The 144,179-nt window shown below is 36.9% G+C and overlaps 1 long non-coding RNA gene across 2 annotated transcripts; it reads left to right on the forward strand.

Annotated features, from left to right (window-relative positions):
• The first annotated feature begins 20,574 nt into the window (after positions 1 to 20,574).
• On the forward strand, positions 20,575 to 79,477 carry LOC113020044 (uncharacterized). 2 transcript variants are annotated; one of them, XR_013906939.1, is made up of 5 exons: positions 20,575 to 20,942; positions 22,468 to 22,649; positions 22,744 to 23,872; positions 74,096 to 74,268; positions 77,874 to 79,477. It is a non-coding gene; the product is annotated as an uncharacterized LOC113020044 (long non-coding RNA). The 2 variants fall into 2 exon arrangements; XR_013906940.1 differs by having other exon boundaries at positions 77,884 to 79,477.
• Positions 79,478 to 144,179: the final 64,702 nt, after the last annotated feature.

Below are 144,179 nucleotides of genomic sequence, written 5' to 3' on the forward strand. Positions count from 1 at the left end.
TGTTACATGCATTTGAATGGGGAACTCGACCGAAACAAAGTATAGGTTTTCATTATGTGAATAACTTGGAAATCTTAGCTCAAACAGCTGCAAAACCTGTTTTCCCAGCACGGGGACCTTGAGTTCTATAAGTTAAAGCCATAAACATGTGTATCTGAGTCTTCCATCAAAAGTTACAGCTATTTATATGAAGTTGTACAAAAACGCTTTCTTTCGCCAAGACAGTGCGTTTCTCACTGTTACATGCATTTGAATGGGGAACTCGACCGAAACAAAGTATAGGTTTTCATTATGTGAATAACTTGGAAATCTTAGCTCAAACAGTTGCAAAACCTTTTTTCCCAGCACGGGGACCTTGAGTTCTATAAGTTAAAGCCATAAACATGTGTATCCGAGTCTTCCATCAAAAGTTACAGCTATTTATATGAAGTTGTACAAAAACGCTTTCTTTCGCCAAGACAGTGCGTTTCTCACTGTTACATGCATTTGAATGGGGAACTCGACCGAAACAAAGTATAGGTTTTCATTATGTGAATAACTTGGAAATCTTAGCTCAAACAGTTGCAAAACCTTTTTTCCCAGCACGGGGACCTTGAGTTCTATAAGTTAAAGCCATAAACATGTGTATCCAAGTCTTCCATCAAAAGTTACAGCTATTTATATGAAGTTGTACAAAAACGCTTTCTTTCGCCAAGACAGTGCGTTTCTCACTGTTACATGCATTTGAATGGGGAACTCGCCCGAAACAAAGTATAGGTTTTCATTATGTGAATAACTTGGAAATCTTAGCTCAAACAGCTGCAAAACCTGTTTTCCCAGCACGGGGACCTTGAGTTCTATAAGTTAAAGCCATAAACATGTGTATCCGAGTCTTCCATCAAAAGTTACAGCTATTTATATGAAGTTGTACAAAAACGCTTTCTTTCGCCAAGACAGTGCGTTTCTCACTGTTACATGCATTTGAATGGGGAACTTGCCCGAAACAAAGTATAGGTTTTCATTATGTGAATAACTTGGAAATCTTAGCTCAAACAGCTGCAAAACCTTTTTTCCCAGCACGGGGACCTTGAGTTCTATAAGTTAAAGCCATAAACATGTGTATCCGAGTCTTCCATCAAAAGTTAAAGCTATTTATATGAAGTTGTACAAAAACGCTTTCTTTCGCCAAGACAGTGCGTTTCTCACTGTTACATGCATTTGAATGGGGAACTCGCCCGAAACAAAGTATAGGTTTTCATTATGTGAATAACTTGGAAATCTTAGCTCAAACAGTTGCAAAACCATTTTTCCCAGCACGGGGACCTTGAGTTCTATAAGTTAAAGCCATAAACATGTGTATCCGAGTCTTCCATCAAAAGTTACAGCTATTTATATGAAGTTGTACAAAAACGCTTTCTTTCGCCAAGACAGTGCGTTTCTCACTGTTACATGCATTTGAATGGGGAACTCGCCCGAAACAAAGTATAGGTTTTCATTATGTGAATAACATGGAAATCTTAGCTCAAACAGCTGCAAAACCTGTTTTCCCAGCACGGGGACCTTGAGTTCTATAAGTTAAAGCCATAAACATGTGTATCTGAGTCTTCCATCAAAAGTTACAGCTATTTATATGAAGTTGTACAAAAACGCTTTCTTTCGCCAAGACAGTGCGTTTCTCACTGTTACATGCATTTGAATGGGGAACTCGACCGAAACAAAGTATAGGTTTTCATTATGTGAATAACTTGGAAATCTTAGCTCAAACAGCTGCAAAACCTGTTTTCCCAGCACGGGGACCTTGAGTTCTATAAGTTAAAGCCATAAACATGTGTATCTGAGTCTTCCATCAAAAGTTACAGCTATTTATATGAAGTTGTACAAAAACGCTTTCTTTCGCCAAGACAGTGCGTTTCTCACTGTTACATGCATTTGAATGGGGAACTCGCCCGAAACAAAGTATAGGTTTTCATTATGTGAATAACATGGAAATCTTAGCTCAAACAGCTGCAAAACCTGTTTTCCCAGCACGGGGACCTTGAGTTCTATAAGTTAAAGCCATAAACATGTGTATCTGAGTCTTCCATCAAAAGTTACAGCTATTTATATGAAGTTGTACAAAAACGCTTTCTTTCGCCAAGACAGTGCGTTTCTCACTGTTACATGCATTTGAATGGGGAACTCGACCGAAACAAAGTATAGGTTTTCATTATGTGAATAACTTGGAAATCTTAGCTCAAACAGCTGCAAAACCTGTTTTCCCAGCACGGGGACCTTGAGTTCTATAAGTTAAAGCCATAAACATGTGTATCTGAGTCTTCCATCAAAAGTTACAGCTATTTATATGAAGTTGTACAAAAACGCTTTCTTTCGCCAAGACAGTGCGTTTCTCACTGTTACATGCATTTGAATGGGGAACTCGACCGAAACAAAGTATAGGTTTTCATTATGTGAATAACTTGGAAATCTTAGCTCAAACAGTTGCAAAACCTTTTTTCCCAGCACGGGGACCTTGAGTTCTATAAGTTAAAGCCATAAACATGTGTATCCGAGTCTTCCATCAAAAGTTACAGCTATTTATATGAAGTTGTACAAAAACGCTTTCTTTCGCCAAGACAGTGCGTTTCTCACTGTTACATGCATTTGAATGGGGAACTCGACCGAAACAAAGTATAGGTTTTCATTATGTGAATAACTTGGAAATCTTAGCTCAAACAGTTGCAAAACCTTTTTTCCCAGCACGGGGACCTTGAGTTCTATAAGTTAAAGCCATAAACATGTGTATCCAAGTCTTCCATCAAAAGTTACAGCTATTTATATGAAGTTGTACAAAAACGCTTTCTTTCGCCAAGACAGTGCGTTTCTCACTGTTACATGCATTTGAATGGGGAACTCGCCCGAAACAAAGTATAGGTTTTCATTATGTGAATAACTTGGAAATCTTAGCTCAAACAGCTGCAAAACCTGTTTTCCCAGCACGGGGACCTTGAGTTCTATAAGTTAAAGCCATAAACATGTGTATCCGAGTCTTCCATCAAAAGTTACAGCTATTTATATGAAGTTGTACAAAAACGCTTTCTTTCGCCAAGACAGTGCGTTTCTCACTGTTACATGCATTTGAATGGGGAACTTGCCCGAAACAAAGTATAGGTTTTCATTATGTGAATAACTTGGAAATCTTAGCTCAAACAGCTGCAAAACCTTTTTTCCCAGCACGGGGACCTTGAGTTCTATAAGTTAAAGCCATAAACATGTGTATCCGAGTCTTCCATCAAAAGTTAAAGCTATTTATATGAAGTTGTACAAAAACGCTTTCTTTCGCCAAGACAGTGCGTTTCTCACTGTTACATGCATTTGAATGGGGAACTCGCCCGAAACAAAGTATAGGTTTTCATTATGTGAATAACTTGGAAATCTTAGCTCAAACAGTTGCAAAACCATTTTTCCCAGCACGGGGACCTTGAGTTCTATAAGTTAAAGCCATAAACATGTGTATCCGAGTCTTCCATCAAAAGTTACAGCTATTTATATGAAGTTGTACAAAAACGCTTTCTTTCGCCAAGACAGTGCGTTTCTCACTGTTACATGCATTTGAATGGGGAACTCGCCCGAAACAAAGTATAGGTTTTCATTATGTGAATAACTTGGAAATCTTAGCTCAAACAGTTGCAAAACCATTTTTCCCAGCACGGGGACCTTGAGTTCTATAAGTTAAAGCCATAAACATGTGTATCCGAGTCTTCCATCAAAAGTTACAGCTATTTATATGAAGTTGTACAAAAACGCTTTCTTTCGCCAAGACAGTGCGTTTCTCACTGTTACATGCATTTGAATGGGGAACTCGCCCGAAACAAAGTATAGGTTTTCATTATGTGAATAACATGGAAATCTTAGCTCAAACAGCTGCAAAACCTGTTTTCCCAGCACGGGGACCTTGAGTTCTATAAGTTAAAGCCATAAACATGTGTATCTGAGTCTTCCATCAAAAGTTACAGCTATTTATATGAAGTTGTACAAAAACGCTTTCTTTCGCCAAGACAGTGCGTTTCTCACTGTTACATGCATTTGAATGGGGAACTCGACCGAAACAAAGTATAGGTTTTCATTATGTGAATAACTTGGAAATCTTAGCTCAAACAGCTGCAAAACCTGTTTTCCCAGCACGGGGACCTTGAGTTCTATAAGTTAAAGCCATAAACATGTGTATCTGAGTCTTCCATCAAAAGTTACAGCTATTTATATGAAGTTGTACAAAAACGCTTTCTTTCGCCAAGACAGTGCGTTTCTCACTGTTACATGCATTTGAATGGGGAACTCGCCCGAAACAAAGTATAGGTTTTCATTATGTGAATAACATGGAAATCTTAGCTCAAACAGCTGCAAAACCTGTTTTCCCAGCACGGGGACCTTGAGTTCTATAAGTTAAAGCCATAAACATGTGTATCTGAGTCTTCCATCAAAAGTTACAGCTATTTATATGAAGTTGTACAAAAACGCTTTCTTTCGCCAAGACAGTGCGTTTCTCACTGTTACATGCATTTGAATGGGGAACTTGCCCGAAACAAAGTATAGGTTTTCATTATGTGAATAACTTGGAAATCTAAGCTCAAACAGCTGCAAAACCTGTTTTCCCAGCACGGGGACCTTGAGTTCTATAAGTTAAAGCCATAAACATGTGTATCCGAGTCTCCTATCAAAAGTTACAGCGATTTATATGAAGTTGTACAAAAACGCTTTCTTTCGCCAAGACATTGCGTTTCTCACTGTTACATGCATTTGAATGGGGAACTCGACCAAAACAAAGTATAGGTTTTCATTATGTGAATAACTTGGAAATCTTAGCTCAAACAGCTGCAAAACCTTTTTTCCCAGCACGGGGACCTTGAGTTCTATATGTTAAAGCCATAAACATGTGTATCCGAGTCTTCTATCAAAAGTTACAGCGATTTATATGAAGTTGTACAAAAACGCTTTCTTTCGCCAAGACAGTGCGTTTCTCACTGTTACATGCATTTGAATGGGGAACTCGACCGAAACAAAGTATAGGTTTTCATTATGTGAATAACTTGGAAATCTTAGCTCAAACAGCTGCAAAACCTGTTTTCCCAGCACGGGGACCTTGAGTTGTATAAGTTAAAGCCATAAACATGTTTGTCTGAGTCTTCTATCAAAGGTTACAGCGATTTATATGAAGTTGTACAAAAAACGCTTTCTTTCGCCAAGACAGTGTGTTTCTCACTGTTACATGCATTTGAATGGGGAACTCGACCGAAACAAAGTATAGGTTTTCATTATGTGAATAATTTTAAAATCTTAGCTCAAATGGCTTCAAAACCTGTTTGCCCAGCACGGAGATATTGAGTTTTATAAGATAAAGCCATAAACATGTGTGTCTGAGTCTTCTATCAAAAGTTACAGCGATTTATATGAAGTTGTTCAAAAACGCTTTCTTTCGCCAAGACAATGCGTTTCTCACGGTTACATGCATTTGAATGGGAAACTCGCCTCAGACAAAGTATAGGTTTTCATTATGTGAATAATTTTAAAATCTTAGCTCAAACGGCTGCAAAACCTGTTTGCCCAGCACGGAGATATTGAGTTTTATAAGATAAAGCCATAAACATGTTTGTCTGAGTCTTCTATCAAAAGTTACAGCGATTTATATGAAGTTGTACGAAAATGCTTTCTTTCGCCAAGACAATGCGTTTCTCACTGTTACATGCATTTGAATGGGAAACTCACCCGAGACAAAGTATAGGTTTTCATTATGTGAATAATTTTAAAATCTTAGCTCAAACGGCTGCAAAACCTGTTTGCCCAGCACGGAGATATTGAGTTTTATAAGATAAAGCCATAAACATGTTTGTCTGAGTCTTCTATCAAAAGTTACAGCGATTTATATGAAGTTGTACGAAAATGCTTTCTTTCGCCAAGACAATGCGTTTCTCACTGTTACATGCATTTGAATGGGAAACTCACCCGAGACAAAGTATAGGTTTTCATTATGTGAATAATTTTAAAATCTTAGCTCAAACGGCTGCAAAACCTGTTTGCCCAGCACGGAGATATTGAGTTTTATAAGATAAAGCCATGAACATGTTTGTCTGAGTCTTCTATCAAAAGTTACAACGATTTATATGAAGTTGTTCAAAAACGCTTTCTTTCGCCAATACAATGCGTTTCTCACTGTTACATGCATTTGAATGGGAAACTCACCCGAAACAAAGTATAGGTTTTCATTATGTGAATAATTTTAAAATCTTAGCTCAAACGGCTGCAAAACCTGTTTGCCCAGCACGGGGATATTGAGTTCTATAAGATAAAGCCATAAACATGTGTATCTGAGTCTTCTATCAAAAGTTACAGCTATTCATATGAAGTTGTACAAAAACGCTTTCTTTCGCCAAGACAGTGCATTTCTCACTGTTACATGCATTTGAATGGGAAACTCGCCTGAAAAAAAGTATAGGTTTTCATTATGTGAATAATTTTAAGATCTTAGCTCAAACGGCTGCAAAACCTTTTTGCCCAGCACGGAGATATTGAGTTCTATAAGATAAAGCCATAAACATGTGTGTCTGAGTCTTCTATCAAAAGTTACAGCGATTTATATGAAGTTGTTCAAAAACGTTTTCTTTCGCCAAGACAGTGCATTTCTCACTGTTACATGCATTTGAATGGGAAACTCGCCTGAAAAAAAGTATAGGTTTTCATTATGTGAATAATTTTAAGATCTTAGCTCAAACGGCTGCAAAACCTTTTTGCCCAGCACGGAGATATTGAGTTCTATAAGATAAAGCCATAAACATGTGTGTCTGAGTCTTCTATCAAAAGTTACAGCTATTTATATGAAGTTGTACAAAAACGCTTTCTTTCGCCAAGACCGTGCGTTTCTCACTGTTACATGCATTTGAATGGGGAACTCGACCAAAACAAAGTATAGGTTTTCATTATGTGAATAACTTGGAAATCTTAGCTCAAACAGCTGCAAAACCTTTTTTCCCAGCACGGGGACCTTGAGTTCTATATGTTAAAGCCATAAACATGTGTATCCGAGTCTTCTATCAAAAGTTACAGCGATTTATATGAAGTTGTACAAAAAACGCTTTCTTTCGCCAAGACAGTGTGTTTCTCACTGTTACATGCATTTGAATGGGGAACTCGACCGAAACAAAGTATAGGTTTTCATTATGTGAATAATTTTAAAATCTTAGCTCAAATGGCTTCAAAACCTGTTTGCCCAGCACGGAGATATTGAGTTTTATAAGATAAAGCCATAAACATGTGTGTCTGAGTCTTCTATCAAAAGTTACAGCGATTTATATGAAGTTGTTCAAAAACGCTTTCTTTCGCCAAGACAATGCGTTTCTCACGGTTACATGCATTTGAATGGGAAACTCGCCTCAGACAAAGTATAGGTTTTCATTATGTGAATAATTTTAAAATCTTAGCTCAAACGGCTGCAAAACCTGTTTGCCCAGCACGGAGATATTGAGTTTTATAAGATAAAGCCATAAACATGTTTGTCTGAGTCTTCTATCAAAAGTTACAGCGATTTATATGAAGTTGTACGAAAATGCTTTCTTTCGCCAAGACAATGCGTTTCTCACTGTTACATGCATTTGAATGGGAAACTCACCCGAGACAAAGTATAGGTTTTCATTATGTGAATAATTTTAAAATCTTAGCTCAAACGGCTGCAAAACCTGTTTGCCCAGCACGGAGATATTGAGTTTTATAAGATAAAGCCATAAACATGTTTGTCTGAGTCTTCTATCAAAAGTTACAGCGATTTATATGAAGTTGTACGAAAATGCTTTCTTTCACCAAGACAATGCGTTTCTCACTGTTACATGCATTTGAATGGGAAACTCACCCGAGACAAAGTATAGGTTTTCATTATGTGAATAATTTTAAAATCTTAGCTCAAACGGCTGCAAAACCTGTTTGCCCAGCACGGAGATATTGAGTTTTATAAGATAAAGCCATGAACATGTTTGTCTGAGTCTTCTATCAAAAGTTACAACGATTTATATGAAGTTGTTCAAAAACGCTTTCTTTCGCCAATACAATGCGTTTCTCACTGTTACATGCATTTGAATGGGAAACTCACCCGAAACAAAGTATAGGTTTTCATTATGTGAATAATTTTAAAATCTTAGCTCAAACGGCTGCAAAACCTGTTTGCCCAGCACGGAGATATTGAGTTCTATAAGATAAAGCCATAAACATGTGTATCTGAGTCTTCTATCAAAAGTTACAGCTATTTATATGAAGTTGTTCAAAAACGCTTTCTTTCGCCAAGACAATGCGTTTCTCACTGTTACATGCATTTGAATGGGAAACTCACCCGAAACAAAGTATAGGTTTTCATTATGTGAATAAATTGAAAATCTTAGGTCAAACAGTTGCAAAACCATTTTTCCCAGCACAGGGACTTTGAGTTCTATGAGATAAAGCCATAAACATGTGTATCCGAGTCTCCTATCAAAAGTTACATTGATTTATATGAAGTTGTACAAAAACGCTTTCTTTCGCCAAGACAGTTCGTTTCTCACTGTTACATGCATTTGAATGGGGAACTCGACCGAAACAAAGTATAGGTTTTCATTATGTGAATAACTTGGAAATCTTAGCTCAAACAGCTGCAAAACCTTTTTGCCCAGCACGGGGACCTTGAGTTCTATAAGATAAAGCCATAAACATGTGTATCCGAGTCTTCTAGCAAAAGTTACAGCTATTTATATGAAGTTGTACAAAAACGCTTTCTTTCGCCAAGACAGTGCATTTCTCACTGTTACATGCATTTGAATGGGAAACTCGCCTGAAAAAAAGTATAGGTTTTCATTATGTGAATAATTTTAAAATCTTAGCTCAAACGGCTGCAAAACCTTTTTGCCCAGCACGGAGATATTGAGTTCTATAAGATAAAGCCATAAACATGTGTGTCTGAGTCTTCTATCAAAAGTTACAGCGATTTATATGAAGTTGTTCAAAAACGCTTTCTTTCGCCAAGACAATGCGTTTCTCACTGTTACATGCATTTGAATGGGAAACTCGCCCGAGACAAAGTATAGGTTTTCATTATGTGAATAATTTTAAAATCTTAGCTCAAACGGCTGCAAAACCTGTTTGCCCAGCACGGGGACCTTGAGTTCTATAAGAAAAAGCCATAAACATGTGTATCCGAGTCTTCCATCAAAAGTTACAGCGATTTATATGAAGTTGTTCAAAAACGCTTTATTTCGCCAAGACAATGCGTTTCTCACTGTTACATGCATTTGAATGGGGAACTCGACCGAAACAAAGTATAGGTTTTCATTATGTGTATAACTTGGAAATCTTAGCTCAAACAGCTGCAAAACCTTTTTGCCCAGCACGGGGACCTTGAGTTCTATAAGATAAAGCCATAAACATGTGTATCCGAGTCTCCTATCAAAAGTTACATTGATTTATATGAAGTTGTACAAAAACGCTTTCTTTCGCCAAGACAATGCGTTTCTCACTGTTACATGCATTTGAATGGGGAACTCGACCGAAACAAAGTATAGGTTTTCATTATGTGAATAACTTGGAGATCTTAGCTCAAACAGCTGCAAAACCTGTTTTCCCAGCACGGGGACCTTGAGTTCTATAAGATAAAGCCATAAACATGTGTATCTGAGTCTTCTATCAAAAGTTACAGCTATTCATATGAAGTTGTACAAAAACGCTTTCTTTCGCCAAGACAGTGCGTTTCTCACTGTTACATGCATTTGAATGGGGAACGCGACCGAAACAAAGTATAGGTTTTCATTATGTGAATAAATTGAAAATCTTAGCTCAAACAGTTGCAAAACCATTTTTCCCAGCACAGGGACTTTGAGTTCTATGAGATAAAGCCATAAACATGTGTATCCGAGTCTCCTATCAAAAGTTACATTGATTTATATGAAGTTGTACAAAAACGCTTTCTTTCGCCAAGACAGTGCGTTTCTTACTGTTACATGCATTTGAATGGGGAACTTGACCGAAACAAAGTATAGGTTTTCATTATGTGAATAACTTGGAAATCTTAGCTCAAACAGCTGCAAAACCTTTTTTCCCAGCACGGGGACCTTGAGTTCTATAACTTAAAGCCTTAAACATGTGTATCCGAGTCTTCTATCAAAAGTTACAGCTATTTATATGAAGTTGTACAAAAACGCTTTCTTTCGCCAAGACAGCGCGTTTCTCACTGTTACATGCATTTGAATGGGGAACTCGACCGAAACAAAGTATAGGTTTTCATTATGTGAATAACTTGGAAATCTTAGCTCAAACAGCTGCAAAACCTTTTTTCCCAGCACGGGGACCTTGAGTTCTATAAGTTAAAGCCTTAAACATGTGTATCCGAGTCTTCTATCAAAAGTTACAGCTATTTATATGAAGTTGTCCAAAAACGCTTTCTTTCGCCAAGACAGTGCGTTTCTTACTGTTACATGCATTTGAATGGGGAACTCGACCGACACAAAGTATAGGTTTTCATTATGTGAATAACTTGGAAATCTTAGCTCAAACAGCTGCAAAACCTGTGTTCCCAGCATGGGGACCTTGAGTTCTATAAGATAAAGCCATAAACATGTGTATCCGAGTCTCCTATCAAAAGTTACATTGATTTATATGAAGTTGTACAAAAACGCTTTCTTTCGCCAAGACAGTGCGTTTCTCACTGTTACATGCATTTGAATGGGGAACTCGACCGAAACAAAGTATAGGTTTTCATTATGTGAATAACTTGGAAATCTTAGCTCAAACAGCTGCAAAACCTGTTTTCCCAGCACGGGGACCTTGAGTTCTATAAGTTAAAGCCATAAACATGTGTATCCGAGTCTTCCATCAAAAGTTACAGCTATTTATATGAAGTTGTACAAAAACGCTTTCTTTCGCCAAGACAGTGCGTTTCTCACTGTTACATGCATTTGAATGGGGAACTTGCCCGAAACAAAGTATAGGTTTTCATTATGTGAATAACTTGGAAATCTTAGCTCAAACAGCTGCAAAACCTTTTTTCCCAGCACGGGGACCTTGAGTTCTATAAGTTAAAGCCATAAACATGTGTATCCGAGTCTTCCATCAAAAGTTAAAGCTATTTATATGAAGTTGTACAAAAACGCTTTCTTTCGCCAAGACAGTGCGTTTCTCACTGTTACATGCATTTGAATGGGGAACTCGCCCGAAACAAAGTATAGGTTTTCATTATGTGAATAACTTGGAAATCTTAGCTCAAACAGTTGCAAAACCATTTTTCCCAGCACGGGGACCTTGAGTTCTATAAGTTAAAGCCATAAACATGTGTATCCGAGTCTTCCATCAAAAGTTACAGCTATTTATATGAAGTTGTACAAAAACGCTTTCTTTCGCCAAGACAGTGCGTTTCTCACTGTTACATGCATTTGAATGGGGAACTCGCCCGAAACAAAGTATAGGTTTTCATTATGTGAATAACTTGGAAATCTTAGCTCAAACAGTTGCAAAACCATTTTTCCCAGCACGGGGACCTTGAGTTCTATAAGTTAAAGCCATAAACATGTGTATCCGAGTCTTCCATCAAAAGTTACAGCTATTTATATGAAGTTGTACAAAAACGCTTTCTTTCGCCAAGACAGTGCGTTTCTCACTGTTACATGCATTTGAATGGGGAACTCGCCCGAAACAAAGTATAGGTTTTCATTATGTGAATAACATGGAAATCTTAGCTCAAACAGCTGCAAAACCTGTTTTCCCAGCACGGGGACCTTGAGTTCTATAAGTTAAAGCCATAAACATGTGTATCTGAGTCTTCCATCAAAAGTTACAGCTATTTATATGAAGTTGTACAAAAACGCTTTCTTTCGCCAAGACAGTGCGTTTCTCACTGTTACATGCATTTGAATGGGGAACTCGACCGAAACAAAGTATAGGTTTTCATTATGTGAATAACTTGGAAATCTTAGCTCAAACAGCTGCAAAACCTGTTTTCCCAGCACGGGGACCTTGAGTTCTATAAGTTAAAGCCATAAACATGTGTATCTGAGTCTTCCATCAAAAGTTACAGCTATTTATATGAAGTTGTACAAAAACGCTTTCTTTCGCCAAGACAGTGCGTTTCTCACTGTTACATGCATTTGAATGGGGAACTCGACCGAAACAAAGTATAGGTTTTCATTATGTGAATAACTTGGAAATCTTAGCTCAAACAGTTGCAAAACCTTTTTTCCCAGCACGGGGACCTTGAGTTCTATAAGTTAAAGCCATAAACATGTGTATCCAAGTCTTCCATCAAAAGTTACAGCTATTTATATGAAGTTGTACAAAAACGCTTTCTTTCGCCAAGACAGTGCGTTTCTCACTGTTACATGCATTTGAATGGGGAACTCGCCCGAAACAAAGTATAGGTTTTCATTATGTGAATAACTTGGAAATCTTAGCTCAAACAGCTGCAAAACCTGTTTTCCCAGCACGGGGACCTTGAGTTCTATAAGTTAAAGCCATAAACATGTGTATCCTAGTCTTGCATTAAAAGTTACAGCTATTTATATGAAGTTGTACAAAAACGCTTTCTTTCGCCAAGACAGTGCGTTTCTCACTGTTACATGCATTTGAATGGGGAACTTGCCCGAAACAAAGTATAGGTTTTCATTATGTGAATAACTTGGAAATCTTAGCTCAAACAGCTGCAAAACCTTTTTTCCCAGCACGGGGACCTTGAGTTCTATAAGTTAAAGCCATAAACATGTGTATCCGAGTCTTCCATCAAAAGTTAAAGCTATTTATATGAAGTTGTACAAAAACGCTTTCTTTCGCCAAGACAGTGCGTTTCTCACTGTTACATGCATTTGAATGGGGAACTCGCCCGAAACAAAGTATAGGTTTTCATTATGTGAATAACTTGGAAATCTTAGCTCAAACAGTTGCAAAACCATTTTTCCCAGCACGGGGACCTTGAGTTCTATAAGTTAAAGCCATAAACATGTGTATCCGAGTCTTCCATCAAAAGTTACAGCTATTTATATGAAGTTGTACAAAAACGCTTTCTTTCGCCAAGACAGTGCGTTTCTCACTGTTACATGCATTTGAATGGGGAACTCGCCCGAAACAAAGTATAGGTTTTCATTATGTGAATAACTTGGAAATCTTAGCTCAAACAGTTGCAAAACCATTTTTCCCAGCACGGGGACCTTGAGTTCTATAAGTTAAAGCCATAAACATGTGTATCCGAGTCTTCCATCAAAAGTTACAGCTATTTATATGAAGTTGTACAAAAACGCTTTCTTTCGCCAAGACAGTGCGTTTCTCACTGTTACATGCATTTGAATGGGGAACTCGCCCGAAACAAAGTATAGGTTTTCATTATGTGAATAACATGGAAATCTTAGCTCAAACAGCTGCAAAACCTGTTTTCCCAGCACGGGGACCTTGAGTTCTATAAGTTAAAGCCATAAACATGTGTATCTGAGTCTTCCATCAAAAGTTACAGCTATTTATATGAAGTTGTACAAAAACGCTTTCTTTCGCCAAGACAGTGCGTTTCTCACTGTTACATGCATTTGAATGGGGAACTCGACCGAAACAAAGTATAGGTTTTCATTATGTGAATAACTTGGAAATCTTAGCTCAAACAGCTGCAAAACCTGTTTTCCCAGCACGGGGACCTTGAGTTCTATAAGTTAAAGCCATAAACATGTGTATCTGAGTCTTCCATCAAAAGTTACAGCTATTTATATGAAGTTGTACAAAAACGCTTTCTTTCGCCAAGACAGTGCGTTTCTCACTGTTACATGCATTTGAATGGGGAACTCGCCCGAAACAAAGTATAGGTTTTCATTATGTGAATAACATGGAAATCTTAGCTCAAACAGCTGCAAAACCTGTTTTCCCAGCACGGGGACCTTGAGTTCTATAAGTTAAAGCCATAAACATGTGTATCTGAGTCTTCCATCAAAAGTTACAGCTATTTATATGAAGTTGTACAAAAACGCTTTCTTTCGCCAAGACAGTGCGTTTCTCACTGTTACATGCATTTGAATGGGGAACTTGCCCGAAACAAAGTATAGGTTTTCATTATGTGAATAACTTGGAAATCTAAGCTCAAACAGCTGCAAAACCTGTTTTCCCAGCACGGGGACCTTGAGTTCTATAAGTTAAAGCCATAAACATGTGTATCCGAGTCTCCTATCAAAAGTTACATTGATTTATATGAAGTTGTACAAAAACGCTTTCTTTCGCCAAGACATTGCGTTTCTCACTGTTACATGCATTTGAATGGGGAACTCGACCAAAACAAAGTATAGGTTTTCATTATGTGAATAACTTGGAAATCTTAGCTCAAACAGCTGCAAAACCTGTTTTCCCAGCACGGGGACCTTGAGTTGTATAAGTTAAAGCCATAAACATGTTTGTCTGAGTCTTCTATCAAAGGTTACAGCTATTCATATGAAGTTGTACAAAAACGCTTTCTTTCGCCAAGACAGTGCGTTTCTCACTGTTACATGCATTTGAATGGGGAACTCGCCCGAAACAAAGTATAGGTTTTCATTATGTGAATAACTTGGAAATCTTAGGTCAAACAGCTGCAAAACCTTTTTTCCCAGCACGGGGACCTTGAGTTCTATAAGTTAAAGCCATAAACATGTTTGTCTGAGTCTTCCATCAAAAGTTACAGCTATTTATATGAAGTTGTACAAAAACGCTTTCTTTCGCCAAGACCGTGCGTTTCTCACTGTTACATGCATTTGAATGGGGAACTCGACCAAAACAAAGTATAGGTTTTCATTATGTGAATAACTTGGAAATCTTAGCTCAAACAGCTGCAAAACCTTTTTTCCCAGCACGGGGACCTTGAGTTCTATATGTTAAAGCCATAAACATGTGTATCCGAGTCTTCTATCAAAAGTTACAGCGATTTATATGAAGTTGTACAAAAAACGCTTTCTTTCGCCAAGACAGTGTGTTTCTCACTGTTACATGCATTTGAATGGGGAACTCGACCGAAACAAAGTATAGGTTTTCATTATGTGAATAATTTTAAAATCTTAGCTCAAATGGCTTCAAAACCTGTTTGCCCAGCACGGAGATATTGAGTTTTATAAGATAAAGCCATAAACATGTGTGTCTGAGTCTTCTATCAAAAGTTACAGCGATTTATATGAAGTTGTTCAAAAACGCTTTCTTTCGCCAAGACAATGCGTTTCTCACGGTTACATGCATTTGAATGGGAAACTCGCCTCAGACAAAGTATAGGTTTTCATTATGTGAATAATTTTAAAATCTTAGCTCAAACGGCTGCAAAACCTGTTTGCCCAGCACGGAGATATTGAGTTTTATAAGATAAAGCCATAAACATGTTTGTCTGAGTCTTCTATCAAAAGTTACAGCGATTTATATGAAGTTTTACGAAAATGCTTTCTTTCGCCAAGACAATGCGTTTCTCACTGTTACATGCATTTGAATGGGAAACTCACCCGAGACAAAGTATAGGTTTTCATTATGTGAATAATTTTAAAATCTTAGCTCAAACGGCTGCAAAACCTGTTTGCCCAGCACGGAGATATTGAGTTTTATAAGATAAAGCCATAAACATGTTTGTCTGAGTCTTCTATCAAAAGTTACAGCGATTTATATGAAGTTGTACGAAAATGCTTTCTTTCGCCAAGACAATGCGTTTCTCACTGTTACATGCATTTGAATGGGAAACTCACCCGAGACAAAGTATAGGTTTTCATTATGTGAATAATTTTAAAATCTTAGCTCAAACGGCTGCAAAACCTGTTTGCCCAGCACGGAGATATTGAGTTTTATAAGATAAAGCCATGAACATGTTTGTCTGAGTCTTCTATCAAAAGTTACAACGATTTATATGAAGTTGTTCAAAAACGCTTTCTTTCGCCAATACAATGCGTTTCTCACTGTTACATGCATTTGAATGGGAAACTCAACCGAAACAAAGTATAGGTTTTCATTATGTGAATAATTTTAAAATCTTAGCTCAAACGGCTGCAAAACCTGTTTGCCCAGCACGGGGATATTGAGTTCTATAAGATAAAGCCATAAACATGTGTATCTGAGTCTTCTATCAAAAGTTACAGCTATTCATATGAAGTTGTACAAAAACGCTTTCTTTCGCCAAGACAGTGCATTTCTCACTGTTACATGCATTTGAATGGGAAACTCGCCTGAAAAAAAGTATAGGTTTTCATTATGTGAATAATTTTAAGATCTTAGCTCAAACGGCTGCAAAACCTTTTTGCCCAGCACGGAGATATTGAGTTCTATAAGATAAAGCCATAAACATGTGTGTCTGAGTCTTCTATCAAAAGTTACAGCGATTTATATGAAGTTGTTCAAAAACGTTTTCTTTCGCCAAGACAATGCGTTTCTCACTGTTACATGCATTTGAATGGGGAACTCGACCGAAACAAAGTATAGGTTTTCATTATGTGTATAACTTGGAAATCTTAGCTCAAACAGCTGCAAAACCTTTTTGACCAGCACGGGGACCTTGAGTTCTATAAGATAAAGCCATAAACATGTGTATCCGAGTCTCCTATCAAAAGTTACATTGATTTATATGAAGTTGTACAAAAACGCTTTCTTTCGCCAAGACAATGCGTTTCTCACTGTTACATGCATTTGAATGGGGAACTCGACCGAAACAAAGTATAGGTTTTCATTATGTGAATAACTTGGAGATCTTAGCTCAAACAGCTGCAAAACCTGTTTTCCCAGCACGGGGACCTTGAGTTCTATAAGACAAAGCCATAAACATGTGTATCTGAGTCTTCTATCAAAAGTTACAGCTATTCATATGAAGTTGTACAAAAACGCTTTCTTTCGCCAAGACAGTGCGTTTCTCACTGTTACATGCATTTGAATGGGGAACTCGACCGAAACAAAGTATAGGTTTTCATTATGTGAATAACTTGGAGATCTTAGCTCAAACAGCTGCAAAACCTGTTTTCCCAGCACGGGGACCTTGAGTTCTATAAGACAAAGCCATAAACATGTGTATCTGAGTCTTCTATCAAAAGTTACAGCTATTCATATGAAGTTGTACAAAAACGCTTTCTTTCGCCAAGACAGTGCGTTTCTCACTGTTACATGCATTTGAATGGGGAACGCGACCGAAACAAAGTATAGGTTTTCATTATGTGAATAAATTGAAAATCTTAGGTCAAACAGTTGCAAAACCATTTTTCCCAGCACAGGGACTTTGAGTTCTATGAGATAAAGCCATAAACATGTGTATCCGAGTCTCCTATCAAAAGTTACATTGATTTATATGAAGTTGTACAAAAACGCTTTCTTTCGCCAAGACAGTGCGTTTCTCACTGTTACATGCATTTGAATGGGGAACTCGACCGAAACAAAGTATAGGTTTTCATTATGTGAATAACTTGGAAATCTTAGGTCAAACAGTTGCAAAACCATTTTTCCCAGCACAGGGACTTTGAGTTCTATAAGACAAAGCCATAAACATGTGTATCCGAGTCTTCTAGCAAAAGTTACAGCTATTTATATGAAGTTGTACAAAAACGCTTTCTTTCGCCAAGACAGTGCATTTCTCACTGTTACATGCATTTGAATGGGAAACTCGCCTGAAAAAAAGTATAGGTTTTCATTATGTGAATAATTTTAAAATCTTAGCTCAAACGGCTGCAAAACCTTTTTGCCCAGCACGGAGATATTGAGTTCTATAAGATAAAGCCATAAACATGTGTGTCTGAGTCTTCTATCAAAAGTTACAGCGATTTATATGAAGTTGTTCAAAAACGCTTTCTTTCGCCAAGACAATGCGTTTCTCACTGTTACATGCATTTGAATGGGAAACTCGCCCGAGACAAAGTATAGGTTTTCATTATGTGAATAATTTTAAAATCTTAGCTCAAACGGCTGCAAAACCTGTTTGCCCAGCACGGGGACCTTGAGTTCTATAAGAAAAAGCCATAAACATGTGTATCCGAGTCTTCTATCAAAAGTTACAGCTATTTATATGAAGTTGTACAAAAACGCTTTCTTTCACCAAGACAGTGCGTTTCTTACTGTTACATGCATTTGAATGGGGAACTTGACCGAAACAAAGTATAGGTTTTCATTATGTGAATAACTTGGAAATCTTAGCTCAAACAGCTGCAAAACCTTTTTTCCCAGCACGGGGACCTTGAGTTCTATAACTTAAAGCCTTAAACATGTGTATCCGAGTCTTCTATCAAAAGTTACAGCTATTTATATGAAGTTGTACAAAAACGCTTTCTTTCGCCAAGACAGCGCGTTTCTCACTGTTACATGCATTTGAATGGGGAACTCGACCGAAACAAAGTATAGGTTTTCATTATGTGAATAACTTGGAAATCTTAGCTCAAACAGCTGCAAAACCTTTTTTCCCAGCACGGGGACCTTGAGTTCTATAAGTTAAAGCCTTAAACATGTGTATCCGAGTCTTCTATCAAAAGTTACAGCTATTTATATGAAGTTGTCCAAAAACGCTTTCTTTCGCCAAGACAGTGCGTTTCTTACTGTTACATGCATTTGAATGGGGAACTCGACCGAAACAAAGTATAGGTTTTCATTATGTGAATAACTTGGAAATCTTAGCTCAAACAGCTGCAAAACCTGTGTTCCCAGCATGGGGACCTTGAGTTCTATAAGATAAAGCCATAAACATGTGTATCCGAGTCTCCTATCAAAAGTTACATTGATTTATATGAAGTTGTACAAAAACGCTTTCTTTCGCCAAGACAGTGCGTTTCTCACTGTTACATGCATTTGAATGGGGAACTCGACCGAAACAAAGTATAGGTTTTCATTATGTGAATAACTTGGAAATCTTAGCTCAAACAGCTGCAAAACCTGTTTTCCCAGCACGGGGACCTTGAGTTCTATAAGATAAAGCCATAAACATGTTTGTCTGAGTCTTCTATCAAAAGTTACAGCTAATTCATATGAAGTTGTACAAAAACGCTTTCTTTCGCCAAGACAGTGCGTTTCTCACTGTTACTTGCATTTTAATGGGGAACTCAACCGAAACAAAGTATAGGTTTTCATTATGTGAATAAGTTGAAAATCTTAGGTCAAACGGCTGCAAAACCTGTTTTCCCAGCATGGGGATATTGAAGTGTATAAGATAAAGCCATAAATATGTGTTTGTGAGTCTTCTATCAAAAGTTACAGCAAGATCTATGAAGTTGATGAAAAACGCTTTCTTTCGCGCATGTTTATGGCTTTATCTTATAGAACTCAATATCCCCGTGCTGGGCAAACAGGTTTTAAAGCTGTTTGAGCTAAGATTTTCAAGTTATTCACATAATGAAAACCTATACTTTGCGTCTGGCGAGAACTCCATTCAAATGCATGTAATAGCGAGTAACGCACTAACATGGTGAAATAAAGAGTTTTTTCATTAACTTCATAGATCCTTCCGCCTGTGGGCCCCCCTCCTATCTGTAACTATCAAAACTCTCATATTCTAAAACTATCATCTCATATCAAAACTATCATAATCACATTATCTGACTTTATCAGTTATGACAATGAGAAACGATAAACAATTTGGCAATTAAATGACTTATAATTGTTCTTACCTGGTCCAGATGATCCACAGCCCCTTTGGATTTGTTATAATCCAGGATGATGTGGGGCTTTCTCTTCCCAGAGTCCTGGACTTGTAGCTCACGGTGCCTGGTGCCCAATAAGACAACATTTTTTCTTTGCTTGGGGATGTAGGAAACCACAGCCATATCCCCCTTGTAGCGACCTGGACGGGAGAGACGATTATCGAATCTTACTGCCCGATTAATTTGCTCAAATCTTTTTTTTTGACATGGTAGCAGGAAACAGAAGAGCCCTGTCTCCCCATCCCACAGGCTTGTTGTCGTTTCATGTGAGACCTGTACAGGCCAGCCAGCATCACAAGCCCCATGTAAGCCTGCAACTCCTCCTCATCTATGTCCTTCCAGTCTTTTACTGACCTGTTGCCCTGCAGGTTGGTGAAATGCAGGATTAGCTGCATAATGTCCTCTGCAAAAAAAAGATGGAAAGTGCACACAGGGCTGCTGATTCTATGAATTGCATAATGGGTTGGTCCTGGGGTTAAAATGGGAGGAGGAAAAAATGGCAGGACCTCTTCATGTGTGGGTTGCCACATGATTTCTCCATTTTTAGATCTCCACTGGCCATCCTCTAGTCTTGTCTCTTCCTCCTGCTCTTCTTCCTCCTTCTCCTTCTCCTCCTCCGCACATGAGCTGCAAAGCTCCTCGGTGCCTGGCAAAAATTCTTCTTCGCTGTCAGAAGTATCTCCACTGCTTGTGGAGAGTGCAAAACTGCAGCAACAGCCTCCTCTAAACTGAGTGCACGCTTCATTGTGTCTGTGCAGAAATGACCACTCAGACCAGGCTGCAAAGTATTCTCATAGACTTCAAAGGTGCACCTGAATAAACATGCTACACCATATCCAATAAGAGAGAGGAGGCACACTCTTGATCAAGAAAAAACATAAACGCACGCCTTTGATCTCTCCCCCCCCCCCCCTCTCTCTCTCTCTCACACACACACACACACACACACACACACACACACACACACACACACACACACATGCACATACACACACAATACCATTTTATGGTGGTTAGCTGTTTTATTGTCATGCATTTTACAAGGTAAGATAACCATGTCCTGCATTCAAAACCACTGAAAATGTCTATCGTGGTGCTGTGCCTAATATTGTGCTGGTGTATGCTGGGTAATGGCACAGCTAGGACTGGGTGACTTTATTCACCCGCTTCGGCTGTTATCAGTCCATACAATTGGGCGTTATTAGCACAAATCAGTCCCATAGATATGGACCAGCTCCTGCTAGATTGTTCAGAAGGTTGTTATCATCCATCCAGATGGAGGATCACTAACAGGAGCGTGGGAAGACTCCAGAATTCACTCTGGCTGGAATCCGGTGGATACAGCAGTGTTTACAGGTAAGACCGTTTAAACGGACAGCATTTATAGAACGACTATTAAAAGTCAGCGAGTGTCAATAATGTTAATGTGCTTATGTTAGTAATACACCGAGTGCTAATATAACAGCTTTAAGATGCATTTGTAGATGTTATTACGTGTTTTACCGTCTTTATGGTGCTAGCTTAAAGTTACGGTGTAAACGTTAGCTTATATTGGAGTAAAGCTGTTACTGTTTAAACGATGTTAGCACAGAAATATTAGCTTCTGTTATGACTGACGAAGTTACTAGTTAATAAAGTTTCCAGTAAACTGTTTAATCGCAGCCACAGATTGACAGCAAATATCTCGATTAGCTTCAGTGCATCTGTAATAAATATGTGCAAGTTTCAGTGCTTCGTTTAAACTGTATGATACTTATACTGACCCAGGGTCAATGTAAAATACAATCCTAGCTGTGTGAACAAAGCCTGGCTCCTTTAATCCTGCATGAAAAACCTCAGGATGCAGGCTATTATTACTCTTTCCTGCTGGCACACCTGTCACACCTGAGAGTCAGCTAGAAACGTACAGTGACGTGGACATCATGCAAAGACTGCCAGACTCTGTAATACTGCAAATGATCAGTGACTCAAGTTAACACTAAACTTTAAACAGCACCTCTGTGTCTCTGTGTGCTGAACATTTAGGATTGAGTCAGGCTGCATCTGTGTTAGTCCTCTGACAGACTGGTGACCTGTCCAGGTGTGCTCTACCTATGACTACTGGGACAGGCTCTAGCTCCTGTAATAGAAATTTTCTGTTATTCTCATTTAAAGTATTTAAGTGCTTATGACACTGTTATAGACTGTTCAGTGAAAGGTTCTAAAACTAGATGAACTTACTTCAGCAGTTTGAGAAAACAACTCCCTTTACAGGTGCTGATAAGGCCAAGGGCACAAAACAGCATAACCACTGATCCGTTAGGTTTCATAGCGAGACACGTGAAGTGTGGTAGGATCAGTTTGTAACTTCCTCCCTCTTCCTTGGAATGCATAAAGGAGTAGGAGCACAACTTCTGTGGCAGAGCTGACATGACTGAACTGTAATGTTTGATGTGTGTTTGCTCTCCTGTGCGCAGTAATAAATAGCTTGATCACAGCTCTTTCTGTGTTGCAGACTTTATTTAAAAAATTCCACGACACCCCCCACCCCACTGAATTGAATATTCAAAAGACATTTGTTTAAATAGTTCTAGAAATCTGAGCTGTTGGTGTGTCCTTGGATTGTGTGGTAATAATATTAGAGCCTGCAATCTTTCTTACTGAATCTCTACTATGAGTCATGTTACCTGAGATTAATTCTATGTTTACCTGTCAGCCTGGACGAATGTGCTGTGTGAAGGAAATTAAATTAAATCAGATCTGAACTGCGTACATTTAAGGAATCTGTTCATATTTAATTGAAATATGAACCAGTGTTTTTTTTGATTGCTGATTCCAAGATAGTCTTTGTGGAAATCCTCTTTGGCTTTTTGTTATTTTAATTCTCTTTTATGTTTTCCAGAACAGTTCTCCACAGTCACTGTCCACATGGGTCAGTGGGACCAAGAAGCACTCTGCTAATGTGTGGACTCTGACCAGCAACATCCAGCAAGACCCAGACAGCGTTTTCTATCTCCCAGCTGGAGGTTTTTGTTTGTCAGTGACTGGAGAGTCAGATTTTTGTTGAGCTTCACACTTGCAGAGGTAAGTCAGTTTGCAGAGATCCCTCCTACCCTGGCTTTTATGTGCTAGATTTCTTATCTGAAACAGTAATATTTCAGTGACTGCTGATCCACAGGTTAATACACGCTACTGATCCCTGATAGGAGATCCAACAAAGAAGCCTGGTGGATGTTTGTTTACAGTCTGATGATGGGACATCATGCTCTGCATCTTCAAAGTTTGTCTCTTGATTATTATTCATACCCAGTAATGTGAAGTATGCTCATATCTACTATAACTGAACCAACCTGGTGCTCTTCATTTATGGAGGCTGTTGAGTCTGAATGTTGGATGTTGTGTATCTCGTGTTCTCTGGGCTTTGTTGTCCTCAGTCTTTTTGCAGGATCAGAAAGCAAAACCAGGAGGCGCGTAAATGTTTCTTCTCCATGATGTTTCTTCAAATGTTTCTTCTGGATGATGATAAGACTGTGACACGGGATGCCACCTTTGGTCTTGTGATGAAGCAAAGCTCAGGAAGAAGTGTGATTAAATGGTACCCACATGTGTGCTGCTGAGAAGGATGTACAGGGGCACCTGCAGCCAAATCCAAGCTTCAGCTTAGTTGTAGTTGCAGAATGCTATAGGACTGAGACATCTAAGGCATCAAATGTTTGATTAAACAGAAGAAAAAGAGAAGTTTTTTCCCTATAATTATCACTTCTTAAAATCTGTAGCAACTTCAAGTCTTTCAGCATGCTGAGCATGCTCAGAATGTGACAATATATTTTTGTTCAATATTTAATTTCTTTCAGTTGCAATAGTTAAATGAAAAAAATATATATATATATTCTTATAATTTAGCAAACGAATTTATCAAAAAAAATATATATACATATATCTGTATTAGTTTTAATAAATTAATTTGACACCTGTATTGAAAATACCATATTGTATTCATATAGAATCAGTATGGTATCATTGTTTGTCTGCTCACTGATTGTTGAAACTAAGAGCTAGTTTGATCTGTTTAGATCTAAAGTATCCAAAGTTGAGCTCTAATGTTTCTTCACCCCTGTGTGTGTGATATGTGATTCCTACATGCTGGCAGAGCAGCAGTTTGTGCTCACAGATGGTGACGGTGTGGAGAGACGGTGGTGTTTCCTCAGAAGAACCAGCAGAGTCACAAAGGACACCAGTCCATCTCACAGCCTTGACTTGCTGACTGATGTTCGTCTGCACTGCACAGAGGAAATCAACTGACCGAGGTTTGTCCAGTGACGTGTTATGAAATGTATATTTGTTTTATGCTTACAGATATGTTTTTCTTGACAGAGGCTCTGCAGAGGTTAGACAAAGCAGAGAAAATATGTGCTTGTAACAGTGAGAAACGCATTGTCTTGGCGAAAGAAAGCATTTTTGAACAAATTCATATAAATCGCTGTAACTTTTGATAGAAGACTCAGACACACATGTTTATGGCTTTATCTTATAAAACTCAATATCTCCGTGCTGGGCAAACAGGTTTTGCAGCCGTTTGAGCTAAGATTTTAAAATTATTCACATAATGAAAACCTATACTTTTTTTCAGGCGAGTTTCCCATTCAAATGCATGTAACAGTGAGAAACGCATTGTCTTGGCGAAATAAAGCGTTTTTGAACAACTTCATATAAATCGCTGTAACTTTTGATAGAGGTCTCAGACACACATGTTTATGGCTTTATCTTATAAAACTCAATATCTCCGTGCTGGGCAAACAGGTTTTGCAGCCGTTTGAGCTAAGATTTTAAAATTATTCACATAATGAAAACCTATACTTTGTCTGAGGCGAGTTTCCCATTCAAATGCATGTAACAGTGAGAAACGCATTGTCTTGGCGAAAGAAAGCGTTTTTGAACAACTTCATATAAATCGCTGTAACTTTTGATAGAAGACTCAGACACACATGTTTATGGCTTTATCTTATAAAACTCAATATCTCCGTGCTGGGCAAACAGGTTTTGCAGCCGTTTGAGCTAAGATTTTAAAATTATTCACATAATGAAAACCTATACTTTGTCTCAGGCGAGTTTCCCATTCAAATGCATGTAACAGTGAGAAACGCATTGTCTTGGCGAAATAAAGCGTTTTTGAACAACTTCATATAAATCGCTGTAACTTTTGATAGAGGACTCAGACAAACATGTTTATGGCTTTATCTTATAGAACTCAATATCCCCGTGCTGGGCAAACAGGTTTTGCAGCCGTTTGAGCTAAGATTTTAAAATTATTCACATAATGAAAACCTATACTTTGTTTCAGGCGAGTTTCCCATTCAAATGCATGTAACAGTGAGAAACGCATTGTATTGGCGAAATAAAGCATTTTCGTACAACTTCATATAAATCGCTGTAACTTTTGATAGAAGACTCAGACACACATGTTTATGGCTTTATCTTATAAAACTCAATATCTCCGTGCTGGGCAAACAGGTTTTGCAGCCGTTTGAGCTAAGATTTTAAAATTATTCACATAATGAAAACCTATACTTTGTTTCAGGCGAGTTTCCCATTCAAATGCATGTAACAGTGAGAAACGCATTGTATTGGCGAAAGAAAGCATTTTCGTACAACTTCATATAAATCGCTGTAACTTTTGATAGAACACTCAGACAAACATGTTTATGGCTTTATCTTATAGAACTCAATATCTCCGTGCTGGGCAAACAGGTTTTGCAGCCGTTTGAGCTAAGATTTTAAAATTATTCACATAATGAAAACCTATACTTTGTCTCAGGCGAGTTTCCCATTCAAATGCATGTAACTGTGAGAAACGCATTGTCTTGGCGAAAGAAAGCGTTTTTCAAAACCTTCATATAAATCGCTGTAACTTTTGATAGAGGACTCAGACAAACATGTTTATGGCTTTATCTTATAGAACTCAATATCTCCGTGCTGGGCAAACAGGTTTTGCAGCCGTTTGAGCTAAGATTTTAAAATTATTCACATAATGAAAACCTATACTTTGTCTCGGGCGAGTTTCCCATTCAAATGCACGTAACAGTGAGAAACGCATTGTCTTGGCGAAAGAAAGCGTTTTTGAACAACTTCATATAAATCGCTGTAACTTTTGATAGAACACTCAGACACACATGTTTATGGCTTTATCTTATAAAACTCAATATCTCCGTGCTGGGCAAACAGGTTTTGCAGCCGTTTGAGCTAAGATTTTAAAATTATTCACATAATGAAAACCTATACTTTGTCTCGGGCGACTTTCCCATTCAAATGCATGTAACAGTGAGAAATGCATTGTCTTGGCGAAATAAAGCGTTTTTGAACAACTTCATATAAATCGCTGTAACTTTTGATAGAGGACTCAGACAAACATGTTCATGGCTTTATCTTATAGAACTCAATATCTCCGTGCCGGGCAAACAGGTTGCAGCCGTTTGAGCTAAGATTTTAAAATTATTCACATAATGAAAACCTATACTTTGTCTCGGGCGAGTTTCCCATTCAAATGCATGTAACAGTGAGAAACGCATTGTCTTGGCGAAAGAAAGCATTTTCGTACAACTTCATATAAATCGCTGTAACTTTAGATAGAAGACTCAGACAAACATGTTCATGGCTTTATCTTATAAAACTCAATATCTCCGTGCTGGGCAAACAGGTTTTGCAGCCGTTTGAGCTAAGATTTTAAAATTATTCACATAATGAAAACCTATACTTTGTTTCAGGCGAGTTTCCCATTCAAATGCATGTAACAGTGAGAAACGCATTGTCTTGGCGAAAGAAAGCATTTTCGTACAACTTCATATAAATCGCTGTAACTTTTGATAGAAGACTCAGACACACATGTTTATGGCTTTATCTTATAGAACTCAATATCCCCGTGCTGGGCAAACAGGTTTTGCAGCCGTTTGAGCTAAGATTTTAAAATTATTCACATAATGAAAACCTATACTTTGTTTCAGGCGAGTTTCCCATTCAAATGCATGTAACAGTGAGAAACGCATTGTCTTGGCGAAAGAAAGCATTTTCGTACAACTTCATATAAATCGCTGTAACTTTTGATAGAAGACTCAGACAAACATGTTTATGGCTTTATCTTATAGAACTCAATATCCCCGTGCTGGGCAAACAGGTTTTTTTCAGCCGTTTGAGCTAAGATTTTAAAATTATTTACATAATGAAAACCTATACTTTGTCTCAGGCGAGTTTCCCATTCAAATGCATGTAACAGTGAGAAACGCATTGTCTTGGCGAAATAAAGCATTTTCGTACAACTTCATATAAATCGCTGTAACTTTTGATAGAAGACTCAGACACACATGTTTATGGCTTTATCTTATAGAACTCAATATCCCCGTGCTGGGCAAACAGGTTTTGCAGCCAATTGAGCTAAGATTTTAAAATTATTCACATAATGAAAACCTATACTTTGTCTTGGGCGAGTTTCCCATTCAAATGCATGTAACCGTGAGAAACGCATTGTCTTGGCGAAAGAAAGCGTTTTTGAACAACTTCATATAAATCGCTGTAACTTTTGATAGAGGTCTCGGACAAACATGTTTATGGCTTTATCTTATAGAACTCAATATCTCCGTGCTGGGCAAACAGGTTTTGCAGCCGTTTGAGCTAAGATTTTAAAATTATTCACATAATGAAAACCTATACTTTGTCTCGGGCGAGTTTCCCATTCAAGTGCATGTAACAGTGAGAAACGCATTGTCTTGGCGAAAGAAAGCGTTTTTGAACAACTTCATATAAATCGCTGTAACTTTTGATAGAACACTCAGACACACATGTTTATGGCTTTATCTTATAAAACTCAATATCTCCGTGCTGGGCAAACAGGTTTTGCAGCCGTTTGAGCTAAGATTTTAAAATTATTCACATAATGAAAACCTATACTTTGTTTCAGGCGAGTTTCCCATTCAAATGCATGTAACAGTGAGAAACGCATTGTCTTGGCGAAAGAAAGCGTTTTTGAACAACTTCATATAAATCGCTGTAACTTTTGATAGAACACTCAGACACACATGTTTATGGCTTTATCTTATAAAACTCAATATCTCCGTGCTGGGCAAACAGGTTTTGCAGCCGTTTGAGCTAAGATTTTAAAATTATTCACATAATGAAAACCTATACTTTGTTTCAGGCGAGTTTCCCATTCAAATGCATGTAACAGTGAGAAACGCATTGTCTTGGCGAAAGAAAGCGTTTTTGAACAACTTCATATAAATCGCTGTAACTTTTGATAGAACATTCAGACACACATGTTTATGGCTTTATCTTATAAAACTCAATATCTCCGTGCTGGGCAAACAGGTTTTGCAGCCTTTTGAGCTAAGATTTTAAAATTATTCACATAATGAAAACCTATACTTTGTCTTGGGCGAGTTTCCTATTCAAATGCATGTAACCGTGAGAAACGCATTGTCTTGGCGAAAGAAAGCGTTTTTGAACAACTTCATATAAATCGCTGTAACTTTTGATAGAGGTCTCAGACAAACATGTTTATGGCTTTATCTTATAGAACTCAATATCCCCGTGCTGGGCAAACAGGTTTTGCAGCCTTTTGAGCTAAGATTTTAAAATTATTCACATAATGAAAACCTATACTTTGTCTCGGGCGAGTTTCCCATTCAAATGCATGTAACAGTGAGAAACGCATTGTCTTGGCGAAAGAAAGAGGTTTTGCAGCCGTTTGAGCTAAGATTTTAAAATTATTCACATAATGAAAACCTATACTTTGTTTCAGGCGAGTTTCCCATTCAAATGCATGTAACAGTGAGAAACACATTGTCTTGGCGAAATAAAGCGTTTTTGAACAACTTCATATAAATCGCTGTAACTTTTGATAGAGGTCTCAGACAAACATGTTCATGGCTTTATCTTATAGAACTCAATATCCCCGTGCTGGGCAAACAGGTTTTGCAGCCGTTTGAGTTAAGATTTTAAAATTATTCACATAATGAAAACCTATACTTTGTCTTGGGCGAGTTTCCCATTCAAATGCATGTAACCGTGAGAAACGCATTGTCTTGGCGAAAGAAAGCGTTTTTGAACAACTTCATATAAATCGCTGTAACTTTTGATAGAGGTCTCGGACAAACATGTTTATGGCTTTATCTTATAGAACTCAATATCCCCGTGCTGGGCAAACAGGTTTTGCAGCCGTTTGAGCTAAGATTTTAAAATTATTCACATAATGAAAACCTATACTTTGTCTCGGGCGAGTTTCCCATTCAAGTGCATGTAACAGTGAGAAACGCATTGTCTTGGCGAAAGAAAGCGTTTTTGAACAACTTCATATAAATCGCTGTAACTTTTGATAGAACACTCAGACACACATGTTTATGGCTTTATCTTATAAAACTCAATATCTCCGTGCTGGGCAAACAGGTTTTGCAGCCGTTTGAGCTAAGATTTTAAAATTATTCACATAATGAAAACCTATACTTTGTTTCAGGCGAGTTTCCCATTCAAATGCATGTAACAGTGAGAAACGCATTGTCTTGGCGAAAGAAAGCGTTTTTGAACAACTTCATATAAATCGCTGTAACTTTTGATAGAACATTCAGACACACATGTTTATGGCTTTATCTTATAAAACTCAATATCTACGTGCTGGGCAAACAGGTTTTGCAGCCGTTTGAGCTAAGATTTTAAAATTATTCACATAATGAAAACCTATACTTTGTTTCAGGCGAGTTTCCCATTCAAATGCATGTAACAGTGAGAAACGCATTGTCTTGGCGAAAGAAAGCGTTTTTGAACAACTTCATATAAATCGCTGTAACTTTTGATAGAAGACTCAGACACACATGTTTATGGCTTTATCTTATAAAACTCAATATCTCCGTGCTGGGCAAACAGGTTTTGCAGCCTTTTGAGCTAAGATTTTAAAATTATTCACATAATGAAAACCTATACTTTGTCTTGGGCGAGTTTCCCATTCAAATGCATGTAACCGTGAGAAACGCATTGTCTTGGCGAAAGAAAGCGTTTTTGAACAACTTCATATAAATCGCTGTAACTTTTGATAGAGGTCTCGGACAAACATGTTTATGGCTTTATCTTATAGAACTCAATATCCCCGTGCTGGGCAAACAGGTTTTGCAGCCGTTTGAGCTAAGATTTTAAAATTATTCACATAATGAAAATCTATACTTTGTTTCAGGCGAGTTTCCCATTCAAATGCATGTAACAGTGAGAAACGCATTGTCTTGGCGAAAGAAAGCGTTTTTGAACAACTTCATATAAATCGCTGTAACTTTTGATAGAGGTCTCAGACACACATGTTTATGGCTTTATCTTATAAAACTCAATATCTCCGTGCTGGGCAAACAGGTTTTGCAGCCTTTTGAGCTAAGATTTTAAAATTATTCACATAATGAAAACCTATACTTTGTCTCGGGCGAATTTCCCATTCAAATGCATGTAACAGTGAGAAACGCATTGTCTTGGCGAAAGAAAGCGTTTTTGAACAACTTCATATAAATCGCTGTAACTTTTGATAGAAGACTCAGACAAACATGTTTATGGCTTTATCTTATAGAACTCAATATCCCCGTGCTGGGCAAAAAGGTTTTGCAGCCGTTTGAGCTAAGATTTTAAAATTATTCACATAATGAAAACCTATACTTTGTCTCAGGTGAGTTTCCCATTCAAATGCATGTAACAGTGAGAAACACACTGTCTTGGCGAAAGAAAGCATTTTTCAACAACTTCATATAAATCGCTGTAACTTTTGATAGAAGACTAAGACACACATGTTTATGGCTTTATCTTATAGAACTCAATATCCCCGTGCTGGGCAAACAGGTTTTGCAGCCGTTAGAGTTAAGATTTTGAAATTATTCACATAATGAAAACCTATACTTTGTTTCAGGCGAGTTTCCCATTCAAATGCATGTAACAGTGAGAAACGCATTGTCTTGGCGAAAGAAAGCGTTTTTGAAAAACTTCATATAAATTGCTGTAACTTTTGATAGAAGACTCAGACACACATGTTTATGGCTTTATCTTATAAAACTCAATATCTCCGTGCTGGGCAAACAGGTTTTGCAGCCTTTTGAGCTAAGATTTTAAAATTATTCACATAATGAAAACCTATACTTTGTTTCAGGCGAGTTTCCCATTCAAATGCATGTAACAGTGAGAAACGCATTGTCTTGGCGAAAGAAAGCGTTTTTGAACAACTTCATATAAATCCCTGTAACTTTTGATAGAACATTCAGACACACATGTTTATGGCTTTATCTTATAAAACTCAATATCTCCGTGCTGGGCAAACAGGTTTTGCAGCCTTTTGAGCTAAGATTTTAAAATTATTCACATAATGAAAACCTATACTTTGTCTTGGGCGAGTTTCCTATTCAAATGCATGTAACCGTGAGAAACGCATTGTCTTGGCGAAAGAAAGCGTTTTTGAACAACTTCATATAAATCGCTGTAACTTTTGATAGAGGTCTCAGACAAACATGTTTATGGCTTTATCTTATAGAACTCAATATCCCCGTGCTGGGCAAACAGGTTTTGCAGCCTTTTGAGCTAAGATTTTAAAATTATTCACATAATGAAAACCTATACTTTGTCTCGGGCGAGTTTCCCATTCAAATGCATGTAACAGTGAGAAACGCATTGTCTTGGCGAAAGAAAGAGGTTTTGCAGCCGTTTGAGCTAAGATTTTAAAATTATTCACATAATGAAAACCTATACTTTGTTTCAGGCGAGTTTCCCATTCAAATGCATGTAACAGTGAGAAACACATTGTCTTGGCGAAATAAAGCGTTTTTGAACAACTTCATATAAATCGCTGTAACTTTTGATAGAGGTCTCAGACAAACATGTTCATGGCTTTATCTCATAGAACTCAATATCCCCGTGCTGGGCAAACAGGTTTTGCAGCCGTTTGAGCTAAGATTTTAAAATTATTCACATAATGAAAACCTATACTTTGTCTCGGGCGAGTTTCCCATTCAAATGCATGTAACAGTGAGAAACGCATTGTCTTGGCGAAAGAAAGAGGTTTTGCAGCCGTTTGAGCTAAGATTTTAAAATTATTCACATAATGAAAACCTATACTTTGTTTCAGGCGAGTTTCCCATTCAAATACATGTAACAGTGAGAAACACACTGTCTTGGCGAAAGAAAGCGTTTTTGAACAACTTCATATAAATCGCTGTAACTTTTGATAGAAGACTCAGACACACATGTTTATGGCTTTATCTTATAGAACTAAATATCCCCGTGCTGGGCAAACAGGTTTTGCAGCCGTTTGAGCTAAGATTTTAAAATTATTCACATAATGAAAACCTATACTTTGTCTCAGGTGAGTTTCCCATTCAAATGCATGTAACGGTGAGAAACACACTGTCTTGGCGAAAGAAAGCGTTTTTGAACAACTTCATATAAATCGCTGTAACTTTTGATAGAAGACTAAGACACACATGTTTATGGCTTTATCTTATAGAACTCAATATCCCCGTGCTGGGCAAACAGGTTTTGCAGCCAATTGAGCTAAGATTTTAAAATTATTCACATAATGAAAACCTATACTTTGTCTCGGGCGAGTTTCCCATTCAAATGCATGTAACAGTGAGAAACGCATTGTCTTGGCGAAAGAAAGAGGTTTTGCAGCCGTTTGAGCTAAGATTTTAAAATTATTCACATAATGAAAACCTATACTTTGTTTCAGGCGAGTTTCCCATTCAAATACATGTAACAGTGAGAAACACACTGTCTTGGCGAAAGAAAGCGTTTTTGAACAACTTCATATAAATCGCTGTAACTTTTGATAGAAGACTCAGACACACATGTTTATGGCTTTATCTTATAGAACTAAATATCCCCGTGCTGGGCAAACAGGTTTTGCAGCCGTTTGAGCTAAGATTTTAAAATTATTCACATAATGAAAACCTATACTTTGTCTCAGGTGAGTTTCCCATTCAAATGCATGTAACGGTGAGAAACACACTGTCTTGGCGAAAGAAAGCGTTTTTGAACAACTTCATATAAATCGCTGTAACTTTTGATAGAAGACTAAGACACACATGTTTATGGCTTTATCTTATAGAACTCAATATCCCCGTGCTGGGCAAACAGGTTTTGCAGCCAATTGAGCTAAGATTTTAAAATTATTCACATAATGAAAACCTATACTTTGTCTCGGGCGAGTTTCCCATTCAAATGCATGTAACAGTGAGAAACGCATTGTCTTGGCGAAAGAAAGAGGTTTTGCAGCCGTTTGAGCTAAGATTTTAAAATTATTCACATAATGAAAACCTATACTTTGTTTCAGGCGAGTTTCCCATTCAAATACATGTAACAGTGAGAAACACACTGTCTTGGCGAAAGAAAGCGTTTTTGAACAACTTCATATAAATCGCTGTAACTTTTGATAGAAGACTCAGACACACATGTTTATGGCTTTATCTTATAGAACTAAATATCCCCGTGCTGGGCAAACAGGTTTTGCAGCCGTTTGAGCTAAGATTTTAAAATTATTCACATAATGAAAACCTATACTTTGTCTCAGGTGAGTTTCCCATTCAAATGCATGTAACGGTGAGAAACACACTGTCTTGGCGAAAGAAAGCGTTTTTGAACAACTTCATATAAATCGCTGTAACTTTTGATAGAAGACTAAGACACACATGTTTATGGCTTTATCTTATAGAACTCAATATCCCCGTGCTGGGCAAACAGGTTTTGCAGCCAATTGAGCTAAGATTTTAAAATTATTCACATAATGAAAACCTATACTTTGTCTCGGGCGAGTTTCCCATTCAAATGCATGTAACAGTGAGAAACGCATTGTCTTGGCGAAAGAAAGCGTTTTTGAACAACTTCATATAAATCGCTGTAACTTTTGATAGAAGACTCAGACACACATGTTTATGGCTTTATCTTATAGAACTCAATATCCCCGTGCTGGGCAAACAGGTTTTGCAGCCGTTTGAGCTAAGATTTTAAAATTATTCACATAATGAAAACCTATACTTTGTCTCGGGCGAGTTTCCCATTCAAATGCATGTAACAGTGAGAAACGCATTGTCTTGGCGAAAGAAAGAGGTTTTGCAGCCGTTTGAGCTAAGATTTTAAAATTATTCACATAATGAAAACCTATACTTTGTTTCAGGCGAGTTTCCCATTCAAATACATGTAACAGTGAGAAACACACTGTCTTGGCGAAAGAAAGCGTTTTTGAACAACTTCATATAAATCGCTGTAACTTTTGATAGAAGACTCAGACACACATGTTTATGGCTTTATCTTATAGAACTAAATATCCCCGTGCTGGGCAAACAGGTTTTGCAGCCAATTGAGCTAAGATTTTAAAATTATTCACATAATGAAAACCTATACTTTGTCTCGGGCGAGTTTCCCATTCAAATGCATGTAACAGTGAGAAACGCATTGTCTTGGCGAAAGAAAGCGTTTTTGAACAACTTCATATAAATCGCTGTAACTTTTGATAGAAGACTCAGACAAACATGTTTATGGCTTTATCTTATAGAACTCAATATCCCCGTGCTGGGCGAAAAGGTTTTGCAGCCGTTTGAGCTAAGATTTTAAAATTATTCACAAAATTGAAAACCTATACTTTGTCTCAGGCGAGTTTCCCATTCAAATGCATGTAACAGTGAGAAACACACTGTCTTGGCGAAAGAAAGCATTTTTCAACAACTTCATATAAATCGCTGTAACTTTTGATAGAACACTCAGACACACATGTTTATGGCTTTATCTTATAAAACTCAATATCTCCGTGCTGGGCAAACAGGTTTTGCAGCCTTTTGAGCTAAGATTTTAAAATTATTCACATAATGAAAACCTATACTTTCTCTTGGGCGAGTTTCCCATTCAAATGCATGTAACCGTGAGAAACGCATTGTCTTGGCGAAAGAAAGCGTTTTTGAACAACTTCATATAAATCGCTGTAACTTTTGATAGAGGTCTCGGACAAACATGTTTATGGCTTTATCTTATAGAACTCAATATCCCCGTGCTGGGCAAACAGGTTTTGCAGCCGTTTGAGCTAAGATTTTAAAATTATTCACATAATGAAAACCTATACTTTGTCTCGGGCGAGTTTCCCATTCAAATGCATGTAACAGTGAGAAACGCATTGTCTTGGCGAAAGAAAGCGTTTTTGAACAACTTCATATAAATCGCTGTAACTTTTGATAGAACACTCAGACACACATGTTTATGGCTTTATCTTATAAAACTCAATATCTCCGTGCTGGGCAAACAGGTTTTGCAGCCTTTTGAGCTAAGATTTTAAAATTATTCACATAATGAAAACCTATACTTTCTCTTGGGCGAGTTTCCCATTCAAATGCATGTAACCGTGAGAAACGCATTGTCTTGGCGAAAGAAAGCGTTTTTGAACAACTTCATATAAATCGCTGTAACTTTTGATAGAGGTCTCGGACAAACATGTTTATGGCTTTATCTTATAGAACTCAATATCTCCGTGCTGGGCAAACAGGTTTTGCAGCCGTTAGAGTTAAGATTTTAAAATTATTCACATAATGAAAACCTATACTTTGTTTCAGGCGAGTTTCCCATTCAAATGCATGTAACAGTGAGAAACGCATTGTCTTGGCGAAAGAAAGCGTCTTTGAACAACTTCATATAAATCGCTGTAACTTTTGATAGAAGACTAAGACACACATGTTTATGGCTTTATCTTATAGAACTCAATATCCCCGTGCTGGGCAAACAGGTTTTGCAGCCGTTTGAGTTAAGATTTTAAAATTATTCACATAATGAAAACCTATACTTTGTTTCAGGCGAGTTTCCCATTCAAATGCATGTAACCGTGAGAAACGCATTGTCTTGGCGAAAGAAAGCGTTTTTGAACAACTTCATATAAATCGCTGTAACTTTTGATAGAACATTCAGACACACATGTTTATGGCTTTATCTTATAAAACTCAATATCTACGTGCTGGGCAAACAGGTTTTGCAGCCGTTTGAGCTAAGATTTTAAAATTATTCACATAATGAAAACCTATACTTTGTTTCAGGCGAGTTTCCCATTCAAATGCATGTAACCGTGAGAAACGCATTGTCTTGGCGAAAGAAAGCGTTTTTGAACAACTTCATATAAATCGCTGTAACTTTTGATAGAACACTCAGACACACATGTTTATGGCTTTATCTCATAAAACTCAATATCTCCGTGCTGGGCAAACAGGTTTTGCAGCCTTTTGAGCTAAGATTTTAAAATTATTCACATAATGAAAACCTATACTTTGTCTTGGGCGAGTTTCCCATTCAAATGCATGTAACCGTGAGAAACGCATTGTCTTGGCGAAAGAAAGCGTTTTTGAACAACTTCATATAAATCGCTGTAACTTTTGATAGAGGTCTCGGACAAACATGTTTATGGCTTTATCTCATAAAACTCAATATCTCCGTGCTGGGCAAACAGGTTTTGCAGCCGTTTGAGCTAAGATTTTAAAATTATTCACATAATGAAAACCTATACTTTGTCTCGGGCGAGTTTCCCATTCAAATGCATGTAACAGTGAGAAACGCATTGTCTTGGCGAAAGAAAGAGGTTTTGCAGCCAATTCATATAAATCGCTGTAACTTTTGATAGATGACTAAGACACACATGTTTATGGCTTTATCTTATAGAACTCAATATCCCCGTGCTGGGCAAACAGGTTTTGCAGCCGTTAGAGTTAAGATTTTAAAATTATTCACATAATGAAAACCTATACTTTGTTTCAGGCGAGTTTCCCATTCAAATGCATGTAACAGTGAGAAACGCATTGTCTTGGCGAAAGAAAGCGTCTTTGAACAACTTCATATAAATCGCTGTAACTTTTGATAGAAGACTAAGACACACATGTTTATGGCTTTATCTTATAGAACTCAATATCCCCGTGCTGGGCAAACAGGTTTTGCAGCCGTTTGAGTTAAGATTTTAAAATTATTCACATAATGAAAACCTATACTTTGTTTCAGGCGAGTTTCCCATTCAAATGCATGTAACAGTGAGAAACGCATTGTCTTGGCGAAAGAAAGCGTTTTTGAACAACTTCATATAAATCGCTGTAACTTTTGATAGAAGACTCAGACAAACATGTTTATGGATTTATCTTATAAAACTCAATATCTACGTGCTGGGCAAACAGGTTTTGCAGCCGTTTGAGCTAAGATTTTAAAATTATTCACATAATGAAAACCTATACTTTGTCTCAGGCGAGTTTCCCATTCAAATGCATGTAACAGTGAGAAACACACTGTCTTGGCGAAAGAAAGCGTTTTTGAACAACTTCATATAAATCGCTGTAACTTTTGATAGAACACTCAGACACACATGTTTATGGCTTTATCTTATAAAACTCAATATCTCCGTGCTGGGCAAACAGGTTTTGCAGCCGTTTGAGCTAAGATTTTAAAATTATTCACATAATGAAAACCTATACTTTGTCTGAGGCGAGTTTCCCATTCAAATGCATGTAACAGTGAGAAACACACTGTCTTGGCGAAATAAAGCGTTTTTGAACAACTTCATATAAATCGCTGTAACTTTTGATAGAAGACTCAGTCAAACATGTTTATGGCTTTATCTTATAAAACTCAATATCTCCGTGCTGGGCAAACAGGTTTTGCAGCCGTTTGAGCTAAGATTTTAAAATTATTCACATAATGAAAACCTATACTTTGTCTCAGGCGAGTTTCCCATTCAAATGCATGTAACAGTGAGAAACGCATTGTCTTGGCGAAATAAAGCGTTTTTGAACAACTTCATATAAATCGCTGTAACTTTTGATAGAAGACTCAGACAAACATCTTTATGGCTTTATCTTATAAAACTCAATATCTCTGTGCTGGGCAAACAGGTTTTGCAGCCGTTTGAGTTAAGATTTTAAAATTATTCACATAATGAAAACCTATACTTTGTCTCGGGCGAGTTTCCCATTCAAATGCATGTAACAGTGAGAAACGCATTGTCTTGGCGAAAGAAAGCGTTTTTGAACAACTTCATATAAATCGCTGTAACTTTTGATAGAACACTCAGACACACATGTTTATGGCTTTATCTTATAAAACTCAATATCTCCGTGCTGGGCAAACAGGTTTTGCAGCCGTTTGAGCTAAGATTTTAAAATTATTCACATAATGAAAACCTATACTTTGTTTCAGGCGAGTTTCCCATTCAAATGCATGTAACAGTGAGAAACGCATTGTCTTGGCGAAAGAAAGCGTTTTTGAACAACTTCATATAAATCGCTGTAACTTTTGATAGAACACTCAGACACACATGTTTATGGCTTTATCTTATAAAACTCAATATCTCCGTGCTGGGCAAACAGGTTTTGCAGCCTTTTGAGCTAAGATTTTAAAATTATTCACATAATGAAAACCTATACTTTGTCTTGGGCGAGTTTCCCATTCAAATGCATGTAACCGTGAGAAACGCATTGTCTTGGCGAAAGAAAGCGTTTTTGAACAACTTCATATAAATCGCTGTAACTTTTGATAGAGGTCTCGGACAAACATGTTTATGGCTTTATCTTATAGAACTCAATATCCCCGTGCTGGGCAAACAGGTTTTGCAGCCGTTTGAGCTAAGATTTTAAAATTATTCACATAATGAAAACCTATACTTTGTCTCGGGCGAGTTTCCCATTCAAATGCATGTAACAGTGAGAAACGCATTGTCTTGGCGAAAGAAAGAGGTTTTGCAGCCACTTCATATAAATCGCTGTAACTTTTGATAGAAGACTAAGACACACATGTTTATGGCTTTATCTTATAGAACTCAATATCTACGTGCTGGGCAAACAGGTTTTGCAGCCGTTTGAGCTAAGATTTTAAAATTATTCACATAATGAAAACCTATACTTTGTTTCAGGCGAGTTTCCCATTCAAATGCATGTAACCGTGAGAAACGCATTGTCTTGGCGAAAGAAAGCGTTTTTGAACAACTTCATATAAATCGCTGTAACTTTTGATAGAACACTCAGACACACATGTTTATGGCTTTATCTCATAAAACTCAATATCTCCGTGCTGGTCAAACAGGTTTTGCAGCCTTTTGAGCTAAGATTTTAAAATTATTCACATAATGAAAACCTATACTTTGTCTTGGGCGAGTTTCCCATTCAAATGCATGTAACCGTGAGAAACGCATTGTCTTGGCGAAAGAAAGCGTTTTTGAACAACTTCATATAAATCGCTGTAACTTTTGATAGAGGTCTCGGACAAACATGTTTATGGCTTTATCTTATAGAACTCAATATCCCCGTGCTGGGCAAACAGGTTTTGCAGCCGTTAGAGTTAAGATTTTAAAATTATTCACATAATGAAAACCTATACTTTGTTTCAGGCGAGTTTCCCATTCAAATGCATGTAACAGTGAGAAACGCATTGTCTTGGCGAAAGAAAGAGGTTTTGCAGCCACTTCATATAAATCGCTGTAACTTTTGATAGATGACTAAGACACACATGTTTATGGCTTTATCTTATAGAACTCAATATCCCCGTGCTGGGCAAACAGGTTTTGCAGCCGTTAGAGTTAAGATTTTAAAATTATTCACATAATGAAAACCTATACTTTGTTTCAGGCGAGTTTCCCATTCAAATGCATGTAACAGTGAGAAACGCATTGTCTTGGCGAAAGAAAGCGTCTTTGAACAACTTCATATAAATCGCTGTAACTTTTGATAGAGGTCTCGGACAAACATGTTTATGGCTTTATCTTATAGAACTCAATATCCCCGTGCTGGGCAAACAGGTTTTGCAGCCGTTTGAGCTAAGATTTTAAAATTATTCACATAATGAAAACCTATACTTTGTCTCGGGCGAGTTTCCCATTCAAATGCATGTAACAGTGAGAAACGCATTGTCTTGGCGAAAGAAAGCGTCTTTGAACAACTTCATATAAATCGCTGTAACTTTTGATAGAAGACTAAGACACACATGTTTATGGCTTTATCTTATAGAACTCAATATCCCCGTGCTGGGCAAACAGGTTTTGCAGCCAATTGAGCTAAGATTTTAAAATTATTCACATAATGAAAACCTATACTTTGTCTCGGGCGAGTTTCCCATTCAAATGCATGTAACAGTGAGAAACGCATTGTCTTGGCGAAAGAAAGAGGTTTTGCAGCCGTTTGAGCTAAGATTTTAAAATTATTCACATAATGAAAACCTATACTTTGTTTCAGGCGAGTTTCCCATTCAAATACATGTAACAGTGAGAAACACACTGTCTTGGCGAAAGAAAGCGTTTTTGAACAACTTCATATAAATCGCTGTAACTTTTGATAGAAGACTCAGACACACATGTTTATGGCTTTATCTTATAGAACTAAATATCCCCGTGCTGGGCAAACAGGTTTTGCAGCCGTTTGAGCTAAGATTTTAAAATTATTCACATAATGAAAACCTATACTTTGTCTCGGGCGAGTTTCCCATTCAAATGCATGTAACAGTGAGAAACGCATTGTCTTGGCGAAAGAAAGCGTTTTTGAACAACTTCATATAAATCGCTGTAACTTTTGATAGAAGACTCAGACACACATGTTTATGGCTTTATCTTATAGAACTCAATATCCCCGTGCTGGGCAAACAGGTTTTGCAGCTGTTTGAGCTAAGATTTTAAAATTATTCACATAATGAAAACCTATACTTTGTCTCGGGCGAGTTTCCCATTCAAATGCATGTAACAGTGAGAAACGCATTGTCTTGGCGAAAGAAAGAGGTTTTGCAGCCGTTTGAGCTAAGATTTTAAAATTATTCACATAATGAAAACCTATACTTTGTTTCAGGCGAGTTTCCCATTCAAATACATGTAACAGTGAGAAACACACTGTCTTGGCGAAAGAAAGCGTTTTTGAACAACTTCATATAAATCGCTGTAACTTTTGATAGAAGACTCAGACACACATGTTTATGGCTTTATCTTATAGAACTAAATATCCCCGTGCTGGGCAAACAGGTTTTGCAGCCGTTTGAGCTAAGATTTTAAAATTATTCACATAATGAAAACCTATACTTTGTCTCAGGTGAGTTTCCCATTCAAATGCATGTAACGGTGAGAAACACACTGTCTTGGCGAAAGAAAGCGTTTTTGAACAACTTCATATAAATCGCTGTAACTTTTGATAGAAGACTAAGACACACATGTTTATGGCTTTATCTTATAGAACTCAATATCCCCGTGCTGGGCAAACAGGTTTTGCAGCCAATTGAGCTAAGATTTTAAAATTATTCACATAATGAAAACCTATACTTTGTCTCGGGCGAGTTTCCCATTCAAATGCATGTAACAGTGAGAAACGCATTGTCTTGGCGAAAGAAAGAGGTTTTGCAGCCGTTTGAGCTAAGATTTTAAAATTATTCACATAATGAAAACCTATACTTTGTTTCAGGCGAGTTTCCCATTCAAATACATGTAACAGTGAGAAACACACTGTCTTGGCGAAAGAAAGCGTTTTTGAACAACTTCATATAAATCGCTGTAACTTTTGATAGAAGACTCAGACACACATGTTTATGGCTTTATCTTATAGAACTAAATATCCCCGTGCTGGGCAAACAGGTTTTGCAGCCGTTTGAGCTAAGATTTTAAAATTATTCACATAATGAAAACCTATACTTTGTCTCAGGTGAGTTTCCCATTCAAATGCATGTAACGGTGAGAAACACACTGTCTTGGCGAAAGAAAGCGTTTTTGAACAACTTCATATAAATCGCTGTAACTTTTGATAGAAGACTAAGACACACATGTTTATGGCTTTATCTTATAGAACTCAATATCCCCGTGCTGGGCAAACAGGTTTTGCAGCCAATTGAGCTAAGATTTTAAAATTATTCACATAATGAAAACCTATACTTTGTCTCGGGCGAGTTTCCCATTCAAATGCATGTAACAGTGAGAAACGCATTGTCTTGGCGAAAGAAAGCGTTTTTGAACAACTTCATATAAATCGCTGTAACTTTTGATAGAAGACTCAGACAAACATGTTTATGGCTTTATCTTATAGAACTCAATATCCCCGTGCTGGGCGAAAAGGTTTTGCAGCCGTTTGAGCTAAGATTTTAAAATTATTCACAAAATTGAAAACCTATACTTTGTCTCAGGCGAGTTTCCCATTCAAATGCATGTAACAGTGAGAAACACACTGTCTTGGCGAAAGAAAGCATTTTTCAACAACTTCATATAAATCGCTGTAACTTTTGATAGAACACTCAGACACACATGTTTATGGCTTTATCTTATAAAACTCAATATCTCCGTGCTGGGCAAACAGGTTTTGCAGCCTTTTGAGCTAAGATTTTAAAATTATTCACATAATGAAAACCTATACTTTCTCTTGGGCGAGTTTCCCATTCAAATGCATGTAACCGTGAGAAACGCATTGTCTTGGCGAAAGAAAGCGTTTTTGAACAACTTCATATAAATCGCTGTAACTTTTGATAGAGGTCTCGGACAAACATGTTTATGGCTTTATCTTATAGAACTCAATATCCCCGTGCTGGGCAAACAGGTTTTGCAGCCGTTTGAGCTAAGATTTTAAAATTATTCACATAATGAAAACCTATACTTTGTCTCGGGCGAGTTTCCCATTCAAATGCATGTAACAGTGAGAAACGCATTGTCTTGGCGAAAGAAAGCGTTTTTGAACAACTTCATATAAATCGCTGTAACTTTTGATAGAACACTCAGACACACATGTTTATGGCTTTATCTTATAAAACTCAATATCTCCGTGCTGGGCAAACAGGTTTTGCAGCCTTTTGAGCTAAGATTTTAAAATTATTCACATAATGAAAACCTATACTTTCTCTTGGGCGAGTTTCCCATTCAAATGCATGTAACCGTGAGAAACGCATTGTCTTGGCGAAAGAAAGCGTTTTTGAACAACTTCATATAAATCGCTGTAACTTTTGATAGAGGTCTCGGACAAACATGTTTATGGCTTTATCTTATAGAACTCAATATCCCCGTGCTGGGCAAACAGGTTTTGCAGCCGTTTGAGCTAAGATTTTAAAATTATTCACATAATGAAAACCTATACTTTGTTTCAGGCGAGTTTCCCATTCAAATGCATGTAACAGTGAGAAACGCATTGTCTTGGCGAAAGAAAGCGTTTTTGAACAACTTCATATAAATCGCTGTAACTTTTGATAGAGGTCTCGGACAAACATGTTTATGGCTTTATCTTATAGAACTCAATATCCCCGTGCTGGGCAAACAGGTTTTGCAGCCGTTTGAGCTAAGATTTTAAAATTATTCACATAATGAAAACCTATACTTTGTCTCGGGCGAGTTTCCCATTCAAATGCATGTAACAGTGAGAAACGCATTGTCTTGGCGAAAGAAAGAGGTTTTGCAGCCACTTCATATAAATCGCTGTAACTTTTGATAGATGACTCAGACACACATGTTTATGGCTTTATCTTATAGAACTCAATATCCCCGTGCTGGGCAAACAGGTTTTGCAGCCGTTTGAGCTAAGATTTTAAAATTATTCACATAATGAAAACCTATACTTTGTCTCGGGCGAGTTTCCCATTCAAATGCATGTAACAGTGAGAAACGCATTGTCTTGGCGAAAGAAAGCGTTTTTGAACAACTTCATATAAATCGCTGTAACTTTTGATAGAACACTCAGACACACATGTTTATGGCTTTATCTTATAAAACTCAATATCTCCGTGCTGGGCAAACAGGTTTTGCAGCCTTTTGAGCTAAGATTTTAAAATTATTCACACAATGAAAACCTATAGTTTCTCTTGGGCGAGTTTCCCATTCAAATGCATGTAACCGTGAGAAACGCATTGTCTTGGCGAAAGAAAGCGTTTTTGAACAACTTCATATAAATCGCTGTAACTTTTGATAGAGGTCTCGGACAAACATGTTTATGGCTTTATCTTATAGAACTCAATATCCCCGTGCTGGGCAAACAGGTTTTGCAGCCGTTTGAGCTAAGATTTTAAAATTATTCACATAATGAAAACCTATACTTTGTTTCAGGCGAGTTTCCCATTCAAATGCATGTAACAGTGAGAAACGCATTGTCTTGGCGAAAGAAAGCGTTTTTGAACAACTTCATATAAATCGCTGTAACTTTTGATAGAAGACTCAGACACACATGTTTATGGCTTTATCTTATAAAACTCAATATCTCCGTGCTGGGCAAACAGGTTTTGCAGCCTTTTGAGCTAAGATTTTAAAATTATTCACATAATGAAAACCTATACTTTGTCTTGGGCGAGTTTCCCATTCAAATGCATGTAACCGTGAGAAACGCATTGTCTTGGCGAAAGAAAGCGTTTTTGAACAACTTCATATAAATCGCTGTAACTTTTGATAGAGGTCTCGGACAAACATGTTTATGGCTTTATCTTATAGAACTCAATATCCCCGTGCTGGGCAAGCAGGTTTTGCAGCCGTTTGAGCTAAGATTTTAAAATTATTCACATAATGAAAACCTATACTTTGTCTCGGGCGAGTTTCCCATTCAAATGCATGTAACAGTGAGAAACGCATTGTCTTGGCGAAAGAAAGAGGTTTTGCAGCCACTTCATATAAATCGCTGTAACTTTTGATAGATGACTCAGACACACATGTTTATGGCTTTATCTTATAGAACTCAATATCCCCGTGCTGGGCAAACAGGTTTTGCAGCCGTTAGAGTTAAGATTTTAAAATTATTCACATAATGAAAACCTATACTTTGTTTCAGGCGAGTTTCCCATTCAAATGCATGTAACAGTGAGAAACGCATTGTCTTGGCGAAAGAAAGCGTCTTTGAACAACTTCATATAAATCGCTGTAACTTTTGATAGAAGACTAAGACACACATGTTTATGGCTTTATCTTATAGAACTCAATATCCCCGTGCTGGGCAAACAGGTTTTGCAGCCGTTTGAGTTAAGATTTTAAAATTATTCACATAATGAAAACCTATACTTTGTTTCAGGCGAGTTTCCCATTCAAATGCATGTAACCGTGAGAAACGCATTGTCTTGGCGAAAGAAAGCGTTTTTGAACAACTTCATATAAATCGCTGTAACTTTTGATAGAACATTCAGACACACATGTTTATGGCTTTATCTTATAAAACTCAATATCTACGTGCTGGGCAAACAGGTTTTGCAGCCGTTTGAGCTAAGATTTTAAAATTATTCACATAATGAAAACCTATACTTTGTCTCGGGCGAGTTTCCCATTCAAATGCATGTAACAGTGAGAAACGCATTGTCTTGGCGAAAGAAAGAGGTTTTGCAGCCACTTCATATAAATCGCTGTAACTTTTGATAGATGACTCAGACACACATGTTTATGGCTTTATCTTATAGAACTCAATATCCCCGTGCTGGGCAAACAGGTTTTGCAGCCGTTAGAGTTAAGATTTTAAAATTATTCACATAATGAAAACCTATACTTTGTTTCAGGCGAGTTTCCCATTCAAATGCATGTAACAGTGAGAAACGCATTGTCTTGGCGAAAGAAAGCGTCTTTGAACAACTTCATATAAATCGCTGTAACTTTTGATAGAAGACTAAGACACACATGTTTATGGCTTTATCTTATAGAACTCAATATCCCCGTGCTGGGCAAACAGGTTTTGCAGCCGTTTGAGTTAAGATTTTAAAATTATTCACATAATGAAAACCTATACTTTGTTTCAGGCGAGTTTCCCATTCAAATGCATGTAACCGTGAGAAACGCATTGTCTTGGCGAAAGAAAGCGTTTTTGAACAACTTCATATAAATCGCTGTAACTTTTGATAGAACATTCAGACACACATGTTTATGGCTTTATCTTATAAAACTCAATATCTACGTGCTGGGCAAACAGGTTTTGCAGCCGTTTGAGCTAAGATTTTAAAATTATTCACATAATGAAAACCTATACTTTGTTTCAGGCGAGTTTCCCATTCAAATGCATGTAACCGTGAGAAACGCATTGTCTTGGCGAAAGAAAGCGTTTTTGAACAACTTCATATAAATCGCTGTAACTTTTGATAGAACACTCAGACACACATGTTTATGGCTTTATCTCATAAAATTCAATATCTCCGTGCTGGGCAAACAGGTTTTGCAGCCTTTTGAGCTAAGATTTTAAAATTATTCACATAATGAAAACCTATACTTTGTCTTGGGCGAGTTTCCCATTCAAATGCATGTAACCGTGAGAAACGCATTGTCTTGGCGAAAGAAAGCGTTTTTGAACAACTTCATATAAATCGCTGTAACTTTTGATAGAGGTCTCGGACAAACATGTTTATGGCTTTATCTTATAGAACTCAATATCCCCGTGCTGGGCAAACAGGTTTTGCAGCCGTTTGAGCTAAGATTTTAAAATTATTCACATAATGAAAACCTATACTTTGTCTCGGGCGAGTTTCCCATTCAAATGCATGTAACAGTGAGAAACGCATTGTCTTGGCGAAAGAAAGAGGTTTTGCAGCCACTTCATATAAATCGCTGTAACTTTTGATAGATGACTAAGACACACATGTTTATGGCTTTATCTTATAGAACTCAATATCCCCGTGCTGGGCAAACAGGTTTTGCAGCCGTTAGAGTTAAGATTTTAAAATTATTCACATAATGAAAACCTATACTTTGTTTCAGGCGAGTTTCCCATTCAAATGCATGTAACAGTGACAAACGCATTGTCTTGGCGAAAGAAAGCGTCTTTGAACAACTTCATATAAATCGCTGTAACTTTTGATAGAAGACTAAGACACACATGTTTATGGCTTTATCTTATAGAACTCAATATCCCCGTGCTGGGCAAACAGGTTTTGCAGCCGTTTGAGTTAAGATTTTAAAATTATTCACATAATGAAAACCTATACTTTGTTTCAGGCGAGTTTCCCATTCAAATGCATGTAACAGTGAGAAACGCATTGTCTTGGCGAAAGAAAGCGTTTTTGAACAACTTCATATAAATCGCTGTAACTTTTGATAGAAGACTCAGACAAACATGTTTATGGATTTATCTTATAAAACTCAATATCTACGTGCTGGGCAAACAGGTTTTGCAGCCGTTTGAGCTAAGATTTTAAAATTATTCACATAATGAAAACCTATACTTTGTCTCAGGCGAGTTTCCCATTCAAATGCATGTAACCGTGAGAAACACACTGTCTTGGCGAAAGAAAGCGTTTTTGAACAACTTCATATAAATCGCTGTAACTTTTGATAGAACACTCAGACACACATGTTTATGGCTTTATCTTATAAAACTCAATATCTCCGTGCTGGGCAAACAGGTTTTGCAGCCGTTTGAGCTAAGATTTTAAAATTATTCACATAATGAAAACCTATACTTTGTCTGAGGCGAGTTTCCCATTCAAATGCATGTAACAGTGAGAAACACACTGTCTTGGCGAAATAAAGCGTTTTTGAACAACTTCATATAAATCGCTGTAACTTTTGATAGAAGACTCAGTCAAACATGTTTATGGCTTTATCTTATAAAACTCAATATCTCCGTGCTGGGCAAACAGGTTTTGCAGCCGTTTGAGCTAAGATTTTAAAATTATTCACATAATGAAAACCTATACTTTGTCTCAGGCGAGTTTCCCATTCAAATGCATGTAACAGTGAGAAACGCATTGTCTTGGCGAAATAAAGCATTTTTGAACAACTTCATATAAATCGCTGTAACTTTTGATAGAAGACTCAGACAAACATGTTTATGGCTTTATCTTATAAAACTCAATATCTCTGTGCTGGGCAAACAGGTTTTGCAGCCGTTTGAGTTAAGATTTTAAAATTATTCACATAATGAAAACCTATACTTTGTCTCGGGCGAGTTTCCCATTCAAATGCATGTAACAGTGAGAAACGCATTGTCTTGGCGAAAGAAAGCGTTTTTGAACAACTTCATATAAATCGCTGTAACTTTTGATAGAACACTCAGACACACATGTTTATGGCTTTATCTTATAAAACTCAATATCTCCGTGCTGGGCAAACAGGTTTTGCAGCCGTTTGAGCTAAGATTTTAAAATTATTCACATAATGAAAACCTATACTTTGTTTCAGGCGAGTTTCCCATTCAAATGCATGTAACAGTGAGAAACGCATTGTCTTGGCGAATGAAAGCGTTTTTGAACAACTTCATATAAATCGCTGTAACTTTTGATAGAACACTCAGACACACATGTTTATGGCTTTATCTTATAAAACTCAATATCTCCGTGCTGGGCAAACAGGTTTTGCAGCCTTTTGAGCTAAGATTTTAAAATTATTCACATAATGAAAACCTATACTTTGTCTTGGGCGAGTTTCCCATTCAAATGCATGTAACCGTGAGAAACGCATTGTCTTGGCGAAAGAAAGCGTTTTTGAACAACTTCATATAAATCGCTGTAACTTTTGATAGAGGTCTCGGACAAACATGTTTATGGCTTTATCTTATAGAACTCAATATCCCCGTGCTGGGCAAACAGGTTTTGCAGCCGTTTGAGCTAAGATTTTAAAATTATTCACATAATGAAAACCTATACTTTGTCTCGGGCGAGTTTCCCATTCAAATGCATGTAACAGTGAGAAACGCATTGTCTTGGCGAAAGAAAGAGGTTTTGCAGCCACTTCATATAAATCGCTGTAACTTTTGATAGATGACTCAGACACACATGTTTATGGCTTTATCTTATAGAACTCAATATCCCCGTGCTGGGCAAACAGGTTTTGCAGCCGTTAGAGTTAAGATTTTAAAATTATTCACATAATGAAAACCTATACTTTGTTTCAGGCGAGTTTCCCATTCAAATGCATGTAACAGTGAGAAACGCATTGTCTTGGCGAAAGAAAGCGTCTTTGAACAACTTCATATAAATCGCTGTAACTTTTGATAGAAGACTAAGACACACATGTTTATGGCTTTATCTTATAGAACTCAATATCTACGTGCTGGGCAAACAGGTTTTGCAGCCGTTTGAGCTAAGATTTTAAAATTATTCACATAATGAAAACCTATACTTTGTTTCAGGCGAGTTTCCCATTCAAATGCATGTAACCGTGAGAAACGCATTGTCTTGGCGAAAGAAAGCGTTTTTGAACAACTTCATATAAATCGCTGTAACTTTTGATAGAACACTCAGACACACATGTTTATGGCTTTATCTCATAAAACTCAATATCTCCGTGCTGGGCAAACAGGTTTTGCAGCCTTTTGAGCTAAGATTTTAAAATTATTCACATAATGAAAACCTATACTTTGTCTTGGGCGAGTTTCCCATTCAAATGCATGTAACCGTGAGAAACGCATTGTCTTGGCGAAAGAAAGCGTTTTTGAACAACTTCATATAAATCGCTGTAACTTTTGATAGAGGTCTCGGACAAACATGTTTATGGCTTTATCTTATAGAACTCAATATCCCCGTGCTGGGCAAACAGGTTTTGCAGCCGTTAGAGTTAAGATTTTAAAATTATTCACATAATGAAAACCTATACTTTGTTTCAGGCGAGTTTCCCATTCAAATGCATGTAACAGTGAGAAACGCATTGTCTTGGCGAAAGAAAGAGGTTTTGCAGCCACTTCATATAAATCGCTGTAACTTTTGATAGATGACTAAGACACACATGTTTATGGCTTTATCTTATAGAACTCAATATCCCCGTGCTGGGCAAACAGGTTTTGCAGCCGTTAGAGTTAAGATTTTAAAATTATTCACATAATGAAAACCTATACTTTGTTTCAGGCGAGTTTCCCATTCAAATGCATGTAACAGTGAGAAACGCATTGTCTTGGCGAAAGAAAGCGTCTTTGAACAACTTCATATAAATCGCTGTAACTTTTGATAGAGGTCTCGGACAAACATGTTTATGGCTTTATCTTATAGAACTCAATATCCCCGTGCTGGGCAAACAGGTTTTGCAGCCGTTTGAGCTAAGATTTTAAAATTATTCACATAATGAAAACCTATACTTTGTCTCGGGCGAGTTTCCCATTCAAATGCATGTAACAGTGAGAAACGCATTGTCTTGGCGAAAGAAAGCGTTTTTGAACAACTTCATATAAATCGCTGTAACTTTTGATAGAAGACTCAGACACACATGTTTATGGCTTTATCTTATAGAACTCAATATCCCCGTGCTGGGCAAACAGGTTTTGCAGCCTTTTGAGCTAAGATTTTAAAATTATTCACATAATGAAAACCTATACTTTGTCTCGGGCGAGTTTCCCATTCAAATGCATGTAACAGTGAGAAACGCATTGTCTTGGCGAAAGAAAGAGGTTTTGCAGCCGTTTGAGCTAAGATTTTAAAATTATTCACATAATGAAAACCTATACTTTGTTTCAGGCGAGTTTCCCATTCAAATACATGTAACAGTGAGAAACACACTGTCTTGGCGAAAGAAAGCGTTTTTGAACAACTTCATATAAATCGCTGTAACTTTTGATAGAAGACTCAGACACACATGTTTATGGCTTTATCTTATAGAACTAAATATCCCCGTGCTGGGCAAACAGGTTTTGCAGCCGTTTGAGCTAAGATTTTAAAATTATTCACATAATGAAAACCTATACTTTGTCTCAGGTGAGTTTCCCATTCAAATGCATGTAACGGTGAGAAACACACTGTCTTGGCGAAAGAAAGCGTTTTTGAACAACTTCATATAAATCGCTGTAACTTTTGATAGAAGACTAAGACACACATGTTTATGGCTTTATCTTATAGAACTCAATATCCCCGTGCTGGGCAAACAGGTTTTGCAGCCAATTGAGCTAAGATTTTAAAATTATTCACATAATGAAAACCTATACTTTGTCTCGGGCGAGTTTCCCATTCAAATGCATGTAACAGTGAGAAACGCATTGTCTTGGCGAAAGAAAGAGGTTTTGCAGCCGTTTGAGCTAAGATTTTAAAATTATTCACATAATGAAAACCTATACTTTGTTTCAGGCGAGTTTCCCATTCAAATACATGTAACAGTGAGAAACACACTGTCTTGGCGAAAGAAAGCGTTTTTGAACAACTTCATATAAATCGCTGTAACTTTTGATAGAAGACTCAGACACACATGTTTATGGCTTTATCTTATAGAACTAAATATCCCCGTGCTGGGCAAACAGGTTTTGCAGCCGTTTGAGCTAAGATTTTAAAATTATTCACATAATGAAAACCTATACTTTGTCTCAGGTGAGTTTCCCATTCAAATGCATGTAACGGTGAGAAACACACTGTCTTGGCGAAAGAAAGCGTTTTTGAACAACTTCATATAAATCGCTGTAACTTTTGATAGAAGACTAAGACACACATGTTTATGGCTTTATCTTATAGAACTCAATATCCCCGTGCTGGGCAAACAGGTTTTGCAGCCAATTGAGCTAAGATTTTAAAATTATTCACATAATGAAAACCTATACTTTGTCTCGGGCGAGTTTCCCATTCAAATGCATGTAACAGTGAGAAACGCATTGTCTTGGCGAAAGAAAGCGTTTTTGAACAACTTCATATAAATCGCTGTAACTTTTGATAGAAGACTCAGACACACATGTTTATGGCTTTATCTTATAGAACTCAATATCCCCGTGCTGGGCAAACAGGTTTTGCAGCCGTTTGAGCTAAGATTTTAAAATTATTCACATAATGAAAACCTATACTTTGTCTCGGGCGAGTTTCCCATTCAAATGCATGTAACAGTGAGAAACGCATTGTCTTGGCGAAAGAAAGAGGTTTTGCAGCCGTTTGAGCTAAGATTTTAAAATTATTCACATAATGAAAACCTATACTTTGTTTCAGGCGAGTTTCCCATTCAAATACATGTAACAGTGAGAAACACACTGTCTTGGCGAAAGAAAGCGTTTTTGAACAACTTCATATAAATCGCTGTAACTTTTGATAGAAGACTCAGACACACATGTTTATGGCTTTATCTTATAGAACTAAATATCCCCGTGCTGGGCAAACAGGTTTTGCAGCCAATTGAGCTAAGATTTTAAAATTATTCACATAATGAAAACCTATACTTTGTCTCGGGCGAGTTTCCCATTCAAATGCATGTAACAGTGAGAAACGCATTGTCTTGGCGAAAGAAAGCGTTTTTGAACAACTTCATATAAATCGCTGTAACTTTTGATAGAAGACTCAGACAAACATGTTTATGGCTTTATCTTATAGAACTCAATATCCCCGTGCTGGGCGAAAAGGTTTTGCAGCCGTTTGAGCTAAGATTTTAAAATTATTCACAAAATTGAAAACCTATACTTTGTCTCAGGCGAGTTTCCCATTCAAATGCATGTAACAGTGAGAAACACACTGTCTTGGCGAAAGAAAGCATTTTTCAACAACTTCATATAAATCGCTGTAACTTTTGATAGAACACTCAGACACACATGTTTATGGCTTTATCTTATAAAACTCAATATCTCCGTGCTGGGCAAACAGGTTTTGCAGCCTTTTGAGCTAAGATTTTAAAATTATTCACATAATGAAAACCTATACTTTCTCTTGGGCGAGTTTCCCATTCAAATGCATGTAACCGTGAGAAACGCATTGTCTTGGCGAAAGAAAGCGTTTTTGAACAACTTCATATAAATCGCTGTAACTTTTGATAGAGGTCTCGGACAAACATGTTTATGGCTTTATCTTATAGAACTCAATATCCCCGTGCTGGGCAAACAGGTTTTGCAGCCGTTTGAGCTAAGATTTTAAAATTATTCACATAATGAAAACCTATACTTTGTCTCGGGCGAGTTTCCCATTCAAATGCATGTAACAGTGAGAAACGCATTGTCTTGGCGAAAGAAAGCGTTTTTGAACAACTTCATATAAATCGCTGTAACTTTTGATAGAACACTCAGACACACATGTTTATGGCTTTATCTTATAAAACTCAATATCTCCGTGCTGGGCAAACAGGTTTTGCAGCCTTTTGAGCTAAGATTTTAAAATTATTCACATAATGAAAACCTATACTTTCTCTTGGGCGAGTTTCCCATTCAAATGCATGTAACCGTGAGAAACGCATTGTCTTGGCGAAAGAAAGCGTTTTTGAACAACTTCATATAAATCGCTGTAACTTTTGATAGAGGTCTCGGACAAACATGTTTATGGCTTTATCTTATAGAACTCAATATCTCCGTGCTGGGCAAACAGGTTTTGCAGCCGTTAGAGTTAAGATTTTAAAATTATTCACATAATGAAAACCTATACTTTGTTTCAGGCGAGTTTCCCATTCAAATGCATGTAACAGTGAGAAACGCATTGTCTTGGCGAAAGAAAGCGTCTTTGAACAACTTCATATAAATCGCTGTAACTTTTGATAGAAGACTAAGACACACATGTTTATGGCTTTATCTTATAGAACTCAATATCCCCGTGCTGGGCAAACAGGTTTTGCAGCCGTTTGAGTTAAGATTTTAAAATTATTCACATAATGAAAACCTATACTTTGTTTCAGGCGAGTTTCCCATTCAAATGCATGTAACCGTGAGAAACGCATTGTCTTGGCGAAAGAAAGCGTTTTTGAACAACTTCATATAAATCGCTGTAACTTTTGATAGAACATTCAGACACACATGTTTATGGCTTTATCTTATAAAACTCAATATCTACGTGCTGGGCAAACAGGTTTTGCAGCCGTTTGAGCTAAGATTTTAAAATTATTCACATAATGAAAACCTATACTTTGTTTCAGGCGAGTTTCCCATTCAAATGCATGTAACCGTGAGAAACGCATTGTCTTGGCGAAAGAAAGCGTTTTTGAACAACTTCATATAAATCGCTGTAACTTTTGATAGAACACTCAGACACACATGTTTATGGCTTTATCTCATAAAACTCAATATCTCCGTGCTGGGCAAACAGGTTTTGCAGCCTTTTGAGCTAAGATTTTAAAATTATTCACATAATGAAAACCTATACTTTGTCTTGGGCGAGTTTCCCATTCAAATGCATGTAACCGTGAGAAACGCATTGTCTTGGCGAAAGAAAGCGTTTTTGAACAACTTCATATAAATCGCTGTAACTTTTGATAGAGGTCTCGGACAAACATGTTTATGGCTTTATCTCATAAAACTCAATATCTCCGTGCTGGGCAAACAGGTTTTGCAGCCGTTTGAGCTAAGATTTTAAAATTATTCACATAATGAAAACCTATACTTTGTCTCGGGCGAGTTTCCCATTCAAATGCATGTAACAGTGAGAAACGCATTGTCTTGGCGAAAGAAAGAGGTTTTGCAGCCAATTCATATAAATCGCTGTAACTTTTGATAGATGACTAAGACACACATGTTTATGGCTTTATCTTATAGAACTCAATATCCCCGTGCTGGGCAAACAGGTTTTGCAGCCGTTAGAGTTAAGATTTTAAAATTATTCACATAATGAAAACCTATACTTTGTTTCAGGCGAGTTTCCCATTCAAATGCATGTAACAGTGAGAAACGCATTGTCTTGGCGAAAGAAAGCGTCTTTGAACAACTTCATATAAATCGCTGTAACTTTTGATAGAAGACTAAGACACACATGTTTATGGCTTTATCTTATAGAACTCAATATCCCCGTGCTGGGCAAACAGGTTTTGCAGCCGTTTGAGTTAAGATTTTAAAATTATTCACATAATGAAAACCTATACTTTGTTTCAGGCGAGTTTCCCATTCAAATGCATGTAACAGTGAGAAACGCATTGTCTTGGCGAAAGAAAGCGTTTTTGAACAACTTCATATAAATCGCTGTAACTTTTGATAGAAGACTCAGACAAACATGTTTATGGATTTATCTTATAAAACTCAATATCTACGTGCTGGGCAAACAGGTTTTGCAGCCGTTTGAGCTAAGATTTTAAAATTATTCACATAATGAAAACCTATACTTTGTCTCAGGCGAGTTTCCCATTCAAATGCATGTAACAGTGAGAAACACACTGTCTTGGCGAAAGAAAGCGTTTTTGAACAACTTCATATAAATCGCTGTAACTTTTGATAGAACACTCAGACACACATGTTTATGGCTTTATCTTATAAAACTCAATATCTCCGTGCTGGGCAAACAGGTTTTGCAGCCGTTTGAGCTAAGATTTTAAAATTATTCACATAATGAAAACCTATACTTTGTCTGAGGCGAGTTTCCCATTCAAATGCATGTAACAGTGAGAAACACACTGTCTTGGCGAAATAAAGCGTTTTTGAACAACTTCATATAAATCGCTGTAACTTTTGATAGAAGACTCAGTCAAACATGTTTATGGCTTTATCTTATAAAACTCAATATCTCCGTGCTGGGCAAACAGGTTTTGCAGCCGTTTGAGCTAAGATTTTAAAATTATTCACATAATGAAAACCTATACTTTGTCTCAGGCGAGTTTCCCATTCAAATGCATGTAACAGTGAGAAACGCATTGTCTTGGCGAAATAAAGCGTTTTTGAACAACTTCATATAAATCGCTGTAACTTTTGATAGAAGACTCAGACAAACATCTTTATGGCTTTATCTTATAAAACTCAATATCTCTGTGCTGGGCAAACAGGTTTTGCAGCCGTTTGAGTTAAGATTTTAAAATTATTCACATAATGAAAACCTATACTTTGTCTCGGGCGAGTTTCCCATTCAAATGCATGTAACAGTGAGAAACGCATTGTCTTGGCGAAAGAAAGCGTTTTTGAACAACTTCATATAAATCGCTGTAACTTTTGATAGAACACTCAGACACACATGTTTATGGCTTTATCTTATAAAACTCAATATCTCCGTGCTGGGCAAACAGGTTTTGCAGCCGTTTGAGCTAAGATTTTAAAATTATTCACATAATGAAAACCTATACTTTGTTTCAGGCGAGTTTCCCATTCAAATGCATGTAACAGTGAGAAACGCATTGTCTTGGCGAAAGAAAGCGTTTTTGAACAACTTCATATAAATCGCTGTAACTTTTGATAGAACACTCAGACACACATGTTTATGGCTTTATCTTATAAAACTCAATATCTCCGTGCTGGGCAAACAGGTTTTGCAGCCTTTTGAGCTAAGATTTTAAAATTATTCACATAATGAAAACCTATACTTTGTCTTGGGCGAGTTTCCCATTCAAATGCATGTAACCGTGAGAAACGCATTGTCTTGGCGAAAGAAAGCGTTTTTGAACAACTTCATATAAATCGCTGTAACTTTTGATAGAGGTCTCGGACAAACATGTTTATGGCTTTATCTTATAGAACTCAATATCCCCGTGCTGGGCAAACAGGTTTTGCAGCCGTTTGAGCTAAGATTTTAAAATTATTCACATAATGAAAACCTATACTTTGTCTCGGGCGAGTTTCCCATTCAAATGCATGTAACAGTGAGAAACGCATTGTCTTGGCGAAAGAAAGAGGTTTTGCAGCCACTTCATATAAATCGCTGTAACTTTTGATAGAAGACTAAGACACACATGTTTATGGCTTTATCTTATAGAACTCAATATCTACGTGCTGGGCAAACAGGTTTTGCAGCCGTTTGAGCTAAGATTTTAAAATTATTCACATAATGAAAACCTATACTTTGTTTCAGGCGAGTTTCCCATTCAAATGCATGTAACCGTGAGAAACGCATTGTCTTGGCGAAAGAAAGCGTTTTTGAACAACTTCATATAAATCGCTGTAACTTTTGATAGAACACTCAGACACACATGTTTATGGCTTTATCTCATAAAACTCAATATCTCCGTGCTGGTCAAACAGGTTTTGCAGCCTTTTGAGCTAAGATTTTAAAATTATTCACATAATGAAAACCTATACTTTGTCTTGGGCGAGTTTCCCATTCAAATGCATGTAACCGTGAGAAACGCATTGTCTTGGCGAAAGAAAGCGTTTTTGAACAACTTCATATAAATCGCTGTAACTTTTGATAGAGGTCTCGGACAAACATGTTTATGGCTTTATCTTATAGAACTCAATATCCCCGTGCTGGGCAAACAGGTTTTGCAGCCGTTAGAGTTAAGATTTTAAAATTATTCACATAATGAAAACCTATACTTTGTTTCAGGCGAGTTTCCCATTCAAATGCATGTAACAGTGAGAAACGCATTGTCTTGGCGAAAGAAAGAGGTTTTGCAGCCACTTCATATAAATCGCTGTAACTTTTGATAGATGACTAAGACACACATGTTTATGGCTTTATCTTATAGAACTCAATATCCCCGTGCTGGGCAAACAGGTTTTGCAGCCGTTAGAGTTAAGATTTTAAAATTATTCACATAATGAAAACCTATACTTTGTTTCAGGCGAGTTTCCCATTCAAATGCATGTAACAGTGAGAAACGCATTGTCTTGGCGAAAGAAAGCGTCTTTGAACAACTTCATATAAATCGCTGTAACTTTTGATAGAGGTCTCGGACAAACATGTTTATGGCTTTATCTTATAGAACTCAATATCCCCGTGCTGGGCAAACAGGTTTTGCAGCCGTTTGAGCTAAGATTTTAAAATTATTCACATAATGAAAACCTATACTTTGTCTCGGGCGAGTTTCCCATTCAAATGCATGTAACAGTGAGAAACGCATTGTCTTGGCGAAAGAAAGCGTCTTTGAACAACTTCATATAAATCGCTGTAACTTTTGATAGAAGACTAAGACACACATGTTTATGGCTTTATCTTATAGAACTCAATATCCCCGTGCTGGGCAAACAGGTTTTGCAGCCAATTGAGCTAAGATTTTAAAATTATTCACATAATGAAAACCTATACTTTGTCTCGGGCGAGTTTCCCATTCAAATGCATGTAACAGTGAGAAACGCATTGTCTTGGCGAAAGAAAGAGGTTTTGCAGCCGTTTGAGCTAAGATTTTAAAATTATTCACATAATGAAAACCTATACTTTGTTTCAGGCGAGTTTCCCATTCAAATACATGTAACAGTGAGAAACACACTGTCTTGGCGAAAGAAAGCGTTTTTGAACAACTTCATATAAATCGCTGTAACTTTTGATAGAAGACTCAGACACACATGTTTATGGCTTTATCTTATAGAACTAAATATCCCCGTGCTGGGCAAACAGGTTTTGCAGCCGTTTGAGCTAAGATTTTAAAATTATTCACATAATGAAAACCTATACTTTGTCTCGGGCGAGTTTCCCATTCAAATGCATGTAACAGTGAGAAACGCATTGTCTTGGCGAAAGAAAGCGTTTTTGAACAACTTCATATAAATCGCTGTAACTTTTGATAGAAGACTCAGACACACATGTTTATGGCTTTATCTTATAGAACTCAATATCCCCGTGCTGGGCAAACAGGTTTTGCAGCTGTTTGAGCTAAGATTTTAAAATTATTCACATAATGAAAACCTATACTTTGTCTCGGGCGAGTTTCCCATTCAAATGCATGTAACAGTGAGAAACGCATTGTCTTGGCGAAAGAAAGAGGTTTTGCAGCCGTTTGAGCTAAGATTTTAAAATTATTCACATAATGAAAACCTATACTTTGTTTCAGGCGAGTTTCCCATTCAAATACATGTAACAGTGAGAAACACACTGTCTTGGCGAAAGAAAGCGTTTTTGAACAACTTCATATAAATCGCTGTAACTTTTGATAGAAGACTCAGACACACATGTTTATGGCTTTATCTTATAGAACTAAATATCCCCGTGCTGGGCAAACAGGTTTTGCAGCCGTTTGAGCTAAGATTTTAAAATTATTCACATAATGAAAACCTATACTTTGTCTCAGGTGAGTTTCCCATTCAAATGCATGTAACGGTGAGAAACACACTGTCTTGGCGAAAGAAAGCGTTTTTGAACAACTTCATATAAATCGCTGTAACTTTTGATAGAAGACTAAGACACACATGTTTATGGCTTTATCTTATAGAACTCAATATCCCCGTGCTGGGCAAACAGGTTTTGCAGCCAATTGAGCTAAGATTTTAAAATTATTCACATAATGAAAACCTATACTTTGTCTCGGGCGAGTTTCCCATTCAAATGCATGTAACAGTGAGAAACGCATTGTCTTGGCGAAAGAAAGAGGTTTTGCAGCCGTTTGAGCTAAGATTTTAAAATTATTCACATAATGAAAACCTATACTTTGTTTCAGGCGAGTTTCCCATTCAAATACATGTAACAGTGAGAAACACACTGTCTTGGCGAAAGAAAGCGTTTTTGAACAACTTCATATAAATCGCTGTAACTTTTGATAGAAGACTCAGACACACATGTTTATGGCTTTATCTTATAGAACTAAATATCCCCGTGCTGGGCAAACAGGTTTTGCAGCCGTTTGAGCTAAGATTTTAAAATTATTCACATAATGAAAACCTATACTTTGTCTCAGGTGAGTTTCCCATTCAAATGCATGTAACGGTGAGAAACACACTGTCTTGGCGAAAGAAAGCGTTTTTGAACAACTTCATATAAATCGCTGTAACTTTTGATAGAAGACTAAGACACACATGTTTATGGCTTTATCTTATAGAACTCAATATCCCCGTGCTGGGCAAACAGGTTTTGCAGCCAATTGAGCTAAGATTTTAAAATTATTCACATAATGAAAACCTATACTTTGTCTCGGGCGAGTTTCCCATTCAAATGCATGTAACAGTGAGAAACGCATTGTCTTGGCGAAAGAAAGCGTTTTTGAACAACTTCATATAAATCGCTGTAACTTTTGATAGAAGACTCAGACAAACATGTTTATGGCTTTATCTTATAGAACTCAATATCCCCGTGCTGGGCGAAAAGGTTTTGCAGCCGTTTGAGCTAAGATTTTAAAATTATTCACAAAATTGAAAACCTATACTTTGTCTCAGGCGAGTTTCCCATTCAAATGCATGTAACAGTGAGAAACACACTGTCTTGGCGAAAGAAAGCATTTTTCAACAACTTCATATAAATCGCTGTAACTTTTGATAGAACACTCAGACACACATGTTTATGGCTTTATCTTATAAAACTCAATATCTCCGTGCTGGGCAAACAGGTTTTGCAGCCTTTTGAGCTAAGATTTTAAAATTATTCACATAATGAAAACCTATACTTTCTCTTGGGCGAGTTTCCCATTCAAATGCATGTAACCGTGAGAAACGCATTGTCTTGGCGAAAGAAAGCGTTTTTGAACAACTTCATATAAATCGCTGTAACTTTTGATAGAGGTCTCGGACAAACATGTTTATGGCTTTATCTTATAGAACTCAATATCCCCGTGCTGGGCAAACAGGTTTTGCAGCCGTTTGAGCTAAGATTTTAAAATTATTCACATAATGAAAACCTATACTTTGTCTCGGGCGAGTTTCCCATTCAAATGCATGTAACAGTGAGAAACGCATTGTCTTGGCGAAAGAAAGCGTTTTTGAACAACTTCATATAAATCGCTGTAACTTTTGATAGAACACTCAGACACACATGTTTATGGCTTTATCTTATAAAACTCAATATCTCCGTGCTGGGCAAACAGGTTTTGCAGCCTTTTGAGCTAAGATTTTAAAATTATTCACATAATGAAAACCTATACTTTCTCTTGGGCGAGTTTCCCATTCAAATGCATGTAACCGTGAGAAACGCATTGTCTTGGCGAAAGAAAGCGTTTTTGAACAACTTCATATAAATCGCTGTAACTTTTGATAGAGGTCTCGGACAAACATGTTTATGGCTTTATCTTATAGAACTCAATATCCCCGTGCTGGGCAAACAGGTTTTGCAGCCGTTTGAGCTAAGATTTTAAAATTATTCACATAATGAAAACCTATACTTTGTTTCAGGCGAGTTTCCCATTCAAATGCATGTAACAGTGAGAAACGCATTGTCTTGGCGAAAGAAAGCGTTTTTGAACAACTTCATATAAATCGCTGTAACTTTTGATAGAGGTCTCGGACAAACATGTTTATGGCTTTATCTTATAGAACTCAATATCCCCGTGCTGGGCAAACAGGTTTTGCAGCCGTTTGAGCTAAGATTTTAAAATTATTCACATAATGAAAACCTATACTTTGTCTCGGGCGAGTTTCCCATTCAAATGCATGTAACAGTGAGAAACGCATTGTCTTGGCGAAAGAAAGAGGTTTTGCAGCCACTTCATATAAATCGCTGTAACTTTTGATAGATGACTCAGACACACATGTTTATGGCTTTATCTTATAGAACTCAATATCCCCGTGCTGGGCAAACAGGTTTTGCAGCCGTTTGAGCTAAGATTTTAAAATTATTCACATAATGAAAACCTATACTTTGTCTCGGGCGAGTTTCCCATTCAAATGCATGTAACAGTGAGAAACGCATTGTCTTGGCGAAAGAAAGCGTTTTTGAACAACTTCATATAAATCGCTGTAACTTTTGATAGAACACTCAGACACACATGTTTATGGCTTTATCTTATAAAACTCAATATCTCCGTGCTGGGCAAACAGGTTTTGCAGCCTTTTGAGCTAAGATTTTAAAATTATTCACACAATGAAAACCTATAGTTTCTCTTGGGCGAGTTTCCCATTCAAATGCATGTAACCGTGAGAAACGCATTGTCTTGGCGAAAGAAAGCGTTTTTGAACAACTTCATATAAATCGCTGTAACTTTTGATAGAGGTCTCGGACAAACATGTTTATGGCTTTATCTTATAGAACTCAATATCCCCGTGCTGGGCAAACAGGTTTTGCAGCCGTTTGAGCTAAGATTTTAAAATTATTCACATAATGAAAACCTATACTTTGTTTCAGGCGAGTTTCCCATTCAAATGCATGTAACAGTGAGAAACGCATTGTCTTGGCGAAAGAAAGCGTTTTTGAACAACTTCATATAAATCGCTGTAACTTTTGATAGAAGACTCAGACACACATGTTTATGGCTTTATCTTATAAAACTCAATATCTCCGTGCTGGGCAAACAGGTTTTGCAGCCTTTTGAGCTAAGATTTTAAAATTATTCACATAATGAAAACCTATACTTTGTCTTGGGCGAGTTTCCCATTCAAATGCATGTAACCGTGAGAAACGCATTGTCTTGGCGAAAGAAAGCGTTTTTGAACAACTTCATATAAATCGCTGTAACTTTTGATAGAGGTCTCGGACAAACATGTTTATGGCTTTATCTTATAGAACTCAATATCCCCGTGCTGGGCAAGCAGGTTTTGCAGCCGTTTGAGCTAAGATTTTAAAATTATTCACATAATGAAAACCTATACTTTGTCTCGGGCGAGTTTCCCATTCAAATGCATGTAACAGTGAGAAACGCATTGTCTTGGCGAAAGAAAGAGGTTTTGCAGCCACTTCATATAAATCGCTGTAACTTTTGATAGATGACTCAGACACACATGTTTATGGCTTTATCTTATAGAACTCAATATCCCCGTGCTGGGCAAACAGGTTTTGCAGCCGTTAGAGTTAAGATTTTAAAATTATTCACATAATGAAAACCTATACTTTGTTTCAGGCGAGTTTCCCATTCAAATGCATGTAACAGTGAGAAACGCATTGTCTTGGCGAAAGAAAGCGTCTTTGAACAACTTCATATAAATCGCTGTAACTTTTGATAGAAGACTAAGACACACATGTTTATGGCTTTATCTTATAGAACTCAATATCCCCGTGCTGGGCAAACAGGTTTTGCAGCCGTTTGAGTTAAGATTTTAAAATTATTCACATAATGAAAACCTATACTTTGTTTCAGGCGAGTTTCCCATTCAAATGCATGTAACCGTGAGAAACGCATTGTCTTGGCGAAAGAAAGCGTTTTTGAACAACTTCATATAAATCGCTGTAACTTTTGATAGAACATTCAGACACACATGTTTATGGCTTTATCTTATAAAACTCAATATCTACGTGCTGGGCAAACAGGTTTTGCAGCCGTTTGAGCTAAGATTTTAAAATTATTCACATAATGAAAACCTATACTTTGTCTCGGGCGAGTTTCCCATTCAAATGCATGTAACAGTGAGAAACGCATTGTCTTGGCGAAAGAAAGAGGTTTTGCAGCCACTTCATATAAATCGCTGTAACTTTTGATAGATGACTCAGACACACATGTTTATGGCTTTATCTTATAGAACTCAATATCCCCGTGCTGGGCAAACAGGTTTTGCAGCCGTTAGAGTTAAGATTTTAAAATTATTCACATAATGAAAACCTATACTTTGTTTCAGGCGAGTTTCCCATTCAAATGCATGTAACAGTGAGAAACGCATTGTCTTGGCGAAAGAAAGCGTCTTTGAACAACTTCATATAAATCGCTGTAACTTTTGATAGAAGACTAAGACACACATGTTTATGGCTTTATCTTATAGAACTCAATATCCCCGTGCTGGGCAAACAGGTTTTGCAGCCGTTTGAGTTAAGATTTTAAAATTATTCACATAATGAAAACCTATACTTTGTTTCAGGCGAGTTTCCCATTCAAATGCATGTAACCGTGAGAAACGCATTGTCTTGGCGAAAGAAAGCGTTTTTGAACAACTTCATATAAATCGCTGTAACTTTTGATAGAACATTCAGACACACATGTTTATGGCTTTATCTTATAAAACTCAATATCTACGTGCTGGGCAAACAGGTTTTGCAGCCGTTTGAGCTAAGATTTTAAAATTATTCACATAATGAAAACCTATACTTTGTTTCAGGCGAGTTTCCCATTCAAATGCATGTAACCGTGAGAAACGCATTGTCTTGGCGAAAGAAAGCGTTTTTGAACAACTTCATATAAATCGCTGTAACTTTTGATAGAACACTCAGACACACATGTTTATGGCTTTATCTCATAAAATTCAATATCTCCGTGCTGGGCAAACAGGTTTTGCAGCCTTTTGAGCTAAGATTTTAAAATTATTCACATAATGAAAACCTATACTTTGTCTTGGGCGAGTTTCCCATTCAAATGCATGTAACCGTGAGAAACGCATTGTCTTGGCGAAAGAAAGCGTTTTTGAACAACTTCATATAAATCGCTGTAACTTTTGATAGAGGTCTCGGACAAACATGTTTATGGCTTTATCTTATAGAACTCAATATCCCCGTGCTGGGCAAACAGGTTTTGCAGCCGTTTGAGCTAAGATTTTAAAATTATTCACATAATGAAAACCTATACTTTGTCTCGGGCGAGTTTCCCATTCAAATGCATGTAACAGTGAGAAACGCATTGTCTTGGCGAAAGAAAGAGGTTTTGCAGCCACTTCATATAAATCGCTGTAACTTTTGATAGATGACTAAGACACACATGTTTATGGCTTTATCTTATAGAACTCAATATCCCCGTGCTGGGCAAACAGGTTTTGCAGCCGTTAGAGTTAAGATTTTAAAATTATTCACATAATGAAAACCTATACTTTGTTTCAGGCGAGTTTCCCATTCAAATGCATGTAACAGTGACAAACGCATTGTCTTGGCGAAAGAAAGCGTCTTTGAACAACTTCATATAAATCGCTGTAACTTTTGATAGAAGACTAAGACACACATGTTTATGGCTTTATCTTATAGAACTCAATATCCCCGTGCTGGGCAAACAGGTTTTGCAGCCGTTTGAGTTAAGATTTTAAAATTATTCACATAATGAAAACCTATACTTTGTTTCAGGCGAGTTTCCCATTCAAATGCATGTAACAGTGAGAAACGCATTGTCTTGGCGAAAGAAAGCGTTTTTGAACAACTTCATATAAATCGCTGTAACTTTTGATAGAAGACTCAGACAAACATGTTTATGGATTTATCTTATAAAACTCAATATCTACGTGCTGGGCAAACAGGTTTTGCAGCCGTTTGAGCTAAGATTTTAAAATTATTCACATAATGAAAACCTATACTTTGTCTCAGGCGAGTTTCCCATTCAAATGCATGTAACCGTGAGAAACACACTGTCTTGGCGAAAGAAAGCGTTTTTGAACAACTTCATATAAATCGCTGTAACTTTTGATAGAACACTCAGACACACATGTTTATGGCTTTATCTTATAAAACTCAATATCTCCGTGCTGGGCAAACAGGTTTTGCAGCCGTTTGAGCTAAGATTTTAAAATTATTCACATAATGAAAACCTATACTTTGTCTGAGGCGAGTTTCCCATTCAAATGCATGTAACAGTGAGAAACACACTGTCTTGGCGAAATAAAGCGTTTTTGAACAACTTCATATAAATCGCTGTAACTTTTGATAGAAGACTCAGTCAAACATGTTTATGGCTTTATCTTATAAAACTCAATATCTCCGTGCTGGGCAAACAGGTTTTGCAGCCGTTTGAGCTAAGATTTTAAAATTATTCACATAATGAAAACCTATACTTTGTCTCAGGCGAGTTTCCCATTCAAATGCATGTAACAGTGAGAAACGCATTGTCTTGGCGAAATAAAGCATTTTTGAACAACTTCATATAAATCGCTGTAACTTTTGATAGAAGACTCAGACAAACATGTTTATGGCTTTATCTTATAAAACTCAATATCTCTGTGCTGGGCAAACAGGTTTTGCAGCCGTTTGAGTTAAGATTTTAAAATTATTCACATAATGAAAACCTATACTTTGTCTCGGGCGAGTTTCCCATTCAAATGCATGTAACAGTGAGAAACGCATTGTCTTGGCGAAAGAAAGCGTTTTTGAACAACTTCATATAAATCGCTGTAACTTTTGATAGAACACTCAGACACACATGTTTATGGCTTTATCTTATAAAACTCAATATCTCCGTGCTGGGCAAACAGGTTTTGCAGCCGTTTGAGCTAAGATTTTAAAATTATTCACATAATGAAAACCTATACTTTGTTTCAGGCGAGTTTCCCATTCAAATGCATGTAACAGTGAGAAACGCATTGTCTTGGCGAATGAAAGCGTTTTTGAACAACTTCATATAAATCGCTGTAACTTTTGATAGAACACTCAGACACACATGTTTATGGCTTTATCTTATAAAACTCAATATCTCCGTGCTGGGCAAACAGGTTTTGCAGCCTTTTGAGCTAAGATTTTAAAATTATTCACATAATGAAAACCTATACTTTGTCTTGGGCGAGTTTCCCATTCAAATGCATGTAACCGTGAGAAACGCATTGTCTTGGCGAAAGAAAGCGTTTTTGAACAACTTCATATAAATCGCTGTAACTTTTGATAGAGGTCTCGGACAAACATGTTTATGGCTTTATCTTATAGAACTCAATATCCCCGTGCTGGGCAAACAGGTTTTGCAGCCGTTTGAGCTAAGATTTTAAAATTATTCACATAATGAAAACCTATACTTTGTCTCGGGCGAGTTTCCCATTCAAATGCATGTAACAGTGAGAAACGCATTGTCTTGGCGAAAGAAAGAGGTTTTGCAGCCACTTCATATAAATCGCTGTAACTTTTGATAGATGACTCAGACACACATGTTTATGGCTTTATCTTATAGAACTCAATATCCCCGTGCTGGGCAAACAGGTTTTGCAGCCGTTAGAGTTAAGATTTTAAAATTATTCACATAATGAAAACCTATACTTTGTTTCAGGCGAGTTTCCCATTCAAATGCATGTAACAGTGAGAAACGCATTGTCTTGGCGAAAGAAAGCGTCTTTGAACAACTTCATATAAATCGCTGTAACTTTTGATAGAAGACTAAGACACACATGTTTATGGCTTTATCTTATAGAACTCAATATCTACGTGCTGGGCAAACAGGTTTTGCAGCCGTTTGAGCTAAGATTTTAAAATTATTCACATAATGAAAACCTATACTTTGTTTCAGGCGAGTTTCCCATTCAAATGCATGTAACCGTGAGAAACGCATTGTCTTGGCGAAAGAAAGCGTTTTTGAACAACTTCATATAAATCGCTGTAACTTTTGATAGAACACTCAGACACACATGTTTATGGCTTTATCTCATAAAACTCAATATCTCCGTGCTGGGCAAACAGGTTTTGCAGCCTTTTGAGCTAAGATTTTAAAATTATTCACATAATGAAAACCTATACTTTGTCTTGGGCGAGTTTCCCATTCAAATGCATGTAACCGTGAGAAACGCATTGTCTTGGCGAAAGAAAGCGTTTTTGAACAACTTCATATAAATCGCTGTAACTTTTGATAGAGGTCTCGGACAAACATGTTTATGGCTTTATCTTATAGAACTCAATATCCCCGTGCTGGGCAAACAGGTTTTGCAGCCGTTAGAGTTAAGATTTTAAAATTATTCACATAATGAAAACCTATACTTTGTTTCAGGCGAGTTTCCCATTCAAATGCATGTAACAGTGAGAAACGCATTGTCTTGGCGAAAGAAAGAGGTTTTGCAGCCACTTCATATAAATCGCTGTAACTTTTGATAGATGACTAAGACACACATGTTTATGGCTTTATCTTATAGAACTCAATATCCCCGTGCTGGGCAAACAGGTTTTGCAGCCGTTAGAGTTAAGATTTTAAAATTATTCACATAATGAAAACCTATACTTTGTTTCAGGCGAGTTTCCCATTCAAATGCATGTAACAGTGAGAAACGCATTGTCTTGGCGAAAGAAAGCGTCTTTGAACAACTTCATATAAATCGCTGTAACTTTTGATAGAGGTCTCGGACAAACATGTTTATGGCTTTATCTTATAGAACTCAATATCCCCGTGCTGGGCAAACAGGTTTTGCAGCCGTTTGAGCTAAGATTTTAAAATTATTCACATAATGAAAACCTATACTTTGTCTCGGGCGAGTTTCCCATTCAAATGCATGTAACAGTGAGAAACGCATTGTCTTGGCGAAAGAAAGCGTTTTTGAACAACTTCATATAAATCGCTGTAACTTTTGATAGAAGACTCAGACACACATGTTTATGGCTTTATCTTATAGAACTCAATATCCCCGTGCTGGGCAAACAGGTTTTGCAGCCTTTTGAGCTAAGATTTTAAAATTATTCACATAATGAAAACCTATACTTTGTCTCGGGCGAGTTTCCCATTCAAATGCATGTAACAGTGAGAAACGCATTGTCTTGGCGAAAGAAAGAGGTTTTGCAGCCGTTTGAGCTAAGATTTTAAAATTATTCACATAATGAAAACCTATACTTTGTTTCAGGCGAGTTTCCCATTCAAATACATGTAACAGTGAGAAACACACTGTCTTGGCGAAAGAAAGCGTTTTTGAACAACTTCATATAAATCGCTGTAACTTTTGATAGAAGACTCAGACACACATGTTTATGGCTTTATCTTATAGAACTAAATATCCCCGTGCTGGGCAAACAGGTTTTGCAGCCGTTTGAGCTAAGATTTTAAAATTATTCACATAATGAAAACCTATACTTTGTCTCAGGTGAGTTTCCCATTCAAATGCATGTAACGGTGAGAAACACACTGTCTTGGCGAAAGAAAGCGTTTTTGAACAACTTCATATAAATCGCTGTAACTTTTGATAGAAGACTAAGACACACATGTTTATGGCTTTATCTTATAGAACTCAATATCCCCGTGCTGGGCAAACAGGTTTTGCAGCCAATTGAGCTAAGATTTTAAAATTATTCACATAATGAAAACCTATACTTTGTCTCGGGCGAGTTTCCCATTCAAATGCATGTAACAGTGAGAAACGCATTGTCTTGGCGAAAGAAAGCGTTTTTGAACAACTTCATATAAATCGCTGTAACTTTTGATAGAAGACTCAGACAAACATGTTTATGGCTTTATCTTATAGAACTCAATATCCCCGTGCTGGGCGAAAAGGTTTTGCAGCCGTTTGAGCTAAGATTTTAAAATTATTCACAAAATTGAAAACCTATACTTTGTCTCAGGCGAGTTTCCCATTCAAATGCATGTAACAGTGAGAAACACACTGTCTTGGCGAAAGAAAGCATTTTTCAACAACTTCATATAAATCGCTGTAACTTTTGATAGAACACTCAGACACACATGTTTATGGCTTTATCTTATAAAACTCAATATCTCCGTGCTGGGCAAACAGGTTTTGCAGCCTTTTGAGCTAAGATTTTAAAATTATTCACATAATGAAAACCTATACTTTCTCTTGGGCGAGTTTCCCATTCAAATGCATGTAACCGTGAGAAACGCATTGTCTTGGCGAAAGAAAGCGTTTTTGAACAACTTCATATAAATCGCTGTAACTTTTGATAGAGGTCTCGGACAAACATGTTTATGGCTTTATCTTATAGAACTCAATATCCCCGTGCTGGGCAAACAGGTTTTGCAGCCGTTTGAGCTAAGATTTTAAAATTATTCACATAATGAAAACCTATACTTTGTCTCGGGCGAGTTTCCCATTCAAATGCATGTAACAGTGAGAAACGCATTGTCTTGGCGAAAGAAAGCGTTTTTGAACAACTTCATATAAATCGCTGTAACTTTTGATAGAACACTCAGACACACATGTTTATGGCTTTATCTTATAAAACTCAATATCTCCGTGCTGGGCAAACAGGTTTTGCAGCCTTTTGAGCTAAGATTTTAAAATTATTCACATAATGAAAACCTATACTTTCTCTTGGGCGAGTTTCCCATTCAAATGCATGTAACCGTGAGAAACGCATTGTCTTGGCGAAAGAAAGCGTTTTTGAACAACTTCATATAAATCGCTGTAACTTTTGATAGAGGTCTCGGACAAACATGTTTATGGCTTTATCTTATAGAACTCAATATCCCCGTGCTGGGCAAACAGGTTTTGCAGCCGTTTGAGCTAAGATTTTAAAATTATTCACATAATGAAAACCTATACTTTGTTTCAGGCGAGTTTCCCATTCAAATGCATGTAACAGTGAGAAACGCATTGTCTTGGCGAAAGAAAGCGTTTTTGAACAACTTCATATAAATCGCTGTAACTTTTGATAGAAGACTCAGACACACATGTTTATGGCTTTATCTTATAAAACTCAATATCTCCGTGCTGGGCAAACAGGTTTTGCAGCCTTTTGAGCTAAGATTTTAAAATTATTCACATAATGAAAACCTATACTTTGTCTTGGGCGAGTTTCCCATTCAAATGCATGTAACCGTGAGAAACGCATTGTCTTGGCGAAAGAAAGCGTTTTTGAACAACTTCATATAAATCGCTGTAACTTTTGATAGAGGTCTCGGACAAACATGTTTATGGCTTTATCTTATAGAACTCAATATCCCCGTGCTGGGCAAACAGGTTTTGCAGCCGTTTGAGCTAAGATTTTAAAATTATTCACATAATGAAAACCTATACTTTGTCTCGGGCGAGTTTCCCATTCAAATGCATGTAACAGTGAGAAACGCATTGTCTTGGCGAAAGAAAGAGGTTTTGCAGCCACTTCATATAAATCGCTGTAACTTTTGATAGATGACTCAGACACACATGTTTATGGCTTTATCTTATAGAACTCAATATCCCCGTGCTGGGCAAACAGGTTTTGCAGCCGTTAGAGTTAAGATTTTAAAATTATTCACATAATGAAAACCTATACTTTGTTTCAGGCGAGTTTCCCATTCAAATGCATGTAACAGTGAGAAACGCATTGTCTTGGCGAAAGAAAGCGTCTTTGAACAACTTCATATAAATCGCTGTAACTTTTGATAGAAGACTAAGACACACATGTTTATGGCTTTATCTTATAGAACTCAATATCCCCGTGCTGGGCAAACAGGTTTTGCAGCCGTTTGAGTTAAGATTTTAAAATTATTCACATAATGAAAACCTATACTTTGTTTCAGGCGAGTTTCCCATTCAAATGCATGTAACCGTGAGAAACGCATTGTCTTGGCGAAAGAAAGCGTTTTTGAACAACTTCATATAAATCGCTATAACTTTTGATAGAACATTCAGACACACATGTTTATGGCTTTATCTTATAAAACTCAATATCTACGTGCTGGGCAAACAGGTTTTGCAGCCGTTTGAGCTAAGATTTTAAAATTATTCACATAATGAAAACCTATACTTTGTTTCAGGCGAGTTTCCCATTCAAATGCATGTAACCGTGAGAAACGCATTGTCTTGGCGAAAGAAAGCGTTTTTGAACAACTTCATATAAATCGCTGTAACTTTTGATAGAACACTCAGACACACATGTTTATGGCTTTATCTCATAAAACTCAATATCTCCGTGCTGGGCAAACAGGTTTTGCAGCCTTTTGAGCTAAGATTTTAAAATTATTCACATAATGAAAACCTATACTTTGTCTTGGGCGAGTTTCCCATTCAAATGCATGTAACCGTGAGAAACGCATTGTCTTGGCGAAAGAAAGCGTTTTTGAACAACTTCATATAAATCGCTGTAACTTTTGATAGAGGTCTCGGACAAACATGTTTATGGCTTTATCTTATAGAACTCAATATCCCCGTGCTGGGCAAACAGGTTTTGCAGCCGTTTGAGCTAAGATTTTAAAATTATTCACATAATGAAAACCTATACTTTGTCTCGGGCGAGTTTCCCATTCAAATGCATGTAACAGTGAGAAACGCATTGTCTTGGCGAAAGAAAGAGGTTTTGCAGCCACTTCATATAAATCGCTGTAACTTTTGATAGATGACTAAGACACACATGTTTATGGCTTTATCTTATAGAACTCAATATCCCCGTGCTGGGCAAACAGGTTTTGCAGCCGTTAGAGTTAAGATTTTAAAATTATTCACATAATGAAAACCTATACTTTGTTTCAGGCGAGTTTCCCATTCAAATGCATGTAACAGTGAGAAACGCATTGTCTTGGCGAAAGAAAGCGTTTTTGAACAACTTCATATAAATCGCTGTAACTTTTGATAGAAGACTCAGACAAACATGTTTATGGATTTATCTTATAAAACTCAATATCTACGTGCTGGGCAAACAGGTTTTGCAGCCGTTTGAGCTAAGATTTTAAAATTATTCACATAATGAAAACCTATACTTTGTCTCGGGCGAGTTTCCCATTCAAATGCATGTAACAGTGAGAAACGCATTGTCTTGGCGAAATAAAGCGTTTTTGAACAACTTCATATAAATCGCTGTAACTTTTGATAGAACACTCAGACACACATGTTTATGGCTTTATCTTATAAAACTCAATATCTCCGTGCTGGGCAAACAGGTTTTGCAGCCGTTTGAGCTAAGATTTTAAAATTATTCACATAATGAAAACCTATACTTTGTCTCGGGCGAGTTTCCCATTCAAATGCATGTAACAGTGAGAAACGCATTGTCTTGGCGAAAGAAAGAGGTTTTGCAGCCGTTTGAGCTAAGATTTTAAAATTATTCACATAATGAAAACCTATACTTTGTTTCAGGCGAGTTTCCCATTCAAATGCATGTAACAGTGAGAAACGCATTGTCTTGGCGAAAGAAAGCGTCTTTGAACAACTTCATATAAATCGCTGTAACTTTTGATAGAAGACTAAGACACACATGTTTATGGCTTTATCTTATAGAACTCAATATCCCCGTGCTGGGCAAACAGGTTTTGCAGCCGTTTGAGTTAAGATTTTAAAATTATTCACATAATGAAAACCTATACTTTTTTTCAGGCGAGTTTCCCATTCAAATGCATGTAACAGTGAGAAACGCATTGTCTTGGCGAAAGAAAGCGTTTTTGAACAACTTCATATAAATCGCTGTAACTTTTGATAGAAGACTCAGACAAACATGTTTATGGATTTATCTTATAAAACTCAATATCTACGTCCTGGGCAAACAGGTTTTGCAGCCGTTTGAGCTAAGATTTTAAAATTATTCACATAATGAAAACCTATACTTTGTCTGAGGCGAGTTTCCCATTCAAATGCATGTAACAGTGAGAAACACACTGTCTTGGCGAAATAAAGCGTTTTTGAACAACTTCATATAAATCGCTGTAACTTTTGATAGAAGACTCAGACAAACATGTTTATGGCTTTATCTTATAAAACTCAATATCCCCGTGCTGGGCGAACAGGTTTTGCAGCCGTTTGAGCTAAGATTTTAAAATTATTCACATAATGAAAACCTATACTTTGTCTCAGGCGAGTTTCCCATTCAAATGCATGTAACCGTGAGAAACGCATTGTCTTGGCGAAAGAAAGCGTTTTTGAACAACTTCATATAAATCGCTGTAACTTTTGATAGAACACTCAGACACACATGTTTATGGCTTTATCTTATAAAACTCAATATCTCCGTGCTGGGCAAACAGGTTTTGCAGCCGTTTGAGCTAAGATTTTAAAATTATTCACATAATGAAAACCTATACTTTGTTTCAGGCGAGTTTCCCATTCAAATGCATGTAACCGTGAGAAACGCATTGTCTTGGCGAAAGAAAGCGTTTTTGAACAACTTCATATAAATCGCTGTAACTTTTGATAGAAGACTCAGACAAACATGTTTATGGCTTTATCTTATAAAACTCAATATCCCCGTGCTGGGCAAACAGGTTTTGCAGCCGTTTGAGCTAAGATTTTAAAATTATTCACATAATGAAAACCTATACTTTGTCTCGGGCGAGTTTCCCATTCAAATGCATGTAACAGTGAGAAACGCATTGTCTTGGCGAAAGAAAGCGTTTTTGAACAACTTCATATAAATCGCTGTAACTTTTGATAGAACACTCAGACACACATGTTTATGGCTTTATCTTATAAAACTCAATATCTCCGTGCTGGGCAAACAGGTTTTGCAGCCGTTTGAGCTAAGATTTTAAAATTATTCACATAATGAAAACCTATACTTTGTCTCGGGTGAGTTTCCCATTCAAATGCATGTAACAGTGAGAAACGCATTGTCTTGGCGAAAGAAAGAGGTTTTGCAGCCGTTTGAGCTAAGATTTTAAAATTATTCACATAATGAAAACCTATACTTTGTTTCAGGCGAGTTTCCCATTCAAATGCATGTAACCGTGAGAAACGTATTGTATTGGCGAAAGAAAGCGTTTTTGAACAACTTCATATAAATCGCTGTAACTTTTGATAGAAGACTCAGACACACATGTTTATGGCTTTATCTTATAAAACTCAATATCTCCGTGCTGGGCAAACAGGTTTTGCAGCCGTTTGAGCTAAGATTTTAAAATTATTCACATAATGAAAACCTATACTTTGTCTCAGGCGAGTTTCCCATTCAAATGCATGTAACAGTGAGAAACACACTGTCTTGGCGAAAGAAAGCGTTTTTCAACAACTTCATATAAATCGCTGTAACTTTTGATAGAAGACTAAGACACACATGTTTATGGCTTTGTGAGAGGATTTTTATGAAATCAAGTATAATCAAGTGTGCCTTATAATCGAGTGTTCATATATTTTCACATAACCAAGTTTATTGTTAAAGAGAACATAATGCATTCCTTACTTTAGTGTCTGAGATGTTTGACAAGTATACAAGTATGTATTCTTTAACCCAGTGTGTGTGATGTCAGATAAGTGTGATATACTTCTATGTTTTTATTCTTAGTTTGTGTGCAGAGGTCAGATAAGCTTAGGTAATGTCTGGCTTTTTCCCTTTCGGTTAAAAGAGGAAGTACTATGTAACCCATTTTGCCTTATAAATAAAGCAACCAGCCTGCGCTGAGTGTGTGTGATTTTGCTGAGAGGCACACACCCTTGCGCATGTCTTAATACTCTCTGAGTCGGTCTGCAGTGTCTTATTTCTCTTACTTGTGAACAAATGTCTTAACCCCTGACATTTAATTGGTCCTCCGAGCCGGAGAACTGACTGTTATTTTTAACGTCTAGTTGTCCACAGACGGTTTTCATCGGATCCTGACGTCGTGTTGCCTGCGCTGGAAAAAACCTGTGCACAGTAAAGGAGAAAAACCGGGACCATTCGATCTCCGGTCAGCGTCTTATACAGGCCCCACGGCGCCAGGACCAGATGAACCGAATTCAAAACGCAGCGCCACAGTAAGGTGAATATGAAACACTGCATTCCATCAAGCGCTAAAATACGTTGATATTGAGATTTTCCTTTAAAATAGTGTGTAAACCTGGTTAGCGCCGACAGATCTTAGTCCAAGAGGGACTTAAAGACGACAGGCAAGAGCGAGATTCTAGAAATCGCTATTAAAAGTTCCGGTTGCTCTGGGTAGCAGCTGAATGGAACGAGTTCCGGTCGCTCTGGGAGTGGCTGCAACGGAACAGGTAGAAGGTTGCACAACGAAAATACGGAAAATCTCAGTAAAAATTATAAAAGCGCGCTCTAATTGTGTTAACTAAGAGGAGTAAGTTGTCATTTACGACCCAATAAGCGGTCGAACTACTCCTCAAAGCTGTTTTCCTGTGTACGCTCACGAACTGGTTGGAGTGGGAATCTAAGGTTGTGCGTCATCACGTAAAATCAATAACCGCTCTCTCAACTAGTGGGTGAGTAGAAGCCTGTTATTGATCACCTGCCCCCTCCTTTGTGCCAGAGAAGGTGTTACAGTTCTGACGTAATTAGTTCAAAATGGGTAATTCTAAAGCTAAAGTAAAATTAACAGCAGATGAAGAGTGGTTAGGAAAAAACTGTTCAAATGCAGGAATAATCAGTGCAAAAAGGTGGAGAAATCCACATAAAATATATTGTCCAGCTTGGCAAGGCAAATGCACCCCTGATTCAATAAATGCTTTAAAAGCCGCTTTGCAAAAAGAGCTATATGAGGAAAAAAGTCAAAAGAAAGTAAAAAGCAGGACAAAGAAGGGACAAAAGAGAGATTAAATGCTGTAATTGTGGAAAAAAACGGGCACTTTGCTCGAGACTGCAGGAGTGTAATTCAGGAACAGGAAAGTGATGAATGACTAGCACGAGAGGAAGGAAGTGAAACAGATGAAGCGGAGGTTTACAATGTAGAACAACTACTGTTAGGTTCAGAAGACAAGCCAACAGTTGTAATATATGTGAAAGGTGTGCCGTTAAAAAATGTTTTGGGACACAGGAGCTTGTAAAACTGTTTTAACTGTAGAAGTCCCAAATGTAACATTCTCAAAAAACACTATAATTGTGAAATCAGCCTCAGGACATGTGACAAAACAGCATCTAACCGATCCCCTTTTATGTCACATAGAGATAGTGGCCGTGGCTGCAAAAATCAGTGCATTTATGACCCATCATGCCCAGATTGTATGAAATAAATAAAAGGAAATCATTTATATGAAGACCTTTTCTATAAAAAAAAGAGAGATGCATAAGGTAGATTAAGGCTGTGTCATTGTTCAGCCAAGGAAAGTGTGTGAAAAGATAAATGTTTCCATCCTGGAGGGTGGGTGAGACTGCAGCTCACTCACAGTCCCTGATGGATACAAAATAAAATATAATAATCTGAAGGTTGGATCTGAGATGAGGGAAACAGAAGACCAGTCTAAAACTAGGCACAAACCTGTTCAGAGAAAAAGCAAATTTTGTACAGATTGGATGAACTATAAATTATCTGTTTGCTGAGTAAGATGATCCTAACTATTAAGTTGGCTCAGTAGTAGTATAGTGATATACACTAATAAAATATTGTAATATACTATTGTTATTATATAGACAGAAAAAGATGATAATAATTAATAAAAATATAATATTAATAATAACAAGAAGTATCCTAGCCAGTATGATGTGAGATGGACAATTGTTATGAAGTAGTCTGCATCAAGCTTAAAGGTTTGCTCAAACTCAGTATAATGAAATATGAGATGAAGAAAATAAAAGCAATATCTAAACCAATTAGGTGCATAGAGGCACTTAACCTGTTTGAAAACCTGTCATTTATCCTAGATAAATATTACTGAGATACAGAGCACATCTATAATAACAACTAATAAGCCAAACCCTGTAGATAATAACTAAACCTACAGGATTATGAAGCTGAATTAAATGTGTGGACACCGCTAAGTTGATGAGCATGTTACACATTTTCTTTTATTTTTTATTTATTGGTTTTTTTAGAGCAGAGGCTGCATGCTATTAAAAGCCAACACATGCAGCTGTCTGTGAGCTCAGTTTCCCCTCACACTTCTGCTTTGTTTCTGGCAACATTTTTCTTTGTCTTTTTGTATCCTGACTCATGTATGTTTTTGTTTTTTGATTATTTTGTTGGTTTGGAAACAAATTTGTGCCAATACTTGTGGATTACGGTGACACATAGTGATTAGGCATATGATTTACAAATGCATATGATTTACAAATACCCAGTTTTAGAACTGTGAGCTATGAACAATGCAAAGTTTAGGAAAAAAAATATATATACACAAAACAAAAAACTTCAAAGTTTGAAATATGTAAGATGTGTGAATTCTTTGAAAAACTAGAAGGTATCTAAAAATGCCTCAAGTGAAAATGAGATTCTCTAATGACACTCTGATAGTTAGGTCAGCATCAGGGCCAGAAGGCCTGTGAAACCACAATAACCTTTGAGTGCAGAAGCAAAGGAAGGAATTAGGCCAGTAATAGCAGACATGCAGAAAGCAGGTATTCTCGTGAAAACTAATAAAGCCACGTGTAATACACCAATTTTTCCAGTAAAAAAGGCCAATACTGGAAAATATCGCCTAGTTCATGATCTAAGAGCAATAAACGAGGTAACAGAGCAAATACCTCCAGTGGTTGCAAATCCACATATCATTTTAAATCAAGTAACACCAAAAGAACAATGGTTCTCGGTGATTGACCTCTCAAATGCATTTTTCTCTATTCCCTTACATAAAGATTCACAGAATCTATTTGGATTTACTTTTTATAATGAAAAATACACATACACCAGGCTACCACAAGGATTTCAAAATAGCCCAACACTGTATGCAGAAGTTCTAAAGAAATCAATGTCATTTTGCTCTCTTCCTGCTCCAGGAAAATTTCTGCTGTATGTAGATGACATATTGATTACAGGCCATACACAAGATGATTGTAGAGAAAACACAATGACGGTTCTGCAACATTTGGCAGAACAAGGCCACAAAGTATCACAACACAAGTTACAATTGTGGAGTGATAAAGTCATCTACTTAGGACATCAACTAACAGGCCGAGGCCGCACCTTACTAGAGAGCAGAAAGACAGCAGTCCAAAATGCACCAAAACCAAATAACTAAGCAACAAATGATGAGTTATTTAGGTCTGTGCAATTTCTGTAGGTGCTGGATCCCAGAGTATGCACTGCTGGCCCAGCCACTACAGAACCTAATTTATGGAAAAGACCTAGCATTAAAAGACAAAATACAGTGGACCCTAGAAGCAGAAAAAGCCTTCACTGATTTAAAAATAGCATTGCAAACATGTACCGTCTTAGCATTACCAGACTATGAAAAACCTTTTATTCTCCATGTCGATGGAGTAGCAGGGTACATGAAGGCAGTTTTGACTCAAGCTTTCGGAGACAACTCTCTTATGTAGGTATTCTGCTCTCACACTCACACATTACTATAGAGAAGTGTAATCAGCTAAACCCCAGCACCCTGCTTCCTGCAGAAACAACGATGGCAGAATGGATGACAAAACTGTTTGAGAATAAAGAAGTGATACTAAGCAATCAACTGCCGAGTGATCTATCTCCAGTCTCTTGCAGGTTGAACCCCGGTGATTGGATTCTGATTAAAGTCCTCCAGCGAAAAAACTGGAGTGCTCCGAGGTGGGAGGGGCCCTTCCAGGTGTTGCTTACTACACCGACAGCTTGTAAGATAGCCGAACGACCTTCGTGGATCCATCAAAGCCACGTGAAGAAAGTGTTTGCACCACAATAAGACGCCGGTTCCCCTAGCTTCCAGGTGATCTGCCGGTGGAGGAAGGGCTGATTGGGTATATCCCGCCACTCCACTTCGCTGGCAGTCTACTCACCAGAAGTTTAGGTGTACCAGGTCATCCTGAAGAAAAGACACATAGTAAAAGAGTGACCTATCCCACCAAAGAGAAGAACCAATAACAACACCAGGGACGCCTGAATAAAAACTCAACAAGATGACTGAGGAAAACAACCTGATGAATCCAGAAGAAGCACCAGCCCCAGCACCAGCCCCAGCCCCAAAGCTGTTGTGCTTAGCTGCTTGTAAGTTACAACTCTGGACCAACGGCCAGAAGGTAATGCACGCTTTGTTTCCCTGGATCGGAGTAGGAAAGCACGCACTACAAATAGAGACTTTAGACTATCGTTTTGGACTGTTTTTGAATGCTTCCACCCGCATTGACAAAGCACAGAATGAAGAAATTGATGCAATCCGCATCACTGTCATGCAACATCGAGTAGCTTTGGACATTATTCTTGCAGAGAAAGGAGGTCTCTGCGTGTTGTTCAACACCACCTGTTGCACCTACATACCTGACAACATACATTCATTAAACATGACAAATGCTTTGAATGTTCTGAAACAATTGAGAGACGCTCAGCAGCAGGACTACGTAGCCGTTAAGCAAGGCTGGTGGGACTGGTTACTGAGTGGCTCCTGGAAATCCTTAGTGATTAAAGGCCTGTTGGCCCTTTTCAATGTGATGTTACTATTTTGCCTTTTCACTGCTTGTATTATCCCATGTCTGAGAAGCATAATGTCAAACATGTTCAAGCGTATGTTAGGAAACTATGTTTTGGTTCAGAGGAATATGGAGGATCCCTATCGCCAATATGATATGCTGAATATGGAGGAAAGAGTGGAAAATCCCTATTCTAGTCTTTACAGAACTGTTGTTTAAATACTTCACTGAATGACATGCAAAAATGTGACTAACAAGTGACTATGCATTGATTAAAACCTGTGAAATATATTAACAACAGGAGGGAAATGTGAGAGGATTTTTATGAAATCAAGTATAATCAAGTGTGCCTTATAATCGAGTGTTCATATATTTTCACATAACCAAGTTTATTGTTAAAGAGAACATAATGCATTCCTTACTTTAGTGTCTGAGATGTTTGACAAGTATACAAGTATGTATTCTTTAACCCAGTGTGTGTGATGTCAGATAAGTGTGATATACTTCTATGTTTTTATTCTTAGTTTGTGTGCAGAGGTCAGATAAGCTTAGGTAATGTCTGGCCTTTTCCCTTTCGGTTAAAAGAGGAAGTACTATGTAACCCATTTTGCCTTATAAATAAAGCAACCAGCCTGCGCTGAGTGTGTGTGATTTTGCTGAGAGGCACACACCCATGCGCATGTCTTAATACTCTCTGAGTCGGTCTGCAGTGTCTTATTTCTCTTACTTGTGAACAAATGTCTTAACCCCTGACAGGCTTTATCTTATAAAACTCAATATCTCCGTGCTGGGCAAACAGGTTTTGCAGCCGTTTGAGCTAAGATTTTAAAATTATTCACATAATGAAAACCTATACTTTGTCTCAGGCGAGTTTCCCATTCAAATGCATGTAACAGTGAGAATCACAATGTCTTGGCCGTTTGAGCTAAGATTTTAAAATTATTCACATAATGAAAACCTATACTTTGTCTCGGGTGAGTTTCCCATTCAAATGCATGTAACAGTGAGAAACACACTGTCTTGGCGAAAGAAAGCGTTTTTCAACAACTTCATATAAATCGCTGTAACTTTTGATAGAAGACTCAGACACACATGTTTATGGCTTTATCTTATAAAACTCAATATCTCCGTGCTGGGCAAACAGGTTTTGCAGCCGTTTGAGCTAAGATTTTAAAATTATTCACATAATGAAAACCTATACTTTGTCTCAAGGCGAGTTTCCCATTCAAATGCATGTAACCGTGAGAAACGCATTGTCTTGGCGAAAGAAAGAGGTTTTGCAGCCGTTTGAGCTAAGATTTTAAAATTATTCACATAATGAAAACCTATACTTTGTTTCAGGCGAGTTTCCCATTCAAATGCATGTAACCGTGAGAAACGCATTGTCTTGGCGAAAGAAAGCGTTTTTGAACAACTTCATATAAATCGCTGTAACTTTTGATAGAAGACTCAGACAAACATGTTCATGGCTTTATCTTACAAAACTCAATATCTCCGTGCTGGGCAAACAGGTTTTACAGCCGTTTGAGCTAAGATTTTAAAATTATTCACATAATGAAAACCTATACTTTGTCTCGGGCGAGTTTCCCATTCAAATGCATGTAACCGTGAGAAACGCATTGTCTTGGCGAAAGAAAGCGTTTTTGAACAACTTCATATAAATCGCTGTAACTTTTGATAGAAGACTCAGACAAACGTGTTTATGGCTTTATCTTATAAAACTAAATATCTCCGTGCTGGGCAAACAGGTTTTGCAGCCGTTTGAGCTAAGATTTTAAAATTATTCACATAATGAAAACCTATACTTTGTTTCAGGCGAGTTTCCCATTCAAATGCATGTAACCGTGAGAAACACATTGTCTTGGCGAAAGAAAGCGTTTGTGAACAACTTCATATAAATCGCTGTAACTTTTGATAGAGGTGTCAGACAAACATGTTTATGGCTTTATCTTATAAAACTCAATATCTCCGTGCTGGGCAAACAGGTTTTGCAGCCGTTTGAGCTAAGATTTTAAAATTATTCACATAATGAAAACCTATACTTTGTTTCAGGCGAGTTTCCCATTCAAATGCATGTAACCGTGAGAAACGCATTGTCTTGGCGAAAGAAAGCGTTTTTGAACAACTTCATATAAATCGCTGTAACTTTTGATAGAAGACTCAGACAAACATGTTTATGGCTTTATCTTATAAAACTCAATATCTCCGTGCTGGGCAAACAGGTTTTACAGCCGTTTGAGCTAAGATTTTAAAATTATTCACATAATGAAAACCTATACTTTGTCTCGGGCGAGTTTCCCATTCAAATGCATGTAACCGTGAGAAACACATTGTCTTGGCGAAAGAAAGCGTTTGTTAACAACTTCATATAAATCGCTGTAACTTTTGATAGAAGACTCAGACAAACATGTTTATGGCTTTATCTTATAAAACTCAATATCTCCGTGCTGGGCAAACAGGTTTTGCAGCCGTTTGAGCTAAGATTTTAAAATTATTCACATAATGAAAACCTATACTTTGTTTCAGGCGAGTTTCCCATTCAAATGTATGTAACAGTGAGAAACGCATTGTCTTGGCGAAAGAAAGCGTTTTTGAACAACTTCATATAAATCGCTGTAACTTTTGATAGAGGTGTCAGACAAACATGTTTATGGCTTTATCTTATAAAACTCAATATCTCCGTGCTGGGCAAACAGGTTTTACAGCCGTTTGAGCTAGGATTTTAAAATTATTCACATAATGAAAACCTATACTTTGTCTCGGGCGAGTTTCCCATTCAAATGCATGTAACAGTGAGAAACGCATTGTCTTGGCGAAAGAAAGCGTTTTTGAACAACTTCATATAAATCGCTGTAACTTTTGATAGAGGTGTCAGACAAACATGTTTATGGCTTTATCTTATAAAACTCAATATCTCCGTGCTGGGCAAACAGGTTTTACAGCCGTTTGAGCTAAGATTTTAAAATTATTCACATAATGAAAACCTATACTTTGTCTCGGGCGAGTTTCCCATTCAAATGCATGTAACCGTGAGAAACGCATTGTCTTGGCGAAAGAAAGCGTTTTTGAACAACTTCATATAAATCGCTGTAACTTTTGATAGAGGTGTCAGACAAACATGTTTATGGCTTTATCTTATAAAACTCAATATCTCCGTGCTGGGCAAACAGGTTTTGCAGCCGTTTGAGCTAAGATTTTAAAATTATTCACATAATGAAAACCTATACTTTGTTTCAGGCGAGTTTCCCATTCAAATGTATGTAACAGTGAGAAACGCATTGTCTTGGCGAAAGAAAGCGTTTTTGAACAACTTCATATAAATCGCTGTAACTTTTGATAGAGGTCTCAGACAAACATGTTTATGGCTTTATCTTATAAAACTCAATATCTCCGTGCTGGGCAAACAGGTTTTGCAGCCGTTTGAGCTAAGATTTTAAAATTATTCACATAATGAAAACCTATACTTTGTCTCGGGCGAGTTTCCCATTCAAATGCATGTAACCGTGAGAAACACATTGTCTTGGCGAAAGAAAGCGTTTGTGAACAACTTCATATAAATCGCTGTAACTTTTGATAGAGGTCTCAGACAAACATGTTTATGGCTTTATCTTATAAAACTCAATATCTCCGTGCTGGGCAAACAGGTTTTGCAGCCGTTTGAGCTAAGATTTTAAAATTATTCACATAATGAAAACCTATACTTTGTTTCAGGCGAGTTTCCCATTCAAATGTATGTAACAGTGAGAAACGCATTGTCTTGGCGAAAGAAAGCGTTTTTGAACAACTTCATATAAATCGCTGTAACTTTTGATAGAGGTGTCAGACAAACATGTTTATGGCTTTATCTTATAAAACTCAATATCTCCGTGCTGGGCAAACAGGTTTTACAGCCGTTTGAGCTAGGATTTTAAAATTATTCACATAATGAAAACCTATACTTTGTCTCGGGCGAGTTTCCCATTCAAATGCATGTAACAGTGAGAAACGCATTGTCTTGGCGAAAGAAAGCGTTTTTGAACAACTTCATATAAATCGCTGTAACTTTTGATAGAGGTCTCAGACAAACATGTTTATGGCTTTATCTTATAAAACTCAATATCTCCGTGCTGGGCAAACAGGTTTTACAGCCGTTTGAGCTAAGATTTTAAAATTATTCACATAATGAAAACCTATACTTTGTCTCGGGCGAGTTTCCCATTCAAATGCATGTAACCGTGAGAAACACATTGTCTTGGCGAAAGAAAGCGTTTGTTAACAACTTCATATAAATCGCTGTAACTTTTGATAGAAGACTCAGACAAACATGTTTATGGCTTTATCTTATAAAACTCAATATCTCCGTGCTGGGCAAACAGGTTTTGCAGCCGTTTGAGCTAAGATTTTAAAATTATTCACATAATGAAAACCTATACTTTGTTTCAGGCGAGTTTCCCATTCAAATGCATGTAACCGTGAGAAACACATTGTCTTGGCGAAAGAAAGCGTTTGTGAACAACTTCATATAAATCGCTGTAACTTTTGATAGAAGACTCAGACAAACATGTTTATGGCTTTATCTTATAAAACTCAATATCTCCGTGCTGGGCAAACAGGTTTTACAGCCGTTTGAGCTAAGATTTTAAAATTATTCACATAATGAAAACCTATACTTTGTCTCGGGCGAGTTTCCCATTCAAATGCATGTAACCGTGAGAAACACATTGTCTTGGCGAAAGAAAGCGTTTGTTAACAACTTCATATAAATCGCTGTAACTTTTGATAGAAGACTCAGACAAACATGTTTATGGCTTTATCTTATAAAACTCAATATCTCCGTGCTGGGCAAACAGGTTTTGCAGCCGTTTGAGCTAAGATTTTAAAATTATTCACATAATGAAAACCTATACTTTGTTTCAGGCGAGTTTCCCATTCAAATGTATGTAACAGTGAGAAACGCATTGTCTTGGCGAAAGAAAGCGTTTTTGAACAACTTCATATAAATCGCTGTAACTTTTGATAGAGGTGTCAGACAAACATGTTTATGGCTTTATCTTATAAAACTCAATATCTCCGTGCTGGGCAAACAGGTTTTACAGCCGTTTGAGCTAGGATTTTAAAATTATTCACATAATGAAAACCTATACTTTGTCTCGGGCGAGTTTCCCATTCAAATGCATGTAACAGTGAGAAACGCATTGTCTTGGCGAAAGAAAGCGTTTTTGAACAACTTCATATAAATCGCTGTAACTTTTGATAGAGGTGTCAGACAAACATGTTTATGGCTTTATCTTATAAAACTCAATATCTCCGTGCTGGGCAAACAGGTTTTACAGCCGTTTGAGCTAAGATTTTAAAATTATTCACATAATGAAAACCTATACTTTGTCTCGGGCGAGTTTCCCATTCAAATGCATGTAACCGTGAGAAACGCATTGTCTTGGCGAAAGAAAGCGTTTTTGAACAACTTCATATAAATCGCTGTAACTTTTGATAGAGGTGTCAGACAAACATGTTTATGGCTTTATCTTATAAAACTCAATATCTCCGTGCTGGGCAAACAGGTTTTGCAGCCGTTTGAGCTAAGATTTTAAAATTATTCACATAATGAAAACCTATACTTTGTTTCAGGCGAGTTTCCCATTCAAATGTATGTAACAGTGAGAAACGCATTGTCTTGGCGAAAGAAAGCGTTTTTGAACAACTTCATATAAATCGCTGTAACTTTTGATAGAGGTCTCAGACAAACATGTTTATGGCTTTATCTTATAAAACTCAATATCTCCGTGCTGGGCAAACAGGTTTTGCAGCCGTTTGAGCTAAGATTTTAAAATTATTCACATAATGAAAACCTATACTTTGTCTCGGGCGAGTTTCCCATTCAAATGCATGTAACCGTGAGAAACACATTGTCTTGGCGAAAGAAAGCGTTTGTGAACAACTTCATATAAATCGCTGTAACTTTTGATAGAGGTCTCAGACAAACATGTTTATGGCTTTATCTTATAAAACTCAATATCTCCGTGCTGGGCAAACAGGTTTTGCAGCCGTTTGAGCTAAGATTTTAAAATTATTCACATAATGAAAACCTATACTTTGTTTCAGGCGAGTTTCCCATTCAAATGTATGTAACAGTGAGAAACGCATTGTCTTGGCGAAAGAAAGCGTTTTTGAACAACTTCATATAAATCGCTGTAACTTTTGATAGAGGTGTCAGACAAACATGTTTATGGCTTTATCTTATAAAACTCAATATCTCCGTGCTGGGCAAACAGGTTTTACAGCCGTTTGAGCTAGGATTTTAAAATTATTCACATAATGAAAACCTATACTTTGTCTCGGGCGAGTTTCCCATTCAAATGCATGTAACAGTGAGAAACGCATTGTCTTGGCGAAAGAAAGCGTTTTTGAACAACTTCATATAAATCGCTGTAACTTTTGATAGAGGTCTCAGACAAACATGTTTATGGCTTTATCTTATAAAACTCAATATCTCCGTGCTGGGCAAACAGGTTTTACAGCCGTTTGAGCTAAGATTTTAAAATTATTCACATAATGAAAACCTATACTTTGTCTCGGGCGAGTTTCCCATTCAAATGCATGTAACCGTGAGAAACACATTGTCTTGGCGAAAGAAAGCGTTTGTTAACAACTTCATATAAATCGCTGTAACTTTTGATAGAAGACTCAGACAAACATGTTTATGGCTTTATCTTATAAAACTCAATATCTCCGTGCTGGGCAAACAGGTTTTGCAGCCGTTTGAGCTAAGATTTTAAAATTATTCACATAATGAAAACCTATACTTTGTTTCAGGCGAGTTTCCCATTCAAATGCATGTAACCGTGAGAAACACATTGTCTTGGCGAAAGAAAGCGTTTGTGAACAACTTCATATAAATCGCTGTAACTTTTGATAGAGGTCTCAGACAAACATGTTTATGGCTTTATCTTATAAAACTCAATATCTCCGTGCTGGGCAAACAGGTTTTACAGCCGTTTGAGCTAGGATTTTAAAATTATTCACATAATGAAAACCTATACTTTGTCTCGGGCGAGTTTCCCATTCAAATGCATGTAACCGTGAGAAACGCATTGTCTTGGCGAAAGAAAGCGTTTTTGAACAACTTCATATAAATCGCTGTAACTTTTGATAGAGGTGTCAGACAAACATGTTTATGGCTTTATCTTATAAAACTCAATATCTCCGTGCTGGGCAAACAGGTTTTACAGCCGTTTGAGCTAAGATTTTAAAATTATTCACATAATGAAAACCTATACTTTGTCTCGGGCGAGTTTCCCATTCAAATGCATGTAACCGTGAGAAACGCATTGTCTTGGCGAAAGAAAGCGTTTGTTAACAACTTCATATAAATCGCTGTAACTTTTGATAGAAGACTCAGACAAACATGTTTATGGCTTTATCTTATAGAACTCAATATCTCCGTGCTGGGCAAACAGGTTTTGCAGCCGTTTGAGCTAAGATTTTAAAATTATTCACATAATGAAAACCTATACTTTGTCTCAGGCGAGTTTCCCATTCAAATGCATGTAACCGTGAGAAACGCATTGTCTTGGCGAAAGAAAGCGTTTTTGAACAACTTCATATAAATCGCTGTAACTTTTGATAGAGGTCTCAGACAAACATGTTTATGGCTTTATCTTATAAAACTCAATATCTCCGTGCTGGGCAAACAGGTTTTACAGCCGTTTGAGCTAAGATTTTAAAATTATTCACATAATGAAAACCTATACTTTGTCTCGGGCGAGTTTCCCATTCAAATGCATGTAACCGTGAGAAACACATTGTCTTGGCGAAAGAAAGCGTTTGTTAACAACTTCATATAAATCGCTGTAACTTTTGATAGAAGACTCAGACAAACATGTTTATGGCTTTATCTTATAAAACTCAATATCTCCGTGCTGGGCAAACAGGTTTTGCAGCCGTTTGAGCTAAGATTTTAAAATTATTCACATAATGAAAACCTATACTTTGTCTCGGGCGAGTTTCCCATTCAAATGCATGTAACCGTGAGAAACACATTGTCTTGGCGAAAGAAAGCGTTTGTTAACAACTTCATATAAATCGCTGTAACTTTTGATAGAAGACTCAGACAAACGTGTTTATGGCTTTATCTTATAAAACTAAATATCTCCGTGCTGGGCAAACAGGTTTTGCAGCCGTTTGAGCTAAGATTTTAAAATTATTCACATAATGAAAACCTATACTTTGTTTCAGGCGAGTTTCCCATTCAAATGCATGTAACCGTGAGAAACACATTGTCTTGGCGAAAGAAAGCGTTTTTGAACAACTTCATATAAATCGCTGTAACTTTTGATAGAGGTCTCAGACAAACATGTTTATGGCTTTATCTTATAAAACTCAATATCTCCGTGCTGGGCAAACAGGTTTTGCAGCCGTTTGAGCTAAGATTTTAAAATTATTCACATAATGAAAACCTATACTTTGTCTCGGGCGAGTTTCCCATTCAAATGCATGTAACAGTGAGAAACGCATTGTCTTGGCGAAAGAAAGCGTTTTTGAACAACTTCATATAAATCGCTGTAACTTTTGATAGAAGACTCAGACAAACGTGTTTATGGCTTTATCTTATAAAACTAAATATCTCCGCGCTGGGCAAACAGGTTTTGCAGCCGTTTGAGCTAAGATTTTAAAATTATTCACATAATGAAAACCTATACTTTGTTTCAGGCGAGTTTCCCATTCAAATGCATGTAACCGTGAGAAACACATTGTCTTGGCGAAAGAAAGCGTTTGTGAACAACTTCATATAAATCGCTGTAACTTTTGATAGAGGTCTCAGACAAACATGTTTATGGCTTTATCTTATAAAACTCAATATCTCCGTGCTGGGCAAACAGGTTTTGCAGCCGTTTGAGCTAAGATTTTAAAATTATTCACATAATGAAAACCTATACTTTGTCTGAGGCGAGTTTCCCATTCAAATGCATGTAACCGTGAGAAACGCATTGTCTTGGCGAAAGAAAGCGTTTTTGAACAACTTCATATAAATCGCTGTAACTTTTGATAGAGGTCTCAGACAAACATGTTTATGGCTTTATCTTATAAAACTCAATATCTCCGTGCTGGGCAAACAGGTTTTACAGCCGTTTGAGCTAAGATTTTAAAATTATTCACATAATGAAAACCTATACTTTGTCTCGGGCGAGTTTCCCATTCAAATGCATGTAACCGTGAGAAACACATTGTCTTGGCGAAAGAAAGCGTTTGTGAACAACTTCATATAAATCGCTGTAACTTTTGATAGAGGTCTCAGACAAACATGTTTATGGCTTTATCTTATAAAACTCAATATCTCCGTGCTGGGCAAACAGGTTTTGCAGCCGTTTGAGCTAAGATTTTAAAATTATTCACATAATGAAAACCTATACTTTGTTTCAGGCGAGTTTCCCATTCAAATGCATGTAACCGTGAGAAACGCATTGTCTTGGCGAAAGAAAGCGTTTTTGAACAACTTCATATAAATCGCTGTAACTTTTGATAGAAGACTCAGACAAACATGTTTATGGCTTTATCTTATAAAACTCAATATCTCCGTGCTGGGCAAACAGGTTTTGCAGCCGTTTGAGCTAAGATTTTAAAATTATTCACATAATGAAAACCTATACTTTGTCTCGGGCGAGTTTCCCATTCAAATGCATGTAACAGTGAGAAACGCATTGTATTGGCGAAAGAAAGCGTTTTTGAACAACTTCATATAAATCGCTGTAACTTTTGATAGAAGACTCAGACAAACATGTTTATGGCTTTATCTTATAAAACTCAATATCTCCGTGCTGGGCAAACAGGTTTTGCAGCCGTTTGAGCTAAGATTTTAAAATTATTCACATAATGAAAACCTATACTTTGTTTCAGGCGAGTTTCCCATTCAAATGCATGTAACAGTGAGAAACGCACTGTCTTGGCGAAATAAAGCGTTTTTGAACAACTTCATATAAATCGCTGTAACTTTTGATAGAAGACTCAGACAAACGTGTTTATGGCTTTATCTTATAAAACTAAATATCTCCGTGCTGGGCAAACAGGTTTTGCAGCCGTTTGAGCTAAGATTTTAAAATTATTCACATAATGAAAACCTATACTTTGTCTCAGGCGAGTTTCCCATTCAAATGCATGTAACCGTGAGAAACGCATTGTCTTGGCGAAAGAAAGCGTTTTTGAACAACTTCATATAAATCGCTGTAACTTTTGATAGAGGTCTCAGACAAACATGTTTATGGCTTTATCTTATAAAACTCAATATCTCCGTGCTGGGCAAACAGGTTTTACAGCCGTTTGAGCTAAGATTTTAAAATTATTCACATAATGAAAACCTATACTTTGTCTCGGGCGAGTTTCCCATTCAAATGCATGTAACCGTGAGAAACACATTGTCTTGGCGAAAGAAAGCGTTTGTTAACAACTTCATATAAATCGCTGTAACTTTTGATAGAAGACTCAGACAAACATGTTTATGGCTTTATCTTATAAAACTCAATATCTCCGTGCTGGGCAAACAGGTTTTGCAGCCGTTTGAGCTAAGATTTTAAAATTATTCACATAATGAAAACCTATACTTTGTCTCGGGCGAGTTTCCCATTCAAATGCATGTAACCGTGAGAAACACATTGTCTTGGCGAAAGAAAGCGTTTGTTAACAACTTCATATAAATCGCTGTAACTTTTGATAGAAGACTCAGACAAACGTGTTTATGGCTTTATCTTATAAAACTAAATATCTCCGTGCTGGGCAAACAGGTTTTGCAGCCGTTTGAGCTAAGATTTTAAAATTATTCACATAATGAAAACCTATACTTTGTTTCAGGCGAGTTTCCCATTCAAATGCATGTAACCGTGAGAAACACATTGTCTTGGCGAAAGAAAGCGTTTTTGAACAACTTCATATAAATCGCTGTAACTTTTGATAGAGGTCTCAGACAAACATGTTTATGGCTTTATCTTATAAAACTCAATATCTCCGTGCTGGGCAAACAGGTTTTGCAGCCGTTTGAGCTAAGATTTTAAAATTATTCACATAATGAAAACCTATACTTTGTCTCGGGCGAGTTTCCCATTCAAATGCATGTAACAGTGAGAAACGCATTGTCTTGGCGAAAGAAAGCGTTTTTGAACAACTTCATATAAATCGCTGTAACTTTTGATAGAAGACTCAGACAAACGTGTTTATGGCTTTATCTTATAAAACTAAATATCTCCGCGCTGGGCAAACAGGTTTTGCAGCCGTTTGAGCTAAGATTTTAAAATTATTCACATAATGAAAACCTATACTTTGTTTCAGGCGAGTTTCCCATTCAAATGCATGTAACCGTGAGAAACACATTGTCTTGGCGAAAGAAAGCGTTTGTGAACAACTTCATATAAATCGCTGTAACTTTTGATAGAGGTCTCAGACAAACATGTTTATGGCTTTATCTTATAAAACTCAATATCTCCGTGCTGGGCAAACAGGTTTTGCAGCCGTTTGAGCTAAGATTTTAAAATTATTCACATAATGAAAACCTATACTTTGTCTGAGGCGAGTTTCCCATTCAAATGCATGTAACCGTGAGAAACGCATTGTCTTGGCGAAAGAAAGCGTTTTTGAACAACTTCATATAAATCGCTGTAACTTTTGATAGAGGTCTCAGACAAACATGTTTATGGCTTTATCTTATAAAACTCAATATCTCCGTGCTGGGCAAACAGGTTTTACAGCCGTTTGAGCTAAGATTTTAAAATTATTCACATAATGAAAACCTATACTTTGTCTCGGGCGAGTTTCCCATTCAAATGCATGTAACCGTGAGAAACACATTGTCTTGGCGAAAGAAAGCGTTTGTGAACAACTTCATATAAATCGCTGTAACTTTTGATAGAGGTCTCAGACAAACATGTTTATGGCTTTATCTTATAAAACTCAATATCTCCGTGCTGGGCAAACAGGTTTTACAGCCGTTTGAGCTAAGATTTTAAAATTATTCACATAATGAAAACCTATACTTTGTCTCGGGCGAGTTTCCCATTCAAATGCATGTAACCGTGAGAAACGCATTGTCTTGGCGAAAGAAAGCGTTTTTGAACAACTTCATATAAATCGCTGTAACTTTTGATAGAGGTCTCAGACAAACATGTTTATGGCTTTATCTTATAAAACTCAATATCTCCGTGCTGGGCAAACAGGTTTTACAGCCGTTTGAGCTAAGATTTTAAAATTATTCACATAATGAAAACCTATACTTTGTCTCGGGCGAGTTTCCCATTCAAATGCATGTAACCGTGAGAAACACATCGTCTTGGCGAAAGAAAGCGTTTGTTAACAACTTCATATAAATCGCTGTAACTTTTGATAGAAGACTCAGACAAACATGTTTATGGCTTTATCTTATAAAACTCAATATCTCCGTGCTGGGCAAACAGGTTTTGCAGCCGTTTGAGCTAAGATTTTAAAATTATTCACATAATGAAAACCTATAATTTGTTTCAGGCGAGTTTCCCATTCAAATGCATGTAACCGTGAGAAACACATTGTCTTGGCGAAAGAAAGCGTTTGTGAACAACTTCATATAAATCGCTGTAACTTTTGATAGAGGTCTCAGACAAACATGTTTATGGCTTTATCTTATAAAACTCAATATCTCCGTGCTGGGCAAACAGGTTTTACAGCCGTTTGAGCTAGGATTTTAAAATTATTCACATAATGAAAACCTATACTTTGTCTCGGGCGAGTTTCCCATTCAAATGCATGTAACCGTGAGAAACGCATTGTCTTGGCGAAAGAAAGCGTTTTTGAACAACTTCATATAAATCGCTGTAACTTTTGATAGAGGTGTCAGACAAACATGTTTATGGCTTTATCTTATAAAACTCAATATCTCCGTGCTGGGCAAACAGGTTTTACAGCCGTTTGAGCTAAGATTTTAAAATTATTCACATAATGAAAACCTATACTTTGTCTGAGGCGAGTTTCCCATTCAAATGCATGTAACCGTGAGAAACGCATTGTCTTGGCGAAAGAAAGCGTTTTTGAACAACTTCATATAAATCGCTGTAACTTTTGATAGAGGTCTCAGACAAACATGTTTATGGCTTTATCTTATAAAACTCAATATCTCCGTGCTGGGCAAACAGGTTTTACAGCCGTTTGAGCTAAGATTTTAAAATTATTCACATAATGAAAACCTATACTTTGTCTCGGGCGAGTTTCCCATTCAAATGCATGTAACCGTGAGAAACACATTGTCTTGGCGAAAGAAAGCGTTTGTGAACAACTTCATATAAATCGCTGTAACTTTTGATAGAGGTCTCAGACAAACATGTTTATGGCTTTATCTTATAAAACTCAATATCTCCGTGCTGGGCAAACAGGTTTTGCAGCCGTTTGAGCTAAGATTTTAAAATTATTCACATAATGAAAACCTATACTTTGTTTCAGGCGAGTTTCCCATTCAAATGCATGTAACCGTGAGAAACACATTGTCTTGGCGAAAGAAAGCGTTTGTGAACAACTTCATATAAATCGCTGTAACTTTTGATAGAGGTCTCAGACAAACATGTTTATGGCTTTATCTTATAAAACTCAATATCTCCGTGCTGGGCAAACAGGTTTTACAGCCGTTTGAGCTAGGATTTTAAAATTATTCACATAATGAAAACCTATACTTTGTCTCGGGCGAGTTTCCCATTCAAATGCATGTAACCGTGAGAAACGCATTGTCTTGGCGAAAGAAAGCGTTTTTGAACAACTTCATATAAATCGCTGTAACTTTTGATAGAGGTGTCAGACAAACATGTTTATGGCTTTATCTTATAAAACTCAATATCTCCGTGCTGGGCAAACAGGTTTTACAGCCGTTTGAGCTAAGATTTTAAAATTATTCACATAATGAAAACCTATACTTTGTCTCGGGCGAGTTTCCCATTCAAATGCATGTAACCGTGAGAAACGCATTGTCTTGGCGAAAGAAAGCGTTTGTTAACAACTTCATATAAATCGCTGTAACTTTTGATAGAAGACTCAGACAAACATGTTTATGGCTTTATCTTATAGAACTCAATATCTCCGTGCTGGGCAAACAGGTTTTGCAGCCGTTTGAGCTAAGATTTTAAAATTATTCACATAATGAAAACCTATACTTTGTCTCAGGCGAGTTTCCCATTCAAATGCATGTAACCGTGAGAAACGCATTGTCTTGGCGAAAGAAAGCGTTTTTGAACAACTTCATATAAATCGCTGTAACTTTTGATAGAGGTCTCAGACAAACATGTTTATGGCTTTATCTTATAAAACTCAATATCTCCGTGCTGGGCAAACAGGTTTTGCAGCCGTTTGAGCTAAGATTTTAAAATTATTCACATAATGAAAACCTATAATTTGTTTCAGGCGAGTTTCCCATTCAAATGCATGTAACCGTGAGAAACACATTGTCTTGGCGAAAGAAAGCGTTTGTGAACAACTTCATATAAATCGCTGTAACTTTTGATAGAGGTCTCAGACAAACATGTTTATGGCTTTATCTTATAAAACTCAATATCTCCGTGCTGGGCAAACAGGTTTTACAGCCGTTTGAGCTAGGATTTTAAAATTATTCACATAATGAAAACCTATACTTTGTCTCGGGCGAGTTTCCCATTCAAATGCATGTAACCGTGAGAAACGCATTGTCTTGGCGAAAGAAAGCGTTTTTGAACAACTTCATATAAATCGCTGTAACTTTTGATAGAGGTGTCAGACAAACATGTTTATGGCTTTATCTTATAAAACTCAATATCTCCGTGCTGGGCAAACAGGTTTTACAGCCGTTTGAGCTAAGATTTTAAAATTATTCACATAATGAAAACCTATACTTTGTCTGAGGCGAGTTTCCCATTCAAATGCATGTAACCGTGAGAAACGCATTGTCTTGGCGAAAGAAAGCGTTTTTGAACAACTTCATATAAATCGCTGTAACTTTTGATAGAGGTCTCAGACAAACATGTTTATGGCTTTATCTTATAAAACTCAATATCTCCGTGCTGGGCAAACAGGTTTTACAGCCGTTTGAGCTAAGATTTTAAAATTATTCACATAATGAAAACCTATACTTTGTCTCGGGCGAGTTTCCCATTCAAATGCATGTAACCGTGAGAAACACATTGTCTTGGCGAAAGAAAGCGTTTGTGAACAACTTCATATAAATCGCTGTAACTTTTGATAGAGGTCTCAGACAAACATGTTTATGGCTTTATCTTATAAAACTCAATATCTCCGTGCTGGGCAAACAGGTTTTGCAGCCGTTTGAGCTAAGATTTTAAAATTATTCACATAATGAAAACCTATACTTTGTTTCAGGCGAGTTTCCCATTCAAATGCATGTAACCGTGAGAAACACATTGTCTTGGCGAAAGAAAGCGTTTGTGAACAACTTCATATAAATCGCTGTAACTTTTGATAGAGGTCTCAGACAAACATGTTTATGGCTTTATCTTATAAAACTCAATATCTCCGTGCTGGGCAAACAGGTTTTACAGCCGTTTGAGCTAGGATTTTAAAATTATTCACATAATGAAAACCTATACTTTGTCTCGGGCGAGTTTCCCATTCAAATGCATGTAACCGTGAGAAACGCATTGTCTTGGCGAAAGAAAGCGTTTTTGAACAACTTCATATAAATCGCTGTAACTTTTGATAGAGGTGTCAGACAAACATGTTTATGGCTTTATCTTATAAAACTCAATATCTCCGTGCTGGGCAAACAGGTTTTACAGCCGTTTGAGCTAAGATTTTAAAATTATTCACATAATGAAAACCTATACTTTGTCTCGGGCGAGTTTCCCATTCAAATGCATGTAACCGTGAGAAACGCATTGTCTTGGCGAAAGAAAGCGTTTGTTAACAACTTCATATAAATCGCTGTAACTTTTGATAGAAGACTCAGACAAACATGTTTATGGCTTTATCTTATAGAACTCAATATCTCCGTGCTGGGCAAACAGGTTTTGCAGCCGTTTGAGCTAAGATTTTAAAATTATTCACATAATGAAAACCTATACTTTGTCTCAGGCGAGTTTCCCATTCAAATGCATGTAACCGTGAGAAACGCATTGTCTTGGCGAAAGAAAGCGTTTTTGAACAACTTCATATAAATCGCTGTAACTTTTGATAGAGGTCTCAGACAAACATGTTTATGGCTTTATCTTATAAAACTCAATATCTCCGTGCTGGGCAAACAGGTTTTACAGCCGTTTGAGCTAAGATTTTAAAATTATTCACATAATGAAAACCTATACTTTGTCTCGGGCGAGTTTCCCATTCAAATGCATGTAACCGTGAGAAACACATTGTCTTGGCGAAAGAAAGCGTTTGTTAACAACTTCATATAAATCGCTGTAACTTTTGATAGAAGACTCAGACAAACATGTTTATGGCTTTATCTTATAAAACTCAATATCTCCGTGCTGGGCAAACAGGTTTTGCAGCCGTTTGAGCTAAGATTTTAAAATTATTCACATAATGAAAACCTATACTTTGTCTCGGGCGAGTTTCCCATTCAAATGCATGTAACCGTGAGAAACACATTGTCTTGGCGAAAGAAAGCGTTTGTTAACAACTTCATATAAATCGCTGTAACTTTTGATAGAAGACTCAGACAAACGTGTTTATGGCTTTATCTTATAAAACTAAATATCTCCGTGCTGGGCAAACAGGTTTTGCAGCCGTTTGAGCTAAGATTTTAAAATTATTCACATAATGAAAACCTATACTTTGTTTCAGGCGAGTTTCCCATTCAAATGCATGTAACCGTGAGAAACACATTGTCTTGGCGAAAGAAAGCGTTTTTGAACAACTTCATATAAATCGCTGTAACTTTTGATAGAGGTCTCAGACAAACATGTTTATGGCTTTATCTTATAAAACTCAATATCTCCGTGCTGGGCAAACAGGTTTTGCAGCCGTTTGAGCTAAGATTTTAAAATTATTCACATAATGAAAACCTATACTTTGTCTCGGGCGAGTTTCCCATTCAAATGCATGTAACAGTGAGAAACGCATTGTCTTGGCGAAAGAAAGCGTTTTTGAACAACTTCATATAAATCGCTGTAACTTTTGATAGAAGACTTAGACAAACGTGTTTATGGCTTTATCTTATAAAACTCAATATCTCCGTGCTGGGCAAACAGGTTTTGCAGCCGTTTGAGCTAAGATTTTAAAATTATTCACATAATGAAAACCTATACTTTGTTTCAGGCGAGTTTCCCATTCAAATGCATGTAACCGTGAGAAACACATTGTCTTGGCGAAAGAAAGCGTTTGTGAACAACTTCATATAAATCGCTGTAACTTTTGATAGAGGTCTCAGACAAACATGTTTATGGCTTTATCTTATAAAACTCAATATCTCCGTGCTGGGCAAACAGGTTTTGCAGCCGTTTGAGCTAAGATTTTAAAATTATTCACATAATGAAAACCTATACTTTGTCTGAGGCGAGTTTCCCATTCAAATGCATGTAACCGTGAGAAACGCATTGTCTTGGCGAAAGAAAGCGTTTTTGAACAACTTCATATAAATCGCTGTAACTTTTGATAGAGGTCTCAGACAAACATGTTTATGGCTTTATCTTATAAAACTCAATATCTCCGTGCTGGGCAAACAGGTTTTACAGCCGTTTGAGCTAAGATTTTAAAATTATTCACATAATGAAAACCTATACTTTGTCTCGGGCGAGTTTCCCATTCAAATGCATGTAACCGTGAGAAACACATTGTCTTGGCGAAAGAAAGCGTTTGTGAACAACTTCATATAAATCGCTGTAACTTTTGATAGAGGTCTCAGACAAACATGTTTATGGCTTTATCTTATAAAACTCAATATCTCCGTGCTGGGCAAACAGGTTTTGCAGCCGTTTGAGCTAAGATTTTAAAATTATTCACATAATGAAAACCTATACTTTGTTTCAGGCGAGTTTCCCATTCAAATGCATGTAACCGTGAGAAACACATTGTCTTGGCGAAAGAAAGCGTTTTTGAACAACTTCATATAAATCGCTGTAACTTTTGATAGAAGACTCAGACAAACATGTTTATGGCTTTATCTTATAAAACTCAATATCTCCGTGCTGGGCAAACAGGTTTTACAGCCGTTTGAGCTAAGATTTTAAAATTATTCACATAATGAAAACCTATACTTTGTCTCGGGCGAGTTTCCCATTCAAATGCATGTAACCGTGAGAAACGCATTGTCTTGGCGAAAGAAAGCGTTTTTGAACAACTTCATATAAATCGCTGTAACTTTTGATAGAAGACTCAGACAAACGTGTTTATGGCTTTATCTTATAAAACTAAATATCTCCGTGCTGGGCAAACAGGTTTTACAGCCGTTTGAGCTAAGATTTTAAAATTATTCACATAATGAAAACCTATACTTTGTCTCGGGCGAGTTTCCCATTCAAATGCATGTAACCGTGAGAAACGCATTGTCTTGGCGAAAGAAAGCGTTTTTGAACAACTTCATATAAATCGCTGTAACTTTTGATAGAGGTCTCAGACAAACATGTTTATGGCTTTATCTTATAAAACTCAATATCTCCGTGCTGGGCAAACAGGTTTTACAGCCGTTTGAGCTAAGATTTTAAAATTATTCACATAATGAAAACCTATACTTTGTCTCGGGCGAGTTTCCCATTCAAATGCATGTAACCGTGAGAAACACATCGTCTTGGCGAAAGAAAGCGTTTGTTAACAACTTCATATAAATCGCTGTAACTTTTGATAGAAGACTCAGACAAACATGTTTATGGCTTTATCTTATAAAACTCAATATCTCCGTGCTGGGCAAACAGGTTTTGCAGCCGTTTGAGCTAAGATTTTAAAATTATTCACATAATGAAAACCTATACTTTGTTTCAGGCGAGTTTCCCATTCAAATGTATGTAACAGTGAGAAACGCATTGTCTTGGCGAAAGAAAGCGTTTTTGAACAACTTCATATAAATCGCTGTAACTTTTGATAGAGGTCTCAGACAAACATGTTTATGGCTTTATCTTATAAAACTCAATATCTCCGTGCTGGGCAAACAGGTTTTACAGCCGTTTGAGCTAGGATTTTAAAATTATTCACATAATGAAAACCTATACTTTGTCTCGGGCGAGTTTCCCATTCAAATGCATGTAACCGTGAGAAACGCATTGTCTTGGCGAAAGAAAGCGTTTTTGAACAACTTCATATAAATCGCTGTAACTTTTGATAGAGGTGTCAGACAAACATGTTTATGGCTTTATCTTATAAAACTCAATATCTCCGTGCTGGGCAAACAGGTTTTACAGCCGTTTGAGCTAAGATTTTAAAATTATTCACATAATGAAAACCTATACTTTGTCTCGGGCGAGTTTCCCATTCAAATGCATGTAACCGTGAGAAACGCATTGTCTTGGCGAAAGAAAGCGTTTTTGAACAACTTCATATAAATCGCTGTAACTTTTGATAGAGGTCTCAGACAAACATGTTTATGGCTTTATCTTATAAAACTCAATATCTCCGTGCTGGGCAAACAGGTTTTACAGCCGTTTGAGCTAAGATTTTAAAATTATTCACATAATGAAAACCTATACTTTGTCTCGGGCGAGTTTCCCATTCAAATGCATGTAACCGTGAGAAACACATTGTCTTGGCGAAAGAAAGCGTTTGTTAACAACTTCATATAAATCGCTGTAACTTTTGATAGAAGACTCAGACAAACATGTTTATGGCTTTATCTTATAAAACTCAATATCTCCGTGCTGGGCAAACAGGTTTTGCAGCCGTTTGAGCTAAGATTTTAAAATTATTCACATAATGAAAACCTATACTTTGTCTCGGGCGAGTTTCCCATTCAAATGCATGTAACCGTGAGAAACACATTGTCTTGGCGAAAGAAAGCGTTTGTTAACAACTTCATATAAATCGCTGTAACTTTTGATAGAAGACTCAGACAAACGTGTTTATGGCTTTATCTTATAAAACTAAATATCTCCGTGCTGGGCAAACAGGTTTTGCAGCCGTTTGAGCTAAGATTTTAAAATTATTCACATAATGAAAACCTATACTTTGTTTCAGGCGAGTTTCCCATTCAAATGCATGTAACCGTGAGAAACACATTGTCTTGGCGAAAGAAAGCGTTTTTGAACAACTTCATATAAATCGCTGTAACTTTTGATAGAGGTCTCAGACAAACATGTTTATGGCTTTATCTTATAAAACTCAATATCTCCGTGCTGGGCAAACAGGTTTTGCAGCCGTTTGAGCTAAGATTTTAAAATTATTCACATAATGAAAACCTATACTTTGTCTCGGGCGAGTTTCCCATTCAAATGCATGTAACAGTGAGAAACGCATTGTCTTGGCGAAAGAAAGCGTTTTTGAACAACTTCATATAAATCGCTGTAACTTTTGATAGAAGACTCAGACAAACGTGTTTATGGCTTTATCTTATAAAACTAAATATCTCCGCGCTGGGCAAACAGGTTTTGCAGCCGTTTGAGCTAAGATTTTAAAATTATTCACATAATGAAAACCTATACTTTGTTTCAGGCGAGTTTCCCATTCAAATGCATGTAACCGTGAGAAACACATTGTCTTGGCGAAAGAAAGCGTTTGTGAACAACTTCATATAAATCGCTGTAACTTTTGATAGAGGTCTCAGACAAACATGTTTATGGCTTTATCTTATAAAACTCAATATCTCCGTGCTGGGCAAACAGGTTTTGCAGCCGTTTGAGCTAAGATTTTAAAATTATTCACATAATGAAAACCTATACTTTGTCTGAGGCGAGTTTCCCATTCAAATGCATGTAACCGTGAGAAACGCATTGTCTTGGCGAAAGAAAGCGTTTTTGAACAACTTCATATAAATCGCTGTAACTTTTGATAGAGGTCTCAGACAAACATGTTTATGGCTTTATCTTATAAAACTCAATATCTCCGTGCTGGGCAAACAGGTTTTACAGCCGTTTGAGCTAAGATTTTAAAATTATTCACATAATGAAAACCTATACTTTGTCTCGGGCGAGTTTCCCATTCAAATGCATGTAACCGTGAGAAACACATTGTCTTGGCGAAAGAAAGCGTTTGTGAACAACTTCATATAAATCGCTGTAACTTTTGATAGAGGTCTCAGACAAACATGTTTATGGCTTTATCTTATAAAACTCAATATCTCCGTGCTGGGCAAACAGGTTTTGCAGCCGTTTGAGCTAAGATTTTAAAATTATTCACATAATGAAAACCTATACTTTGTTTCAGGCGAGTTTCCCATTCAAATGCATGTAACCGTGAGAAACGCATTGTCTTGGCGAAAGAAAGCGTTTTTGAACAACTTCATATAAATCGCTGTAACTTTTGATAGAAGACTCAGACAAACATGTTTATGGCTTTATCTTATAAAACTCAATATCTCCGTGCTGGGCAAACAGGTTTTGCAGCCGTTTGAGCTAAGATTTTAAAATTATTCACATAATGAAAACCTATACTTTGTCTCGGGCGAGTTTCCCATTCAAATGCATGTAACAGTGAGAAACGCATTGTATTGGCGAAAGAAAGCGTTTTTGAACAACTTCATATAAATCGCTGTAACTTTTGATAGAAGACTCAGACAAACATGTTTATGGCTTTATCTTATAAAACTCAATATCTCCGTGCTGGGCAAACAGGTTTTGCAGCCGTTTGAGCTAAGATTTTAAAATTATTCACATAATGAAAACCTATACTTTGTTTCAGGCGAGTTTCCCATTCAAATGCATGTAACAGTGAGAAACGCACTGTCTTGGCGAAATAAAGCGTTTTTGAACAACTTCATATAAATCGCTGTAACTTTTGATAGAAGACTCAGACAAACGTGTTTATGGCTTTATCTTATAAAACTAAATATCTCCGTGCTGGGCAAACAGGTTTTGCAGCCGTTTGAGCTAAGATTTTAAAATTATTCACATAATGAAAACCTATACTTTGTCTCAGGCGAGTTTCCCATTCAAATGCATGTAACCGTGAGAAACGCATTGTCTTGGCGAAAGAAAGCGTTTTTGAACAACTTCATATAAATCGCTGTAACTTTTGATAGAGGTCTCAGACAAACATGTTTATGGCTTTATCTTATAAAACTCAATATCTCCGTGCTGGGCAAACAGGTTTTACAGCCGTTTGAGCTAAGATTTTAAAATTATTCACATAATGAAAACCTATACTTTGTCTCGGGCGAGTTTCCCATTCAAATGCATGTAACCGTGAGAAACACATTGTCTTGGCGAAAGAAAGCGTTTGTTAACAACTTCATATAAATCGCTGTAACTTTTGATAGAAGACTCAGACAAACATGTTTATGGCTTTATCTTATAAAACTCAATATCTCCGTGCTGGGCAAACAGGTTTTGCAGCCGTTTGAGCTAAGATTTTAAAATTATTCACATAATGAAAACCTATACTTTGTCTCGGGCGAGTTTCCCATTCAAATGCATGTAACCGTGAGAAACACATTGTCTTGGCGAAAGAAAGCGTTTGTTAACAACTTCATATAAATCGCTGTAACTTTTGATAGAAGACTCAGACAAACGTGTTTATGGCTTTATCTTATAAAACTAAATATCTCCGTGCTGGGCAAACAGGTTTTGCAGCCGTTTGAGCTAAGATTTTAAAATTATTCACATAATGAAAACCTATACTTTGTTTCAGGCGAGTTTCCCATTCAAATGCATGTAACCGTGAGAAACACATTGTCTTGGCGAAAGAAAGCGTTTTTGAACAACTTCATATAAATCGCTGTAACTTTTGATAGAGGTCTCAGACAAACATGTTTATGGCTTTATCTTATAAAACTCAATATCTCCGTGCTGGGCAAACAGGTTTTGCAGCCGTTTGAGCTAAGATTTTAAAATTATTCACATAATGAAAACCTATACTTTGTCTCGGGCGAGTTTCCCATTCAAATGCATGTAACAGTGAGAAACGCATTGTCTTGGCGAAAGAAAGCGTTTTTGAACAACTTCATATAAATCGCTGTAACTTTTGATAGAAGACTCAGACAAACGTGTTTATGGCTTTATCTTATAAAACTAAATATCTCCGCGCTGGGCAAACAGGTTTTGCAGCCGTTTGAGCTAAGATTTTAAAATTATTCACATAATGAAAACCTATACTTTGTTTCAGGCGAGTTTCCCATTCAAATGCATGTAACCGTGAGAAACACATTGTCTTGGCGAAAGAAAGCGTTTGTGAACAACTTCATATAAATCGCTGTAACTTTTGATAGAGGTCTCAGACAAACATGTTTATGGCTTTATCTTATAAAACTCAATATCTCCGTGCTGGGCAAACAGGTTTTGCAGCCGTTTGAGCTAAGATTTTAAAATTATTCACATAATGAAAACCTATACTTTGTCTGAGGCGAGTTTCCCATTCAAATGCATGTAACCGTGAGAAACGCATTGTCTTGGCGAAAGAAAGCGTTTTTGAACAACTTCATATAAATCGCTGTAACTTTTGATAGAGGTCTCAGACAAACATGTTTATGGCTTTATCTTATAAAACTCAATATCTCCGTGCTGGGCAAACAGGTTTTACAGCCGTTTGAGCTAAGATTTTAAAATTATTCACATAATGAAAACCTATACTTTGTCTCGGGCGAGTTTCCCATTCAAATGCATGTAACCGTGAGAAACACATTGTCTTGGCGAAAGAAAGCGTTTGTGAACAACTTCATATAAATCGCTGTAACTTTTGATAGAGGTCTCAGACAAACATGTTTATGGCTTTATCTTATAAAACTCAATATCTCCGTGCTGGGCAAACAGGTTTTGCAGCCGTTTGAGCTAAGATTTTAAAATTATTCACATAATGAAAACCTATACTTTGTTTCAGGCGAGTTTCCCATTCAAATGCATGTAACCGTGAGAAACGCATTGTCTTGGCGAAAGAAAGCGTTTTTGAACAACTTCATATAAATCGCTGTAACTTTTGATAGAAGACTCAGACAAACGTGTTTATGGCTTTATCTTATAAAACTAAATATCTCCGTGCTGGGCAAACAGGTTTTACAGCCGTTTGAGCTAAGATTTTAAAATTATTCACATAATGAAAACCTATACTTTGTCTCGGGCGAGTTTCCCATTCAAATGCATGTAACCGTGAGAAACGCATTGTCTTGGCGAAAGAAAGCGTTTTTGAACAACTTCATATAAATCGCTGTAACTTTTGATAGAGGTCTCAGACAAACATGTTTATGGCTTTATCTTATAAAACTCAATATCTCCGTGCTGGGCAAACAGGTTTTACAGCCGTTTGAGCTAAGATTTTAAAATTATTCACATAATGAAAACCTATACTTTGTCTCGGGCGAGTTTCCCATTCAAATGCATGTAACCGTGAGAAACACATCGTCTTGGCGAAAGAAAGCGTTTGTTAACAACTTCATATAAATCGCTGTAACTTTTGATAGAAGACTCAGACAAACATGTTTATGGCTTTATCTTATAAAACTCAATATCTCCGTGCTGGGCAAACAGGTTTTGCAGCCGTTTGAGCTAAGATTTTAAAATTATTCACATAATGAAAACCTATAATTTGTTTCAGGCGAGTTTCCCATTCAAATGCATGTAACCGTGAGAAACACATTGTCTTGGCGAAAGAAAGCGTTTGTGAACAACTTCATATAAATCGCTGTAACTTTTGATAGAGGTCTCAGACAAACATGTTTATGGCTTTATCTTATAAAACTCAATATCTCCGTGCTGGGCAAACAGGTTTTACAGCCGTTTGAGCTAGGATTTTAAAATTATTCACATAATGAAAACCTATACTTTGTCTCGGGCGAGTTTCCCATTCAAATGCATGTAACCGTGAGAAACGCATTGTCTTGGCGAAAGAAAGCGTTTTTGAACAACTTCATATAAATCGCTGTAACTTTTGATAGAGGTGTCAGACAAACATGTTTATGGCTTTATCTTATAAAACTCAATATCTCCGTGCTGGGCAAACAGGTTTTACAGCCGTTTGAGCTAAGATTTTAAAATTATTCACATAATGAAAACCTATACTTTGTCTGAGGCGAGTTTCCCATTCAAATGCATGTAACCGTGAGAAACGCATTGTCTTGGCGAAAGAAAGCGTTTTTGAACAACTTCATATAAATCGCTGTAACTTTTGATAGAGGTCTCAGACAAACATGTTTATGGCTTTATCTTATAAAACTCAATATCTCCGTGCTGGGCAAACAGGTTTTACAGCCGTTTGAGCTAAGATTTTAAAATTATTCACATAATGAAAACCTATACTTTGTCTCGGGCGAGTTTCCCATTCAAATGCATGTAACCGTGAGAAACACATTGTCTTGGCGAAAGAAAGCGTTTGTGAACAACTTCATATAAATCGCTGTAACTTTTGATAGAGGTCTCAGACAAACATGTTTATGGCTTTATCTTATAAAACTCAATATCTCCGTGCTGGGCAAACAGGTTTTGCAGCCGTTTGAGCTAAGATTTTAAAATTATTCACATAATGAAAACCTATACTTTGTCTCGGGCGAGTTTCCCATTCAAATGCATGTAACCGTGAGAAACGCATTGTCTTGGCGAAAGAAAGCGTTTGTTAACAACTTCATATAAATCGCTGTAACTTTTGATAGAAGACTCAGACAAACATGTTTATGGCTTTATCTTATAGAACTCAATATCTCCGTGCTGGGCAAACAGGTTTTGCAGCCGTTTGAGCTAAGATTTTAAAATTATTCACATAATGAAAACCTATACTTTGTCTCAGGCGAGTTTCCCATTCAAATGCATGTAACCGTGAGAAACGCATTGTCTTGGCGAAAGAAAGCGTTTTTGAACAACTTCATATAAATCGCTGTAACTTTTGATAGAGGTCTCAGACAAACATGTTTATGGCTTTATCTTATAAAACTCAATATCTCCGTGCTGGGCAAACAGGTTTTACAGCCGTTTGAGCTAAGATTTTAAAATTATTCACATAATGAAAACCTATACTTTGTCTCGGGCGAGTTTCCCATTCAAATGCATGTAACCGTGAGAAACACATTGTCTTGGCGAAAGAAAGCGTTTGTTAACAACTTCATATAAATCGCTGTAACTTTTGATAGAAGACTCAGACAAACATGTTTATGGCTTTATCTTATAAAACTCAATATCTCCGTGCTGGGCAAACAGGTTTTGCAGCCGTTTGAGCTAAGATTTTAAAATTATTCACATAATGAAAACCTATACTTTGTCTCGGGCGAGTTTCCCATTCAAATGCATGTAACCGTGAGAAACACATTGTCTTGGCGAAAGAAAGCGTTTGTTAACAACTTCATATAAATCGCTGTAACTTTTGATAGAAGACTCAGACAAACGTGTTTATGGCTTTATCTTATAAAACTAAATATCTCCGTGCTGGGCAAACAGGTTTTGCAGCCGTTTGAGCTAAGATTTTAAAATTATTCACATAATGAAAACCTATACTTTGTTTCAGGCGAGTTTCCCATTCAAATGCATGTAACCGTGAGAAACACATTGTCTTGGCGAAAGAAAGCGTTTTTGAACAACTTCATATAAATCGCTGTAACTTTTGATAGAGGTCTCAGACAAACATGTTTATGGCTTTATCTTATAAAACTCAATATCTCCGTGCTGGGCAAACAGGTTTTGCAGCCGTTTGAGCTAAGATTTTAAAATTATTCACATAATGAAAACCTATACTTTGTCTCGGGCGAGTTTCCCATTCAAATGCATGTAACAGTGAGAAACGCATTGTCTTGGCGAAAGAAAGCGTTTTTGAACAACTTCATATAAATCGCTGTAACTTTTGATAGAAGACTTAGACAAACGTGTTTATGGCTTTATCTTATAAAACTCAATATCTCCGTGCTGGGCAAACAGGTTTTGCAGCCGTTTGAGCTAAGATTTTAAAATTATTCACATAATGAAAACCTATACTTTGTTTCAGGCGAGTTTCCCATTCAAATGCATGTAACCGTGAGAAACACATTGTCTTGGCGAAAGAAAGCGTTTGTGAACAACTTCATATAAATCGCTGTAACTTTTGATAGAGGTCTCAGACAAACATGTTTATGGCTTTATCTTATAAAACTCAATATCTCCGTGCTGGGCAAACAGGTTTTGCAGCCGTTTGAGCTAAGATTTTAAAATTATTCACATAATGAAAACCTATACTTTGTCTGAGGCGAGTTTCCCATTCAAATGCATGTAACCGTGAGAAACGCATTGTCTTGGCGAAAGAAAGCGTTTTTGAACAACTTCATATAAATCGCTGTAACTTTTGATAGAGGTCTCAGACAAACATGTTTATGGCTTTATCTTATAAAACTCAATATCTCCGTGCTGGGCAAACAGGTTTTACAGCCGTTTGAGCTAAGATTTTAAAATTATTCACATAATGAAAACCTATACTTTGTCTCGGGCGAGTTTCCCATTCAAATGCATGTAACCGTGAGAAACACATTGTCTTGGCGAAAGAAAGCGTTTGTGAACAACTTCATATAAATCGCTGTAACTTTTGATAGAGGTCTCAGACAAACATGTTTATGGCTTTATCTTATAAAACTCAATATCTCCGTGCTGGGCAAACAGGTTTTGCAGCCGTTTGAGCTAAGATTTTAAAATTATTCACATAATGAAAACCTATACTTTGTTTCAGGCGAGTTTCCCATTCAAATGCATGTAACCGTGAGAAACACATTGTCTTGGCGAAAGAAAGCGTTTTTGAACAACTTCATATAAATCGCTGTAACTTTTGATAGAAGACTCAGACAAACATGTTTATGGCTTTATCTTATAAAACTCAATATCTCCGTGCTGGGCAAACAGGTTTTACAGCCGTTTGAGCTAAGATTTTAAAATTATTCACATAATGAAAACCTATACTTTGTCTCGGGCGAGTTTCCCATTCAAATGCATGTAACCGTGAGAAACGCATTGTCTTGGCGAAAGAAAGCGTTTTTGAACAACTTCATATAAATCGCTGTAACTTTTGATAGAAGACTCAGACAAACGTGTTTATGGCTTTATCTTATAAAACTAAATATCTCCGTGCTGGGCAAACAGGTTTTACAGCCGTTTGAGCTAAGATTTTAAAATTATTCACATAATGAAAACCTATACTTTGTCTCGGGCGAGTTTCCCATTCAAATGCATGTAACCGTGAGAAACGCATTGTCTTGGCGAAAGAAAGCGTTTTTGAACAACTTCATATAAATCGCTGTAACTTTTGATAGAGGTCTCAGACAAACATGTTTATGGCTTTATCTTATAAAACTCAATATCTCCGTGCTGGGCAAACAGGTTTTACAGCCGTTTGAGCTAAGATTTTAAAATTATTCACATAATGAAAACCTATACTTTGTCTCGGGCGAGTTTCCCATTCAAATGCATGTAACCGTGAGAAACACATCGTCTTGGCGAAAGAAAGCGTTTGTTAACAACTTCATATAAATCGCTGTAACTTTTGATAGAAGACTCAGACAAACATGTTTATGGCTTTATCTTATAAAACTCAATATCTCCGTGCTGGGCAAACAGGTTTTGCAGCCGTTTGAGCTAAGATTTTAAAATTATTCACATAATGAAAACCTATACTTTGTTTCAGGCGAGTTTCCCATTCAAATGTATGTAACAGTGAGAAACGCATTGTCTTGGCGAAAGAAAGCGTTTTTGAACAACTTCATATAAATCGCTGTAACTTTTGATAGAGGTGTCAGACAAACATGTTTATGGCTTTATCTTATAAAACTCAATATCTCCGTGCTGGGCAAACAGGTTTTACAGCCGTTTGAGCTAAGATTTTAAAATTATTCACATAATGAAAACCTATACTTTGTCTCGGGCGAGTTTCCCATTCAAATGCATGTAACCGTGAGAAACACATTGTCTTGGCGAAAGAAAGCGTTTGTTAACAACTTCATATAAATCGCTGTAACTTTTGATAGAAGACTCAGACAAACATGTTTATGGCTTTATCTTATAAAACTCAATATCTCCGTGCTGGGCAAACAGGTTTTGCAGCCGTTTGAGCTAAGATTTTAAAATTATTCACATAATGAAAACCTATACTTTGTCTCGGGCGAGTTTCCCATTCAAATGCATGTAACCGTGAGAAACACATTGTCTTGGCGAAAGAAAGCGTTTGTTAACAACTTCATATAAATCGCTGTAACTTTTGATAGAAGACTCAGACAAACGTGTTTATGGCTTTATCTTATAAAACTAAATATCTCCGTGCTGGGCAAACAGGTTTTGCAGCCGTTTGAGCTAAGATTTTAAAATTATTCACATAATGAAAACCTATACTTTGTTTCAGGCGAGTTTCCCATTCAAATGCATGTAACCGTGAGAAACACATTGTCTTGGCGAAAGAAAGCGTTTTTGAACAACTTCATATAAATCGCTGTAACTTTTGATAGAGGTCTCAGACAAACATGTTTATGGCTTTATCTTATAAAACTCAATATCTCCGTGCTGGGCAAACAGGTTTTGCAGCCGTTTGAGCTAAGATTTTAAAATTATTCACATAATGAAAACCTATACTTTGTCTCGGGCGAGTTTCCCATTCAAATGCATGTAACAGTGAGAAACGCATTGTCTTGGCGAAAGAAAGCGTTTTTGAACAACTTCATATAAATCGCTGTAACTTTTGATAGAAGACTCAGACAAACGTGTTTATGGCTTTATCTTATAAAACTAAATATCTCCGCGCTGGGCAAACAGGTTTTGCAGCCGTTTGAGCTAAGATTTTAAAATTATTCACATAATGAAAACCTATACTTTGTTTCAGGCGAGTTTCCCATTCAAATGCATGTAACCGTGAGAAACACATTGTCTTGGCGAAAGAAAGCGTTTGTGAACAACTTCATATAAATCGCTGTAACTTTTGATAGAGGTCTCAGACAAACATGTTTATGGCTTTATCTTATAAAACTCAATATCTCCGTGCTGGGCAAACAGGTTTTGCAGCCGTTTGAGCTAAGATTTTAAAATTATTCACATAATGAAAACCTATACTTTGTCTGAGGCGAGTTTCCCATTCAAATGCATGTAACCGTGAGAAACGCATTGTCTTGGCGAAAGAAAGCGTTTTTGAACAACTTCATATAAATCGCTGTAACTTTTGATAGAGGTCTCAGACAAACATGTTTATGGCTTTATCTTATAAAACTCAATATCTCCGTGCTGGGCAAACAGGTTTTACAGCCGTTTGAGCTAAGATTTTAAAATTATTCACATAATGAAAACCTATACTTTGTCTCGGGCGAGTTTCCCATTCAAATGCATGTAACCGTGAGAAACACATTGTCTTGGCGAAAGAAAGCGTTTGTGAACAACTTCATATAAATCGCTGTAACTTTTGATAGAGGTCTCAGACAAACATGTTTATGGCTTTATCTTATAAAACTCAATATCTCCGTGCTGGGCAAACAGGTTTTGCAGCCGTTTGAGCTAAGATTTTAAAATTATTCACATAATGAAAACCTATACTTTGTTTCAGGCGAGTTTCCCATTCAAATGCATGTAACCGTGAGAAACGCATTGTCTTGGCGAAAGAAAGCGTTTTTGAACAACTTCATATAAATCGCTGTAACTTTTGATAGAAGACTCAGACAAACGTGTTTATGGCTTTATCTTATAAAACTAAATATCTCCGTGCTGGGCAAACAGGTTTTACAGCCGTTTGAGCTAAGATTTTAAAATTATTCACATAATGAAAACCTATACTTTGTCTCGGGCGAGTTTCCCATTCAAATGCATGTAACCGTGAGAAACGCATTGTCTTGGCGAAAGAAAGCGTTTTTGAACAACTTCATATAAATCGCTGTAACTTTTGATAGAGGTCTCAGACAAACATGTTTATGGCTTTATCTTATAAAACTCAATATCTCCGTGCTGGGCAAACAGGTTTTACAGCCGTTTGAGCTAAGATTTTAAAATTATTCACATAATGAAAACCTATACTTTGTCTCGGGCGAGTTTCCCATTCAAATGCATGTAACCGTGAGAAACACATCGTCTTGGCGAAAGAAAGCGTTTGTTAACAACTTCATATAAATCGCTGTAACTTTTGATAGAAGACTCAGACAAACATGTTTATGGCTTTATCTTATAAAACTCAATATCTCCGTGCTGGGCAAACAGGTTTTGCAGCCGTTTGAGCTAAGATTTTAAAATTATTCACATAATGAAAACCTATACTTTGTTTCAGGCGAGTTTCCCATTCAAATGCATGTAACCGTGAGAAACACATTGTCTTGGCGAAAGAAAGCGTTTGTGAACAACTTCATATAAATCGCTGTAACTTTTGATAGAGGTCTCAGACAAACATGTTTATGGCTTTATCTTATAAAACTCAATATCTCCGTGCTGGGCAAACAGGTTTTACAGCCGTTTGAGCTAGGATTTTAAAATTATTCACATAATGAAAACCTATACTTTGTCTCGGGCGAGTTTCCCATTCAAATGCATGTAACCGTGAGAAACGCATTGTCTTGGCGAAAGAAAGCGTTTTTGAACAACTTCATATAAATCGCTGTAACTTTTGATAGAGGTCTCAGACAAACATGTTTATGGCTTTATCTTATAAAACTCAATATCTCCGTGCTGGGCAAACAGGTTTTACAGCCGTTTGAGCTAAGATTTTAAAATTATTCACATAATGAAAACCTATACTTTGTCTCGGGCGAGTTTCCCATTCAAATGCATGTAACCGTGAGAAACACATTGTCTTGGCGAAAGAAAGCGTTTGTGAACAACTTCATATAAATCGCTGTAACTTTTGATAGAGGTCTCAGACAAACATGTTTATGGCTTTATCTTATAAAACTCAATATCTCCGTGCTGGGCAAACAGGTTTTGCAGCCGTTTGAGCTAAGATTTTAAAATTATTCACATAATGAAAACCTATACTTTGTTTCAGGCGAGTTTCCCATTCAAATGCATGTAACCGTGAGAAACACATTGTCTTGGCGAAAGAAAGCGTTTGTGAACAACTTCATATAAATCGCTGTAACTTTTGATAGAGGTCTCAGACAAACATGTTTATGGCTTTATCTTATAAAACTCAATATCTCCGTGCTGGGCAAACAGGTTTTACAGCCGTTTGAGCTAGGATTTTAAAATTATTCACATAATGAAAACCTATACTTTGTCTCGGGCGAGTTTCCCATTCAAATGCATGTAACCGTGAGAAACGCATTGTCTTGGCGAAAGAAAGCGTTTTTGAACAACTTCATATAAATCGCTGTAACTTTTGATAGAGGTGTCAGACAAACATGTTTATGGCTTTATCTTATAAAACTCAATATCTCCGTGCTGGGCAAACAGGTTTTACAGCCGTTTGAGCTAAGATTTTAAAATTATTCACATAATGAAAACCTATACTTTGTCTCGGGCGAGTTTCCCATTCAAATGCATGTAACCGTGAGAAACGCATTGTCTTGGCGAAAGAAAGCGTTTGTTAACAACTTCATATAAATCGCTGTAACTTTTGATAGAAGACTCAGACAAACATGTTTATGGCTTTATCTTATAGAACTCAATATCTCCGTGCTGGGCAAACAGGTTTTGCAGCCGTTTGAGCTAAGATTTTAAAATTATTCACATAATGAAAACCTATACTTTGTCTCAGGCGAGTTTCCCATTCAAATGCATGTAACCGTGAGAAACGCATTGTCTTGGCGAAAGAAAGCGTTTTTGAACAACTTCATATAAATCGCTGTAACTTTTGATAGAGGTCTCAGACAAACATGTTTATGGCTTTATCTTATAAAACTCAATATCTCCGTGCTGGGCAAACAGGTTTTACAGCCGTTTGAGCTAAGATTTTAAAATTATTCACATAATGAAAACCTATACTTTGTCTCGGGCGAGTTTCCCATTCAAATGCATGTAACCGTGAGAAACACATTGTCTTGGCGAAAGAAAGCGTTTGTTAACAACTTCATATAAATCGCTGTAACTTTTGATAGAAGACTCAGACAAACATGTTTATGGCTTTATCTTATAAAACTCAATATCTCCGTGCTGGGCAAACAGGTTTTGCAGCCGTTTGAGCTAAGATTTTAAAATTATTCACATAATGAAAACCTATACTTTGTCTCGGGCGAGTTTCCCATTCAAATGCATGTAACCGTGAGAAACACATTGTCTTGGCGAAAGAAAGCGTTTGTTAACAACTTCATATAAATCGCTGTAACTTTTGATAGAAGACTCAGACAAACGTGTTTATGGCTTTATCTTATAAAACTAAATATCTCCGTGCTGGGCAAACAGGTTTTGCAGCCGTTTGAGCTAAGATTTTAAAATTATTCACATAATGAAAACCTATACTTTGTTTCAGGCGAGTTTCCCATTCAAATGCATGTAACCGTGAGAAACACATTGTCTTGGCGAAAGAAAGCGTTTTTGAACAACTTCATATAAATCGCTGTAACTTTTGATAGAGGTCTCAGACAAACATGTTTATGGCTTTATCTTATAAAACTCAATATCTCCGTGCTGGGCAAACAGGTTTTGCAGCCGTTTGAGCTAAGATTTTAAAATTATTCACATAATGAAAACCTATACTTTGTCTCGGGCGAGTTTCCCATTCAAATGCATGTAACAGTGAGAAACGCATTGTCTTGGCGAAAGAAAGCGTTTTTGAACAACTTCATATAAATCGCTGTAACTTTTGATAGAAGACTTAGACAAACGTGTTTATGGCTTTATCTTATAAAACTCAATATCTCCGTGCTGGGCAAACAGGTTTTGCAGCCGTTTGAGCTAAGATTTTAAAATTATTCACATAATGAAAACCTATACTTTGTTTCAGGCGAGTTTCCCATTCAAATGCATGTAACCGTGAGAAACACATTGTCTTGGCGAAAGAAAGCGTTTGTGAACAACTTCATATAAATCGCTGTAACTTTTGATAGAGGTCTCAGACAAACATGTTTATGGCTTTATCTTATAAAACTCAATATCTCCGTGCTGGGCAAACAGGTTTTGCAGCCGTTTGAGCTAAGATTTTAAAATTATTCACATAATGAAAACCTATACTTTGTCTGAGGCGAGTTTCCCATTCAAATGCATGTAACCGTGAGAAACGCATTGTCTTGGCGAAAGAAAGCGTTTTTGAACAACTTCATATAAATCGCTGTAACTTTTGATAGAGGTCTCAGACAAACATGTTTATGGCTTTATCTTATAAAACTCAATATCTCCGTGCTGGGCAAACAGGTTTTACAGCCGTTTGAGCTAAGATTTTAAAATTATTCACATAATGAAAACCTATACTTTGTCTCGGGCGAGTTTCCCATTCAAATGCATGTAACCGTGAGAAACACATTGTCTTGGCGAAAGAAAGCGTTTGTGAACAACTTCATATAAATCGCTGTAACTTTTGATAGAGGTCTCAGACAAACATGTTTATGGCTTTATCTTATAAAACTCAATATCTCCGTGCTGGGCAAACAGGTTTTGCAGCCGTTTGAGCTAAGATTTTAAAATTATTCACATAATGAAAACCTATACTTTGTTTCAGGCGAGTTTCCCATTCAAATGCATGTAACCGTGAGAAACACATTGTCTTGGCGAAAGAAAGCGTTTTTGAACAACTTCATATAAATCGCTGTAACTTTTGATAGAAGACTCAGACAAACATGTTTATGGCTTTATCTTATAAAACTCAATATCTCCGTGCTGGGCAAACAGGTTTTACAGCCGTTTGAGCTAAGATTTTAAAATTATTCACATAATGAAAACCTATACTTTGTCTCGGGCGAGTTTCCCATTCAAATGCATGTAACCGTGAGAAACGCATTGTCTTGGCGAAAGAAAGCGTTTTTGAACAACTTCATATAAATCGCTGTAACTTTTGATAGAAGACTCAGACAAACGTGTTTATGGCTTTATCTTATAAAACTAAATATCTCCGTGCTGGGCAAACAGGTTTTACAGCCGTTTGAGCTAAGATTTTAAAATTATTCACATAATGAAAACCTATACTTTGTCTCGGGCGAGTTTCCCATTCAAATGCATGTAACCGTGAGAAACGCATTGTCTTGGCGAAAGAAAGCGTTTTTGAACAACTTCATATAAATCGCTGTAACTTTTGATAGAGGTCTCAGACAAACATGTTTATGGCTTTATCTTATAAAACTCAATATCTCCGTGCTGGGCAAACAGGTTTTACAGCCGTTTGAGCTAAGATTTTAAAATTATTCACATAATGAAAACCTATACTTTGTTTCAGGCGAGTTTCCCATTCAAATGTATGTAACAGTGAGAAACGCATTGTCTTGGCGAAAGAAAGCGTTTTTGAACAACTTCATATAAATCGCTGTAACTTTTGATAGAGGTGTCAGACAAACATGTTTATGGCTTTATCTTATAAAACTCAATATCTCCGTGCTGGGCAAACAGGTTTTACAGCCGTTTGAGCTAAGATTTTAAAATTATTCACATAATGAAAACCTATACTTTGTCTCGGGCGAGTTTCCCATTCAAATGCATGTAACCGTGAGAAACGCATTGTCTTGGCGAAAGAAAGCGTTTTTGAACAACTTCATATAAATCGCTGTAACTTTTGATAGAGGTGTCAGACAAACATGTTTATGGCTTTATCTTATAAAACTCAATATCTCCGTGCTGGGCAAACAGGTTTTACAGCCGTTTGAGCTAAGATTTTAAAATTATTCACATAATGAAAACCTATACTTTGTCTCGGGCGAGTTTCCCATTCAAATGCATGTAACCGTGAGAAACGCATTGTCTTGGCGAAAGAAAGCGTTTTTGAACAACTTCATATAAATCGCTGTAACTTTTGATAGAGGTGTCAGACGAACATGTTTATGGCTTTATCTTATAAAACTCAATATCTCCGTGCTGGGCAAACAGGTTTTACAGCCGTTTGAGCTAAGATTTTAAAATTATTCACATAATGAAAACCTATACTTTGTCTCGGGCGAGTTTCCCATTCAAATGCATGTAATCGTGAGAAACGCATTGTCTTGGCGAAAGAAAGCGTTTTTGAACAACTTCATATAAATCGCTGTAACTTTTGATAGAGGTCTCAGACAAACATGTTTATGGCTTTATCTTATAAAACTCAATATCTCCGTGCTGGGCAAACAGGTTTTGCAGCCGTTTGAGCTAAGATTTTAAAATTATTCACATAATGAAAACCTATACTTTGTCTCGGGCGAGTTTCCCATTCAAATGCATGTAACCGTGAGAAACACATTGTCTTGGCGAAAGAAAGCGTTTGTGAACAACTTCATATAAATCGCTGTAACTTTTGATAGAAGACTCAGACAAACATGTTTATGGCTTTATCTTATAGAACTCAATATCTCCGTGCTGGGCAAACAGGTTTTGCAGCCGTTTGAGCTAAGATTTTAAAATTATTCACATAATGAAAACCTATACTTTGTTTCAGGCGAGTTTCCCATTCAAATGCATGTAACCGTGAGAAACACATTGTCTTGGCGAAAGAAAGCGTTTTTGAACAACTTCATATAAATCGCTGTAACTTTTGATAGAGGTCTCAGACAAACATGTTTATGGCTTTATCTTATAAAACTCAATATCTCCGTGCTGGGCAAACAGGTTTTGCAGCCGTTTGAGCTAAGATTTTAAAATTATTCACATAATGAAAACCTATACTTTGTCTCGGGCGAGTTTCCCATTCAAATGCATGTAACAGTGAGAAACGCATTGTCTTGGCGAAAGAAAGCGTTTTTGAACAACTTCATATAAATCGCTGTAACTTTTGATAGAAGACTCAGACAAACATGTTTATGGCTTTATCTTATAAAACTCAATATCTTCGTGCTGGGCAAACAGGTTTTGCAGCCGTTTGAGCTAAGATTTTAAAATTATTCACATAATGAAAACCTATACTTTGTCTCGGGCGAGTTTCCCATTCAAATGCATGTAACAGTGAGAAACGCATTGTATTGGCGAAAGAAAGCGTTTTTGAACAACTTCATATAAATCGCTGTAACTTTTGATAGAAGACTCAGACAAACATGTTTATGGCTTTATCTTATAAAACTCAATATCTCCGTGCTGGGCAAACAGGTTTTGCAGCCGTTTGAGCTAAGATTTTAAAATTATTCACATAATGAAAACCTATACTTTGTCTCAGGCGAGTTTCCCATTCAAATGTATGTAACAGTGAGAAACGCATTGTCTTGGCGAAAGAAAGCGTTTTTGAACAACTTCATATAAATCGCTGTAACTTTTGATAGAAGACTCAGACAAACATATTTATGGCTTTATCTTATAGAACTCAATATCTCCGTGCTGGGCAAACAGGTTTTGCAGCCGTTTGAGCTAAGATTTTAAAATTATTCACATAATGAAAACCTATACTTTGTCTCGGGCGAGTTTCCCATTCAAATGCATGTAACCGTGAGAAACACATTGTCTTGGCGAAAGAAAGCGTTTGTTAACAACTTCATATAAATCGCTGTAACTTTTGATAGAAGACTCAGACAAACATGTTTATGGCTTTATCTTATAGAACTCAATATCTCCGTGCTGGGCAAACAGGTTTTGCAGCCGTTTGAGCTAAGATTTTAAAATTATTCACATAATGAAAACCTATACTTTGTTTCAGGCGAGTTTCCCATTCAAATGCATGTAACCGTGAGAAACACATTGTCTTGGCGAAAGAAAGCGTTTGTGAACAACTTCATATAAATCGCTGTAACTTTTGATAGAGGTCTCAGACAAACATGTTTATGGCTTTATCTTATAAAACTCAATATCTCCGTGCTGGGCAAACAGGTTTTGCAGCCGTTTGAGCTAAGATTTTAAAATTATTCACATAATGAAAACCTATACTTTGTCTGAGGCGAGTTTCCCATTCAAATGCATGTAACCGTGAGAAACGCATTGTCTTGGCGAAAGAAAGCGTTTTTGAACAACTTCATATAAATCGCTGTAACTTTTGATAGAGGTCTCAGACAAACATGTTTATGGCTTTATCTTATAAAACTCAATATCTCCGTGCTGGGCAAACAGGTTTTGCAGCCGTTTGAGCTAAGATTTTAAAATTATTCACATAATGAAAACCTATACTTTGTCTCGGGCGAGTTTCCCATTCAAATGCATGTAACCGTGAGAAACGCATTGTCTTGGCGAAAGAAAGCGTTTGTTAACAACTTCATATAAATCGCTGTAACTTTTGATAGAAGACTCAGACAAACATGTTTATGGCTTTATCTTATAGAACTCAATATCTCCGTGCTGGGCAAACAGGTTTTGCAGCCGTTTGAGCTAAGATTTTAAAATTATTCACATAATGAAAACCTATACTTTGTCTCAGGCGAGTTTCCCATTCAAATGCATGTAACCGTGAGAAACGCATTGTCTTGGCGAAAGAAAGCGTTTTTGAACAACTTCATATAAATCGCTGTAACTTTTGATAGAGGTCTCAGACAAACATGTTTATGGCTTTATCTTATAAAACTCAATATCTCCGTGCTGGGCAAACAGGTTTTACAGCCGTTTGAGCTAAGATTTTAAAATTATTCACATAATGAAAACCTATACTTTGTCTCGGGCGAGTTTCCCATTCAAATGCATGTAACCGTGAGAAACACATTGTCTTGGCGAAAGAAAGCGTTTGTTAACAACTTCATATAAATCGCTGTAACTTTTGATAGAAGACTCAGACAAACATGTTTATGGCTTTATCTTATAAAACTCAATATCTCCGTGCTGGGCAAACAGGTTTTGCAGCCGTTTGAGCTAAGATTTTAAAATTATTCACATAATGAAAACCTATACTTTGTCTCGGGCGAGTTTCCCATTCAAATGCATGTAACCGTGAGAAACACATTGTCTTGGCGAAAGAAAGCGTTTGTTAACAACTTCATATAAATCGCTGTAACTTTTGATAGAAGACTCAGACAAACGTGTTTATGGCTTTATCTTATAAAACTAAATATCTCCGTGCTGGGCAAACAGGTTTTGCAGCCGTTTGAGCTAAGATTTTAAAATTATTCACATAATGAAAACCTACACTTTGTTTCAGGCGAGTTTCCCATTCAAATGCATGTAACCGTGAGAAACACATTGTCTTGGCGAAAGAAAGCGTTTTTGAACAACTTCATATAAATCGCTGTAACTTTTGATAGAGGTCTCAGACAAACATGTTTATGGCTTTATCTTATAAAACTCAATATCTCCGTGCTGGGCAAACAGGTTTTGCAGCCGTTTGAGCTAAGATTTTAAAATTATTCACATAATGAAAACCTATACTTTGTCTCGGGCGAGTTTCCCATTCAAATGCATGTAACAGTGAGAAACGCATTGTCTTGGCGAAAGAAAGCGTTTTTGAACAACTTCATATAAATCGCTGTAACTTTTGATAGAAGACTTAGACAAACGTGTTTATGGCTTTATCTTATAAAACTCAATATCTCCGTGCTGGGCAAACAGGTTTTGCAGCCGTTTGAGCTAAGATTTTAAAATTATTCACATAATGAAAACCTATACTTTGTTTCAGGCGAGTTTCCCATTCAAATGCATGTAACCGTGAGAAACACATTGTCTTGGCGAAAGAAAGCGTTTGTGAACAACTTCATATAAATCGCTGTAACTTTTGATAGAGGTCTCAGACAAACATGTTTATGGCTTTATCTTATAAAACTCAATATCTCCGTGCTGGGCAAACAGGTTTTGCAGCCGTTTGAGCTAAGATTTTAAAATTATTCACATAATGAAAACCTATACTTTGTCTGAGGCGAGTTTCCCATTCAAATGCATGTAACCGTGAGAAACACATTGTCTTGGCGAAAGAAAGCGTTTGTGAACAACTTCATATAAATCGCTGTAACTTTTGATAGAGGTCTCAGACAAACATGTTTATGGCTTTATCTTATAAAACTCAATATCTCCGTGCTGGGCAAACAGGTTTTGCAGCCGTTTGAGCTAAGATTTTAAAATTATTCACATAATGAAAACCTATACTTTGTTTCAGGCGAGTTTCCCATTCAAATGCATGTAACCGTGAGAAACACATTGTCTTGGCGAAAGAAAGCGTTTTTGAACAACTTCATATAAATCGCTGTAACTTTTGATAGAAGACACAGACAAACATGTTTATGGCTTTATCTTATAAAACTCAATATCTCCGTGCTGGGCAAACAGGTTTTACAGCCGTTTGAGCTAAGATTTTAAAATTATTCACATAATGAAAACCTATACTTTGTCTCGGGCGAGTTTCCCATTCAAATGCATGTAACCGTGAGAAACGCATTGTCTTGGCGAAAGAAAGCGTTTTTGAACAACTTCATATAAATCGCTGTAACTTTTGATAGAAGACTCAGACAAACGTGTTTATGGCTTTATCTTATAAAACTAAATATCTCCGTGCTGGGCAAACAGGTTTTACAGCCGTTTGAGCTAAGATTTTAAAATTATTCACATAATGAAAACCTATACTTTGTCTCGGGCGAGTTTCCCATTCAAATGCATGTAACCGTGAGAAACGCATTGTCTTGGCGAAAGAAAGCGTTTTTGAACAACTTCATATAAATCGCTGTAACTTTTGATAGAGGTCTCAGACAAACATGTTTATGGCTTTATCTTATAAAACTCAATATCTCCGTGCTGGGCAAACAGGTTTTACAGCCGTTTGAGCTAAGATTTTAAAATTATTCACATAATGAAAACCTATACTTTGTCTCGGGCGAGTTTCCCATTCAAATGCATGTAACCGTGAGAAACACATCGTCTTGGCGAAAGAAAGCGTTTGTTAACAACTTCATATAAATCGCTGTAACTTTTGATAGAAGACTCAGACAAACATGTTTATGGCTTTATCTTATAAAACTCAATATCTCCGTGCTGGGCAAACAGGTTTTGCAGCCGTTTGAGCTAAGATTTTAAAATTATTCACATAATGAAAACCTATACTTTGTTTCAGGCGAGTTTCCCATTCAAATGTATGTAACAGTGAGAAACGCATTGTCTTGGCGAAAGAAAGCGTTTTTGAACAACTTCATATAAATCGCTGTAACTTTTGATAGAGGTGTCAGACAAACATGTTTATGGCTTTATCTTATAAAACTCAATATCTCCGTGCTGGGCAAACAGGTTTTACAGCCGTTTGAGCTAAGATTTTAAAATTATTCACATAATGAAAACCTATACTTTGTCTCGGGCGAGTTTCCCATTCAAATGCATGTAACCGTGAGAAACACATTGTCTTGGCGAAAGAAAGCGTTTGTTAACAACTTCATATAAATCGCTGTAACTTTTGATAGAAGACTCAGACAAACATGTTTATGGCTTTATCTTATAAAACTCAATATCTCCGTGCTGGGCAAACAGGTTTTGCAGCCGTTTGAGCTAAGATTTTAAAATTATTCACATAATGAAAACCTATACTTTGTCTCGGGCGAGTTTCCCATTCAAATGCATGTAACCGTGAGAAACACATTGTCTTGGCGAAAGAAAGCGTTTGTTAACAACTTCATATAAATCGCTGTAACTTTTGATAGAAGACTCAGACAAACGTGTTTATGGCTTTATCTTATAAAACTAAATATCTCCGTGCTGGGCAAACAGGTTTTGCAGCCGTTTGAGCTAAGATTTTAAAATTATTCACATAATGAAAACCTATACTTTGTTTCAGGCGAGTTTCCCATTCAAATGCATGTAACCGTGAGAAACACATTGTCTTGGCGAAAGAAAGCGTTTTTGAACAACTTCATATAAATCGCTGTAACTTTTGATAGAGGTCTCAGACAAACATGTTTATGGCTTTATCTTATAAAACTCAATATCTCCGTGCTGGGCAAACAGGTTTTGCAGCCGTTTGAGCTAAGATTTTAAAATTATTCACATAATGAAAACCTATACTTTGTCTCGGGCGAGTTTCCCATTCAAATGCATGTAACAGTGAGAAACGCATTGTCTTGGCGAAAGAAAGCGTTTTTGAACAACTTCATATAAATCGCTGTAACTTTTGATAGAAGACTCAGACAAACGTGTTTATGGCTTTATCTTATAAAACTAAATATCTCCGCGCTGGGCAAACAGGTTTTGCAGCCGTTTGAGCTAAGATTTTAAAATTATTCACATAATGAAAACCTATACTTTGTTTCAGGCGAGTTTCCCATTCAAATGCATGTAACCGTGAGAAACACATTGTCTTGGCGAAAGAAAGCGTTTGTGAACAACTTCATATAAATCGCTGTAACTTTTGATAGAGGTCTCAGACAAACATGTTTATGGCTTTATCTTATAAAACTCAATATCTCCGTGCTGGGCAAACAGGTTTTGCAGCCGTTTGAGCTAAGATTTTAAAATTATTCACATAATGAAAACCTATACTTTGTCTGAGGCGAGTTTCCCATTCAAATGCATGTAACCGTGAGAAACGCATTGTCTTGGCGAAAGAAAGCGTTTTTGAACAACTTCATATAAATCGCTGTAACTTTTGATAGAGGTCTCAGACAAACATGTTTATGGCTTTATCTTATAAAACTCAATATCTCCGTGCTGGGCAAACAGGTTTTACAGCCGTTTGAGCTAAGATTTTAAAATTATTCACATAATGAAAACCTATACTTTGTCTCGGGCGAGTTTCCCATTCAAATGCATGTAACCGTGAGAAACACATTGTCTTGGCGAAAGAAAGCGTTTGTGAACAACTTCATATAAATCGCTGTAACTTTTGATAGAGGTCTCAGACAAACATGTTTATGGCTTTATCTTATAAAACTCAATATCTCCGTGCTGGGCAAACAGGTTTTGCAGCCGTTTGAGCTAAGATTTTAAAATTATTCACATAATGAAAACCTATACTTTGTTTCAGGCGAGTTTCCCATTCAAATGCATGTAACCGTGAGAAACGCATTGTCTTGGCGAAAGAAAGCGTTTTTGAACAACTTCATATAAATCGCTGTAACTTTTGATAGAAGACTCAGACAAACGTGTTTATGGCTTTATCTTATAAAACTAAATATCTCCGTGCTGGGCAAACAGGTTTTACAGCCGTTTGAGCTAAGATTTTAAAATTATTCACATAATGAAAACCTATACTTTGTCTCGGGCGAGTTTCCCATTCAAATGCATGTAACCGTGAGAAACGCATTGTCTTGGCGAAAGAAAGCGTTTTTGAACAACTTCATATAAATCGCTGTAACTTTTGATAGAGGTCTCAGACAAACATGTTTATGGCTTTATCTTATAAAACTCAATATCTCCGTGCTGGGCAAACAGGTTTTACAGCCGTTTGAGCTAAGATTTTAAAATTATTCACATAATGAAAACCTATACTTTGTCTCGGGCGAGTTTCCCATTCAAATGCATGTAACCGTGAGAAACACATCGTCTTGGCGAAAGAAAGCGTTTGTTAACAACTTCATATAAATCGCTGTAACTTTTGATAGAAGACTCAGACAAACATGTTTATGGCTTTATCTTATAAAACTCAATATCTCCGTGCTGGGCAAACAGGTTTTGCAGCCGTTTGAGCTAAGATTTTAAAATTATTCACATAATGAAAACCTATACTTTGTTTCAGGCGAGTTTCCCATTCAAATGCATGTAACCGTGAGAAACACATTGTCTTGGCGAAAGAAAGCGTTTGTGAACAACTTCATATAAATCGCTGTAACTTTTGATAGAGGTCTCAGACAAACATGTTTATGGCTTTATCTTATAAAACTCAATATCTCCGTGCTGGGCAAACAGGTTTTACAGCCGTTTGAGCTAGGATTTTAAAATTATTCACATAATGAAAACCTATACTTTGTCTCGGGCGAGTTTCCCATTCAAATGCATGTAACCGTGAGAAACGCATTGTCTTGGCGAAAGAAAGCGTTTTTGAACAACTTCATATAAATCGCTGTAACTTTTGATAGAGGTGTCAGACAAACATGTTTATGGCTTTATCTTATAAAACTCAATATCTCCGTGCTGGGCAAACAGGTTTTACAGCCGTTTGAGCTAAGATTTTAAAATTATTCACATAATGAAAACCTATACTTTGTCTCGGGCGAGTTTCCCATTCAAATGCATGTAACCGTGAGAAACGCATTGTCTTGGCGAAAGAAAGCGTTTGTTAACAACTTCATATAAATCGCTGTAACTTTTGATAGAAGACTCAGACAAACATGTTTATGGCTTTATCTTATAGAACTCAATATCTCCGTGCTGGGCAAACAGGTTTTGCAGCCGTTTGAGCTAAGATTTTAAAATTATTCACATAATGAAAACCTATACTTTGTCTCAGGCGAGTTTCCCATTCAAATGCATGTAACCGTGAGAAACGCATTGTCTTGGCGAAAGAAAGCGTTTTTGAACAACTTCATATAAATCGCTGTAACTTTTGATAGAGGTCTCAGACAAACATGTTTATGGCTTTATCTTATAAAACTCAATATCTCCGTGCTGGGCAAACAGGTTTTACAGCCGTTTGAGCTAAGATTTTAAAATTATTCACATAATGAAAACCTATACTTTGTCTCGGGCGAGTTTCCCATTCAAATGCATGTAACCGTGAGAAACACATTGTCTTGGCGAAAGAAAGCGTTTGTTAACAACTTCATATAAATCGCTGTAACTTTTGATAGAAGACTCAGACAAACATGTTTATGGCTTTATCTTATAAAACTCAATATCTCCGTGCTGGGCAAACAGGTTTTGCAGCCGTTTGAGCTAAGATTTTAAAATTATTCACATAATGAAAACCTATACTTTGTCTCGGGCGAGTTTCCCATTCAAATGCATGTAACCGTGAGAAACACATTGTCTTGGCGAAAGAAAGCGTTTGTTAACAACTTCATATAAATCGCTGTAACTTTTGATAGAAGACTCAGACAAACGTGTTTATGGCTTTATCTTATAAAACTAAATATCTCCGTGCTGGGCAAACAGGTTTTGCAGCCGTTTGAGCTAAGATTTTAAAATTATTCACATAATGAAAACCTATACTTTGTTTCAGGCGAGTTTCCCATTCAAATGCATGTAACCGTGAGAAACACATTGTCTTGGCGAAAGAAAGCGTTTTTGAACAACTTCATATAAATCGCTGTAACTTTTGATAGAGGTCTCAGACAAACATGTTTATGGCTTTATCTTATAAAACTCAATATCTCCGTGCTGGGCAAACAGGTTTTGCAGCCGTTTGAGCTAAGATTTTAAAATTATTCACATAATGAAAACCTATACTTTGTCTCGGGCGAGTTTCCCATTCAAATGCATGTAACAGTGAGAAACGCATTGTCTTGGCGAAAGAAAGCGTTTTTGAACAACTTCATATAAATCGCTGTAACTTTTGATAGAAGACTTAGACAAACGTGTTTATGGCTTTATCTTATAAAACTCAATATCTCCGTGCTGGGCAAACAGGTTTTGCAGCCGTTTGAGCTAAGATTTTAAAATTATTCACATAATGAAAACCTATACTTTGTTTCAGGCGAGTTTCCCATTCAAATGCATGTAACCGTGAGAAACACATTGTCTTGGCGAAAGAAAGCGTTTGTGAACAACTTCATATAAATCGCTGTAACTTTTGATAGAGGTCTCAGACAAACATGTTTATGGCTTTATCTTATAAAACTCAATATCTCCGTGCTGGGCAAACAGGTTTTGCAGCCGTTTGAGCTAAGATTTTAAAATTATTCACATAATGAAAACCTATACTTTGTCTGAGGCGAGTTTCCCATTCAAATGCATGTAACCGTGAGAAACGCATTGTCTTGGCGAAAGAAAGCGTTTTTGAACAACTTCATATAAATCGCTGTAACTTTTGATAGAGGTCTCAGACAAACATGTTTATGGCTTTATCTTATAAAACTCAATATCTCCGTGCTGGGCAAACAGGTTTTACAGCCGTTTGAGCTAAGATTTTAAAATTATTCACATAATGAAAACCTATACTTTGTCTCGGGCGAGTTTCCCATTCAAATGCATGTAACCGTGAGAAACACATTGTCTTGGCGAAAGAAAGCGTTTGTGAACAACTTCATATAAATCGCTGTAACTTTTGATAGAGGTCTCAGACAAACATGTTTATGGCTTTATCTTATAAAACTCAATATCTCCGTGCTGGGCAAACAGGTTTTGCAGCCGTTTGAGCTAAGATTTTAAAATTATTCACATAATGAAAACCTATACTTTGTTTCAGGCGAGTTTCCCATTCAAATGCATGTAACCGTGAGAAACACATTGTCTTGGCGAAAGAAAGCGTTTTTGAACAACTTCATATAAATCGCTGTAACTTTTGATAGAAGACTCAGACAAACATGTTTATGGCTTTATCTTATAAAACTCAATATCTCCGTGCTGGGCAAACAGGTTTTACAGCCGTTTGAGCTAAGATTTTAAAATTATTCACATAATGAAAACCTATACTTTGTCTCGGGCGAGTTTCCCATTCAAATGCATGTAACCGTGAGAAACGCATTGTCTTGGCGAAAGAAAGCGTTTTTGAACAACTTCATATAAATCGCTGTAACTTTTGATAGAAGACTCAGACAAACGTGTTTATGGCTTTATCTTATAAAACTAAATATCTCCGTGCTGGGCAAACAGGTTTTACAGCCGTTTGAGCTAAGATTTTAAAATTATTCACATAATGAAAACCTATACTTTGTCTCGGGCGAGTTTCCCATTCAAATGCATGTAACCGTGAGAAACGCATTGTCTTGGCGAAAGAAAGCGTTTTTGAACAACTTCATATAAATCGCTGTAACTTTTGATAGAGGTCTCAGACAAACATGTTTATGGCTTTATCTTATAAAACTCAATATCTCCGTGCTGGGCAAACAGGTTTTACAGCCGTTTGAGCTAAGATTTTAAAATTATTCACATAATGAAAACCTATACTTTGTCTCGGGCGAGTTTCCCATTCAAATGCATGTAACCGTGAGAAACACATCGTCTTGGCGAAAGAAAGCGTTTGTTAACAACTTCATATAAATCGCTGTAACTTTTGATAGAAGACTCAGACAAACATGTTTATGGCTTTATCTTATAAAACTCAATATCTCCGTGCTGGGCAAACAGGTTTTGCAGCCGTTTGAGCTAAGATTTTAAAATTATTCACATAATGAAAACCTATACTTTGTTTCAGGCGAGTTTCCCATTCAAATGTATGTAACAGTGAGAAACGCATTGTCTTGGCGAAAGAAAGCGTTTTTGAACAACTTCATATAAATCGCTGTAACTTTTGATAGAGGTGTCAGACAAACATGTTTATGGCTTTATCTTATAAAACTCAATATCTCCGTGCTGGGCAAACAGGTTTTACAGCCGTTTGAGCTAAGATTTTAAAATTATTCACATAATGAAAACCTATACTTTGTCTCGGGCGAGTTTCCCATTCAAATGCATGTAACCGTGAGAAACGCATTGTCTTGGCGAAAGAAAGCGTTTTTGAACAACTTCATATAAATCGCTGTAACTTTTGATAGAGGTGTCAGACAAACATGTTTATGGCTTTATCTTATAAAACTCAATATCTCCGTGCTGGGCAAACAGGTTTTACAGCCGTTTGAGCTAAGATTTTAAAATTATTCACATAATGAAAACCTATACTTTGTCTCGGGCGAGTTTCCCATTCAAATGCATGTAACCGTGAGAAACGCATTGTCTTGGCGAAAGAAAGCGTTTTTGAACAACTTCATATAAATCGCTGTAACTTTTGATAGAGGTGTCAGACGAACATGTTTATGGCTTTATCTTATAAAACTCAATATCTCCGTGCTGGGCAAACAGGTTTTACAGCCGTTTGAGCTAAGATTTTAAAATTATTCACATAATGAAAACCTATACTTTGTCTCGGGCGAGTTTCCCATTCAAATGCATGTAATCGTGAGAAACGCATTGTCTTGGCGAAAGAAAGCGTTTTTGAACAACTTCATATAAATCGCTGTAACTTTTGATAGAGGTCTCAGACAAACATGTTTATGGCTTTATCTTATAAAACTCAATATCTCCGTGCTGGGCAAACAGGTTTTGCAGCCGTTTGAGCTAAGATTTTAAAATTATTCACATAATGAAAACCTATACTTTGTCTCGGGCGAGTTTCCCATTCAAATGCATGTAACCGTGAGAAACACATTGTCTTGGCGAAAGAAAGCGTTTGTGAACAACTTCATATAAATCGCTGTAACTTTTGATAGAAGACTCAGACAAACATGTTTATGGCTTTATCTTATAGAACTCAATATCTCCGTGCTGGGCAAACAGGTTTTGCAGCCGTTTGAGCTAAGATTTTAAAATTATTCACATAATGAAAACCTATACTTTGTTTCAGGCGAGTTTCCCATTCAAATGCATGTAACCGTGAGAAACACATTGTCTTGGCGAAAGAAAGCGTTTTTGAACAACTTCATATAAATCGCTGTAACTTTTGATAGAGGTCTCAGACAAACATGTTTATGGCTTTATCTTATAAAACTCAATATCTCCGTGCTGGGCAAACAGGTTTTGCAGCCGTTTGAGCTAAGATTTTAAAATTATTCACATAATGAAAACCTATACTTTGTCTCGGGCGAGTTTCCCATTCAAATGCATGTAACAGTGAGAAACGCATTGTCTTGGCGAAAGAAAGCGTTTTTGAACAACTTCATATAAATCGCTGTAACTTTTGATAGAAGACTCAGACAAACATGTTTATGGCTTTATCTTATAAAACTCAATATCTTCGTGCTGGGCAAACAGGTTTTGCAGCCGTTTGAGCTAAGATTTTAAAATTATTCACATAATGAAAACCTATACTTTGTCTCGGGCGAGTTTCCCATTCAAATGCATGTAACAGTGAGAAACGCATTGTATTGGCGAAAGAAAGCGTTTTTGAACAACTTCATATAAATCGCTGTAACTTTTGATAGAAGACTCAGACAAACATGTTTATGGCTTTATCTTATAAAACTCAATATCTCCGTGCTGGGCAAACAGGTTTTGCAGCCGTTTGAGCTAAGATTTTAAAATTATTCACATAATGAAAACCTATACTTTGTCTCAGGCGAGTTTCCCATTCAAATGTATGTAACAGTGAGAAACGCATTGTCTTGGCGAAAGAAAGCGTTTTTGAACAACTTCATATAAATCGCTGTAACTTTTGATAGAAGACTCAGACAAACATGTTTATGGCTTTATCTTATAAAACTCAATATCTCCGTGCTGGGCAAACAGGTTTTACAGCCGTTTGAGCTAAGATTTTAAAATTATTCACATAATGAAAACCTATACTTTGTCTCGGGCGAGTTTCCCATTCAAATGCATGTAACCGTGAGAAACACATTGTCTTGGCGAAAGAAAGCGTTTGTTAACAACTTCATATAAATCGCTGTAACTTTTGATAGAAGACTCAGACAAACATATTTATGGCTTTATCTTATAGAACTCAATATCTCCGTGCTGGGCAAACAGGTTTTGCAGCCGTTTGAGCTAAGATTTTAAAATTATTCACATAATGAAAACCTATACTTTGTCTCGGGCGAGTTTCCCATTCAAATGCATGTAACCGTGAGAAACACATTGTCTTGGCGAAAGAAAGCGTTTGTTAACAACTTCATATAAATCGCTGTAACTTTTGATAGAAGACTCAGACAAACATGTTTATGGCTTTATCTTATAGAACTCAATATCTCCGTGCTGGGCAAACAGGTTTTGCAGCCGTTTGAGCTAAGATTTTAAAATTATTCACATAATGAAAACCTATACTTTGTTTCAGGCGAGTTTCCCATTCAAATGCATGTAACCGTGAGAAACACATTGTCTTGGCGAAAGAAAGCGTTTGTGAACAACTTCATATAAATCGCTGTAACTTTTGATAGAGGTCTCAGACAAACATGTTTATGGCTTTATCTTATAAAACTCAATATCTCCGTGCTGGGCAAACAGGTTTTGCAGCCGTTTGAGCTAAGATTTTAAAATTATTCACATAATGAAAACCTATACTTTGTCTGAGGCGAGTTTCCCATTCAAATGCATGTAACCGTGAGAAACGCATTGTCTTGGCGAAAGAAAGCGTTTTTGAACAACTTCATATAAATCGCTGTAACTTTTGATAGAGGTCTCAGACAAACATGTTTATGGCTTTATCTTATAAAACTCAATATCTCCGTGCTGGGCAAACAGGTTTTGCAGCCGTTTGAGCTAAGATTTTAAAATTATTCACATAATGAAAACCTATACTTTGTCTCGGGCGAGTTTCCCATTCAAATGCATGTAACCGTGAGAAACACATTGTCTTGGCGAAAGAAAGCGTTTGTTAACAACTTCATATAAATCGCTGTAACTTTTGATAGAGGTCTCAGACAAACATGTTTATGGCTTTATCTTATAAAACTCAATATCTCCGTGCTGGGCAAACAGGTTTTGCAGCCGTTTGAGCTAAGATTTTAAAATTATTCACATAATGAAAACCTATACTTTGTCTCGGGCGAGTTTCCCATTCAAATGCATGTAACAGTGAGAAACGCATTGTCTTGGCGAAAGAAAGCGTTTTTGAACAACTTCATATAAATCGCTGTAACTTTTGATAGAAGACTCAGACAAACATGTTTATGGCTTTATCTTATAAAACTCAATATCTTCGTGCTGGGCAAACAGGTTTTGCAGCCGTTTGAGCTAAGATTTTAAAATTATTCACATAATGAAAACCTATACTTTGTTTCAGGCGAGTTTCCCATTCAAATGCATGTAACCGTGAGAAACGCATTGTATTGGCGAAAGAAAGCGTTTTTGAACAACTTCATATAAATCGCTGTAACTTTTGATAGAGGTCTCAGACAAACATGTTTATGGCTTTATCTTATAAAACTCAATATCTCCGTGCTGGGCAAACAGGTTTTGCAGCCGTTTGAGCTAAGATTTTAAAATTATTCACATAATGAAAACCTATACTTTGTCTCGGGCGAGTTTCCCATTCAAATGCATGTAACAGTGAGAAACGCATTGTCTTGGCGAAAGAAAGCGTTTGTGAACAACTTCATATAAATCGCTGTAACTTTTGATAGAGGTCTCAGACAAACATGTTTATGGCTTTATCTTATAAAACTCAATATCTCCGTGCTGGGCAAACAGGTTTTGCAGCCGTTTGAGCTAAGATTTTAAAATTATTCACATAATGAAAACCTATACTTTGTCTCGGGCGAGTTTCCCATTCAAATGCATGTAACAGTGAGAAACGCATTGTCTTGGCGAAAGAAAGCGTTTTTGAACAACTTCATATAAATCGCTGTAACTTTTGATAGAAGACTCAGACAAACATGTTTATGGCTTTATCTTATAAAACTCAATATCTTCGTGCTGGGCAAACAGGTTTTGCAGCCGTTTGAGCTAAGATTTTAAAATTATTCACATAATGAAAACCTATACTTTGTTTCAGGCGAGTTTCCCATTCAAATGCATGTAACCGTGAGAAACGCATTGTATTGGCGAAAGAAAGCGTTTGTTAACAACTTCATATAAATCGCTGTAACTTTTGATAGAAGACTCAGACAAACATGTTCATGGCTTTATCTTATAAAACTAAATATCTCCGTGCTGGGCAAACAGGTTTTGCAGCCGTTTGAGCTAAGATTTTAAAATTATTCACATAATGAAAACCTATACTTTGTTTCAGGCGAGTTTCCCATTCAAATGTATGTAACAGTGAGAAACGCATTGTCTTGGCGAAAGAAAGCGTTTTTGAACAACTTCATATAAATCGCTGTAACTTTTGATAGAGGTGTCAGACAAACATGTTTATGGCTTTATCTTATAAAACTCAATATCTCCGTGCTGGGCAAACAGGTTTTGCAGCCGTTTGAGCTAAGATTTTAAAATTATTCACATAATGAAAACCTATACTTTGTCTCAGGCGAGTTTCCCATTCAAATGCATGTAACAGTGAGAAACGCATTGTCTTGGCGAAAGAAAGCGTTTTTGAACAACTTCATATAAATCGCTGTAACTTTTGATAGAAGACTCAGACAAACATGTTTATGGCTTTATCTTATAAAACTCAATATCTCCGTGCTGGGCAAACAGGTTTTACAGTCGTTTGAGCTAAGATTTTAAAATTATTCACATAATGAAAACCTATACTTTGTCTCGGGCGAGTTTCCCATTCAAATGCATGTAACCGTGAGAAACACATTGTCTTGGCGAAAGAAAGCGTTTGTTAACAACTTCATATAAATCGCTGTAACTTTTGATAGAAGACTCAGACAAACATATTTATGGCTTTATCTTATAGAACTCAATATCTCCGTGCTGGGCAAACAGGTTTTGCAGCCGTTTGAGCTAAGATTTTAAAATTATTCACATAATGAAAACCTATACTTTGTCTCGGGCGAGTTTCCCATTCAAATGCATGTAACCGTGAGAAACACATTGTCTTGGCGAAAGAAAGCGTTTGTTAACAACTTCATATAAATCGCTGTAACTTTTGATAGAAGACTCAGACAAACATATTTATGGCTTTATCTTATAGAACTCAATATCTCCGTGCTGGGCAAACAGGTTTTGCAGCCGTTTGAGCTAAGATTTTAAAATTATTCACATAATGAAAACCTATACTTTGTCTCGGGCGAGTTTCCCATTCAAATGCATGTAACCGTGAGAAACACATTGTCTTGGCGAAAGAAAGCGTTTGTTAACAACTTCATATAAATCGCTGTAACTTTTGATAGAAGACTCAGACAAACATGTTTACGGCTTTATCTTATAGAACTCAATATCTCCGTGCTGGGCAAACAGGTTTTGCAGCCGTTTGAGCTAAGATTTTAAAATTATTCACATAATGAAAACCTATACTTTGTCTGAGGCGAGTTTCCCATTCAAATGCATGTAACCGTGAGAAACACATTGTCTTGGCGAAAGAAAGCGTTTGTGAACAACTTCATATAAATCGCTGTAACTTTTGATAGAAGACTCAGACAAACATGTTTATGGCTTTATCTTATAAAACTCAATATCTCCGTGCTGGGCAAACAGGTTTTGCAGCCGTTTGAGCTAAGATTTTAAAATTATTCACATAATGAAAACCTATACTTTGTCTCGGGCGAGTTTCCCATTCAAATGCATGTAACAGTGAGAAACACATTGTCTTGGCGAAAGAAAGCGTTTTTGAACAACTTCATATAAATCGCTGTAACTTTTGATAGAAGACTCAGACAAACATGTTTATGGCTTTATCTTATAGAACTCAATATCTCCGTGCTGGGCAAACAGGTTTTGCAGCCGTTTGAGCTAAGATTTTAAAATTATTCACATAATGAAAACCTATACTTTGTTTCAGGCGAGTTTCCCATTCAAATGCATGTAACCGTGAGAAACACATTGTCTTGGCGAAAGAAAGCGTTTGTGAACAACTTCATATAAATCGCTGTAACTTTTGATAGAGGTCTCAGACAAACATGTTTATGGCTTTATCTTATAAAACTCAATATCTCCGTGCTGGGCAAACAGGTTTTGCAGCCGTTTGAGCTAAGATTTTAAAATTATTCACATAATGAAAACCTATACTTTGTCTCGGGCGAGTTTCCCATTCAAATGCATGTAACCGTGAGAAACGCATTGTATTGGCGAAAGAAAGCGTTTTTGAACAACTTCATATAAATCGCTGTAACTTTTGATAGAAGACTCAGACAAACATGTTCATGGCTTTATCTTATAAAACTAAATATCTCCGTGCTGGGCAAACAGGTTTTGCAGCCGTTTGAGCTAAGATTTTAAAATTATTCACATAATGAAAACCTATACTTTGTCTCGGGCGAGTTTCCCATTCAAATGCATGTAACCGTGAGAAACACATTGTCTTGGCGAAAGAAAGCGTTTTTGAACAACTTCATATAAATCGCTGTAACTTTTGATAGAGGTCTCAGACAAACATGTTTATGGCTTTATCTTATAAAACTCAATATCTCCGTGCTGGGCAAACAGGTTTTGCAGCCGTTTGAGCTAAGATTTTAAAATTATTCACATAATGAAAACCTATACTTTGTCTGAGGCGAGTTTCCCATTCAAATGCATGTAACCGTGAGAAACACACTGTCTTGGCGAAAGAAAGCGTTTGTTAACAACTTCATATAAATCGCTGTAACTTTTGATAGAGGTCTCAGACAAACATGTTTATGGCTTTATCTTATAAAACTCAATATCTCCGTGCTGGGCAAACAGGTTTTGCAGCCGTTTGAGCTAAGATTTTAAAATTATTCACATAATGAAAACCTATACTTTGTTTCAGGCGAGTTTGCCATTCAAATGCATGTAACCGTGAGAAACGCATTGTCTTGGCGAAAGAAAGCGTTTTTGAACAACTTCATATAAATCGCTGTAACTTTTGATAGAAGACTCAGACAAACATGATTATGGCTTTATCTTATAAAACTCAATATCTCCGTGCTGGGCAAACAGGTTTTGCAGCCGTTTGAGCTAAGATTTTAAAATTATTCACATAATGAAAACCTATACTTTGTTTCAGGCGAGTTTCCCATTCAAATGCATGTAACCGTGAGAAACACATTGTCTTGGCGAAAGAAAGCGTTTGTGAACAACTTCATATAAATCGCTGTAACTTTTGATAGAGGTCTCAGACAAACATGTTTATGGCTTTATCTTATAAAACTCAATATCCCCGTGCTGGGCAAACAGGTTTTGCAGCCGTTTGAGCTAAGATTTTAAAATTATTCACATAATGAAAACCTATACTTTGTCTCGGGCGAGTTTCCCATTCAAATGCATGTAACAGTGAGAAACGCATTGTCTTGGCGAAAGAAAGCGTTTTTGAACAACTTCATATAAATCGCTGTAACTTTTGATAGAAGACTCAGACAAACATGTTCATGGCTTTATCTTATAAAACTCAATATCCCCGTGCTGGGCAAACAGGTTTTGCAGCCGTTTGAGCTAAGATTTTAAAATTATTCACATAATGAAAACCTATACTTTGTTTCAGGCGAGTTTCCCATTCAAATGCATGTAACCGTGAGAAACACATTGTCTTGGCGAAAGAAAGCGTTTGTTAACAACTTCATATAAATCGCTGTAACTTTTGATAGAAGACTCAGACAAACATGTTTATGGCTTTATCTTATAGAACTCAATATCTCCGTGCTGGGCAAACAGGTTTTGCAGCCGTTTGAGCTAAGATTTTAAAATTATTCACATAATGAAAACCTATACTTTGTTTCAGGCGAGTTTCCCATTCAAATGCATGTAACCGTGAGAAACACATTGTCTTGGAGAAAGAAAGCGTTTGTGAACAACTTCATATAAATCGCTGTAACTTTTGATAGAGGTCTCAGACAAACATGTTTATGGCTTTATCTTATAGAACTCAATATCTCCGTGCTGGGCAAACAGTTTTTGCAGCCGTTTGAGCTAAGATTTTAAAATTATTCACATAATGAAAACCTATACTTTGTTTCAGGCGAGTTTCCCATTCAAATGCATGTAACCGTGAGAAACACACTGTCTTGGCGAAAGAAAGCGTTTGTGAACAACTTCATATAAATCGCTGTAACTTTTGATAGAGGTCTCAGACAAACATGTTTATGGCTTTATCTTATAAAACTCAATATCTCCGTGCTGGGCAAACAGGTTTTGCAGCCGTTTGAGCTAAGATTTTAAAATTATTCACATAATGAAAACCTATACTTTGTCTGAGGCGAGTTTCCCATTCAAATGCATGTAACCGTGAGAAACACATTGTCTTGGCGAAAGAAAGCGTTTGTGAACAACTTCATATAAATCGCTGTAACTTTTGATAGAGGTCTCAGACAAACATGTTTATGGCTTTATCTTATAAAACTCAATATCTCCGTGCTGGGCAAACAGGTTTTGCAGCCGTTTGAGCTAAGATTTTAAAATTATTCACATAATGAAAACCTATACTTTGTTTCAGGCGAGTTTGCCATTCAAATGCATGTAACCGTGAGAAACGCATTGTCTTGGCGAAAGAAAGCGTTTTTGAACAACTTCATATAAATCGCTGTAACTTTTGATAGAAGACTCAGACAAACATGATTATGGCTTTATCTTATAAAACTCAATATCTCCGTGCTGGGCAAACAGGTTTTGCAGCCGTTTGAGCTAAGATTTTAAAATTATTCACATAATGAAAACCTATACTTTGTTTCAGGCGAGTTTCCCATTCAAATGCATGTAACCGTGAGAAACACATTGTCTTGGCGAAAGAAAGCGTTTTTCAACAACTTCATATAAATCGCTGTAACTTTTGATAGAGGTCTCAGACAAACATGTTTATGGCTTTATCTTATAAAACTCAATATCTCCGTGCTGGGCAAACAGGTTTTGCAGCCGTTTGAGCTAAGATTTTAAAATTATTCACATAATGAAAACCTATACTTTGTCTCGGGCGAGTTTCCCATTCAAATGCATGTAACAGTGAGAAACACATTGTCTTGGCGAAAGAAAGCGTTTTTGAACAACTTCATATAAATCGCTGTAACTTTTGATAGAAGACTCAGACAAACATGTTTATGGCTTTATCTTATAGAACTCAATATCTCCGTGCTGGGCAAACAGGTTTTGCAGCCGTTTGAGCTAAGATTTTAAAATTATTCACATAATGAAAACCTATACTTTGTTTCAGGCGAGTTTCCCATTCAAATGCATGTAACCGTGAGAAACACATTGTCTTGGCGAAAGAAAGCGTTTGTGAACAACTTCATATAAATCGCTGTAACTTTTGATAGAGGTCTCAGACAAACATGTTTATGGCTTTATCTTATAAAACTCAATATCTCCGTGCTGGGCAAACAGGTTTTGCAGCCGTTTGAGCTAAGATTTTAAAATTATTCACATAATGAAAACCTATACTTTGTTTCAGGCGAGTTTCCCATTCAAATGCATGTAACCGTGAGAAACACATTGTCTTGGCGAAAGAAAGCGTTTTTGAACAACTTCATATAAATCGCTGTAACTTTTGATAGAGGTCTCAGACAAACATGTTTATGGCTTTATCTTATAAAACTCAATATCTCCGTGCTGGGCAAACAGGTTTTGCAGCCGTTTGAGCTAAGATTTTAAAATTATTCACATAATGAAAACCTATACTTTGTCTCGGGCGAGTTTCCCATTCAAATGCATGTAACAGTGAGAAACGCATTGTCTTGGCGAAAGAAAGCGTTTTTGAACAACTTCATATAAATCGCTGTAACTTTTGATAGAAGACTCAGACAAACATGTTTATGGCTTTATCTTATAAAACTCAATATCTTCGTGCTGGGCAAACAGGTTTTGCAGCCGTTTGAGCTAAGATTTTAAAATTATTCACATAATGAAAACCTATACTTTGTCTCGGGCGAGTTTCCCATTCAAATGCATGTAACAGTGAGAAACGCATTGTATTGGCGAAAGAAAGCGTTTTTGAACAACTTCATATAAATCGCTGTAACTTTTGATAGAAGACTCAGACAAACATGTTTATGGCTTTATCTTATAAAACTCAATATCTCCGTGCTGGGCAAACAGGTTTTGCAGCCGTTTGAGCTAAGATTTTAAAATTATTCACATAATGAAAACCTATACTTTGTTTCAGGCGAGTTTCCCATTCAAATGTATGTAACAGTGAGAAACGCATTGTCTTGGCGAAAGAAAGCGTTTTTGAACAACTTCATATAAATCGCTGTAACTTTTGATAGAGGTGTCAGACAAACATGTTTATGGCTTTATCTTATAAAACTCAATATCTCCGTGCTGGGCAAACAGGTTTTGCAGCCGTTTGAGCTAAGATTTTAAAATTATTCACATAATGAAAACCTATACTTTGTCTCAGGCGAGTTTCCCATTCAAATGCATGTAACAGTGAGAAACGCATTGTCTTGGCGAAAGAAAGCGTTTTTGAACAACTTCATATAAATCGCTGTAACTTTTGATAGAAGACTCAGACAAACATGTTTATGGCTTTATCTTATAAAACTCAATATCTCCGTGCTGGGCAAACAGGTTTTACAGTCGTTTGAGCTAAGATTTTAAAATTATTCACATAATGAAAACCTATACTTTGTCTCGGGCGAGTTTCCCATTCAAATGCATGTAACCGTGAGAAACACATTGTCTTGGCGAAAGAAAGCGTTTGTTAACAACTTCATATAAATCGCTGTAACTTTTGATAGAAGACTCAGACAAACATATTTATGGCTTTATCTTATAGAACTCAATATCTCCGTGCTGGGCAAACAGGTTTTGCAGCCGTTTGAGCTAAGATTTTAAAATTATTCACATAATGAAAACCTATACTTTGTCTCGGGCGAGTTTCCCATTCAAATGCATGTAACCGTGAGAAACACATTGTCTTGGCGAAAGAAAGCGTTTGTTAACAACTTCATATAAATCGCTGTAACTTTTGATAGAAGACTCAGACAAACATATTTATGGCTTTATCTTATAGAACTCAATATCTCCGTGCTGGGCAAACAGGTTTTGCAGCCGTTTGAGCTAAGATTTTAAAATTATTCACATAATGAAAACCTATACTTTGTCTCGGGCGAGTTTCCCATTCAAATGCATGTAACCGTGAGAAACACATTGTCTTGGCGAAAGAAAGCGTTTGTTAACAACTTCATATAAATCGCTGTAACTTTTGATAGAAGACTCAGACAAACATGTTTACGGCTTTATCTTATAGAACTCAATATCTCCGTGCTGGGCAAACAGGTTTTGCAGCCGTTTGAGCTAAGATTTTAAAATTATTCACATAATGAAAACCTATACTTTGTCTGAGGCGAGTTTCCCATTCAAATGCATGTAACCGTGAGAAACACATTGTCTTGGCGAAAGAAAGCGTTTGTGAACAACTTCATATAAATCGCTGTAACTTTTGATAGAAGACTCAGACAAACATGTTTATGGCTTTATCTTATAAAACTCAATATCTCCGTGCTGGGCAAACAGGTTTTGCAGCCGTTTGAGCTAAGATTTTAAAATTATTCACATAATGAAAACCTATACTTTGTCTCGGGCGAGTTTCCCATTCAAATGCATGTAACAGTGAGAAACACATTGTCTTGGCGAAAGAAAGCGTTTTTGAACAACTTCATATAAATCGCTGTAACTTTTGATAGAAGACTCAGACAAACATGTTTATGGCTTTATCTTATAGAACTCAATATCTCCGTGCTGGGCAAACAGGTTTTGCAGCCGTTTGAGCTAAGATTTTAAAATTATTCACATAATGAAAACCTATACTTTGTTTCAGGCGAGTTTCCCATTCAAATGCATGTAACCGTGAGAAACACATTGTCTTGGCGAAAGAAAGCGTTTGTGAACAACTTCATATAAATCGCTGTAACTTTTGATAGAGGTCTCAGACAAACATGTTTATGGCTTTATCTTATAAAACTCAATATCTCCGTGCTGGGCAAACAGGTTTTGCAGCCGTTTGAGCTAAGATTTTAAAATTATTCACATAATGAAAACCTATACTTTGTCTCGGGCGAGTTTCCCATTCAAATGCATGTAACCGTGAGAAACGCATTGTATTGGCGAAAGAAAGCGTTTTTGAACAACTTCATATAAATCGCTGTAACTTTTGATAGAAGACTCAGACAAACATGTTCATGGCTTTATCTTATAAAACTAAATATCTCCGTGCTGGGCAAACAGGTTTTGCAGCCGTTTGAGCTAAGATTTTAAAATTATTCACATAATGAAAACCTATACTTTGTCTCGGGCGAGTTTCCCATTCAAATGCATGTAACCGTGAGAAACACATTGTCTTGGCGAAAGAAAGCGTTTTTGAACAACTTCATATAAATCGCTGTAACTTTTGATAGAGGTCTCAGACAAACATGTTTATGGCTTTATCTTATAAAACTCAATATCTCCGTGCTGGGCAAACAGGTTTTGCAGCCGTTTGAGCTAAGATTTTAAAATTATTCACATAATGAAAACCTATACTTTGTCTGAGGCGAGTTTCCCATTCAAATGCATGTAACCGTGAGAAACACACTGTCTTGGCGAAAGAAAGCGTTTGTTAACAACTTCATATAAATCGCTGTAACTTTTGATAGAGGTCTCAGACAAACATGTTTATGGCTTTATCTTATAAAACTCAATATCTCCGTGCTGGGCAAACAGGTTTTGCAGCCGTTTGAGCTAAGATTTTAAAATTATTCACATAATGAAAACCTATACTTTGTTTCAGGCGAGTTTGCCATTCAAATGCATGTAACCGTGAGAAACGCATTGTCTTGGCGAAAGAAAGCGTTTTTGAACAACTTCATATAAATCGCTGTAACTTTTGATAGAAGACTCAGACAAACATGATTATGGCTTTATCTTATAAAACTCAATATCTCCGTGCTGGGCAAACAGGTTTTGCAGCCGTTTGAGCTAAGATTTTAAAATTATTCACATAATGAAAACCTATACTTTGTTTCAGGCGAGTTTCCCATTCAAATGCATGTAACCGTGAGAAACACATTGTCTTGGCGAAAGAAAGCGTTTGTGAACAACTTCATATAAATCGCTGTAACTTTTGATAGAGGTCTCAGACAAACATGTTTATGGCTTTATCTTATAAAACTCAATATCTCCGTGCTGGGCAAACAGGTTTTGCAGCCGTTTGAGCTAAGATTTTAAAATTATTCACATAATGAAAACCTATACTTTGTCTCGGGCGAGTTTCCCATTCAAATGCATGTAACAGTGAGAAACACATTGTCTTGGCGAAAGAAAGCGTTTTTGAACAACTTCATATAAATCGCTGTAACTTTTGATAGAAGACTCAGACAAACATGTTTATGGCTTTATCTTATAGAACTCAATATCTCCGTGCTGGGCAAACAGGTTTTGCAGCCGTTTGAGCTAAGATTTTAAAATTATTCACATAATGAAAACCTATACTTTGTTTCAGGCGAGTTTCCCATTCAAATGCATGTAACCGTGAGAAACACATTGTCTTGGCGAAAGAAAGCGTTTGTGAACAACTTCATATAAATCGCTGTAACTTTTGATAGAGGTCTCAGACAAACATGTTTATGGCTTTATCTTATAAAACTCAATATCTCCGTGCTGGGCAAACAGGTTTTGCAGCCGTTTGAGCTAAGATTTAAAAATTATTCACATAATGAAAACCTATACTTTGTTTCAGGCGAGTTTCCCATTCAAATGCATGTAACCGTGAGAAACACATTGTCTTGGCGAAAGAAAGCGTTTTTGAACAACTTCATATAAATCGCTGTAACTTTTGATAGAGGTCTCAGACAAACATGTTTATGGCTTTATCTTATAAAACTCAATATCTCCGTGCTGGGCAAACAGGTTTTGCAGCCGTTTGAGCTAAGATTTTAAAATTATTCACATAATGAAAACCTATACTTTGTCTCGGGCGAGTTTCCCATTCAAATGCATGTAACAGTGAGAAACGCATTGTCTTGGCGAAAGAAAGCGTTTTTGAACAACTTCATATAAATCGCTGTAACTTTTGATAGAAGACTCAGACAAACATGTTTATGGCTTTATCTTATAAAACTCAATATCTTCGTGCTGGGCAAACAGGTTTTGCAGCCGTTTGAGCTAAGATTTTAAAATTATTCACATAATGAAAACCTATACTTTGTCTCGGGCGAGTTTCCCATTCAAATGCATGTAACAGTGAGAAACGCATTGTATTGGCGAAAGAAAGCGTTTTTGAACAACTTCATATAAATCGCTGTAACTTTTGATAGAAGACTCAGACAAACATGTTTATGGCTTTATCTTATAAAACTCAATATCTCCGTGCTGGGCAAACAGGTTTTGCAGCCGTTTGAGCTAAGATTTTAAAATTATTCACATAATGAAAACCTATACTTTGTTTCAGGCGAGTTTCCCATTCAAATGTATGTAACAGTGAGAAACGCATTGTCTTGGCGAAAGAAAGCGTTTTTGAACAACTTCATATAAATCGCTGTAACTTTTGATAGAGGTGTCAGACAAACATGTTTATGGCTTTATCTTATAAAACTCAATATCTCCGTGCTGGGCAAACAGGTTTTGCAGCCGTTTGAGCTAAGATTTTAAAATTATTCACATAATGAAAACCTATACTTTGTCTCGGGCGAGTTTCCCATTTAAATGCATGTAACCGTGAGAAACACATTGTCTTGGCGAAAGAAAGCGTTTGTTAACAACTTCATATAAATCGCTGTAACTTTTGATAGAAGACTCAGACAAACATATTTATGGCTTTATCTTATAGAACTCAATATCTCCGTGCTGGGCAAACAGGTTTTGCAGCCGTTTGAGCTAAGATTTTAAAATTATTCACATAATGAAAACCTATACTTTGTCTCGGGCGAGTTTCCCATTCAAATGCATGTAACCGTGAGAAACACATTGTCTTGGCGAAAGAAAGCGTTTGTTAACAACTTCATATAAATCGCTGTAACTTTTGATAGAAGACTCAGACAAACATATTTATGGCTTTATCTTATAGAACTCAATATCTCCGTGCTGGGCAAACAGGTTTTGCAGCCGTTTGAGCTAAGATTTTAAAATTATTCACATAATGAAAACCTATACTTTGTCTCGGGCGAGTTTCCCATTCAAATGCATGTAACCGTGAGAAACACATTGTCTTGGCGAAAGAAAGCGTTTGTTAACAACTTCATATAAATCGCTGTAACTTTTGATAGAAGACTCAGACAAACATGTTTACGGCTTTATCTTATAGAACTCAATATCTCCGTGCTGGGCAAACAGGTTTTGCAGCCGTTTGAGCTAAGATTTAAAAATTATTCACATAATGAAAACCTATACTTTGTCTGAGGCGAGTTTCCCATTCAAATGCATGTAACCGTGAGAAACACATTGTCTTGGCGAAAGAAAGCGTTTGTGAACAACTTCATATAAATCGCTGTAACTTTTGATAGAAGACTCAGACAAACATGTTTATGGCTTTATCTTATAAAACTCAATATCTCCGTGCTGGGCAAACAGGTTTTGCAGCCGTTTGAGCTAAGATTTTAAAATTATTCACATAATGAAAACCTATACTTTGTCTCGGGCGAGTTTCCCATTCAAATGCATGTAACAGTGAGAAACACATTGTCTTGGCGAAAGAAAGCGTTTTTGAACAACTTCATATAAATCGCTGTAACTTTTGATAGAAGACTCAGACAAACATGTTTATGGCTTTATCTTATAGAACTCAATATCTCCGTGCTGGGCAAACAGTTTTTGCAGCCGTTTGAGCTAAGATTTTAAAATTATTCACATAATGAAAACCTATACTTTGTTTCAGGCGAGTTTCCCATTCAAATGCATGTAACCGTGAGAAACACATTGTCTTGGCGAAAGAAAGCGTTTGTGAACAACTTCATATAAATCGCTGTAACTTTTGATAGAGGTCTCAGACAAACATGTTTATGGCTTTATCTTATAAAACTCAATATCTCCGTGCTGGGCAAACAGGTTTTGCAGCCGTTTGAGCTAAGATTTTAAAATTATTCACATAATGAAAACCTATACTTTGTCTCGGGCGAGTTTCCCATTCAAATGCATGTAACCGTGAGAAACGCATTGTATTGGCGAAAGAAAGCGTTTTTGAACAACTTCATATAAATCGCTGTAACTTTTGATAGAAGACTCAGACAAACATGTTCATGGCTTTATCTTATAAAACTCAATATCTCCGTGCTGGGCAAACAGGTTTTGCAGCCGTTTGAGCTAAGATTTTAAAATTATTCACATAATGAAAACCTATACTTTGTCTCGGGCGAGTTTCCCATTCAAATGCATGTAACCGTGAGAAACACATTGTCTTGGCGAAAGAAAGCGTTTTTGAACAACTTCATATAAATCGCTGTAACTTTTGATAGAGGTCTCAGACAAACATGTTTATGGCTTTATCTTATAAAACTCAATATCTCCGTGCTGGGCAAACAGGTTTTGCAGCCGTTTGAGCTAAGATTTTAAAATTATTCACATAATGAAAACCTATACTTTGTCTGAGGCGAGTTTCCCATTCAAATGCATGTAACCGTGAGAAACACACTGTCTTGGCGAAAGAAAGCGTTTGTTAACAACTTCATATAAATCGCTGTAACTTTTGATAGAGGTCTCAGACAAACATGTTTATGGCTTTATCTTATAAAACTCAATATCTCCGTGCTGGGCAAACAGGTTTTGCAGCCGTTTGAGCTAAGATTTTAAAATTATTCACATAATGAAAACCTATACTTTGTTTCAGGCGAGTTTGCCATTCAAATGCATGTAACCGTGAGAAACGCATTGTCTTGGCGAAAGAAAGCGTTTTTGAACAACTTCATATAAATCGCTGTAACTTTTGATAGAAGACTCAGACAAACATGATTATGGCTTTATCTTATAAAACTCAATATCTCCGTGCTGGGCAAACAGGTTTTGCAGCCGTTTGAGCTAAGATTTTAAAATTATTCACATAATGAAAACCTATACTTTGTTTCAGGCGAGTTTCCCATTCAAATGCATGTAACCGTGAGAAACACATTGTCTTGGCGAAAGAAAGCGTTTGTGAACAACTTCATATAAATCGCTGTAACTTTTGATAGAGGTCTCAGACAAACATGTTTATGGCTTTATCTTATAAAACTCAATATCTCCGTGCTGGGCAAACAGGTTTTGCAGCCGTTTGAGCTAAGATTTTAAAATTATTCACATAATGAAAACCTATACTTTGTCTCGGGCGAGTTTCCCATTCAAATGCATGTAACAGTGAGAAACGCATTGTCTTGGCGAAAGAAAGCGTTTTTGAACAACTTCATATAAATCGCTGTAACTTTTGATAGAAGACTCAGACAAACATGTTCATGGCTTTATCTTATAAAACTCAATATCCCCGTGCTGGGCAAACAGGTTTTGCAGCCGTTTGAGCTAAGATTTTAAAATTATTCACATAATGAAAACCTATACTTTGTTTCAGGCGAGTTTCCCATTCAAATGCATGTAACCGTGAGAAACACATTGTCTTGGCGAAAGAAAGCGTTTGTTAACAACTTCATATAAATCGCTGTAACTTTTGATAGAAGACTCAGACAAACATGTTTATGGCTTTATCTTATAGAACTCAATATCTCCGTGCTGGGCAAACAGGTTTTGCAGCCGTTTGAGCTAAGATTTTAAAATTATTCACATAATGAAAACCTATACTTTGTTTCAGGCGAGTTTCCCATTCAAATGCATGTAACCGTGAGAAACACATTGTCTTGGCGAAAGAAAGCGTTTGTGAACAACTTCATATAAATCGCTGTAACTTTTGATAGAAGACTCAGACAAACATGTTCATGGCTTTATCTTATAAAACTAAATATCTCCGTGCTGGGCAAACAGGTTTTGCAGCCGTTTGAGCTAAGATTTTAAAATTATTCACATAATGAAAACCTATACTTTGTCTCGGGCGAGTTTCCCATTCAAATGCATGTAACCGTGAGAAACACATTGTCTTGGCGAAAGAAAGCGTTTTTGA

This window comes from Astatotilapia calliptera, chromosome 3, assembly GCF_964374335.1.
Source record: "Astatotilapia calliptera chromosome 3, fAstCal68.1, whole genome shotgun sequence".
In the NCBI taxonomy this organism is placed as follows: Eukaryota; Metazoa; Chordata; class Actinopteri; order Cichliformes; family Cichlidae; genus Astatotilapia; species Astatotilapia calliptera.